The 143,408-nt window shown below is 36.0% G+C and overlaps 11 protein-coding genes and 1 long non-coding RNA gene across 17 annotated transcripts; 6 read left to right on the forward strand and 6 right to left on the reverse strand.

Moving 5' to 3' along the window:
- Positions 1-8,262: 8,262 nt before the first annotated feature.
- ERD14 (Dehydrin family protein) lies at positions 8,263-9,837 on the reverse strand. Its single transcript, XM_068624679.2, has 2 exons — positions 9,299-9,837; positions 8,263-8,921 (listed from the first exon to the last, which is right to left on the reverse strand). The coding sequence occupies exons 1-2, from the start codon at positions 9,533-9,535 to the stop codon at positions 8,550-8,552; spliced, it is 609 nt and encodes a 202-aa protein (XP_068480780.1). The 5' UTR covers positions 9,536-9,837; the 3' UTR covers positions 8,263-8,549.
- A 1,989-nt stretch (positions 9,838-11,826) lies between these two features.
- Positions 11,827-16,714, reverse strand: SHL1 (PHD finger family protein / bromo-adjacent homology (BAH) domain-containing protein). The gene is made up of 5 exons (XM_068624681.2): positions 16,495-16,714; positions 16,019-16,364; positions 15,569-15,637; positions 12,880-13,015; positions 11,827-12,197 (listed from the first exon to the last, which is right to left on the reverse strand). The coding sequence occupies exons 1-5, from the start codon at positions 16,565-16,567 to the stop codon at positions 12,171-12,173; spliced, it is 651 nt and encodes a 216-aa protein (XP_068480782.1). The 5' UTR covers positions 16,568-16,714; the 3' UTR covers positions 11,827-12,170.
- Positions 16,715-19,928: 3,214 nt separating this feature from the next.
- LOC137820544 (small ribosomal subunit protein eS10z) lies at positions 19,929-21,892 on the forward strand. Its single transcript, XM_068624682.1, has 5 exons — positions 19,929-20,082; positions 20,171-20,219; positions 20,305-20,584; positions 20,798-20,933; positions 21,613-21,892. Exons 1-5 carry the CDS (start codon positions 20,080-20,082, stop codon positions 21,685-21,687), a joined length of 543 nt encoding a protein of 180 aa, XP_068480783.1. The 5' UTR covers positions 19,929-20,079; the 3' UTR covers positions 21,688-21,892.
- Positions 21,893-22,900: 1,008 nt separating this feature from the next.
- Positions 22,901-29,926, forward strand: LOC137820545 (putative phosphoribosylformylglycinamidine synthase, chloroplastic/mitochondrial). 2 transcript variants are annotated; one of them, XM_068624684.2, is made up of 3 exons: positions 22,901-23,351; positions 25,032-25,098; positions 25,531-29,926. In XM_068624684.2, the coding sequence occupies exons 2-3, from the start codon at positions 25,057-25,059 to the stop codon at positions 29,716-29,718; spliced, it is 4,230 nt and encodes a 1,409-aa protein (XP_068480785.1). In that variant the 5' UTR covers positions 22,901-23,351; positions 25,032-25,056; the 3' UTR covers positions 29,719-29,926. The 2 variants fall into 2 exon arrangements, with proteins under 2 accessions (XP_068480785.1, XP_068480784.1); XM_068624683.2 differs by lacking the exon at positions 22,901-23,351 and having other exon boundaries at positions 24,639-25,098.
- Positions 29,927-32,574: 2,648 nt separating this feature from the next.
- LOC137821461 (BEL1-like homeodomain protein 6) lies at positions 32,575-36,725 on the forward strand. 2 transcript variants are annotated; one of them, XM_090295814.1, is made up of 5 exons: positions 32,630-32,937; positions 33,236-34,320; positions 35,067-35,443; positions 35,545-35,605; positions 35,737-36,725. In XM_090295814.1, exons 2-5 carry the CDS (start codon positions 33,421-33,423, stop codon positions 36,442-36,444), a joined length of 2,046 nt encoding a protein of 681 aa, XP_090151940.1. In that variant the 5' UTR covers positions 32,630-32,937; positions 33,236-33,420; the 3' UTR covers positions 36,445-36,725. The 2 variants fall into 2 exon arrangements, with proteins under 2 accessions (XP_068482170.2, XP_090151940.1); XM_068626069.2 differs by having other exon boundaries at positions 32,575-34,320.
- Positions 36,726-37,985: 1,260 nt separating this feature from the next.
- On the reverse strand, positions 37,986-38,702 carry LOC150025110 (uncharacterized). The gene is made up of 2 exons (XM_090295815.1): positions 38,522-38,702; positions 37,986-38,428 (listed from the first exon to the last, which is right to left on the reverse strand). The coding sequence occupies exons 1-2, from the start codon at positions 38,629-38,631 to the stop codon at positions 38,215-38,217; spliced, it is 324 nt and encodes a 107-aa protein (XP_090151941.1). The 5' UTR covers positions 38,632-38,702; the 3' UTR covers positions 37,986-38,214.
- A 1,430-nt stretch (positions 38,703-40,132) lies between these two features.
- On the forward strand, positions 40,133-42,502 carry LOC137821085 (26S proteasome regulatory subunit S10B homolog B). The gene is made up of 10 exons (XM_068625511.2): positions 40,133-40,261; positions 40,374-40,493; positions 40,611-40,747; positions 40,881-41,042; positions 41,153-41,239; positions 41,330-41,416; positions 41,509-41,646; positions 41,736-41,927; positions 42,012-42,110; positions 42,209-42,502. Exons 1-10 carry the CDS (start codon positions 40,159-40,161, stop codon positions 42,257-42,259), a joined length of 1,176 nt encoding a protein of 391 aa, XP_068481612.1. The 5' UTR covers positions 40,133-40,158; the 3' UTR covers positions 42,260-42,502.
- Positions 42,503-42,823: 321 nt separating this feature from the next.
- On the reverse strand, positions 42,824-46,218 carry IMPL2 (inositol monophosphatase family protein). Its single transcript, XM_068625512.2, has 9 exons — positions 45,893-46,218; positions 45,706-45,784; positions 44,953-45,047; positions 44,815-44,864; positions 44,282-44,406; positions 44,028-44,094; positions 43,441-43,530; positions 43,224-43,335; positions 42,824-43,105 (listed from the first exon to the last, which is right to left on the reverse strand). Exons 1-9 carry the CDS (start codon positions 46,107-46,109, stop codon positions 43,035-43,037), a joined length of 906 nt encoding a protein of 301 aa, XP_068481613.1. The 5' UTR covers positions 46,110-46,218; the 3' UTR covers positions 42,824-43,034.
- A 934-nt stretch (positions 46,219-47,152) lies between these two features.
- Positions 47,153-72,098, forward strand: LOC137821685 (uncharacterized). Of its 2 annotated transcripts, XR_016515805.1 has the most exons (4): positions 47,153-47,594; positions 64,508-64,594; positions 64,770-64,836; positions 71,732-72,098. XR_016515805.1 is itself a non-coding variant. In XM_090295816.1 (3 exons), the coding sequence occupies exons 1-3, from the start codon at positions 47,412-47,414 to the stop codon at positions 64,773-64,775; spliced, it is 276 nt and encodes a 91-aa protein (XP_090151942.1). In that variant the 5' UTR covers positions 47,153-47,411; the 3' UTR covers positions 64,776-65,272. The 2 variants fall into 2 exon arrangements, 1 of the variants encoding a protein (XP_090151942.1); XM_090295816.1 differs by lacking the exon at positions 71,732-72,098 and having other exon boundaries at positions 64,770-65,272.
- Positions 66,227-67,061, reverse strand: LOC137822842 (uncharacterized). The gene is made up of 2 exons (XM_068627845.1): positions 66,718-67,061; positions 66,227-66,626 (listed from the first exon to the last, which is right to left on the reverse strand). The coding sequence occupies exons 1-2, from the start codon at positions 66,997-66,999 to the stop codon at positions 66,375-66,377; spliced, it is 534 nt and encodes a 177-aa protein (XP_068483946.1). The 5' UTR covers positions 67,000-67,061; the 3' UTR covers positions 66,227-66,374.
- A 16,019-nt stretch (positions 72,099-88,117) lies between the features above and the next one.
- Positions 88,118-92,853, reverse strand: LOC137820743 (RING/U-box superfamily protein). 3 transcript variants are annotated; one of them, XM_068624976.1, is made up of 5 exons: positions 92,640-92,853; positions 91,414-91,823; positions 90,141-90,187; positions 88,874-89,840; positions 88,118-88,604 (listed from the first exon to the last, which is right to left on the reverse strand). In XM_068624976.1, the coding sequence occupies exons 2-4, from the start codon at positions 91,727-91,729 to the stop codon at positions 88,896-88,898; spliced, it is 1,308 nt and encodes a 435-aa protein (XP_068481077.1). In that variant the 5' UTR covers positions 91,730-91,823; positions 92,640-92,853; the 3' UTR covers positions 88,118-88,604; positions 88,874-88,895. The 3 variants fall into 3 exon arrangements, with proteins under 3 accessions (XP_068481077.1, XP_068481078.1, XP_090151388.1); XM_068624977.1 differs by having other exon boundaries at positions 88,118-88,607; XM_090295262.1 differs by having other exon boundaries at positions 91,414-91,700; positions 92,640-92,812.
- A 14,729-nt stretch (positions 92,854-107,582) lies between these two features.
- On the forward strand, positions 107,583-108,082 carry LOC137822529 (uncharacterized). Its single transcript, XR_011082934.1, has 2 exons — positions 107,583-107,670; positions 107,751-108,082. It is a non-coding gene; the product is annotated as an uncharacterized LOC137822529 (long non-coding RNA).
- The last annotated feature ends 35,326 nt before the right edge of the window (positions 108,083-143,408 follow it).

Genomic DNA, 143,408 nt, shown 5'->3' on the forward strand with positions numbered 1-143,408 from the left:
GGTTGGCGATCAGTGGTGTGATGACCCGATCGAAGTAAAAGTTAGAGTGAAGGAATTTTTTTAGGACAAGTTCAGTGAGGGGGAAAGAAAACTTGTTAGATTGGATAATGTTTCGTTTAAGGGTATCACAAGAGAAGATAATGAAATGTTGATTGAAACTATATCTGAGGCAGAAGTTAAGGAAGCGGTGTGGAATTTTGATAGTTCTAAATTTGGTAGAAGTTAACTTTAGGTTTATAAAATTTTGTTGGGATGTTATAAAAGGAGATGCTTTGAGTATGGTACAAAGTTTTGCAAAGGGTGGGAGTTGGCCGAAAGGTACTAATGCTTCCTTTATTACTCTTGTCCCAAAGACTGTGAATCCACAACTTTTGAATGACTTTAGACCAATGTCCTTGGTGGGATGTGTGTATATAATTGTATCTAAAATTCTTTCTTCAAGGTTGAAAAGGGTGTTGGATAAAGTCATTGACCCTAGTCAATCTGCTTTTCTAGAAGGAAGGGGGTTGTTGGATAGTGTGTTGGTAGCTAATGAGACCCTTGAGGAAGTAAAGAGCAAAAAGAAAGAATGTGTGGTGTTTAAGGTGGATTATGAAAAGGCTTATGACTTTGTAAGTTGGGAGTTTATTTACTATATGTTAGGAAGATTGAGATTTTGTGGAAAGTGGATTGAGTGGATAAAAAACCGTTTAGAATCTTCCTCGATATCTGTGCTGGTAAATGGAAATCCAACAACTGAGTTTAAACCAAAGAAGGGCTTAAGACAAAGAGACCCTTTAGCACCATTTCTTTTTCTTATTGTGGTTGAAGGGCTTGCAGGGGTAGTTAGACAAGCGGAAGAGAAGGTGTTAGTTGAGAGTATTGAGGTTAGGGAAGAGCGAGTAAATGTGAGTATGCTGCAATATGCAGACGACACTCTTTTTTTTTGTAAAGCCTCAACTCAAAGTGTTCCGACCTTAAAAGCTATTCTGAAGTGTTTTGAACTTGCCTATGGTCTTAAGGTTAATTATTCCAAGAGCAAGGTTGGTGGAGTGGGTGTGAACGTCAACCAAACGATGGTTTTTGCCTCTATTCTTAATTATGATATTATGAAGGCACATTTTAGTTATTTGGGGGTGACGGTTGGAGGGAATCATAAGAGGTGTATTTTTTGGGAATGGGTGCTTAATAAACTACGGAGTAGGTTGTGCTCTTGGAAAGGAAAATCCCTCTCTATGGCTGGTAGAATTTCCCTTATCAAATATGTACTTACATCCTTACCGTTATTCTACGTCTCTTTCTTTTGTATGCCAACTACTGTGGTGAAGGAAGTGAAAAGGATACAAAAGAGTTTTTTGTGGGGTTGGGGTTCAGAGAACAGAAAAATTGCCTAGGTGGCATGGGACAAGGTTTGTGAGTCAAAAGAAAAAGGTGGATTTGGGGTTGTTGATACAAGAAAATTTAACTTAGCTCTTCTGGGGAAATGGATTTGGAGACTTAAGTCTGAAAAGAGAAGTTTATGGAAAGATATTCTAGACTCTGAGTATGGTGGATGGAGGGGATTAAGGTCTCAAAAGAATTGTAAGGAATTGTTATGGTGGAAGGACATCTGAAAAGTTTGGAAATTAGAGGAGTGGAGTAATGACTTTGAAGATAGAGGGAGGTGGGAAGTAGGGTATGGAAAAGAAGTTCGATTCTGGGAGGATAAGTCAGTGGAAAATGTCCCTTTAATGCAAAAATTCCTTATACTATTCTCTATCTCCTTAGATGTTGGTCAAACTCTATCATAAGTTGGGATTTGGAGCAATAATAGTTGGTTGTGGAAGTTGAGATGGAGAAGGGATTTTTTTTGTGTGGAAATCTAGCCTGGCTGAACTTTTATAGCAGGTGTTGGATAACAAGAGGCTTTCAAGAGAGGGTGAAGGTACGACCGATAAATGGCTGTGGAGGGATGTAGATTCTACAGACTTCTTTGTGAAGTCAGCCTATAATATTCTTTTGGGGAGGAGTCTTCAGTGTATGTGGACTTTTTCGCGGAGTTCTGGACATTAAAAACCTTACCTTCGTCACATTTTAGAGCTTGGAGGGTGTTATCCAATGCAATTGCCACTAAGGACAATCTCTTGAGACGTGGTATTCTATGGTGTATGATCGGTGTCCACTATGTGGTGTGGAAGAAGAGACGGTAAGACATCTCTTTTTTGAGTGTAGGGTCTCTTGGAGAATTTGGGGACTGTGTCTCAAGTGGTTGGGGTTTTCTTTGGTTTTACATTGCGATGCACATATGCATTTTAAGATGTTTAAACCTATAGGTTTGAAACATGTTATTATTAAGTGTTGGGGGGGATTTGGGTAGGTATTGTAAGTGAAATTTGAAATCATAGGAATAATTTGTCTTTAAGGATGGGCGAGTAGATCTAGTTGAGGTCTTTACTATGGTACAAAGGAAGACTTGGTCTTGGGTTACTGTAAAGGAAAGATTGGTTGATTTCTCTTATTCAGACTGGTGTTTGGAACCTCTTTGTTGTATGAGTTATATGAGAGTTTGATGTTTGGTGACTCATATTTAACATTTTTTGTCCAGGTTTGGAAGTGTTAGCATTAAACTCAAAGCCTTCAGCCGTCATCAGTTTTATTTTAGCATCTGAATAGACAATAATTATTATCTTTAATTCTAGTTTTGAAAGTCATTTATACTATGATTTAAATGTAAATTATAGTATAGGTTTTATGAGAGAGAAGGTAGAATTTGAGAAGTCTATTGTAAGACTATTTAGAGAGATTGTATTCTTATTTGAAAAATAACAGTGAAATAAAATATATATTTTCTGTTCACAAATATCTTGCTCTGTTTTATTCCCTCAACACCAACAATTGGTATCAGAGCTATTTTCTTGAGGGATCTGTGAGGTTAGTAGAGTGCACCAATGGAAGGAGGATCAAATTTTTCAGCAATGGCACCACCTGTCTTTGATGGAGACAGTTATCAAATGTGGGTTGTTCGTATGGAGACCTATCTAGAAGCATTGGATTTATGGGAAGCTGTAGAAGAGGACTATGAAATTTAGTCCCTTCCAGAAAACCCTACGGTGGCACAAATAAAATCACAGAAAGATAAAAAGATGAAGAGTTCAAAGGCAAAAGCATGCCTATTTGCAGCTGTATCTCCTATGGTATTCACAAGGATAATGTCCTTGAAGTCAGCAAAAGAAATCTGGGATTACCTCAAGGCAGAATATGAAGGTGATGAGAGGATTCGGGGAATGCAAGCCCTGAATCTAATCAGAGAGATTGAATTGCAGAAAATGAAGGAGTCAGAATCCATAAAAGAGTACTCAGACAGACTTCTAACCATTGCCAACAAAGTGAGGTTGCTTGGATCTGTGTTTAAAGATTCAAGAATTGTGGAAAAACTGTTTGTAACAGTTCCAGAGAGGTTTGAAGCCACCATAACAACCCTGGAGAACACAAAGGACCTATCAAAGATTTCTCTTGCAGAGCTCTTAAATGCTTTACAAACACAAGAACAAAGGAGAGCCATGAGACAAGATGGAGCAATAGAAGGAACCTTACTAGTCAAACATGAAGGTGGCTGGAGAAACAAAGGTAGAAATTATCCTCCTTGTAAGCATTGCAACAAGTTAGGTCATCCACCGTTTAAGTGTTGGAGAAGACCTGATGCTAAGTGCAACAAGTGCAATCAACTTGGGCATGAAGCAATTATTTGTAGAAACCAAAGTGAGCAACAAGATGTAGATGCTCAAATTGCAAATGAGGAGGAGGATGTGCTTTTCGTTGCAACTGGTTTTTGCAGCAATATTTCAAGTGCATCTTGGTTAATTGACAGTGGCTGCACCAACCACATGACACATGACAAGGAACTCTTCAAGGAATTGAGAACTATTGATGTTAAAAGGGTGAGGATTGGAAATGGTGAACACCTGGCAGTAAAAGGAAAAGGCACAATAGCTATCACAAGCTATAAAGGTATAAAAATCATTACAGATGTTCTTTTTGTGCCAGAGATTGATCAAAACCTTTTGAGTGTTGGTCAATTGTTGAAAAAAGGCTATAAGGTGATGTTTGAAAATAAACATTGTTTAATCAAAGATGTTGATGGCAGAGATTTGTTTAAAGTTGAAATGAAGGGAAAAAGTTTTGCTCTCAATCCAATGGAGGAGGAGCACATTGCCTTTAAATCCAAAGAAAATGTCACAGAAATTTATGTACCTGACTTGAAGAATAATATTCTCAGTATGGGAAAATTATTGGAGAGTGTTGAAGCAAAATTTGATAACTTGGAAAAAAGGTTTACAAAATTGGAAGAAAAATATGTTGATATGGAGAAAGACAAGGAAAGTAGAGTCAATCAAGTTGAAGAACTCCATTTGTTGCTTTTGGCACAAAAAGAAAAGGTGAATGAATTACAATTCAAATTAAAAGCCCCTTTTGGTTCATGTGTTTTACTTGAAAATAATGGTTTTGACTTAGGAGAAGACCATAAATGGAATGGTGTTGAGACATCATCTGAAAGAGAAATATGGTATAATCATTATCTTCGAAGCTCATTGAAGTCAAAGTCTTTCTTAAATCCTTTTAATTCAAAGGGTGAAAGTGGAGAAGATTTTGTTTGGAAAATTAAAAGTAATTCAATTCAAAATTCTGCACGGATTGATGCAGTGAAGGAAAATATTGGAGGCAGTGTGAGCGATGACAATCAGAAAAGCAACAATCTGAATGAATAATATGAAAGGTTTGAGTTTAAGGGGGAATTTGTTAGCATTAAACTCAAAGCCTTCAGTCGTCATCAGTTTTATTTTAGCATCTGAATAGACAATAATTATTATCTTTAATTCTAGTTTTGAAAGTCATTTATACTATGATTTAAATGTAAATTATAGTATAGGTTTTATGAGAGAGAAGGTAGAATTTGAGAAGTCTATTGTAAGACTATTTAGAGAGATTGTATTCTTATTTGAAAAATAACAGTGAAATAAAATATATATTTTCTGTTCACAAATATCTTGCTTTGTTTTATTCCCTCAACACCAACAGGAAGTTTGTGTGTTTTGTGCAGGTTTTTTTTTTGGCTTTTGATTCTACCTGGCAAGGTCAAGTTGATGGATTTGATCTCGGGTTACAGTAAAGAAAATGTTATTTGTTCTATCCCACTCGGTTTGGTGTTGGAATCTTTATGATGTATGAGTTTTGAGAGATGGATTTTTGGTGATTATGGTTATGATTTAACCACATTTGGAAGTTGTGGTGTACTTTGTGTAGATTCATTTTGGTTTATTTATTCCTCTCGTAGGGTCGGTTTGTTAGTTTAAACACTTGGATATTTAGTGTACTTTTGGTTATTGGCAAAGTTCTTGTTTAGTTGTTGGTTTTTGTGTCCTGATTAGAGGGTGTGTTTTCTTTGGGACGTTGTTGTTCTGTATTTGTTGAAATCTTGTATCTTGTTCTGGTTTGTTATTATGGTTATTGTGTTGTAATGTCTGTCGGTTTCCTAGTTGGTTGGGTGTTAGGAACTTGATTTGGAATTTTGTATAAGGATTGAGCACCTTGAAGTGCCTCACTTTATTTTATTTATTTTTTGCTGATAAAAAAATTAATATATAAATGGTTGTAAAAATGAAAAACTTATTGTTTTTGTTGTATAACTATATAACAATTATAACAATTGATAAAAAATTAAAATATTTTTATAAAATCACTTTAAAAATTCAAATTTTTATAACTTTTTCATTGCAATATTCAATAATGGTTCATATTATTTTATTTAAATTTTGAAAATACAAACACATAAATAACAATGGTTTTCCTCTACTTAAAAATAAATGGTATATATGGCGTAGGACTATGGATGTGAATTTTAGGATTTTCTATCTTCCTCTCTCTCCTTCATCTTCTTTCCGTCTTTTTTTTTCTTCTTTACTTTGCCTATATCTCTCCTCTCTTTATCATTATACTTATTTCTAAACTGTAAATATTTAAAGATTGACTGGTACTTTTTTTAAGTTTAATGTCAAAAATTTAATTTTTAATTCATTTTACATAGCTAAAATTAAATTGTCCCATCAGGATTAAGAATTTTCAATTAAAAATAATAATTTATCCGATCAATTTTTAAAAAAATTCAATTCAAACTTAAACGTTTCAATCTTAAAAAATTTGACATCTAAACGCAACTGAAGAATATATTTTTACTTGAAATGGGAGAAATATATGTTGAGATTTCTCGTGGATATATATAACATTTTTGTGTATTTTAGGGTGTAAAGGTTTAGCTTTAGTAGTTTTATGTTTAAATGGGCCATGATGAAACTTGTAGCAGAGCTCCATTAATGGCGCTTGCACAGGTCCGTGTTTAAAGAAGAAAATGTTGAGTGCCCTACAAGAGGACCAAAAATAATGAAGTATTAAAGAATCCTAACACGAAAATGAATATTAGTACTATAGCCTACAAATGGTCAACAATCATAATTTCAGAGGTCTTTGTCTCTTTGAAGTGGGGTATGGCACTGTTTACATTATTGCCCCAAATCGAATGCCCTAGAACAAAGAGGAATATTTTTTTTTCAATTCAAAAGTTTAAGTGAGTTCAATTTTGAAATTTAAAGTTGAAAAGACACTTGTACATATATAAATTCAATCCAGACTAGATGACAAAATTTAAAGTTAAACACGTAGTTAGATATAAATAAGTCAATTTAGGTAATAAATACGGTTAAGGCACAATTGGATATTCGTTTGAACTCTAAAGCAGATCTATAGTAGCCAGAACTTATTTAAAGTAGTATAAATAGTAGAAGGGGCACAACACCCAAAGAAACTATTCATTCCCTACTCTTCTGGTATGTAGCTCTCGGACTGACTTGATCGTCGAAGTGTCTTCGCAGGTACTCCCCCATCATGTCCAGATCAAAGGAGATACAACCAAAAAAGCCTAACCGAAAGACGAGAAGATTGTAACAGAAAGTAGTGTTGTACAAGGTTTAAGCTTTGTAGAAACACGTACCAATATTAATTCTAGTTTCGTGATGTTGGAATATTTATATCTATAAGTCAAGACTAATTTACATAAAATTAAAAAATTAAAAATAGAAAAGCTACATAAAATAAATTTACAAATAGATTATACATAAACTATTTTTAACTTTTAAATTGTGTATACAAAAATTTATCCAAATATATTCTATATTGAAATGTCTTAACTCCTTCTCAGATCAGGCTTTTAACGTTTCGCATGTTTCAATTTTTTAATTTAAATTATTATTAATAAATTCCATATATAAATTATATTTTATTTATTAATAAATTTATGCAATTAAAATATGTGCACATAAGTATATTGTTAGAGGTTATTTGAGGAGTTTCATTAGTTACTCATTTAAAATTTTATATAAAAAATCCTTTACAGTTATTTCAATTCAAAGAAGAAAAACGGTATTAAATTAGATATAGAGATTAAATTTCTTAAAAATATAGTTTGACTCTTAATTTGTTTTTAAACTCTTTTGTGATCGGATTAAAGTTAAGAAAACTTGTCTGTCTTATGAGATGAGTTACTTAAAAAAGAAAAATCATCACTTAAATTGAATTGATATTTTTAAACCTCCAATTAGTTGTTTTGATATTTTAAATTAATTTTTATGAAAGTACGTATTATTTTGGTATTTTAAATTATTTTTTGCAGAAATACGTTATTTTTTATTAAAAAAATAAATTTGATTAAATAATGAAATATTTTTAATTAAAACAATGATAAATATTGTGTAGGTGTGATAGATATGGGAAATGTGTGTGCTTGTGTAAATTTAAAAATAATATAAATAATTTTAGGATAATAATACATTAACAACTCATATTTTTTATCCAATCATATTATTATTTTAATTTTTTTTCAGTTATATATGGTCAAAGTATCATTTTCCTAACTTTTAAAAAAAATGTTGAAAAAATATTACCTGTCTACAAGTAGAGTGGGGTATAGGAACGGTTACTTCCACTTAAGTTTCATTCAATAAAATATACTTTGAAAATTACAAATTTAGTTTTTTTAAAACAAAACAAAGCTTAAATTCAGTAAATTTTGATCATAAAATGTTTAATCCAAATCAACTTATTTTAGTGAATAGAATCCTAAAGTTGAATCAAATTAAACTATTTCAAATCATGTACAGTCTCAATTAATTGGATTGGGAATTAAACTGATGCGTGGTGGGGAGTTTTATATACATCCAATCAACAATTATTAAATATTATTCAAAAAAGAAATTCTAAAGCACAAATAAATAGTAGATTATTGAATTAAATTTCTTTCCATACATTTTTTTTACATCAAACAAAGTTATGAAAAAGAAAAAGAAAGAGGAAAGGTACAGAAAGCTTTTTTGTATATGCAAGAGATGATACATACACAATAATAATAATAAAAAAGTAAAGTATGCATGAAGAAGAAGCACAAAAGATAAGAAAGCCCACAAGTGTTTGATATGATGAAATGAAAACAAAGCACACCACAATCATCTCCAACCAAACCCCACAACACAACCCTTCTCTCAATCTCAGTGACCACCACTCTCCTTTTCTTTCTCCTCCTCTGTCTTTGAGTGGTAACCAGGAAGCTTCTCTTTTATCTTCTCCAATATACCTTTCTTCTCCTTCGCCTCTCCTTCATGTTCCGATGAGGTGGCAGCAGGTGGTGGCGGAGGAGGAGCTGCCGCCTCCTCACTCTTCTTGTGCCCTGGTAGCTTCTCCTTAATCTTCTCCAGGAACCCCTTCTTTTCCTCACTTTCCACAACCTCAACTTTCTCCACTGGAACACTCGTGTCTTCCTTGTGATAACCCTCTATTTTCTCCTCGATCTTCTTCTTCTCCTTCTTCTCCTTCTTCTTCTTCTTCTTTTTCTCCCCGTCTTCTCCTTCCTCCTCGCTTGACTGCACATACACCAATCAAAACCACATTACTCTTTCAATAAAACCCAGATTGGATCAGTGTTTTTTAACAACCAATAATGTTAATTAATTAGATTTACATATGGACAAAATCGCTTAAGTATTCATCACAAATGATTCATTAACATAAATCTCTATCTCACAAGACAAAACTTCAACAACTCCTATACATGAAGAGATCCACAAACTTTTACATTAAAAAAGAGTTGACAACTTGCATAAGAAGTTACATGTTAAGTTGGTTTGAGCTTATTCCTTTGATCAGCTACGATGAACAATTACACGCATATACATATACATATACACATACATATATATCTATATATTTGCATAGAGACAAAAGGAAAAGAAAAACTTACAGAGCTAGAGCTGCTGTCAGATCGGTGAAGCTTTTCTAAAAGGCTGTGCTTCTTCTCTCCTTCCTCTTCCTTCTTCTCCTCTGACACTGTGATCTTTTCAAACTCGGTGACGATCACCTCTTCCTGAGGCTTCTCTTCTTCCTTTTTCTTACCGAGAAAGTCAAAAACTCCACGATCCTGGACCTCCACCTCACTGCTCTCTGCGGTCTCATACTTGTTCTGGGTTTCCTCTGCCATGATCGGATCACAATAACAAACTCGAGAAAAGAGTGAACGGAACTGTAGGTGTATGATATAGCTGGCACTGCCAAAAGCAAAGTGATGAGTTTATGAATTGAATTGGATGATTTTAAGGTGTAAGAGTGGGACACCATTTATACTTAGCACGACGCGCACTATCCGCGATTAAGAAAATCAAAAGGTGGTAACCGACGTGTGGATTAAGTTAAGGAAGAAAAAAAAAAGTTCACTCTCGCTTTCCTTCACGCGCCTGTAGTTGCAACTCTGCATTCACGCCAATGAATTTGCCTCCAAATCCAACCTCCTGCATGTATTTAATATACAAAATGTTCTCAATTCATTTTCATGAAATTATAACTATATATTTTTTACAGTAACGTGTGTCATATTTTAAAATGATTGAAATACTGTTTTCCTATTTTTACTTGTATTATAATTATCGAGATGGCATCTTATTTTTTGTTTGTTTTATTTCTTAAAATATTTATTCTAACAACTAATCGTGAAAAAAGTTAAATGGACCTATCAGGATTATTTTCCATCTAATTGATTAATTATTTAAAGAAGAGATAATTGGTTTATTTGAATAATTTATAATATTTATTAATGATAGAGTATGAAAAAGAAAAGAATTAATGTGGTTGGTTACCTGGAAAGGAGTTATTGAATAAATGGGTTTGTTAACTTTTTAGAATAATAGAGCGAGTGAAGTGAAGTTGGAGGGAGTGCGAGGGTGGGAGAAAAGAGAGAGAGCTGAGATGGGACGAATGGAGAAGAGACACGTGGCGGAATAACGTGGGGAGGTGTGGCAATGAGCAGAAAATGCCGACCTCGAAAGGATAAATCTGGAGAAGTCGGTGTGTGTGTGTGGCAGTTGCGTCGGGAATCATAATTCCGTACGACACTGGACGGCGACGTCGTTTTTATCCCCTGCAACTCCGTTTTACTCTTTCTCTTCCAAAATCATCCATAATTTTCAACTCTTTCCTACTTTTATTTTTTTTTACAAAATTTGTATAATATATTCAGAAATTTGGTATTATAATATGTAAAATATTATTTATAATTTGATCGGATACTATGATAACGAATTTAGTTATAAGTATTATATGATGATGAATTTAATTATAATTAACGGATGACAAGTATTTAATAATTAATTACTTTTAAATATTTTTATTTTTATTTAAAAATATATAAATATAGATTGATTTTTTATGGAATATTCACTTGATTCATTTTTTTAATATTTATATTTTTTTATTTTTTCTTAGTTTCTCTAAAATCTAGTTCCGTTTTTTGGAAACATCATTCTCTTCATTTTGAAACACTTCATTTGATAAGAACATTTACTGATATAATTCACATTTTAAAAGAAATATATTTTATGTTTTAGAAGCAAATTTCACAAATATAATTGAAAAATAATCATATTTTTAAATATGTAGGTTTAGGTCAAAATACGAGTTAGTGGATATTAAATCCAATAAGAGTTGAGTAACTTAAGAAAACTATAATATTAATATATTTAATTTTGGATTTAATGGTTGTACAGTCGTAAAAGTTACAATATGTTAAGAGTGATAAGTGATTATTTGGAAACAAAAATATTATAATTTTAAAAGAAAAACCAAACTTAACCTTGTTTATATTGACCAACTTTAAAAAATTTACTTTTATGAAACATGTAGTAAAAAAAAATCATCAAACTATGTATAATTAGAATTAAGAAATAGAAAAATACAAAGACACTACTAAAATAACGGGAAGGACACTTAAATCACATACATTTATAAATAAAACCTAAAGATAAAAGTATGACAAGAAATATTGACATACTATCTAATTGAATATTTTAACTAGAAGAATAATTAAACAAATTTAGTCTATGTTCTTATCTAGATGCAGCATTACAGTTTCACGGTAGAAAAGATAAACTAGATTAACTTTAGTATAAAAAAAACATTTACTTACATTTATAAAAATAAATTTGTAATTATAATACATAAACCTCAGTCAGCCCACAACATTCAACCAAAATTAAACCAATAAAAGAACACAGAAAAAGAGACAAATGTAAAAATAAGGAAAAATTCAAAAGGTTACATCTTAAATAAAATTTAAAATTTTCTAATTTTAAGTGATTCAGTTACTTTAATAAAATATAAAAAGACATTTTAAAATTTGTATAAAAATGAAGTATTATCACAACTGAGACACTATTGGCATGCAATGTATGGGTGAATTGAAAATCTAGATCACTGCCTATGTTTATCGGTAGAAAGAAAGAATTAAAGTGTCTACTGCTCTCATAAACAAGTCAAAATACTTTACAAAAGTCCGTCCGAGTCAGAACAAGGACCAGAACAAGGACCAGAAGAGACGAGACAGAATCTACACTATATAATTACATAAACACCTCCTCCACTTCCAAAGGAAACTGCATCAGTACTCCAACCAAACATTTCCAAACTAGTCTCTTTCCATGTGAAAGTGAACCACTACAACTTACTACAACATAACTTTGTCTCCGTATTTGTCTGGCCCCTACCCAGGATTAGAAAACCAAGATCTCCAGTACATTCATTATAGATCTAACTCATTTTATGATGCTTTATACACTATCACACTATTACCTACGACGGCGTTTAGTGTCCACCTGCAATACCAAGCAACACAGATATTAAAACATCAATCCTTCCTTTTTTTCAGCAGAATTTTTACATGAAAACTACTCTCACGTGAATCCATATAATGACCAATGGCATTCTACTTCAACAATAACAGATTAATGTTATTTCATGGCAGTGCCTAAGAAGAAGAATCCAGATATCTAAATTATTCAGGTGGTCAAAACTGATAATTCTTATGTGAGATATCATGGCAGGTTTCCATAAATGTATAGCGCAAATAAAATGGTACCACTGTTCGTAGGCATTCAAGCCATACGAAATGAAGTCCTAAAATTCACACCTAACCAGAAAGAAACGTTATGTTAAGCAAAACAGGATTGGAAAAAGATACGAAATACCAAATGCATGTCAGTCACAACAACTTTTGTTATTTATCAAAAGAAAAATTAATTTGCAATGGCACTGATTCTCTTACTCAAAAGGTGACTTCCTACATACAAATGAACCAACTGAGAACGCATCTGACCATGAAATCACAGGATATTGAGGATATAATCATTCGACAATGGAATAGAATTTGGAAAACCAATAGATGATAGATGAAGATATCAACTTTTCCAAAGTCTCAGTGAGTCGATTCAATGGTATAAAGTTCTGAAAAGTGAAAACAAAACAACTCACGTTATCAAACACGGTTATTTGAAATACCTTTGTATCTGAGAGTCTAGAAGCAGAATGAGAGTTCTGCAACTTTTTTTGACCTTCGGCAGAGCAGCTTTCACAAAAAAAGTGGTCAAGTCTTTTGGCTTCTTCAACAGTCATGTCTATGCAAGCAGGATGGAACCTGAAAAATAAATTATCATGCTGAAGACTCCATTCACTCAGCCTGACATCGGCACGTGTTGCAAAACAAGCTTTTTTCATCCAATGCACAAATCCTCATTGAAAGAGGTATCGAAGTAAAAAATCTTCTATTATCATGGTTTATCGAACAAACTAATAATAATGGCTTTCTAGTAAACCTTGCATATTTATTGTGCCTCCCATAAAAATATGTAAAACATCTCAAAATTCACAAAGCAGATCTTTAGTCGGTTCTATAGTAAGAATGATGAGGATACCAAATTTGCTATGAATAAAATTGATGTTCTCTTTCTGTTAGACTAAGGTTCCAGGAATTTAATTAAGCTGTTCCATGAACTAATTAGTTGATCGTCACGTCCAATCTAAAGGCTATTGCTTAGCTAGTTTGTGGACGTGCTACTGTTTGAATTGCCAGTGGAATAATTATGCACATGAATTTTATCCTGCGCTCATTATTCACATAAAAAGAACATAACAAATTAGATTAAAAATTAGCTTTAAAGGAAAAAGATGAATAAAACACTGGGAAAAAAATAATCTTATAAAATGTGAAGGAACATAGTCAATACACAGCTAACTTTCTTATGCAATGCAGCAATGAGCAAGGAAAAAGGGTTCAAATCCTATTTTTTAAAAGCAAAAAACACATTAGAAAAATGGGGAGAAATCGCAATTTTACAGTTAAAAACCTGAACAATGTTGTTTCCCAGATAAAAATGGACTTTTGAGGACAGTACGACGGGTGAGCAGCTATAGCCATGAACAAGGTTATCAAACTCTTGAGCATACGATCCTAGATAGAAAAAAATCAGTTAACTTGTTATCGAACTCTTTTCTGATTAACTTAAGTAAATTCTCAAAACTTGTGCAAACTCACATAACTCTCAAATCAGGAAATGGGCAACGAGTTTGGTACTAAATGTTGGTCGTCAATAGACACTGGTTTTGCCACTATTTGAATCTTGTTGGGACCACTCTCCCACTGTGCCATAGCATCCTATTGACTACAGTGGTTTAAGCATGTTTTATCAACTTAGACAAATATTTATGGGGAACATCAAATTTATGCTATGAATTTGGCACATTAACTTGAGTGCCATTGCATGCATACATGCAAAAGAGTGGAAGCATTAAAGTACAATAATGAATCCAAGTACATGAATCTTTTGATGAATTTTGTTATGATATTTTAAACAAGATATGAAATTCCTGAAACAATGTAGCTTTGATAACTGTCTAGTATAGTAGATAACCATAATAAGGAAAGAAATAAGAAATTAATGAAACACCTTATCAGTGGCAGATGACACGGTTTGCCGAATTAAGAAAGACAAATAACATGGCCACCTAAACGTATTGTTTGCATTAGGTTCCATCTCGATCTTACTTTATATGGCCATGAACAATTACAATTTATAAGTGGTTATAATTAAAAGAAACTTAGTTCTCTTAAGTTACAACCCAGATGTCAATAACCCACACAAAAGAGTGGCATAACACTTAAATGCATGCAGCAATCCATGATTATAAGCAAAATGTGGGCAGCTCCATAAATTCACAAGAGTTTACTTCATATAAGAAAAAAATATCAATATGACCATAAAGGTTGATGATGGTGAACATGCAATGGCAAAGGTCTCAGAGTCTTGTCTGTTAACACAGCACATAGAGAAGCCTTCATATCATTGGAAATGGCACCATTACATTACATCCATGTGCTGGGTCACTAGTGCCTTACCAGCAGCAAAGGGCCACTCGGTTTGGCCAACCTACAATTGACTACTACTGTTCCATTTAATATTTAAGCTCGCATGAATTCACCCAACATAATGTTGAACTCGTGAGTTTGGAAGAATTCATGTGTCTATGATAATCACATTTTATGCACACTTTTTGAATAGTTAATTGGATGGTTTATCACTGTTTTAGTGTATCCATATTTATTCTTAGTTCAGTTTTAATAAACTAACCATAAAAGAGAAATTGATCAAGAATGACCTTAATTGTATAAAGTTTATCTGCATTGATTAATATTCTTTTAACAGGTGACATAAATTTGGATAAAGAACTCTCAGACTAACCCAATCCTACCGAGTTCCCGGAAACTGATGTTGCATTTGAGAATAAACTCGAGAAATTTTACTAGTTAAGCAGAATTGAGAAGGTTAAGGGAGAAATCACAAGCAGCCTAGTCAGAAGCAAGGATGAAAAAACCAACACATCAAACCAATACTACATAACACTGGCTGTTTATGGTGAAGAATAGTCCAAGTGAAAAGTAACAAACAAGGTAAAATGATGCCTGCATACTGCTGACTTAAAATACTTTCTTCAAATGATACCAGCAAAAGAAAAAAAAAAGAGATAAAGGACTTATAAAACCGAAAGTTCCATGAGAATGATACAAGATATTTAAAGAACTGAACATACCAGGGTCCAATAAACCAAACAGACACCTTACAGATAACAGGCAGGATAACAGAGCTGAAGCTCAATAATTTGAAGATAAAATCACTTTATATATTCCGCTTACCAGTCACTGCAGCCCTCGCATTGGACCATTAGGTCGTCAGGGTTGTAAGGCATCTCACATTTACAATACCTGCAATGAAATTTTAAACAACTTCCATCACACAGCCAGCAGAATCCAGATAAGATCACACAGCTCGATTCTAAAAAAAGTAGCTACTTACCATTTCCAACTGAACAGATAAAGCCCTAATAACATAACTAAGTAAATATATTCTAGAATAATCCCAAAATCTGAACCATTACCATATTAACCGACAGAAACCTAGAATGGTCATGAACCAAAGCACATTCCAAGTTAATAGATAAATTGATAGCAGCTGAGTAAAACAAAGAGTGAAAGTCCATTCATTCCAACAAGAAATTCTACCAAAAACAAACATATTTCGAATTTAGGGCAGCAGAGACTCAATAGAAAATATATCTGAGCATCTCAAAGAAGTGATAGACTCACACGGCAACTCTATCAGGATTGAAGGCACCGGTGGAGGAATTGTACTCAAACCGACAGAAGAAATCGTCGTTCCCAACGGCATCCAGTTTCGTGTAGCTCTTGAAGCTGTGGACCGTACACTTGCCTTCGATTGTGTCGGTGCTCTGAACATCAAAGTGATCAGAGAGGAAAACCTCCTTTGAACCGTGAAACTGGCGGCGACCGCCGATCGACTCCTCTGGCCGGTAGTACCACCGCACGTGAATCTTCACATTTGCGCCACGCGCATCCGCCTCGATCCGCTCGATCCTGGCCACATATGACGGTTTTCCCGGATCCGACGGCCGCATGAGCACGCAATCGCCAGCTGAGAGAAAACAACAAAACGCGCGTTTGGATTTAGGAAAGCAAATGGAGCTAGCACAGAACAGAATTCGTCTGATTTAATCCAAGAAAGTTTTGTCAAAAATATTGTGGGAAAGAGAGAGTGAGTTTACCTCTAATGGTTTTGGTTATGTGTTTGACTGAGTATGACTCTAGGGTTCGCCTTGGAGCCTTCGGTTTTGCCATGGAATGGAATGGAAGCACAGCGATTCAGAAGATAGAGGATGAAAAAAATACAGAAAAATATTAAGTCTTTTTTTTTTACATGTAATGGGTCATTAACTTTTATTTTATTTTATTTTATTTTATTTTATTTTATTTCAGTGCTTCGCTGAGGCAGGGGTAATGGTGGGGCAAAGTTGATCTTAACGTTCATTGACCTGCGGGTTTACGTACACCTAAGAATGGACCACAAATTTTTGTATTTATTTTTTTATCTATAAAAATGTTGCAGCGCATGTAATGATAATATCATATAATAATATTGGACTCTGAACAGGATCTTAATTATGTTTGGACGAGCTTGAGAGTAAGAAAATAAAAGAGAATAAAAGAAAATAAAAGAGAGTGGAAAATGAAATTATGAATGCAAAAGAAAATAAATAAGTAAAAATAAATAAAAAATTTGTCAATAATATAATTGATATAATTAGGATGTAAATAAGATTTATTTGTATAATTTAATAATTTATCAAAATATTATTATTTAAAAATTGTTAAAATTAATATAGTTTTATTTAAAAACATATGAATGTTTATATTTAAATGTTTTATATTTATTTGTACACTTGTGTATCAAGTTTTTAATTAACGATAAAATTTTACAATTATTTTGAAAAAAAATGGAAATAGATGTGCATGAAATTTTATAAATGTAATTGATACTAAATAAGTTCTAATGTAACAATGGAAAAAAAAATCTAAGCATAACCATGCAAATAAAGGCGAACCACAAATTAAAAGGGCAATTTCAAACTATTTTATATTATATGTAGATTTTGTTATCATGTACTATTAATCCTATTTTTCTTTATGAATTAAGTTGTTCTTTTTATTTGTGTATTCGTATAACATTGTAAGCTTTAATCTCATCCTAAACCTCACAGTATAATTTAATAACTTATTTCAAATACAAGGTTATTAGTTATAACATTTTTTCACTTTTTAATCATGTAAACTTACAAATAAATCACAAATTGAATACAAATGTATCAAAGTGACATTGTTAAGAGGTTAAGAAATATCACAATAACATGCATAAAATCATTTGTAAAAAAATAGATCAGGATTTATTATGCATGAAGGTATAATCAATTATGTTTCATCGTGTAATCAGTTGTAAACATAATCGGTTACATGATTAGGCCTAATCGATTATGCATCATGACCCTACGAAAACATGATACAAGCATGTAATAAATTTCTCAAAATATCAAATTAACTCTTATTTCACCAGTAAAATACCAACCAACTCATGCAAGTCCAACAATAAGATAAACATTACAAAAAAAATGTGTCTACATTGTTTTTTTTTTATCATACATTGTATTACAACTATACAATGGATGCAAAGTGTCATAATTGATTATGGCTCATGGTGTAAACGATTAGTCACATTCACATAATTGATTATGACTAATTTTTAACCCTTACACCATGCCTTCTTCAATGATTCACGAGGCTAACAACTTCATCATTTTTCTATCATACATGTACACTAACCATAACCATGTAGCACCAAAGTTGTGAATTCATCACCTCATGTCACACTTTCCATGTTTTTCTCATCATCTTAGAGGAGGTGCTTATGTTCTACCCTATCTCCTTTATTTTCACTCTTTTTTGTGCAAATCAATCAACACAAAAGATGAATAGTGTCCTCACTTTCACCATTCATGATTACACTTCAACAATACACTCATCAATCCAAACACACTGTCAATGTCTAACCTGACATCTTCGTTAAAATGTCACGATATTGTTCAACCAAAAATATTAACATTCCATAATCCATCCACAAGTTTGCATAATTCACAATTTAAATATTTTTCAACTTAAACATGTTTTTAAAAGTTATTTTCACTAAATTCAACTAGTGTTAGATTGCATTTGTGCAATGATGGAAGGTTTTCATAATTAAGTTTTTAAAAGTTATTTTCTCTAAATTCAACTAGTGTTAGATTGCATTTGTGCAATGATGGAAGGTTTTCGTAATAAAGATGATTTTTAATGGATGATGAAATAAAATAATATTTTAGTTAGATTTGTTTGTATTTATAAACTAAGTTATATTTTTTATAATATTTAGATTGATTTCTATTTAATGAAAATTCACATTCATTTTGATTTGAGATGGTAAAATTATAAATTAATAAAAATTATAATAAAATTTATAACATCCATAACTTCATAGGAATTTTAAATATTTACATAAAGTTAAAAATAAAACATTCAAAAGAAAATAAACATTTTCATATTTTCACTATGGAGCTCTCTCGCCTATAGTCTCATATGCTTATACGTAAATGCACGATTGTCACATGTAAAGAAAACAAAACACGTCAGAGATATCAAGCTAAACTAACTATTTTTAAAACTTCTCATATATATTAATATTGATAACAAATATAAATTCATCAATTCTCGTACATTTGTACAAAGCAATAAATGTCTAAAATCTCATGTTAAACTTTTAATGATCCACATACTTAGACACTTGACTCTACTCCGCAAAGACCTGTGTATTGAAATTATCATACATAGACCTGCACAAGTCATACTACCACTATGAATCCACGAAACCATGCAAGTAATAATCTCACCATCAAATCACCTTGTATGACAAAGTTAATTTATATGTCCTAAAAGACCATGTTATTTTCACTCTTTAGACAAAATCATATGAACCTCCTTGAACTCTCACCACTATAATAATTTTATCTATGTGATTCTATTATATTAGTAGAGTTAAGACCGTCTACTTCATAAGACAAACACAAATCAATACACTTTATTAACAACCTCAACGCGGTATTTTATTTTCTGAAAATACTATGTCTCAATTACATTTTCATATTTCACATTCACCTTATCCAAAATCACACAATTTAATCATACAAAACTTAGAAAACAAAGAATATTTTTTTTTTCCAAAATTTACATAAACACAAAAAACTAAAGGATTTTCAATTAAACATATAATTAAAATTCATCTAAAATTTAATTAAAAAGAATAAACCATAATAAAACAAAAACAAATAAGCAAATGTTAAAATTTATTTTTTTTAAGTCTAATTTGAACGATTTTTTTTTAACTTAAAACGAGAATATACTTGTTATAAAATAAATACATTATGTAGCAACATTTACACAACATCTTATAATCTTGTGTTCTGAACTTTAGAGTTGGGAAGGTTTACGTACTATACAATTTAGAAATGAAAAGAAAATCTCTGCACCTTTTGTTAAAGGGTAAATTTGGAAATAAAAGATTTATTGAGGTGCAGAAAGAAATTATGGAGGTGGAGAAAGAAATTTCCGAAACAACGTATTCAGAAACGTAAGCGGCCCACGAATAGGCCCATAGTACAAAGAGCTTTGAAAAGTTAGGGTTTATAGCAAAGAAAAGAAGACAACTAAGAGATAATCGTGTGGAAGTATTGGCGGAACCTCCATTGCCTCTCTTCCACCTTCTAACCATGGTACGATCTTCAATTCTTAATCGCCAATTCTTTTTCTTATTCAGTTAACATTTCATTCTTATGCTTGCGTGCGTTTTTATTTGTTTAGATCATTTCGGAGAAGAACCGTAAGGAGATCTGCAAATACCTCTTCCAAGGTAAGTGTATCCGCGTTAATCACGAATAATCTTGGTTCCTCTGGGTTTCAACTCGTCGAATAATGTGAGATTGTTTATGGTGCAGAGGGAGTTTGCTTTGCGAAGAAGGACTTCAATTTGGCGAAGCATCCTGAGATTGATGTGCCTAATTTGCAGGTGATTAAGCTTATGCAAAGCTTCAAATCTCGCGAGTACGTGAGGGAGACCTTCGCTTGGATGCATTATTACTGGTTTCTCACCAACGACGGCATCGAGTTTCTGAGAACTTACCTTAACCTTCCTTCCGAAATTGTGCCTGCCACTTTGAAGAAACAGGCCAAGCCACCTGGCAGACCCTTTGGTGGCCCATCCAGTGATCGCCCTAGGTATGTCAAGAAGATTACTGTGTAATTGATTGAATATCATAGTACAAAGAGACACAACATATATTTATAGGATCACTATGGTACCAAGTGAAGTGGTATGACCTTGCCTAACTGATTACAAGGGGCGCAATACAAGCCAATCCAACTGAGCTAAACTAACTATTGTTTCTACTAGTTGGTAGTCATGTGGCTGATCCGTGTTGCCTTGAACAGGGGTCCACCTCGCTTTGAAGGCGAGAGGAGGTTTGGCGGTGATCGCGACGGATATCGTGGAGGTCCCCGAGGAGCTGGTGGAGACTTTGGAGGAGACAAAGGAGGAGCTCCTGCTGACTACAGGCCATCTTTTGGGGTAATCCTATTGCCAATGCAGTTCTGCTTTTGTTTATCGATGTGTATATGCATCATGGTTGTCATTTTTTGGCCTACTTCTCATCATCATGATTGTTGTATGTTGTTTAGTTTTAAACTGAATAGCAGTTTTAACTTTGATAAGTATTTGTTTTCAAGCTCTTAAAAGTGTATATGTACTTGATGTACAGGTTAAAGTTAACTTTTTTTTCAACAAGGATTGATTCGTTTACCATATTTTTTGTTTTTCTCTTGCAAGCTCTTAGTGACAAGTTTACTCGAATTGATTGAGTTCACTTGTTTTTTATTTTCCCATGATCTGCACCTTTAAGTCGTAGAAAATGTGAAACTTAGTCCTTGGTTGGGAACTCATCTATATCATGTACGTGTTCAATCTTTTCTTCAGTTAGGCGATGCAAATAAGCTATTTCCTGCATTAACTTTCTGCTAAAGCCTTTTTGAAAGCTTGAGGTGATTGATGTAGCTTATCGGAAGGTTTAATTGTTAATGTTATGATGGCTGTGTCCGTGAAGCAGTATAGTTATTGTGTTCATAATCATGCCTGCATCATCTAGGGACATTTCATTTTGCGCAGCAAGCAAAATATAGAATGATTTTTTGGTTTCTTTTCATTCCATTGTTTTCCCCCTCTCTTTATCAATTGGTTTGCTACATTGCAGGGACCTGGAGGAAGGCCTGGCTTTGGTCGTGGATCTGGTGGTTTTGGGGCGCCCACCAGCTCAAATACTCCTTAAGTGTATTATGTTTTCTGCTTTATATTTTGCTTAGTTTTCTAGAATATTTCCCCCTTCCTATAGAATGTTTTATGGGCTTGACAAATACTTTATATCCAGTTTTTCTTTCGGTGAAGATTTTGAATTGAGTGTTTCTGGTAATTTGTGGTGGCCTTTTCTTTCATCCCCATTTTATTATGATATGATTAGAGATTCGAACTCCAAATGTTTGCAGTTCTCCCAACATTGTGAAAGTTTGGTCAATACATACTAGATTTTTATTCTGTACATTGTAACGGACTAATTTAATCTATAAATTAAAATAGTTGTACTAACAACACTTACCTAACTGAACTAATGGACTTGTTTTTCAGCAAAAAATATTTTTGAATAAAGATTTAAACAGAAAGTTTAAAACATGCAAAAGATAATGTATTAAATAAATATCTATGATAAAAATATCAAAGTAATAGTTTATTTTAAAATATAGGAAAGACAAACACTAAAGAGGAGGTGAGAGGAGCAAATTAGATTAAATAATGAAATGGGACAAAGTAAGTACGTAGGGAAGATATGAAGGAATTTAATATAGTACATAATGAGAAAGAAGAGAATTTTTTTTGGGTAAAACTTTTTGGAAATGCGAAATCAAACGTAAGAGAATGGAGTTCTCACAGGCTACTCAGCATTTTAATCTGCAAATATAGAGAATGTTTTTGAGTTTAAGATGTATGATCGTTACAATGTTAGTCACTAGATTAACTTTAGTAAACAAATCATCATTATTGTATTATATATTATTTTAATGTATTTACTATTAGTATAAATGAACTAATATTTAAGTTGAAAAAAATAAGCATAAGAAAGTATAAACGTTGTGAGGTATTTTATGGAATCCATACGTAAGCTCGTGGAATCTTCATAGACTCCTAAATTTGTAAGAATTTTACATGATTTTTTTTAATATTATATTTACTCTTAAAGGAGTTTAAACTCAAAGTAGTTAAAAGAAATAAATCAACTATAAATATATAATTTCAAAATACTTCAAATAACATATAAATGCTATAAATATTAAATTGTTTAAATCATAAAAATTAAATAATTAAAAATAAACAAATATCAAATTTTTATATCCACTTCTCTAATTATGTCCATCAATACTTATTTCATATTTTCTAAAGCATTTTTACTTGTATTAAAAATAAAAAATGTACTTAGATTGACCTCACTTTAATTTTATCTATCCCTGACATTCTTTAAAAAATATACTACTCCAAATTCAATTTCTGACAAAACAAAATAAAATTTATACCAAATTTTTTTCTAATTAAAAAAAATAGCATTCCCAAAAACAAACTGCACCTCAATTAAATAAAAAAAATCTATTTGGAACCCATATTGTATTCTGCAGTCCAATAAAAAAACCCTAATAACCTAAATCACACACAATCCAACCCTAATTCCACATCACCCAACTGCACCACCGGTACCACCATCGACTTGCAATCCGCGACCACCGCACGAACCGCAACCTGCGACCACCGCACGAACCGCCACCACCGCGCGACGTCCTCTGCTCCGCTCGATCGTCACCACTGCCGCACTCGTTCAGAGAAGACGCACCACCTCCGCACCAGAGAAGACGCAACGAATGTGACTGAAACGCAGCGCGAAACCCTAAAGTAAGTTTATTCCATTTAATTCCCAAGTCAGAACGACAACGTTTTGGGTTAAAACGAAAACCCAACTAGCCAACGGAGCAGAATCGCAAGTTTGAACGAGTTTACCGAGTTCACTCCGAGTCTGAATTTTATCAAAAACCAAATTTACTCGTTTTTTTTATCAAAAACCAAATTTACTACCGAGTTAACTCGCTAGTTTCACGCTAGTTTATATGAAAACGTAAATTTGGACGAATCAACAGATCACTCGCTAGTTTCACAACCATTCCTGAAACTGCAATCCTAAGTTAATAATTAATAGATATTTAATGACTCGGGTTTATTAATAATTAATAGATATATTCAATAAAATTATTCAAAATATTAACAAAAAAAAAGTACTCAAATTTTATTGATTAAATATTAATTAAGATTTAAAAGATAATAAATAAATAATTAATATTTATAAAATATATTTTTCAGTAAACCTCTAATTTTAATGATTAGAGATTAATTAAGATTTAAAAGATAATAAATAACTAATTAATATTTATAAAATATATTTTTCAGTAAACACTAACTTGTTTCATTACTTTGAATCAGAATAGAGAAAATAAGTAAGCAACGCAAATAAATTACACAAAAAAATATAAATTTGTTATACAATAATTAATTTTATATGAAAACAGATAAAGTTTATATTGAGATATGTTAACTCATTAATTTTTATTTATTTCGAAATTTTATAAATCACATGCAATTTGATTGAAACATTAAACCTTAAAAAAGAAAATCCAAATTGTCCTTACAGTTTCGGTAGAGCCAGTTATACTAAGAGTGTAATGAAGGGCCACATAATAATAATAATACTAATAATTATAATTAATATTATTATTATTTTTGTCATTTAAAAGTCATACTCATTATAAATACATAGAAATTACTGTTTACTATACAATGATATTAATTTAATTACTTTCTTCTGTATGAAACTTAATGAATGATCGCAAAATATTTATATTCATCTTACTTTAAAAGGGAGAAAAGTGATACTTATATAATATTTCGTACAATAATTTTTATAACATTTTTTATTAAATAATATAAAGAGATAAATAATTTTTTTTATAGAATATTATTGTTTTTTCTGATAAAAGATGAGGAAAACCGTAGCATACACAACTTTTTAATATGAAACAATATCTTTTCGCCAAATAAATATTATAGTAATATATTATTATTATTAAAACCACCTTGTCCTTATCTTTCTAAAACATCTTAGCAATTGTCAATAAAATAACAATATATGGTTTTAGTGTCTTTTACGATCTCTCCGTAAAGTATCATTCGGATTCGGCTGAAAAAAAACAGAAAAAAAAGATGAACAGAGAAATAATTGATCGATAAAACAGAGGAAAGGGAACAAAGAATATAAAATTGAAGAATAGAAAATAGCGCCAAAGCAACCATAGTTGAAAGGGTAACAACATTGTATTTTATTCATTCATTGGAGTGAAAGAGAGACAATACAAAGTGGCTGACTGTAGGGTTTTGTTTTGTGCCACACCAAAACCCTCTTAGTTCTACACTACTGCGTTTCGGTCTTCTTAGTTTCTACTTAATCCACACCACACCCTTTTCAGATTCTGCCCAGTTCCCTTTTCAAAGTTTTTATTTTCCCCCCACTTTTTTCTGTTTTAGAGCTTTCCAACACTTGATCGAGGACATGGCGGCTGTCAAGGAATTTGGGGTGTCTCAATTCGTGCAGGTTTGGTTTTATCCCCTCTCTTTGAATTAACATCATATGATGCTTCCTTTTTATTTATGGATTGTTGTTGTTTCGCGGGAGGTTTTTTTTTCACGCTTTGATGTTGTAGTAGCATGTTTTTGATTTGTTTAAGGTTTGTACTTTTGCCATATGTTTGTTTTTATATCTCAGTTTTCGTAGATCACTGGGAGCATCGTGTTTAATTTAGCAGATGAAGTGCAACAGTGTTTTATGGGTTTTCCCTTTCCCTTGTGTTTTTTTTTTCTCCTTTGCTGTTGTACTAACATACTGGGTTGACTTTCAAGTTTGCATCGTCGACATGGGTTTGCGTTTGTTTTGTTTTTAACTCTGTCACTGACTAGTTGGTGACCATGTTTGATTTGGCAATTGAAAATGAATCTTTGCTTATGGGTTTTGTGATTTTGGTTTCAGGGTACTTCTAGGCAAACTTTGTTTTTGAAGAAGTCTCGTAGACAGAGAAATCACATGCTTTGGGGTACGCTTTGGAATAGGAATTGGGCGCTGGGATCAACTCGAAGAGCTTTGCCTTTAAGGTGTCAGGCTCAAGAAAATCCCAGAGCTGTGGTTTCTGGGAGTGTGAGCTCTTCTGTAGAAGAGCAACCTGGCTTGATTGGGAAGCCTGCTTCAGAAGTTGGTCATTTATATCGAGTCTCATTAATGCAAGAAAGTGCAGCTGCCGAGCTTCTGAAGGAAGCTCAAGTGAAAATCTCTAGTCAGATTGTGGAAATACAAACGGAACAATGCTATAATATTGGCCTTAGCTCACAACTTTCCAGTGAAAAATTTCCTGTCCTTAAATGGCTTCTTCAAGAAACTTTTGAGCCTGAGAATCTTGGAACTGAGAGCTTTCTTGAGAATAAGCGGAAGGAGGGTTTGAGTCCAACTATAGTTGAGGTTGGTCCGAGGTTGTCATTTACCACAGCGTGGTCTACTAATGCTGTAGCAATTTGCCAAGCCTGTGGATTGACGGAAGTGACTCGTTTGGAACGATCAAGGAGGTACTTGTTATTTGCCACAAGTGAACTGCAAGATCATCAAATCAGTGAATTTGCATCTATGGTGCATGATAGGATGACAGAGTGTGTCTATACTCAGAAGCTAACATCCTTTGAGACTAGTATTGTTCCTGAAGAGATTCGTTATATACCAGTTATGGAGAAGGGACGAAAGGCATTAGAAGAGATTAATCTGGAGATGGGTTTCGCCTTTGATGACCAGGATTTAGAATATTACACCAAACTTTTCAGAGAAGACATTAAGCGCAACCCAACAAATGTAGAGTTGTTTGATATTGCTCAATCCAACAGTGAGCATAGTAGACACTGGTTTTTTACTGGAAAGATTTCCATTGATGGACAGCTTATGGATAAAACTCTAATGCAGATTGTGAAAAGTACTTTGCAGGCAAATCCAAATAATTCAGTTATTGGCTTTAAGGATAACTCAAGTGCAATCAGGGGTTTCCCAGTAAAGCAGCTCCGACCAGTTCGGCCTGGTTCATCATGTCCACTGGAAATTGCCGTACGTGAGTTAGATATCTTGTTTACAGCTGAAACTCATAACTTTCCATGTGCAGTGGCACCTTATCCTGGTGCAGAGACAGGTGCAGGAGGTCGCATTAGGGATACACATGCTACAGGAACAGGATCCTTTGTCCAGGCAGCTACAGCTGGTTATTGTGTTGGAAATCTCAACACATCAGGCTTTTATGCTCCATGGGAAGATACCTCCTTCACTTATCCATCAAATTTGGCACCACCTTTACAGATTCTTATAGATTCTAGTAATGGTGCATCTGACTATGGCAACAAATTTGGAGAGCCATTGATCCAGGGTTTCTGTAGAACTTTTGGAATGAGACTTCCTAGTGGGGAAAGGCGAGAATGGTTGAAGCCAATTATGTTCAGCGCAGGCATTGGACAGATAGACCACCTTCATATATCAAAGGGAGATCCTGACATTGGGATGCTGGTTGTCAAGATTGGAGGCCCAGCTTATCGCATTGGTATGGGAGGAGGAGCAGCCTCAAGCATGGTCAGTGGGCAGAATGATGCAGAGCTTGATTTCAATGCTGTGCAACGTGGGGATGCTGAGATGGCTCAAAAACTATATCGTCTTGTTCGTGCTTGTATTGAGATGGGGGATAAAAATCCAATTATCAGCATTCATGATCAGGGTGCTGGTGGTAACTGCAATGTTGTGAAGGAAATTATATATCCAAAGGGTGCTGAGATAGATGTCCGAGCAATTGTGGTTGGTGATCATACAATGTCTGTTCTAGAAATTTGGGGAGCAGAGTATCAGGAGCAAGATGCAATCTTGGTGAAGCCTGAGAGTCGTGATCTCTTGGAATCAATTTGTAGCAGGGAAAAAGTTTCAATGGCAGTTATTGGAACTATCAGTGGCGATGGACGTGTTGTGTTAGTTGATAGCGTAGCAACTCAGAAGTGTATTTCACAGGGACTTCCTCCACCTCCCCCTGCTGTTGATCTTGAATTGGAGAAAGTCCTCGGTGACATGCCTAAAAAATCTTTTAAATTTAATCGGGTTGTCTATGAGCGGGAGCCACTTGATATTGCCCCTGGGATTGCAGTGATAGATTCTCTGAAGAGGGTATTGAGTTTACCATCGGTATGTTCAAAACGCTTCTTAACGACAAAAGTTGATAGGTGTGTTACTGGTCTAGTGGCACAACAACAAACTGTAGGCCCTTTGCAGATTCCCCTTGCTGATGTTGCTGTTACAGCTCAAACTTTTAATGATTTGACTGGAGGTGCTTGTGCCATTGGGGAACAACCAATCAAAGGCCTGTTAGATCCCAAAGCAATGGCTCGGTTGGCTGTTGGAGAAGCACTGACAAATCTTGTATGGGCAAAGGTCACTTCCCTTTCTGATGTCAAGGCTAGTGGTAATTGGATGTATGCTGCCAAGCTCGACGGGGAAGGAACTGACATGTATGATGCTGCCATAGCTTTATCTGAAGCAATGATTGAACTTGGCATTGCTATTGATGGAGGGAAAGACAGCCTTTCTATGGCAGCCCATGCTGAAAATGAAGTTGTCAAGGCTCCAGGAAATCTTGTCATCAGTGTTTATGTTACTTGTCCTGATATAACAAAAACAGTAACACCAGATTTAAAACTCAAGGATGAAGGTGTTTTGCTTCATATTGATTTGTCAAGAGGTAGGAGGCGGTTAGGAGGATCTGCTCTTGCCCAGGCATTTGACCAAGTTGGGGATGAGTGTCCTGATCTTGATGATGTTCCTTATCTTAAAAAGGTATTTGAAGCCGTTCAAGATCTTCTTACTGATGAACTGATTTCTGCTGGTCATGATATCAGTGATGGTGGACTGCTTGTTTGTGCTTTAGAGATGGCATTTGCTGGTAATTGTGGACTTAGTTTGAACTTGTCATCTCAAGGTAACAGCCTCTTCGAAACACTCTATGCTGAAGAGCTTGGATTAGTTCTTGAAGTAAGCAAGAAAAATCTGGCTTTGGTAATGGATAAATTGAACAATGTGGGAGTTTCAGCTGAAATCATTGGTCAAGTAACAGCCAATCCATCTATAGAAGTTAAGGTTGACGGCGAGACTCGTGTAACTGAAAAAACTAGTATCCTTAGGGACATGTGGGAGGAGACCAGTTTTCAACTTGAGAAGTTCCAAAGACTGGCGTCTTGTGTGGATATGGAGAAAGAAGGACTGAAACATCGATATGAACCCTCATGGGATCTGACCTATCGTCCTGTTTTCACTGACAAAAAGTTTTTGTTTGCAACTATAAAACCTAAAGTTGCGGTGATTAGAGAAGAAGGGAGCAACGGAGACAGAGAAATGGCTGCAGCGTTTTATGCTGCTGGTTTTGAGCCATGGGATGTTACTATGTCAGACCTTCTCAATGGAAAGATCTCTTTGCACGAGTTTCGTGGAATTGTGTTTGTTGGTGGATTTAGCTATGCTGACGTGCTTGACTCTGCAAAAGGTTGGTCTGCTTGCATAAGATTTAATGAACACGTTTTGCAACAATTTCAGGAGTTTTACAAACGTCCAGACACTTTCAGTCTAGGTGTATGCAATGGTTGTCAGCTAATGGCTTTGTTGGGGTGGGTACCTGGTCCTCAAATTGGGGGTGTGCATGGTGCTGGTGGTGACCTATCACAACCAAGGTTCATTCATAACAAGTCAGGGCGGTTTGAATGCCGCTTTACAAGTGTGACCATAAAGCCCTCACCAGCTATAATGTTCAGTGGCATGGAGGGGAGCACATTGGGTATATGGGCTGCTCATGGTGAGGGAAGAGCTTATTTCCCAGATGAAAGTGTGTTTGACCGAATAGTTCATTCAGACTTAGCTCCTGTAAGATATTCTGATGATTCTGGGAATCCAACTGAGGTATACCCTTTCAATGCGAATGGCTCTCCCTTAGGGGTAGCAGCTATTTGTTCCCCAGATGGGAGGCATCTTGCCATGATGCCTCATCCAGAGCGTTGCTTCTTAATGTGGCAGTTCCCATGGTATCCAAAGCACTGGGATGTGGAGAAGAATGGTCCTAGTCCTTGGTTGCGCATGTTCCAGAATGCAAGAGAGTGGTGTTCCTGAGATTATCAAATGTTTCTTTTCGTTTTGCCATAAAGCGCTTTCCTTGTTTTAGTTGATGACTTTTCCATCTCTCTCATCAATAATTAATGGACAGGTTACTCAACAACTGTGCACTTTACTCTATATAGAGTTTCACATGTAAGATAGTTAGCTTTCAAGTGGAAAGCTTGGGAATTTTCAATACCCTTTATATAGTGTTTTTGTTTAATTATTGTTGTCAGAAATTAAAATGCTTGATCGGTGAAATGAATTTGATTGGACCGAAAATGACGTCTTGATTGAGTCTTGACGGTTCATAAATACAATGATTACTGACTGAAAAAAATAGCAAGCCGTAGTGCAAGTGTATGCATATATATTGCATTACCTAAACTGAAAAAGAAAACTTCCCATTAAAGTTTATTAGTCTCGTTTAGACAACACAGTGTATGCATAAATTATGAATGCTGCAATACTTGCGTAGAACTTGCTATATTGTTGACTTGTTTAGCTATTGATGTTTAGTGTTTGACAATTGAGAACGGTGTGATGGCAGCTTTTATTGAATGTGTACTAATTGCATGCCTCTTTTGTTTTTGATGTGTTTTGTGTATGTCTAAAGCTTTTGAGTTACTTTGGCATGATGTTGGGGTTGATTTGGTACTGTACTTTGTCCTCAATTTCTTCGGACTGTAACCTTTTGCTGCTTTTGTGGGTTGTCTTAGGTTTTATTTTATAAAAAATGAAAGTTGGAATACCATTAATATATTTTTACAGTTGGAAGCATTTACATAGAGGTTTAAGATATACAATTTGCTTCCGACATGGTTTCTCTTTTGTCAAAAATACCTCGTAGGCATTTGAAATTTACTTGGCTCAGGTCGTGTTAGTTGTGTGTACCTACCTATTGGTAGCAATCGTGGAGCATTATATGTCATGCAGTTATTGCAAAGCAATTGCTTTAAGATCTTTTAGGATGTTAATTTTTAGTGTATAAAGCATCAGTCTGAAAATCCTTTCCTCTTATTCTACTACATTGTTAGTTTTAAAGCAGTAAGTATCTGGTGAGTAGTAACTTAGTAAGTATAAGTTTGTGGGGGAGATGAATCATAAAGTAGGTAAAACAAGCATGCTTTCTACTCTTGAAGAGACCCATCGAAGCAATCATTTATATTAAAATGTTTTTTTATAATTTCTCTTAGTACTTAAAGTTAGTGTTTAAAGACTAAAATAATAATTTTCTAAATGTATTTATTTTAGTCTGGGAGTCCAAGATTAAATTAACCTCGAATTACAACAATTAAAGAGACAATTAAACAAGTTTATGTCAATGTAAGTTATTTTTTATAGTTCTTTGCTGGGATTAGAAGATGAAAAATGAGAAAGGAAAAAAAAGAGAGAAAAAAAGTGAAGTTATTTGGATAAAATAAAATGAGTAAAAATGGATGGAAAGTTAAATATATATATATATATATATATATATATATTAATAATATTATTTATTTCTTATAATAAAAAATATAAATATTAATATAAAAGGACATAATATTTAGTATATATCAAAATATAATCTATTACATTTTTATTATGTCGTAAACATTAACAATTTTTTTTATATAATTTATATAAAAAATGATAATTATATAATTGTAGATTATTATAACTTTTTGCCTAAATTATTTTATATTAATTTTTCATATTTTCTATCTCTTTTCCATTTTTAACTTTTGCTAGTCTGTCTTAATACAGAGAAGATATAAAAGTCAATGGAACAATCAATTTCAATCTTTTTAAAGAAATACAAGTAAAAAAAGAAAAGAAAAGGTTAAGAGATGATTTTTTTACCGTAAAATTTTATTTTAAATTTTTGTAGTACTTTTTGATAGGTTTCTCCCAATCACCCAAAGTATCGAATTTCTTAATATTTCATTTAATTTTTACTCTAGTAGTAGATATTAATTTAACATCTTGAAATAACTTTCTGTAAGTTTTACAATAATAAATTTTTTTAGTAGGAGAGAACTTAAAATAAGATTTTTTTTTTAAAAAAAAAAGATTTTTTATAGAATAATTTTTTTTTATAGAGAAAATCGTACCTCATGAAGATCTTATAAACAATAAATATAATGTTCAAAATAATTTGCTGAAAATCCACCCTAAAGATAGTTTAACTGATCTGCGTTCCTCTTTTTCTAAAGCTACAACAAAACATCTTGGTAAATACCCAAACCTTAAAATACCTAAAAAAATATCTGGCTAGACAATAGATCACCATGACAACAAAGGACAAAGGAGAAAGAAATAGGAGGGAGAAATCAACTCTGAAATTGTCCCTTTTTTCCCTTCATTATTTTAATTTCTTGTGTTTTCATCTCAAATTGTTTGCACCCATATGCAATAAAAAGTTAGAGGAAATACCCACTCTTAAGAATTCTTTGAGACAATTCTATAATTAATCATATATAACATTTTATTTTTTGACATAAAACAGATCGTTAATGTGGTATGCTAAAACTAGATAAATTTCATTTTTTGTGTGAATTTAGTAATATTATCCCGTTTATTAAGGCACTAATTGAGATCAAATTGATTCTTTAGAGATTTGAGTGACTAATATATTTGGGTTCTAAGATAGAAAATTGCGTTACAACATATGAAGAATGTTTTACTGCTAGACAAATGGTCGTAACCACTAAAAATATTATGATTTGTAGGCTTGCAAAACTAAAGGTAATTTAATATTAACTTACGTGTAGTGAGTTAAGATTGTGAAATAATAATGTGAAAATCCATATATTATTAGTATATAGATTATTATTATTTTTTCCTTAGATTAATGTTTCTATAAACATGATGGTGTAATGTTTTTACTGGTATGAAGCTGCTTCCAAACGAACAGTGATTTTGCACCAATCCCAAAGACAGGGCAGCATTATGTCAAATCACCTTCACACTGCTCTCTGTGCTAATTCCCTTTCCCTCCTCACTCTTATCTTCTGCTTTCTTTTTCTTCATCTTTCTCCTCTTCTCTCCACCATTCACACAACACAAACTTTTGTCTTTCCTTTCTTTCTCTGTTAAAACTCATTCTTGTTTCAAATTATGAGATGCTGAGTTGAACTTCTAACAGAAACTGCTCCTCACTGCTCTCTCCTTCCTTTAATGTTGCACTTCCTTTCAAACGCACAGTTGCAGAAGCATACCTTCAAGTTCTTTGCTTCTTATCCTCTGAAACCCTGTGTAAGTCCTTCCTATGTGCCTCTCTTTCATGGCAGAGAAAAGCTTGCTTTGTTGAGTTGAGAAACCAAGCTTTGGTCCTCTCTGCATCTTTCTCTTTCCAAGCCACCTCTGTTTAAGACAACTTTTACATGAATGTGGTTTTGTGTAGCGACTTTAGATTTTACTTTCTTCTTTTTGAAGCTTAATTATTATGTGTAATGCCTGATACGCCTGAGGTTGAAGATCTGCAATTGAAGCATGGTGTTGGTGACATGCGAGTTAATGGTTATGTTACTGCGTAACAATTAGTTCATTTCAGGAAGCATTCTACTTCTGTTTCAACTTTCATTATTGGACAACTTGAAGTTACAAACTTAGCAGCAACCACCAATTTGTTACTTCTCGGGGGAATCAGAAAAGTTCAGGCAGTGTTTGTCTCATTTAGTGAACAAAATAGTTTGTGTTTAAAAGTTTGCGGCTTTTATTTATAGACGGCCTAAAATTATGGCAACTTACTACCCATGTTCAAGTAATCAAAGGGGTGCTGTGCCTATGCTGTGTCTTAGGGAGCCTTTGCATAATTCGTATCCAGAGACACCAATTTTGCCCAGCAATATGACAGTGTATATGAACTCCGGTTCATATTCTGAAGCATTGCCCGGAAATTCTCAGCAGCAAAACAATTGCTTTGTGATTCCATCACCGTCAGTAGGTGCTTCAAATTCCACAGTTGAGCAGCAAGAAATATTGGCTAATATTGGTGGATACCCAATTGGGGTTCATGATTTCAGTGCATGGAGGGAGGGTAGAAGTGAGATGTTGGTCAGACAATCTATGGATGGACAGAACTTGCAAGGTCAGGGATTATCTCTAAGCCTTGGAACCCACATGCCCTCAGGAATTCAACTGCCTTCTGTTCATGATAGGAACCATTGCTCAAATTTTGATTCGTTTTTGGGTGCAAATCCATCACTTTCAGCCAACGAGGTCTACCAAAATGGCTCGTCTAGGGATGCGGGTACGAGACATTCTGAAAATTTTCCTCCTGTGTTACATGAAGCTGGTCATTATTTGAACAAAGCAGATTTTTCATTTCATGGAATTTCTAGTGCTGGAAGAACAGTTCCTAGCTCCAAATATCTCAAGGCAGTGCAACAACTGCTTGATGAAGTTGTTGATATCCGACAAGCTATTAAAAGACCTGAAACGAGAAGTTACGGAACACATGAGAACTCCACGAAGAATTCGAAGGAGGGTGATGAGCATCTATTAAATGAACGGTCTTCTGTAAATGTTGTGCCAAATTCTCAAGCCTCAGCCAGTAACTCCTCTTGTGAGCTTTCACATACTGAAAAACAAGATCTGCAAAGGAAGTTAGCAAAGCTTCTGTCAATGTTGGATGAGGTAAAACCTATTTATATAGATTTCCACTGTTTGGTATCTCTGATTTCTTCATTCGGTTGACCATAAAGAAAAAGATACACTTTTTCAGAGCATTTGTTCATGTGATTGTTCATTGTGCACTGATGGCTGTAACCTTCACCGAGATGAATATTTTGACCTCCGTATCTCCAGTGTTTATGTTCATGTGTGTGAGCTTCTATTAAATAAACACACGCTAAACTGTGATAACTGATATTGACTTTCTTTCCTTGACAGCACACTATTCGTTTTCATGATTCTGCAGTGGTTTAACCATCTTAAGTATGAAAAGGAAATATGTCAATATTATATAAGTGCAAATTTTGGATCTATTTCGAGCTTTTTGCGTGCTGGCATGGGGTCTGAAAGAAGGAATTTAAATTCTAATGTCCTTAGAATTGATTATATCTTTTATGACTGATATCTATCTGATAACAAACCTCTCCTGGTATGTGATTATGAGCATAAGATGCTTTGGATAGAACTAATTGTTATTTCCTCTTTTTTTTGGTAATGTTTTATGGGATGGATTTGTCTGGCATGCTTAAAGTAAAATTCTAGTTCGTTGTTTTTCTTTTTTGTGTAATCGAGTACTTAAGATGATGTAACTGATCATACTATTTCTATTGTTAAGAAATGAAGTTGACAAAAGAGTCGTCAAGATAAACAATCATTCTGCTCTTTCTTGCAACAATATAGTTTTAATGGGCACCTGTTAATTGCTGTAGGTTGACAGTAGGTACAAACAATATTACCAGAAAATGCAGAATGTGGTGTCATCATTTGATGTGGTAGCAGGATGTGGGGCAGCTAAACCATACACGGCCCTTGCTCTACAAACAATTTCATGCCATTTTCGGTGTTTGCGTGATGCAATTAGTGGTCAAATTCGTGCAACACGAAAGAGACTTGGGGAGCATGATGCTTCTGGAAGTAATAAAGGAGTTGGAATGGCAAGACTAAAGTATGTGGACCATCAAGTCCGACAACAGAGGGCTATTCAGCAGCTTGGTATGATGCAGCATGCATGGAGACCGCAAAGGGGGCTTCCAGAAAGCTCTGTTTCAATTCTTCGCGCATGGCTTTTTGAGCATTTCCTTCATCCGTAAACCCTCACATATCAACCTTGGTCTTCTGGTTTCTTAACTTTTGGATCCAAGATCATTGTGGTTGTTTAATCTAATTGGCATTTTCTATTTTTCACAGATATCCAAAGGATTCCGAGAAGACCATGCTAGCAAAACAGACGGGCTTGACCAGAAGTCAGGTATAAAAACAAAAAACCATTTCCAACTTGATTCATAGTGTTTCTTTGTGCCTCTCTTGTTGCTTGGAATTATTGATTTAAAAGAACCAAGAGGTTGATATTTTCATGCATTTGAAATTTGCTTGAATTAGGTCTCAAATTGGTTTATAAATGCACGTGTGCGTCTATGGAAGCCTATGATTGAGGATATGTACAAGCAAGATGTTTCTGATGCGGACATGGACTCAACTTCTTCATCTGAAAATGTCTCCAAGGCAACAAAAAGTGATGTCAAGATCTCCAATGATACGGGTGATTCACAGCATTGTCAGAGTCCAATAGTAACTGATACAGATCACAGTGGTGGACAAGCTAAGGAGGACCTTGGATATGATCAGGTTCTTGATACAAAAATCATGGCATCCACTGGATTAACTAGTCTCATTAGTGGAGGTCATGAGGTTGAAACCGAACACGGGTCAGGAAAGCAGAATGGGGAGAAAAGGCCAAATTTGGATGATTGTGGTCTCTTCTCTGATAACATGGTTGTTCAGTCTGATGGAGCCACTAATGACAGGTTTGTAGCAGTTGGTCCAACGTGCCAAATGTCAGAGTTTGAGAGGTTCAAGTCAGGAAGTGGAGTGTCTCTAACATTGGGTTTACAGTATTGTGAAGGAGGAAATTATTTGCCTGGTGAGACCCATCTCAGTTTGGTTTCCATGAGGGAAAATGGCATCTACAGCAGCGCAGCTGCAGATTCTACAGTTGGAGTACAGACAGCAGAACTTGAGTGCGTTGGTGCTGGAAACCAGCGACAAAGGTTCAGTTCACCTCATATGTTACATGATTTTGTGGTATGATGATAATATGTTGCGACCATTCTGTGAATGGTAAGTGCTGATGTTGGGACCAGTTTTCAGACAACTAGTCATAGAAGGAACTCAGTGGTCCTCAAGGGATGATAGGACTGACAAAAACAGTTGTATGATATCCTTGAATTTATTGGGAAGATCTATATCTTATGGTTAATGTTTAGAAGGAAACATGTATATTTAGGTCTATTTCTGCAATGAAGAAATTAAGAAACATATGACAATGGTAATAACAAATGGATTGGCTCACTGTTGTATTAATGTTGCAATTTAGTTAATCTACCATAGCAACAACAATAAAAAGGCCTTTTTTTCCATTAGGTTTGGGTCAGTAACATGGATTATTAGACACCATATATTTTTGTTATCACTAAATCTTTCTCGATGGTTTGACTTAATAGTTTTTCTCAGTCTGATTTTACCATCTACTATTAGGCTCTGCAATCTGAATGAAAGGTGTGAATTCGTAGAGTTCTCAAAGGAAAATTGTTTTCCCTCAGGCCTTGGTGTGTAGCAGAATGTTTATACAAAATTGGAGCTATTACAGAAGCTCCATCCTTAGAAAGTTACACGGAACATGAAACTTGAACATGTTGGGCAAGTTTTATAGTGAAATGATAATGGATTTGATAGGTCTAAAACGTTTTAATCTTTGCCGTCTTTGTTCTTGAGATAAAAACCTGATTGTTATTTTTATCCTTTTGAATTACGATTATATGATTTTAGTTTCTAAATTTTTACAGAATGAATTATTTTACTCTCTCGAGATTTTAGAGAGTCAATTAAGCTTCTGTGTTTTTTAAAATTAAATAAACGTGTTACTTTTGTTGATTATTTTTTACTTACAACCTTCAAATTATCATTTTTCACTTAAAATCTTCACAAATGGAATCAACTCAATTATTTACTTATTTGTTTACAAAAATTCTTTTGTCTTAAGAGGAACAAGCCTACTCAAGGGAATCAATTTTTTTATTCAAGGGAATCAATTTTTTTATTTTGACGTTAATGTAGATTTTAATTTTCATATATTGACTCCGACTCTTAAGAGATAAGGGATTTATTCTTATTCTTAAGAGATAAACGAACGAGTTTTCGATTTTCAGAGACACTTGTTAATGTTCAAACTTTAATTTTAAATTCGACTGCTAAGTGATGTGGGATGACTAGACGAAAGAGTTTTCGATTTTCAGAGACACTTGTTAATGTTCAAATTTTAGTTTTAAATTCAACTGCTAAGTGATGTGGGATGATTAAACGTATCCGAATATATATATTCAAATATTTGGATAAAAAAGAATGAACAGAAATTAATTTGCTGTTGAGTTAAAAAGTAAAGAAACCTTGGCTTAAAAAATAATCAAAATTGCACATAATATAAGTTAAAGAAAGTAAGAGTCCAGTTCTGCATCAAAATATAAATTAAGGTATAACTAATGATACATATAAGTCTAGAAAAACCTTATGGCAAGACATATATATATGTACATATGTATATTATTACATGTCCATGGCATGAGAACATGGGAAGAAAGAAGGTGTTTATTTGAATAGGAAAAAGAATAGGAAAAACTGAATAACAGATTGTTATTTGAATTTTCTACAGTGATAGAATGAAAAGCATATACAAGCGTGAAGAGTTTTGGATGAATAATAAAGTAAAATGAATGAAATAAATATATACATAGGGGCATAGGAATGGTGGCATATGGAATGGATTTGAGCTACAAAATTGAATATTGGAGTGTAAATAAAATGCTAAACGTTGACGTATGGAGTGGTTAATTGAGTGCAACTTGGTGCCCTTCGGCAAGGATAGGGAGCAAGGTTCAGCAATTCCTTCCTGTGAGAACGTTTCTTCCTTTTCTTTGCATCAGAGTGTTCTGGTTTCTTCAAATCCTCCACAGAATGCACATCTTCCATGCACACAAATGATCTTGATTTACCAGAATAATACCTAGACAATCCTCTCCTGTGCATGCATGCAAACAAATTCATATATACTCTTCCACCATCAAATTTTCAAACACAGAAAACACAATATATATTCAGAAAAAGCTCTTACTTTTGTGGAAAAGTGGTTCCAAGAGAACCCATGTTCAATATCAAATTGTCAATTTCTTGGTCCATTTTCACGAGAGGCAAAGAAAGATGAAAACGGAATGAGAAGGTCATTTGTTAAGGATAGTGTTTGGTTTGGGGTTGAATAAATACACACATGGTTATCACCACATCCTTTTCTACACTTCCTCTTCATCATTCAACATGCTACTATTTTCATCTTTTCATTTCTCCTTTTAGCATCTTACTACATCACCTCAAATCCAAATATCCACCAATAAACAATGCGTAACAAAAGGAGAGTGTTACGACCATCAATTTTAGAAACAATAATTATTTTATTATAATATAATATTTTATTTAAAAAAAGTTTGTAGAATAACGTTACAAGTAAAAGATTTTTTAACAATTTGGAGAGGGACCATGTTTTTCTTTTCTAGTATTAGAGTGTGAAAAGAAACTTTATTATTTAGAGACCAAACAAAGCTTTATTTTCTTTTCAAAATTCAAAAAGGCTAAACTGTGAGTAAATAGTCGATAATAAATGTGGGTACAAAGGGAAGTTGTTGCAAAGTAGTTGTTAAATATTACAAATAGTTTAATTCTTCACAAAATTTGAGTAACAAATGCATATATTAGCAACATCTATGTTGTTATCTTTGTGTTATTGTATACCGTGACTAAAAAAATTCATTTAATTAAAATTAAAATTAAAGATAAAAAATAATTAATCATTATATTAATTAAAATAATACATTTCTAATAAAAGAATAATTATAAATAAATAAAAAATTGGATTTCTTCCTTTAAATTTTCTTTTTCTTTTTAAGAAATAAGGATTTTTCTTTTCACTCAATGTTTTATTATTTGGTTCATCATTAAATAACAAAGTATAATAAGTTAGAACGTGCACTGCAAATATAAAAATTAAAAAGATATTAATCGAGTCTCAGAATTTATATTTTGAAAGTCAATATTTTGAAAAGTTATATATACAAATATTAAGGAGTTTGTATTGTAACTATTTAGAACTAGTGAAAAAAATATTCACACATCTATTTTATTAAAATAATATGATTTTTAAATATATAATTTGTAAGAATAATATTTAAAAGTATTAAAATAAGTACATACATAATTTAATAAGAATGGTATTAAAAAATGCATGTGACCGGTAATTATTCTTAAGTAGGAATTTATTTAGCTATATTGAAGTAGAGAAAAGTTTTTTGAATTACTCGTTTTATTTAATAAATATTTTATTTATTAAAATGTGGAATTGTCTATGACAGTAAAAGAAGTTAAGGTGTAGGTTCTAAACCCTAAAAGAAGTTACAAAGAAGTTTATTTCATTTTTATTTTTAAATATTTGAAATCAATAGTAAAAAGCGTTATTTTTTCAATATATAATTAAAATTTATAACAATTAAATATTTTTAAAAAGATTGAATTTGGATAAAAAAGAAATCATTAAAAATAAAAAGAATTGAAAAAAGAGAGAGAAAAGAATACATTTATTACTTGAACGTAACCTTCAAGGTGTGGGTGTGGCGGGAAGCGAAGTTCTTTAAATAAGAATGAGTAACGTATCAGAGATAATTAGTTAGTTAATCGGTTGTTGGTTGTTGCTGTAACTGTGAAATGTCGAACGAGAGAGATGAAGCTACACGGCGTCGTTCGGCGGAGACTGAGTATCGCGATAGGCTTCGCTTGCGCGAAAATTTGAGAGTCCTTCTTCGATTTGGTCTTTTCTTTCTCTTTTTTCACCTTCACGTTTTATGCAATTTCAAATCTTTTTCATTCTTTTGATGCTTTTCTGCGTTCATTTATTTGTTTTGGAATTACGTTGGACTCAGGCAGAGCGTATGTGAGGTTATTAAAGAGGCATCTTGAGCGAACTGAGCAAGAACTCGGATACTTGAACGGTGTTGGCTATATCGTTGGTCATGTTCTAAGCTCCACTCACAGTGAACGCTGTAAGCATGCATGCGTATAACTTCTTTTCTGCGTTTCAAGATTCAACAAATTTGCTTATTATTTGGGAGATCGGTTTGAGATGAATTAAGCAATGTAGGGTATTTGAATCCTTTCAGTTGCTGTAGAAACAAAAGTTGGATTTCGATATTTAGTTGGCTGTGATAGTAAGTTGGACAAGAAGAAGATAACTGAAGGAACAAGAGTTTTCATGGAGGAGAACACGTTGACCATCATGGGAATTCTTCCGCGCCAAGTATATATATGTTCATAATCTATTATTCTTGGATTCGATAGTTTATTGTGTTTGGATCATACTATTATTACTATATTAAAATATTTTTACATTTATGCATGCATATGTTACTGTTTTGTTCATCATTTGCCAGGTTGAAAGTGAGGTACACAATATGATTGTTGAAGACCCGGTAAAGGTTAGTTACGCTGCACTTGGAGGGCTTTCAGATCAGATTCGAGAACTCAGGGAGTCGATAGAATTGCCTTTAATGAATCCTGAGATTTTTCAAAAGGTTGGAATCAGACCCCCCAAGGTATACTCACTATATGGATGTTTAATTTTGGAAATTTTTTAGTGGATAAATTAAGTTTAATGCTTTGCTAAAAAGATAAAACTACTGAATGTTTCTCACATACAACGCAGGCTGTTCTTCTTTATGGACCTCCTGGAACTGGGAAGACACTGTTAGCGAGAGCAATAGCCAGCAATGTGGATGCTAAATTCTTGAATGTTGAATACTTGTATTCTGTTCTCTGTGTTTTATACCAATTGTTTAATGGGGATTTCCTTAAAAAAATGAACTTTATTTATTTATTTCAGATTATAACTAGTACTCTTTCGGTTAAATTTCCTGGTGAAGGCTCAGACTTAATTAGAAGAATATTTAGTTATGCACGCGATAATCAGGTGTTCGAAACTTCTTCCATTGCATAAAAAATGAATATTTTTTTTCATTCTCCTTTGAAATTGATTTATACTGTTTGCATCCTTTTGTTTAGCCTTGCATCATATTCATGGATGAGATTGATGGCATCTGTGCACGACGTTTAGAAGAGGGCACAGCTGGGGATCGTGAAATTCGAAGAACCCTCACAGAGCTGCTTCACCAGATGGATGAATGTAATGGGCTAGAAAAGGTGATGTTGCTCTTGTATGTTCATTGTTCATAATGCATAGGGTTTAAACAATAGTATTTGTTAAATTTGGATGTTGTATTTTCATCCAGGTGAAAGTCATTATGGCTACAAATAGGCGTGATGTACTTGATCCAGCCCTTCTTCGTGCGGGTCGATTTGATAGGCAAATAGAAATACCATTACCAAATAACCACTCAAGGATGCAAATCCTCCAAATCTATGCTGCTGAAATTGCAAAACAGGGCGAAATTGACTATGAAGCAGTTGTTAAACTGTCTGAGGTATATATAAATGATACCTATGCATGCATGCCTATTGAAAGTATTATTTTGGATTCGTTTTCTAATTGTTTTGTTTGAATTCAGGGATTCAATGGTGCTGATCTTCGTAATGTTTGCACTGAAGCTGGTATGTTAGCTATTCGTGCCAACCGTGATTATGCGATTAATATAGATTTCATGAAGGTAAAGTGTTTACATTTGATGACGGAATGAGATTTTTGGGGGACACCACCCACCGATATAATAAATCCTTAATGCTTTTAGAGTTTGTGATCCTTCAGGCTGTGCGCAAACTGATTGAAGCAAAGCAACTGGAATCGACTATCCATTAGTTGGCACTTGGCAGAGATGTTTTTCTGTTGTGGAGCATCTTAAACTACACACCATTTTCATTCTTTGCAGTCTTAACTACTGCTTTCATTAGCTTTGTAGTTTACCAGCATTTGTCATAGATTGCGATGTATAACATTTTGGAGTCCCAATATGGATTTGTGGTGACTGAAATACATGAACGCGGACAGGCATATTTGTGTATACTTTCTGCTGTCAGTTCAGTTTGCCACTTGATTGTCCAACCCATTGTGTTCAGTGATAAAACAAACAAAAAATTAACTTAAAAGAAAATACACTTTAGGCGAAGTTTGAATAAAGGGTTTTTTTTTTTTTTTAATTCTTTAAGGATTTGAATAACTAAACATTTACATATGGAATAAGTTCAAGCAGTACGTTGTTTCCTAGTGTTATATCTTTCTAATAACATTAATTTGTGCACAACTCAATTATAAAACAAAATTATTTTGGTTTATTTTGTATTAATTTGATAATCAGGTTTGCTTTGACAGCATCATTAACTTATATAAAATAAGACAAGATAGAAAAACGAGTGGACACGTAAATTTCTTTAATTTTGAAACCGCTCAAATTCCAATTTTCAAATTTGTTTATATGTCGATTTTTGAACTTGTTTATCAGGCTTGAAGAGATTAATTTCTGCAAGGCATTCAATTACACGGTTTTCAACTTAATGCCGAATGATAATACATGCACATCTGAACCAAGATGCGGTTTCTAGAGAAGATTATTCTTAACGAAGGTTAATTCAAGCTATCACTTCCACTGCAATGAATCCAGAGCTTGTTGATGAATCTGTTTGTCACCCGCAGCCACAACATTAAAATCTGTCACGTGAAATTGAACAAGTCATAAAAATTTCATAGGGTTTCATTTTTTCAAAAGGTGACAGAAGACCAGGAAACGCATCTAAGAATGATATTGAAATTAGACCAAAGGATATACTTGTTGCGATTGAAAGTGGAGAAGCTTCCCAAAACAGTTTGTCCCCTTTCCAATCAGTTATGACACCTCCAGCACCTTCAATAACAGGTACCAGTGCAAGAAAATCGTATGGCTGAAATTCAAAATTTAACGAACAAATATTGTTTTAACCATCTTGGGCTTTTGATCTACATGGGTCAAAAGTTAAACTGCAACCAAAGGTGAGAGTGCAGCATACCTTCAAACCAGACTCAACAACAAGATCCACAAAACCAGAAGACAGAAGTGCATAAGCATAGCAGTCACAGCCGTATAATGGAATTTTAACCTGTAAAGACAATAATATTTATATATTTGAAAACAGAAAATTTTCATTTTGGCAATACTATTTGATGAGTCTTCTTACTTAGAAAAGTTAGATGTTAATGCACATAGAGACATAATAAGCAGAAGACAGGCGATGTAAATACTGTTAACTGAGTGAGAAATGTAAGAGGTCCAAGTTTATCTTAGATTCACATTTTCTGTGATACTTGAGTAGTTCAGTTCAGAAGGCTGACTTTGAAATGGTGAAAAATAATAAGTATAGGTTTTAAAATTAAATTAAAGGTGGTTTCAGCAACAATACAATAACAGATATTTTACAACACAAGTGGATTAATGTGCACTAACCCTGTTTGTTTTTGAACTTGTGATCAATGCTTCAGTTGGACTAAACAACCTTAAGATTGGGAAAAAAAATGCCTCAAACTAAATATTCTGACTAAACATTTCATCCTTTCATGATATTATGTGGAGTCCATTTACGTTAAAAATGTAACAGACCTTGCTTCTAACACGGATGAATGCCTCTTCTGCATCTCCACTGAACAGATGTGGGCTTGTGGTGTACCTATATAGTGAAGAAATGAAATTAGATTTGATACCTGCATTGTAGACCTATGCTAGCCATTTCTAAAGCTGCAAATAATGAAAAAGAATGTATACTACTCTTCTAACAACCTTCTTTTCTCTCTACCAATCAAGATCAGGAAACAACTCATAATAAAGTTTGTTAAGGAAAAATAAGAAAAGCATACAAGTATGCCTGAGAAAGATCTGCACAAGTGCGGGTAGATATTTCTTGTCCATTCAGTGTAGATCTCTTTCCACTTATCCCGATCCACCTCTCTTTTAATACAGGTTGATCAATTATGCCAAGGATCTATCGAAAAGGAAACCAAACTCAACAACATAAATTTTATGACTTGATTAAATGAATGATGTCAAAAACAATTTAAATTTCATCTGCACTGTCTACAATATCACTATGTTGGTAAACATACCAAGTATCACTTACAATCAGGTAAGTGTATCAGTTAATAGCAAAAAATTATATTGATTGATGTTGACATTTTGCATCATTTTCTTTTCATTTGTTTGCATATTGTAATATTGTAATGTATAAAGAGAAAAGACTCAATTTTGTCTAAAATATTTAAGAAATAAAGATGATTGAACATCCAGCTTTTCTTCATTCTTAGGTAAGAAAGTGGCAATAATTTGTGATGGATTCAAGGGAAATAAAATGTGAATGGGTCTGATAAGCATTAAAGTGGTAACAGATCCTTACTGGTGTTCCATTTTGTAGAAGAGCAATGAGAGTACCAAATACGGGTTTCCCTGAAATCGTTACACAACAAGCAGAGCCAAAGTGAAATCTCGGAACTCTGACCCAATAATAATAAAAGAATCCATGAAAGAAAATTACCAGTAATAAAACTCTTTGTCCCATCTATGGGATCTAATATCCAAACATAATCAGCAGTCTTTTCCTTACACCTCCACCCATTTTCCTCTCCATAACTGCAATTCATTGAAAAATCCACTGTTGAGCTTCAGTCCAAAGAATCTACCATCCTATTGCATTCATGGATTTTGCAATAGATTCAGCGGGCTGATAACTCATACACTTAGGCACCGGGAAACAGAAGCATTATACATTACTCTCCTGTTTAGTTGTTTTAGTTGTAAGTTAAATTGCATAATTACAATACAAATTTACCAATTTAAAGGGCAGAACTATGGAGCATTGACAAACTCAAGTTTTCTAATAGTAAAATCCCTTGATTCACTTCAATGTGTGTAATTCCTTCAAGCTAGTAGCAAATACTTTATTTCAATGATGTTAGCATTTCAGTTATTGAATTACAACGAATTGAATGACATGCAATGTAACTGCAAGACTCAACCCGATAATGGTCCCATTCTATTCACTTCATTTTTTTTCTAAGAAAAATGTTTTTAGTCGCTGTATTTGTGGTACTCATAAAAACACGATGAATTCTTAGAGAAAAGAGACTAAAGCCTCATGTTTTGGAGTACCAAATTAATCAATACGAAAGTGTATGATCCTTGATCACCTTTGACCAAAAGTATACCAACTAAAAACACATTTTCGACGAAAACAGAATCCACACAATTAGTCGCCAACAGCAAGAAGAAGACAGGATTAAATAGTTACATTGCATGAGAAGGGAAATTGTCTAGTATGATTGAAACCATAGCCTCCTCAGCCGATCGATCTGCAATGGTTACTGGACCTGCAACATCAAGTAAAAGCACAGAACATGAACATTAAAATAAAAGAAAACAAAAAAACATTTTAAAAGTTAAAGGGATAAAAATGAAAAAGAGAACAAGTAACCGACTGAGATCATGTTTGTGAAGAACGTCGAAGTTCTTCCTGAAGTATTTGCGAATAACTTCTCCGGCAGCATCGGCGGCAGTGTTACCGACCTCGACGAAGCGATTGAGTTGAAGAGGCGTGGTGTGGGGCGCCATGGCTCTGAGACGGAAGGTTGGGGAGAGAGAAGAATTGGGTATTGGGGAGTGAGAGTGAGAGAGAAAATGGCACTGTGAGAACATTGCACTGTAGTTACCAACCCAAAATCAATCTCAGTCTCTTCAAAAACAACACATGCTTCAATGGTATAGCTACCTCAGACACTGAAACTCTGAAAAACAAAATGAGGGTTTTCCATTTGTGCCTCTTTCTCTGTTTCTTCTCTCTCGCACTCTTTTTTTTTTGTCATGTTCATATCAAAACGTGGCCGTTTCATCGACATGCACAGTAATGCACTAATAATTTACAATATTAAAAGATCAGAAATTTGTGACTGTCCTTTGTTGGTGATATACTATAACTTACTGGATTGAATAAACTAATGTCAGTTTTTCAGGATTAATTTTTATAGATTTCTTTAAAATTACTAAACAGTATAATGAATTATTTTTGTAGAGGACTAATTCTTACAAAAAAAAAATTAAAATAACTAAAAACACGGAAAAACTAAGTCATATACAACCTAATTCAAATTACATGCATATAAAGAAAGATGAAAGCCAGAGTTTTTATGAAAATAAAAGATGAAGAATAATTTCATGTTGTCATTTAAATAAAACATTGGAAAAAACAATATTTTAACAAATAATAATTTTATTCAAATGTTAGAGAGTAAATTTTATAATTTTGTTATTAAATAAAAAAAATTATCTCCGTAGAATTAAAAAAAAAAACTGTCAATATCCTGAACTTGAGGAGGTCTTTCCACAGGTAGGAAAAATAGTGTTTCTTGTGAAACATCAGATAATAAAGAAAAAGAAAAAAGAAAAAGTAATGGAATGATAGAAAGAAAGCACATTGAATAGCACTTCTTGCAGTAGCAGTACCCTTTCTTTATTGGTATTTGTTTTTTATTATTTTACATATTACGCTCAAATTATTAATTTTAAAAAAATTGTCAAGAATAACTAAAAAGAAATTAAAGTACATGCATGAACATTACTACACACAGGATACACCATAGATAAGTCGAAATAAATAATATAACAAAATAATTAAGAACAGTTGATAGTAGAAATAGACAATAATCAGTGTAATTAAAAATAAATTTAAAGCCCTCTTGTAGGGAGAATAATAACTCAGAATAAAACCCCATATCTCAGACACAGTAACACTTCCAAGCATTGAGCAAGCAAACCCTCACTTCCTTTGCCGGCTCTCAATTTTTCGAACCCCAAACCCTAGTTCAGTTTCGTTTTCATCTCTAATAATTGCACTCTTATACGTTTTCACGCTATTCATGTGGGTATATTTTTATTTTGGGTTTGAAAAAAAAGTAAGAGAGAGTGGGTTGTAGCTCGGTGGAGAAAGGAAGAAAGAAGATTATGGAGGATTCCTTAGAGCAAAAATGGAAGCAGCGAGAGTTCATGTTGGCATCAGTTTCCGACCTATCTTCCGCTCCTCCGTCCGCTTCTTTGCCAGGAATAGCTCGCTTTGACTCCGACGGTCTCCAAATTCATCACGAATCTCAACAGATTCCGCTCAGTATCGATCCTCGAACTGTTCTGGTTCGTTTTCACCTTCTGCATCTTTGCTTAACTATTGCAGTAAAACAAGATTTTTTTTTTAGCCTTAATACTCTGCTCTGTGTTTTTTATCTTATACGGCTGCTGAGTTATTTTTTTTTTATTCTTGTCGTTTTCTTTTTTTCTTCTTTAAATTTTAATGCTGTGTTTTTGCTTTCTTTGTTCACTGAATGAGCAAATAGCCAAGTATTCAATGAATGAAATGACAATCTTCATTAGGATCTCTTAATTATTCTTACTTCTTTGTTTGACCTGGTGTCTGATATCTTGAAGGGTCCAAGATTTATCCATGCAAATAGAGCAATTTTTGTGAGGAGCATTAGATACCAAACCCATCCCCAAAGAACAACAATGTTCAACTAGAAGAAGCAACTTGAAAAAGTACAACCAGTAAAGAATGACACATCCAACCCAAGAAGAGATTTACAACAACAAGAATACCTCTCATCGTTTTCTTCTACGAGTTATTTAAATATCCTTTTCTCGAGAGAATTAAATAAATTTGAATGTAAACAATGTTTTTTTTTTGGGCAATAAATTAATAAAATAAAATGAGACACTTTAGGGGTGTTTCAACCCTTATACATAAGTCATACCTGGTTAAAACTTTCAACATGCCAAGACAAAGAAAATAGACGCTCCACTTACACAAAGAGCATAAGCTTTGGAGCCGCCCCTACCCATAACAACACTCTTACACAAAGAACCTTGTCTTTCAGAGAACAGTCCCTGCCCATAACAAAATTGGTTCTACAAAAAACTAGCTGAACACAAAACTTAAAAGTTTCAAACATAATGACTAAGTGAGACTTTATCCCTGATGCCCTTTTACAGCCTTGTGGTCTCTTAACACTTTTGCCTGCTTCCCAAATAACCTGCAACATTTAAAGCTTAACAAAAAATCCTAGCATATGATGTAAGGTTAGCTGCTAGAAATTTATCAAGCTAACAACAAAGTGTTTAAATGCTTCCTTCCTTCTTTCAACTATGAGTAATGCTTGCTTCCAATAACTCCATCCCAATAACTCCAATCCACTCCCTCGTAGAGCTTTGTTGGCGGGCAAGCTAAGTAAAGCATAATCCTTCCATTCTGATTTTAGTCTTGAGTACCTGCACCAAAAGACCATACCTTTCACGCCTCGCAACCATCACAAAGACTAACATATGACTGTACCACTAAGTGATCAAAGCACAAGAAGGGAAAAAACAAGGCAAACAAGATCGCGCAAGGTAAATCATGCTTTCAGACCGAAAAAGTTACCTAGTTGCCATATTAATGCAAGTTTGTGGGGATAAAATCCAATCAGAAAAAGAAAAGTTTACATTCCTTATTTTATGTTTCATCCATGCCCAGGATTGTACCTGTGCCAGGGTGAAGATTTCATTTGCATCACTCTTTGCTTGGTTAAAAATAACTCTATTCCTATGCTTCCAAATGCACCATATCACGGAAATCCACAGACTTTTCCACAGCTTATTACCCTCTTTGTTAAAGCACAAACAAAAGAATTGGTCAAAGTGGTTTTCCAAGGCATTGTGGTTCACTGTACTAATCCCAAGCCAATTACTGCACATGTTCCATACTGAATTTGATACCTTACACGTAATGAGGATGTGTGAGGTTGACTCTTCCTCCTTCCCGCATAGAGGACAATATGTATCACTCATTATTATCCCTTTTTTGTGAAGATTCTGCTTCGTAGCTATCCTATCCAACATGGCCCTCCACACGTAGAACTGAGATGAGGGCATTACTTTTAGATTGAATGTAAACAAATTTTGAAGAGTTATTTTTCCCTCTTCTATAACTGCAATATTGTTGATTCATTGAGAAATAAATTTGTGGAGATTGAGACTTTAATAAATAAAATAAAGGTTTGAGTGGAACATAATGAAGCAAAGGGGTAGATGAGTTCCTATTTTCTCTGATCCATCTGTACTGGACCAGAGCGCTGAGCTCAGTGCTCAGGTGATCGGACATTGGCACCTGCATCGGCAGGTCGATTCGGTGGTCTGATCGAGTTAATGAGCCACTTAAGTGAGTCAGGAATACATGCATTGAAGTTCATTCATATATATAAGGCTTGATCAACGAGAAAGTGCAGGTGGTGTTTATAGTACATTCGGGTCCAACACAAGTAAATACCCCCCAAAGACGCCTAGGCCCAAGAGCGCTAGGGTTTTCGGGGGTAAGTTGCATGCATGATACGTGAAGGCTAGTGCGCCTACAGTAAACAGATGGGCCCCATGATGTTGGTACATGAGTTGGTACCCTGACGGTCATGCTGTTAAGATTATGCATTCCAAGGAGGGAGATTCTGGGAGGTTGTTGCACTAAGATTGTGCACATTGTAACAGACTCTCCTCCTATGAAACCTACTTTCACTCGAGATAAGGTTCTCTTGAGAGAAGAGTAGTTACAAGTAGTAACCTAAGAGTAGTCTATAAAAGGGACTTGAGATCCCTGGTAAAGGTACACTGTTTCTAAGACTGAAACTATTTACTTATTCTTTCTCAGCCCAGTACTAACTTGGTCATCGGAGTGCAATCATCAGGTAGGGCCCCCTTTGTTTCAAACGAAGTCGCGTTCCAACATCCCTGGGAAAGAGCAAATTCGGCAGAGGCAGACGGATTCACAACCTGTTCCCAGAGTCAACCGACGACCAGGTCAACCGGCAAGAATATTTGGCGCCCACCATGGGGCCCGATAAAACTAGGTCTCATCCACAGTTGTGATAAGAGCTATCAGAAGATATGAGGAATACAAGACAAGGTAAATCTGGACAGGAAGAAGGCGACAACGTTACCATGTAGCAACTCATGGAGACTATCTGCACTCTTCAACAGACAGTGGCGGCATCCAAGGCTGATCAGGGAAAGGGTTTTGGCTGAGGTACGAGCCGAGCAGGCACTTAGACAAGACTAATTCAAGGTCGAGTTGGACGCATTGCGGACAAACAACAAAGAGTTACGCAGGGCCAATGAGAAGCTGCAGAGAGATCTATAACGCTTAGGGGAACGTAGAGCAGGGGAGCACAACCTGCCTATTCCCATTAGGGCTCTCCCCATGTCGTTCTCTCGGGCAATCATGGATGTCGTGATACCAACAAATTTCATGACACCCAGAATCACTTTCACAGGTACCGAAGACCCAAAGGCCAACATCACGACTTTCCATACTCAAATGATGATTTTCGGAGAAACAGATGCCATGCATTGCAAACTGTTCATAGGGACGTTAGTAGGCACGACATTGGATTGGTTCATCGGACTCCCGGACGGACAGTACCAAGGAGAGCCCCTGAAGGACTTCCTGAACCGGTTCAGAGCGTTGGTGGTAAAGCTCCACACCAAGGATGAAGCTCTGATGGTGCACGTCTTCAGGCGGGGAATTCTATCAGGGCCCTTCAGCTATTCTCTAATAAAAAATCTTCCGAAGACGTTCAACAAGATCCATCAACGAGCTGTTGCCCACATCGACCAAAGAGCAGGTAACGGTAAAACGTGGGAGCGTTGGGCTGACAAGACCTTGTGAGAGTAGCTGAGCTCAACTCATGAGGGTACATGAAGCTGCGACAGAGAAGAGATCACCAGCCTGCCAGGTACCCTACGAACCGAAAAAGCACCAGACTAGGGCAAGAGCGAAGGGAGACCTGCCCTGCCGACACAAGTTCAAAATAAGCCTGAAGGAGTTTATCGTTATCCCAGACGTGGCGGACAAGCTGAAATTACCCCTAAAGAGTGACAAGAATTTGGGGCTAAGCAGGAGTACCTGGTGCGAGTTCCACAAGGCCTTTGGGCACCAATTGGCTGATTTGGTGAAAGATGGATTCCTGAAAGAATACCCAGAGGAAGCTCACGAAGCCTCAATGGTGGTGACCCCAGCAGGGGATTAAGGACACGAAGTGCCAGTCCATGGTAAGGTTAACACGATCTTTGAGGGTTTCTTTGGGGAAGGATGCACTGCCTCCCAACGAAAGAAGTATGCTAGAAAGGTGATGACAGTAGAAGCACGGGAACCTGACCAGTCACCTGAGCCCGACCTCTACTTCACGAAGGCTGATTTGCAGGATGTGGTCTCACATGATAATGACCCGATGGTAATTTCAGTGGTGACAGTAGGGAGAAGGGTACACCGAGTCCTCATCGACCAAGGGAGCTCGACATATGTAATGTTTTGGTCGACCTTCAACAAATTGCAGTTATCGCCCGACCAGCTGAGACCATACGACGATTGTTTGTACGGTTTCGCTAGAGACCAAGTAGAAGTAAAGGGGCACGTGGAGTTAAGGACGACCTTCACAGATGACACCACATCCCGAACCGTCAATATCAGGTACCTCGTCGTCAACGGTCTCTCAACTTACAACATCCTGTTGAGCATACTTGCTCTGAATAGGATAAGAGCAGTGGCCTCGACGAGGCATATGAAGATGAAGTTGCCTTCCCTTGAGGGAGCGATAATTACCATCAAGTCTGACCAGAAGACGACAAATAATTGTTATGAGAATAGCTTGAAGGCGAAGAAAGGGGTATGCTCGATCACCAGCCAACCTTAAGAAGGAAAAGGGGTCGCCCGTGCAGAGATGACCCGTGAAAGGTGATTTGAGCCTGCAGGTGAGGTACTGGAAAAAGGGAGATCGAGGGAAAGAAGTTTAAGCTTGACAAATCTTTAGGACAAGAAATAAAGGACCAGATCGTTGAGGTGATAGCACGACATCTGGATGTCTTTGCGTGGTCTGCCTCGAACATGCCCGACATCGATCCTGATTTCCTGTGCCATCGTCTCACGATGGATCCAAAGGTCAGGCTTGTCCTACAGAGGCGGAGGAAGTTCAATGAAGAAAGACGCCTGGTCATTAGGCAAGAGACCCAGAAGTTGTTAAGTGCTTGTCACATAAGAGAAATCCAATACCCTAAGTGGTTAGCAAACGCGGTGTTGGTCAAGAAGACCAACAGGAAGTAGAGGATGTGCGTCAATTTTATGGATTTGAACAAGGCCTGTCCAAAGGATTCATATCCGCTGCCTAGCATCGACGCCCTGATGGATAGCGCGTTAGGTTGTCGACTTCTCAATTTTCTGGATGCCTTCTCAGGCTATAATCAAATTCGAATGCATCCTTGAGATGAATGCAAGACAACATTCATGACACAAATCTCTAGTTATTGATATAAGGTGATGTCCTTTGGGCTCAAGAACGCTGGCGCGACCTACCAAAGGCTGATGGACAGGGTTCTCGCCCCTAGGATAGGGCGAAACATGCAGACATACGTGGATGATATGGTCGTCACCTCCAAGGAGAAGAACCAGCACATTGCCGATCTAGAGGAGCTATTCACCATAATAGCCAGGTATAAATTGAAGTTAAATCCTGAAAAGTGCGTATTCGGGGTGGAAGCAGGGAAATTCTTAGGGTTTCTCCTTACCGAGCGGGGAATAGAGGCTAACCCCGAGAAGTGTGCGACAATCATAGCTATGAGAAGCCCGACCTCGGTGAAGAAGGTACAACAGCTAACAGGATGCATGGTCACCTTGTCTCGATTTGTATCAATTGGAGGAGATCAAAGACATCCCTATTCTTAGGGAGGAACAACCGATTTGTATGGACAGGCAAGTGTGAGGAAGCGTTCCTCAAGCTGAAGGAGTACTTGGCCAACTCGCCGATTCTGTGCAAACCGCTGCCAGGCACACCCCTTCGCCTATACTTTGCTATTACAAATCGAACGATCAGCTTACTCATAGTTCAGGAGCAGGATCGTGTCCAGAGGCCTATATATTTTGTTAGCAAAGTGCTGCAGGGGCCCGAGGTGTGTTATCAGGCCATTGAGAAGGCAAAACTAACAATAGTATTCACAACACGAAGACTCCGCTACTATTTTTAGAGTTTCACAGTGATCATAATGACCGACCTTCCCATCCGCAAGGTCTTGCAAAAACCTGATGTGATGGGTCAGATGGTGCACTGGGCGGTCGAGCTGTCCGAGTTCAATGTGCAGTATGAGCCGAGAGGACCTATCAAGGGCCAAGTTTATGCTGACTTCGTGGTAGAACTCTCCTCGACAGCCACACACCCAGATAGTGGATATTTCTAGTGGGTCTTTTCTGTGGACGGGTCCTCTAACCAACAAGGCAGTGGGGCTGGTATCGTCTTGGAGGGACCAAACGGGTTACTGATCGAGCAGGCCCTATGATTCGCTTTCAAAGCTAGCAACAATCAAGCTTAAAATGAGACCTTGGTAGCAGGAATGTTGCTAGCCAAAGAGATGGGTGCTCGAAGCTAGTTAGTGAAGAGTAACTCGCTACTAGTAACTGGGCAAGTTACGGGCGATTACCAGGCCAAGGACCCCCAGATGGCCGCGTATTTAAAGTATGTCATGCTCTTGAAAGAGGTCTTCGCTGCATTCAAGTTGGTACACATTCCCAGGGAACAGAATGTCTGAGCTGACTTACTGGCGAAGCTCACCAGCTTAGGCGGGGGGGCCGATAGAGGACAATTATCCAGGAAACCTTAAAAGCGCTCAGAACCACCACAGGCTGCGCGAAAGAGGTCCAATAGGTGAGTGTCTTCGAGGGCGGAAGGAGAGGTCATCGGTCGTTGACCTAGGAAACGTTGAGGATACCCAAGATAAGTGCATACAACTTGTCAGTGGAAGAATCGTTGGACATTTGTCTGGTTGATATAGGTGAAACCTGTATGACACCCTATAAGTGTTACCTGGCTGATGGCCTACTCCCACAGGAGCCAACGGAGGCTAGAATCGTTAAGAAGAATGCAGACAAATATACCCTGGTAGATGGAAAGTTGTTCAGGCATGGCTACACTCACCCTATCTTGTCCTGTGTGAGTGGTGAGCAGTGTACACATATCATGGTTGAGCTCTATGAAGATATCTGTGGGAGTCACATCGGTGGACGAACTCTCTCATCAAAGGTTGTTTGAGTAGGGTATTACTGGCCGACCATGAGAGAGGACTGCATGAAGTACGCACAGCGGTGCAAACAGTGCCAACAACACGCCGATTGGCATCATGCACTCCTAGAGGAGTTGCAATCGATCCACAACCCATGGCCTTTCCACACATGGGGGATTGACATCTTGGGTCTGTTTCCCTTAGCAGTTCACCAGATGAAGTACCTGGTGGTAGCCATAATGGATAGAAGTCGAGCCTGTAGCACAGATCACAACTCACAAGGTTTAACACTTTGTGTGAAAGAACATAGTTTGTCGTTTTGGAATCCCAAAGCGTTTAGTGTCTGACAATGACACCCAGTTTGCAAGTCATCAGCTAGGCAAACTATGCACAGAGCTCGACATCAAGCAGGTGTTCACCTCGGTTGAACACCCCAGACGGATGGGCAGGTCGAATCTACTAACTGAGTCTTGCAAATAGGCCTAAAGTGGAGACTGGAGAAAGCCAAGGAAACTTAGGCATATGAGGTTCCTAGAATTGTGTGGGCCTACCACAACACTCCCCAATCCACCACCAAGGAGACACCTTTTAGCTAGGTGTATGGATCGAATGCCATGATCCCCGTCGAGATCCAGGAAAGTTCGTCACGATTTCAGAACTTCGTGGCTGAGGAGTCTAGCGAGGAAAGAAGAGTAAACTTAGATCTACTTGACGAGGTCAGAGAGGAAGCACGCATCAAGGCCGAAGCCTGGAAAAGAAGGATGGAATATAAACAAAAGTCCAAGCTGAAACCTCGACAGTTCCAGGTCGCCGACCTGGTAATGCGAAAGGCTCACCCCTATCAGTTGGAGAATAAGTTGTGTCCTAAGTGGACTGACCCATTATGCGTGATAGAGGTGCTCGGGAACGGATCGTATAGACTCGAGACCTTGAAAGGCGGGATTATTCCCCAAACATGGAATGAGGCCAATCTTAAATTTTATTTCAGTTAATTATGCTATTGTATGTAGTACGAACGTTTAAGGGGACACTCTTGTTCCCTTATCAGGGTTTTTTAATGAGGTCGCCCAATAAAAAGTTATTTAAAAAATATGCTTGCAGTATATCATGTTAACAGTAAAAGCTCCCCTTGGTAAGATTCCAAGAGTGGGAGCATCAAGATCCACAACGATTCAGGCGAGAGGACCTTCCGCTCATTAAGACTCTGAGCTTGGGTACCCCTGAATCATAGCTCGCCAACGTTTGGCTCGAGTTGGGAAAGTAAAATCTCCCCTTGGTAAGATTCCAAGAGTGGGAGTAGTAAGGTTCATAGTGAACCACAATGAAATCTCCCTTTAGGGAGCAATAAGATTCATAGTGAACCACAATAAAATCTCCCCTTGGTATGATTCCAAGAGTGCGAGCAGTAAGGTTCATAGTGAACCACAGTGAAATCTCCCTTTAGGGAGCAATAAGGTTCATAGCGAACCATAGTAAATCTCCATTTAGGGAGCAATAAGGTTCATAACGAACCATAGTGAAATCTCCCTCTTAGGAAACAGTAAGGTTCATAGCGAACCATAGCGAAATCTCCCTTTTAGGGAGCAGTAAGTTTCATAGCAATTCAGGCGGGAATACCTCTTGCTCAGAGAGCACAGGTAACCCTGGTCGTCGCTTGCCATTGTATTGGCACGAACCACAGTGAAACCTCCCTTTAAGGAGTATGTACAAATAAGGCAAAACAATTCGTGCAAGAGGACCTGTTGACCAGAGAGGCTCTGAGCTCAGCTACCCCGAAGCATATGTTTACAATTGGTTAATCATGAAGACGACGCTACTTAAGTGTGGGCGACCATTAACGTTCGATTAGTTGTTAAAGTTATGAAAGTTGTATTCATCGCTACTAAGCTAGTCGAAGTCAGGTAAGGAAAACATGTATATATATATATGTATATATATATATATATATATATATATATATATATATATATATATTAGAATTGCAAGTTGTTCATAAGATTACAAAAGGGAGTCAATAACGGGGGAATCCCACACGGCTATTCCTCATCTACCAGTTGCCCATCTACGACAACTTTGCCTAAACCTATTTGGGAGAGGTCCAACTCAGGGTGGACACAGGTGGCCTGGGTGACAACGTCCTCGAAGCCTGCCGCGTAGGAGTCAGCGGCATCACTCATCAGGTCTTCTATGGTTTTCTAAAGGAGCTCATCTTTCTATGCCAGCTCATCCTTCTGCCTGGCCACCTCCTCATCCCTTTTATCTAGTTCTTCCTTCAGCTATTCCACCTCAATGCGGAGATCATTGTTCCTCGTGTATAGCCCGAAGGCCTCTTGGGACTTCCAAACAAGAGAGCCTTGGTCTTTTGATGAACTTTTTGAAGCTCCTCCACCTCCAGTGTGAGTTCGGTGACTTGTCGTTTGAGCCCTGCAGCTTGAAGGGCTTCGTCTTTGGCTAGCTCCTTCGATTTCCACAATTTGGAAAGGAGAAAAAAGTTTGCAACTAGGGTTTCCCCCAGTTGCCTTGTAGGATGCTCCATCAATGGACTCTCCTCCAAGTTTTCCAACCTTCCTCTAACTTTGGAGGAGAGCAACATTCTTTGAAGGAAGAAAGCTGGGTCTGAGGAGGGATCCCACTGATCTTCCTCTGAGTCACTTTCCCCCCTGCCCTCCTGCACTACAATGTCGTGAGGAGGGGAAACACTGGGTGGAAAGTCCCAGTACGAGGGAGCTTGGTCATCTGAGATAGAATGAGCGGAGGTTGCATCAGCACCCTTTTGTTTTCTTTTGAAGACGAGTCCTGAACATGTCTCTTCGTCTCCAGAGGGAACGGTTTCAGCCACCGCTTTCAGTTTTTTATCCTTGGCATAAGGGGCTGGGGCGACCTTCTTCTGCATGGCCAAAGCAGCTAAGTTTCTTCTTTTTTTAGCATCCAACATACTTTCTGCATAAGAACAAAGAAGAATTCAAAAAACACACACACATAAGATATTGCTAGTGGGAGTAAAGGGAAGGGGGATACCAATGTATGCCTTAAGATTCGTTGGGTTGTACTCGTGCTTTTTCAAGGTGGCAGTGCTAAACACCACCTTGAGGTTGGAGAGGAAAAGGCACACCTCTCGTTCTCATTGGGGCAGGTTTTCAAGGCATTTGGGTTTTTGGAATTCGGGTTCCTCAGTCTAGTATAGAGGGAACCCGTCCATAAGGGTTGGATCGTTGTCATTGCAGCGGATTTTGAAAAATTTGCCTTTGAAACCTTTATAAGATTGCTGGAAGAGGGTCAACAAAACTCTCCCACCAACTCCATTGAAGCTCACCCATAACTGGGGACCTAGCCATTTGGCTTCAAAGAAGTATAAGAACACTTCCACTGATGGCAGATGGCCAAAGTGGTGGCACAAGATAGAAAATCCCCGAACAAACAACCAACTATTTTGGTGTAGCTGGGCAGGGACAATGTTGATTTCGGTGAGAAGGGCTCTTTCAAGACTGTATAAGGGAAGGCGAAGAAGGAGTTTTTTTGAAAACGTAGAGTAGAAGAAACCAAATGGGCCATCGGGGTCCGATGACTCATCACAACAGACGGGTTCATCTACCCTACAAGGCACAACCCTAACAAGCTTGTCATGCTCTCTACCAAAAAGAAGATTCTTTTTAGGGTGTTCGCTCTTCCTATACAACAGTATTTTCTCATGGGTTGTGAACTCAGAGGTTTCCTCTAAAAGGCGAACAAGGGCCCAGGGATACATGGTTTTGTAATCCATCGAGCAGGGAATCTAAACAAAGAAAAACGAATGCAATACTCAGATGAAGGAGCACATTCGCTTTGAAGAAATGAACAGTGAAACAGAAGAAAAAGGCATTTGCAAGCATAAAACACGAGAAGTTAAACAGTCCCAGCGTAGTTATGAGCATATTAAAGCATTTGAGGCAAGTTAAAAGCAGTTACCAGATAAAAACGCACCTTGAGGCAATTGATGAAACGAGGCGAGGAGGTGGGTTTGAGGAAGAAAAAGAATAGAGTATTTGAAAGAGAAACGCAAAGGGGAATGAAACAGTGAAGGGAGCATAAGAGTTCGAAGGACTAACATATAGTGGGAGCGTGAGCGACAACATTTCCCAACCGTTGGTGATGGCCATGTGTACGCTTGTAATGGAGTATGGTGAGACGTCACCTCAAAACACTGTGTGCGTCGTTTCGCTCATAAGACACGTAGGTCGCCCATGGGCGAACAATTAGCCTCTTCACTGGAACAAGTTCCAGTTCGAGCCTGGGGGGCTTGTGTACTTGACCAGAGTGTTGAGCTCAGTGCTCAGGTGATCGGACATCGGCACCTGCATCGACAGGTCGGCTCGGTGGTTTGGTCGAGTTAATGGGCCACTTAAGTAGGCCCCAAGAATGCGTGCGTTGAAGTTCATTCATATATATAGGCTTGATCAACGAGAAAGTGCAGGTGGTGTATATAGTACATTCAGGTCTAGCACAAGTAAATACCCCCCAAAGACACCTATGCCCAAGAGCGTTAGGGTTTTCGGGGGTAAGTTGCATGCATGATACGTGAAGGCTAGTGCACCTATAGTAAACAGATGGGCCCCATGATGTTGGTACATGAGTTGGTAAGATTATGCACTCCAAGGAGGGAGATTATGGGAGGTTGTTGCACTCGAGATAAGGTTCTCGTGAGATAAAGGTAGTTACAAGGAGTAACCTAAGAGTAGTATATAAAAGGGACTTGAGATCCTTTTTTTTTATCAGCAATGAATAAATTAAATTAAGAGAGATACTTTAGGGGTATCCCAACCCGTTTACAAACCACAAACTGGTTATACCACTGAGCAACCATAAAGAGGCTTAACCTGCAACAATAGATACATAGCTAAACCTTGCAAAAAACAGATTCATAGAAGTAGGATTGAGCTTACAAACCAACTAAACTCATCCTCCATGCAAGCGTGAGAAGGGTGCTCTTAGCTTGTGACCTATCCCTTAAAACGAAATCCTAAGGATGCCTCATTAGCAGTGGAAATGGCAGCAAGTACCCCGGAGTAACTTGCCTTACAAAATACCATCATATCTTTCACCTACGCACTCTTGAGTTGCTTAGCCCATCAACAAATTCAGGAGGAGATCAAACACTAAAACCAATGTGCTTGATATATATTCTCAGTTGCAGCAAGCTTCAAAAGTGGTGATTTCTCTTGCACTAAAAACAACCTCACACATTTCTACCCAAGTATGTTCTTCCAAGACCACCAGCTCACCTTCCAGCTAATATAACCAAATACCATCATCCAAAGCCATCACCTATCATACACCTACTGTTGTCCTTCCGTAACACCACCCTTCCATATCTTCATCTGTTGTAGCCTTGCTCCCAACTTACCCATGCCAAGACAAAAAATCATAGCTGTATGTACACGATGAGCAGCCTCAAAGCTCCAACAAGCCTGTCCTGCACCACTAAACCAGTTCCAACACTCTCACAACTAGACCAGTGATGTTTACGCCAGCTCACTTGTGGGTAAGAATGAATTGAGGGAAAGACAGTGCACTTCTCAAAGTAGTGCATACTCTCGAAAACTATTGAGCACCAAAGCTATCACAACTTCTCCCAAGATCCGTAACACTTACAAACCTCCAACACCAAAGCATCCCTCTCCAAGTATTTCAACTTGCTTGATTTGTCCTTGAATCTTCATAGGCACCTCGACCCATCCTCTGCTACCATCAGAAACCATGAACAACATTCCACTCAAAGCCTTCTTCTCCAGCAATCAATATAAGCTATTCCATTCCCCTGTATCTGCATCAAAGACTTGCCTGGAGGTACTACTTGAAGCTCCTAATGCAGATAATTGGATTAAGGACCCAATCAACGAATGAATAGTTAAAGGAAGGCGTTTTATGCTTCAACCATAGCCAAAACTTGAGTTGAGCCTTTTGGAAAACTTCCTCCACGTCTACTACCCCGTGCTGGAAAACAATCATGTTTCTTTGATCCCATATGCTCCTAATAACATTTGCCTAAACACCTTTCCATAACAAATTTTGTTTGCTACTAACTTGGAATAAGAAAAAGCTTTGAAAGTGCGCCTTTAAATCATTATGCTGAACAGATAAAATACCTATCCAATTAAAGCACATAGACCATACCCGTTGAGCGTGTTTGCATTCCAGGAAAAGATGTTGACATGACTCCTCCTTCAACTGGCATAAAGGACAAGACGTAGAGGTCATCAACACCCCTTTCTTGCTCAAACACACTCTATATGCATTCTACCCACAAGTACCCTCCAAGCTGTCGTTATTATGCTTGGGAATGCCTTTGCCTTCCACAAGAGTTTAAACACATCGGATTGAGGATCTCTAACTTGCTTAGTTAGGCATCCGTATGCGGATTTCACAGAGAACAATCTTGATTTCTCCTTCCCCCACGTGTGATTGTCCTTGACATTCTTCTTCAAAATGACCCTGGATAAGATCGTGCTGAGGTATGATTCCATTGAAGTCTCCCACTCAAATCTAGCATGCCTCCACTTCAAACTCCACCGCCACTCCGAGTTTATCCATTCACCAACCTCACCCACTGCTTGACCCTGATTTAAGGACAGGGAATAAAGTCGTGGGAACATGGATTTCAGATCGACACTTCCAACCTACACTTCCTCCCAGAATTTTACTATGTCCACATCCTATTTCCCATCCTAGCTCTTCTTGAAACCAACCTTTACCTCCTCCCTCCTTGCACATCTTTAGCAGGTCTCTCCACTACCAAGATTGAACTTTGGCAGGTGTTTGGCTGCCTTCTAGCTCCAGGTTGTACTTTGAATCCAATAACTCCTTCTACCTTCCATTCTCATCAGACAGACTGCGTCATCTCCATTTAGCTAAAAGAGCATAATTGAGCATACGTATATCCCGACAACCCAAACCTCCCTCCACTTTAGGTTTGCATACGTCTTTCCAGCTAATCTAGGAGATTGGCTTATTGGCTTTCCCCCATCCCCATAGAAATCTCCTTTGAATGCTCATAATCCTCTTACAAACCGCCACCGGTGCTCTGAAAAGGGATAAGTAATGCAAAGGTACAACCGTTAAAACAGAGTTGATGAGACAAATTCTCCATGCCATTGATAGGAATCTTCCTTTCCATACGCTAAGTCTTGCTTTTAACTTATTAATGACCGGTTCCCAAAACTGCTTCTTCCTTGGGTTTCCTCCCACTTCCAGGCCAAGATATTTGAACGGAATCCCCATCTGTGAACAATTTAGAGTCTTAGTGTAGCATGATATTGCACTGCTTTGAACGTTTATACCTGCTAGCCTGGACTTATGGAAGTTAATCTTTAAGCCCGAGGCTAACTCAAAACCCCTCAAAATGACTTTCAAAGTTAACACATTGTTGAAGGTGTCTTCACACAGAAATAAAGTGTCATCCGCAAATTGAAGAATACATATCTCTATCTCCTTGCTTCCAATCTTGAGGCCCGATAGCAAATTGACCTTCAAAGCTTGTCTGACAATTCCAGCAAGACCTTCTGCTGCCACCAAGAAAAGGAAGGGGGCTAAGGGATCACCCTGTCTCAACCTTCTTGATGGCTTGAACTCCTCCGTAGGGCTCCCATTGACCAGTATAGTTTCTGAAGCGGACTCCTTACAACCTCGGATCCAAGTGATCCATAAGTTATGAAACCCCATCCTGTGCAACATATCATATAAAATTTCCTATCTAACTGAGTTGTATGCTTTCTCGAAGTCCACCTTTAAGCAAAGCCCACTTCTCCCCTTTTTTTCTAAGATCCTCCACCACTTCATTAGCCATTAGCACACTATCTAGGATCCCTCTATTCTTTAGGAAGGCTGATTGGCTTTCATCTATGATTGCGGGCAACACCTTCTTCAATCTGCCAGCCAAAACCTTTGATATGATTTTGTATAGGGCTCCTACTAGTGAGATGGGTCTATACTGCTCAAGCTTAGATGGGTCCCTGACCTTAGGGATTAGAGCTATGAACGAAGCGTTACAACCCTTCGGAATGATCCCAGTCCTATGAAACAGAGCCATTGCTGCAGATATGTCATCTTTTATAAACTCCCAGCTTTTCCTGATGAAACTGAAGTTAAAGCCATCTGGACCAGGACTCTTCGAACCTTCACACTGCCACACTGCGTCCCTTATCTCTTCCTCCATGAACACCGCTACAAGTCTCTCATTATATGTTGGGTTAAGAGATTTAAAATCGACTTCATCCAACCTTACACCAAGATCTTTCGTAGCACTGAATCTAACTTCAAACATTTTTTTTTGCCTCTATGCGAACGGTACTTGGTTCCTCACACCATTGGTCCCCAACCTGGACGCCCTTCACTTCATTCCTGAGCCTTTTCCACCTCAATGATGAGTGAAAGAACCTAGTACAAGAGTCCCCATTTTTAAACCAGCTTGCTCTAGCCTTTTGACAGAAAAGGTTTTCAATTTTCTTCTCAGTCTCAACCAGACGGCTTGTCAATTCCATTTTTTCCAACCTCTCGCCTTCCCCTAAGCCCCCATTGCAGTCTTGGCAATCTAAAGCCTCCAGATTCTGAAGGATTCTCCTCTTAGTAGTATCAAGGTTTCCAAACACATCTCTGTTCCATAATTTCATATCCGATTTGAGCATTTTCAATTTTTCTTTAAAAACCGTTATACCATTCCCATGTATCGAGTATGACTGCTAGTTATCCTTCACCATCCTGTTAAATCCCCTTTCCAATAACCAAGCATCAATGGATCTGAAGGGCTTGGGTCCCCAGTCCTTCTCCACAGACTTAATCACCAGAGCACAATGGTTGGATACCTCCCTCCGTAGAACATACTGTTTACTCATGGGCCATAGCTTAAGCCACTCTTCAGAAACAAGCACTCTATCGATTCTTCTCTTAGCCGTTCCATCAGGTTTGAACCACGTAAAACTCTTGCCTACCCGAGGTAATTCTAACAGAATTCGGCATCAATGAAGCTATTAAAGCCAGTTATCTCACTTGACTGTTCACCCCATCCTCTAATGCCTTTCCTTTCGTTTCTGCTTCTCACAACATTGAAGTCTCCACAAAAGCACCAAGCTAGAACTTGAGAGGCCAGTTTAGCAGAAGAAAAATCCTCCCATAAGTTCTTCTTACCACTTAATGCACAAGGAGAGTACACATTAACCACCACACACCTATAGGAGGATTTAATAACACACTACAATAAAACCTTTGCCTAGCAAGTGATATTTTAAAGGCTTCTTTATGCCAAAGCGACAGTAAACTTCCATTCCCATCATCCCCTTTATTATGTATCCAACCAACATTGTTATCTCCCCAAAGAGAGAAACATCTACCATCCGAGATCTCCTTAACTTTTGTTTCCTGCACACACACGAATTCTGCTCCCTCGCTTCCAATGATATGCCTCAAATACCTGGCTTTGGTACCTCCCCCCAGGCCTCTTATATTTAAATTGACAATTATCATTTAAACACATCCTTCTTACCCTCCGCAACACTCTCCATAAACTGCAGATCTCTTACTTCCAAAGAAGAGTATTCATTGACAACCTTCTGTTCGTCCCTTTGGCACGTGATCCCCACTCTTCTACTAATCTCTCACAGTTTGGCCGGGGCCACAGGCGAATCAGGATCACCCAATCGAGTGTTGCAATTATCAATATCCCCATCAGAAAGCGAGACTGAGATCGTACCATGTCGGGAATGAGAAGAATTGTTCACATGTTTAGCTCTTGAACTGATTCTCACTAAACGCCTCGGATGGGACTTTGAATCTCCTAATTCCAATAGGCCTTTCTTCTTGCGTCGTCGTTGATAGGTTTTTGTCAACCTTCCCATCGACGTAATATCCTCTCCTGAACATGGCAAGTGACCGTTTCCTTTGCGAACGACCTCTTGACCAGATGCGTCTTCCTTATCATCGACTGGGCTGTTAACGAGCTCTCATTCCTGCTGCAGGATCATCGTCTTCGGACCACTCTCCACAATGTTATTATCGTCGTCGTTGCAGCACCATACACGCTAGAATCTGCTCCTTCTGTAAAGGTATACTATTACTAAGACTGAAACTATTTACTTACTCATTGTTTCTTAGTCAAGTACTGACTTGATCGTAGGAGTGCAATCAATAGGTAGAGCCACATCTAAATCTGCTCTTTCTGTAAAGGTATACTATTACTAAGACTGAAACTATTTACTTACTCATTGTTTCTTAGTCCAGTACTGACTTGATCGTAGGAGTGCAATCAACAGGTAGAGCCACATCTGAATCTGTTCCTTCTGTAAAGGTATACTATTACTAAGACTGAAACTATTTACTTACTCATTATTTCTTAGTCCAGTACTGACTTGATCGTAAGAGTGCAATCAACCGATCGTAGGAGTACAATCAACCGGTAGAGTCACATCTGTTTTAAACGGAGTCGCATTTTAATATCTTACAAATCCAGGAGAGATAAACAAATTCACAAACCGACGACCAACACAACGGAAAACACGATCCTTCACACCTTTAAATACAAACAAAAGAGTAAATACAAACAAAAGAGGTTAATTAAGAGAGCATAAGGATTAACTAGTTTTCATTCTATAATTAAAATTATAATAAATAAATATTTCTATTAGATTATAATTAAAGTTTATAAATATCTTTGTTGTTTAAATTTATATCTTAGATTTGTAATAAATAAGTTAATTTTTCAATGTATACGTTTAACTGTTAATATCTTAAAAGATTAATAAAATAGTAAATACTTTTTGTAAATTTTTCCTTACTCAATTTTTTTCTTATTTTTTTTATGCTGGTATAAATAAAATAAAAAGATAATATGCTGAAACCGGAAGGAATTACTTCCACCATTTCTTTTAAATTTTAGTTGTCAGATTTTGTAATTTTTTTTGTTTTTATTTATATGTGATTTCCAAAGTGTATGAGATGATATTAAATATTATTTAATTAATTACAATTTTATTTGTCATATTTTAATTGTAATTTTTTAAAATAGTTTTATTTTTATTTATTTATCATTTTCAAAGTCTAGGACATAACTAATTATTCTGACATTAACTGTTATTTCAACAAGTATATAAACTTCTAAGTTTGTATTTCTACAAATTTTACAAATTAATGTATAAATAAATTAATTAAATTTTTTCTTTTTTTCTTTTTTATTTCCTTCTTCAGAAAAGCTTCCCTAAACTCGTGGTTTTAACTTAGAAATTACATTTTTTATTAATTTTTGCATAAACTAAACAAAAATTACTTAATATTTTTATCTTCTTTTCTTCATTCTGATAGAAAAATAATTTATTTCTACAAGTATGAGCTGAATAAAAAACAAATTCCTTATTTTCTTCCTTCTAACAGCTTCCTACACTAGCAAAAATTATATTTTCTTTTGTTCTCTTCTTCTGATGAAGTTTATAAACTCAAATCATACCCTAAATTTGTTATTTAACCCTCGAAAAACAATTTTAGAATGCCGAAATGTTACTACAAAAATTGTTACTATATTATTTAAGGTATTATTATTCTAATATGTGTTGTTTATAATTCCTTAAAAACTCACTGCATTTAGATAAATTACGAAGCTTGCTTCTTTAGTTAATTAAAATATAAATCGAATATAAAAATTAGTAGAAACTGAGGGCCTTTTCCATGACAATAACAATACAGTATTTGAAAACAAGATAGCTTAAATTAATTAAGACACCCTGGCATCCATATGCATACATTATTTAAAAAAGACAAGTAGTTAGTTAATTAATTAATTATTAATCACCACTCAAACGAGATCATAACATAGAGCCACATTCAGAGAGATTTTCAGTGGTTGTGGTGCCCAGGCAATTTTTCTTTTATCTTCTCCATTATGCCCTTCTTGTGATGCTCAGGGTGGCTAGGGTTAGGGTTAGGGTTAGTGGCGGTTGGCCGTGTCGGGTGGGGAACACCAGTAGCAGTGGTGGTAGCTGTAGTTTTTGGTGGTGAATGCTGCTCCATATTCTTCCTCCCTGGTAGCTTCTCCTTTAGTTTATTCACTCCCTTCTTCCTCCTCCCACCCTGTCCATCATCCTCAGACTGCATACACAATTCAACAAGTAGTTTCAACAATTCTTGTATAAAGTTATAAAACGATTAAGGAAAGGAGGGAAGAAATGAAAACGATTACCGAGCTAGAGCTAGAGCTAGAACTGGAGGAACGATGAAGATCTCTAGTGTCCCTTGGTTGGGCTGCTATGAGATCCGCCACGGTGGTCGTGAATGTGGTTGAACCAGCACCACTGTAGGTCCGAAAACCAGAAGCTGCAGTGGCGGCTGACGGAGGAATAGTTGCAATGCCGGTGACGTGGACGGGGTTGCCGTGCTCGTCGGTTAATATAACTGGGTTACCGTGCTGATCGGTGAGGGGGATAGGGTTGCCATGCTGGTCTCGTAGTTGTGCTTCAGCCATTACAATTTCCTTAAACTCTTCACTTACCTCCGCTTCAACTTCAACTTCAACTTCAAGGTAACATATGTGCACTCACTGTGAGTGCGCCTAATTATATAACCTCGGCTACGTGGCGGTGAATATATGCATGTAATTCCACACCAACACGTGCTTCGACAAGACGCTGACACCTCACAACTGTTGCCACGTAAGGGGAATGAGGACAGGTGTCACTTTATTTCCAGGGTTACGATACCAGTCATCATATAATATTATAAAAAAAATTATAATATTAATATTTATTGGATTATAGATGTAAAAAACATTTTTATATAAAAATAAACATAATTTTTTTATAAGAATAGTATATAATTTAAATATATATATATTAAAAAGTAAATGTTATAATTAAATAATATAAAAAAATTAAATTATAATATTGAGGGTTGTAATATAATTCTAAAAAAATATGAATTCTCAATATATTATTATTTTCATATTTTCTTAATTTTTTTATCAGTTTCACAACCTTTTATAATAATAATATTTAAAAGTTATCTCACTTATTTTATCCGTCAAATAAACTTACCAAAATATTATATAGAATTATGATATATGTTGAGAAGTTAAAAGTAAAAGAAAAAAAAAATATTTTTTTACTGAAATTTGTGAGAAAAAAGAATTGTATAAAATATAAACCGGTGCTTTTTGACAGTGTAATTTTCAAAGTAATAATTTTCTATTATATAAATACATTTTTCAAATATAATTATTCTAATGGTGAATGAGTAAATTTCACCACTGCAAAAAATTTGCTCAAAATTTTGTAAGAAATAAACAGAAATTTGTTAATTATTTATGTAAGTATTATTTTCGTCTCATGTTTTTTTATTTATTTTGAAATTATTAATTTTATATATTTATCTTCTTATTCAACAGTTTTTATCATAATAATTTACTAACTGAAACAAAATAAAAGACATTTTGTTTCTCGTAATTAAATATAATAAATAAGTTGAAATGAATAAAAGTCTAATGTCCATAGAAAGGTGGCATAAGATTAAATGGGATGCTGTCATGGACCCTAAAACCAACAAAATGGGAGGATATTATTGTGACAGATTTCAGGTCTGATCTTCTGATTATGCCTCGTGGCATATAATGTGGATTACGCTACTGTGACTGATATTCATAGAGTCACGAGTTATCTTCTGCCATGTTCTGTTCTGGATATGCGTATGCATATTTTGTAGACCGCTTCTTCCTGTACCTTCATTCCTTCTTCCCCACCTCCATAAACTTTTAAAATTTCAAAATTTTCTTTCTAATAAAAAAATAAAAATAGAAAATTTGTTTTACCTTTTGTCGCAGAGTGAAAACAAAGGTGTTTGGTGTTTTTTGTTACTGTGGTGATGGTGACAGTGCTCCTTGTGGTGATAGTGACGGTGGTAACCGTAGTGGTGGTGCCGACAGTATTGCTATGGTGGTGGTCTTTACGGTTGGCTCGCCATTCTTAAGTAGGTCTTCAACCAGTGCCTTAAACACTTATTTCTGGATTGGTTAATCCGCTAGATCAACGAATTATACAATCCGTAACAATTTATGCAAAGCAATAAACTTCATGTTTATAATCCTGAATGTTTCCCCAATCCGTAAGACAATATTAAAATGTATCGGATTAGTTAATCTGGAGGTTTATCGGATCTGGAACGAACATACTCACTCTTTCGGATTGTTTAATCCAGTGCAAAATGAACTATGAATTACGTAATCTGGAAGTCATTTTAGAACTTCAAATATGGCTTACGGATTATGTAATCCGGAATGCAATTTGCTATTAAAATTTGACTTACGGATTACACAATCCGGAAGTCATTTTTAAGTTGTCAAATGCATTACGGATTACCTAATCCGAAAGGTATTATTGTAGTTATTAAATGAGTTATGGATTACACAATCCAGAAGGGAAATTGAATGCTATTTTTATCCCTTTGGATGCTATGCTTCTTTCTCCCACCCTCCGACGACAATGCTCTTCGTTATCCCTTTGACTCCAATTTTTCCCGCTCCCACAACAAAGTAAAACACTAAACCCACACTCAAAGCCTAAGCTTACCATTCTACCTTCATATAAATGAAGTTTCACACCGGTTTCCTCTACAAACCGATGTAATATACCCACACATATGAAACTGCCCTTAGTTTTAAAAACATGTCTTACACTGGTTACATGTACAAACTGATCTAATATACTGATACGACCCACATCCATAAAGAGATGACCATGAATGCCAACTTTGAAGGGTCATCTCAACAAGCAAAAGAAGATGTCATCAATAGGAGGAATGATCAAGGACCACAACACTTGAAGTTCTTCTTATTAGTGTTCTTAACATTGAAGCCCAAGCCCAACAAAAGCCCAAGCCCAAACTAAGGTCCAAGACCAACACATGATTTCATCATCCATCATGCCTCAGAAGATTATTAAGAGCAAGGACACAAACATTAATAGATAAGCATAAATTGATGTATCTTTTTATAATTTCTTTATAGTAGAATTAAGTATAACATAAAAGGGAGGTGTGGATAGGAGTTTAAGGTTTATGAGATGAAGAAACAAAGTCACACCTTCCATGTGACATGTTTTTTGGCTCCATTTTCAAATGGTTTTCATTTGAATTTTCCCACCTAAATTTCAGCCCTCTCACACTATAAAGGTGCTTGGCTCATGTAAAAATATATTGAAATTCAAGTAAAGTTACTATACTCAAATTGAGTGAGAATTTGTGAGACTTGTTCTCCTTACCTAGTCTTATCTTGTGAGTCTATGGGAGCTCTCAAGCTGCGGCATCCTTCACTCATCTTGGAGTCTATTCACCTTCCAAGTGACGTGTACCTTTTCCCTTGCTTCAACCACATAAGTTCTTCCTATCATTCATCTTCTAATTCAATTTTCCATTCCATTCAATGCCTAAATATGATGTGTTGTTTTGTTCTTCATTCCAATCGGTTCATATGTCTTCCCTGTTCATTCTAATCGGTTAAAATGTGTTGTTTTCTGTTTTAATTGGATAATTTGTTCTTGTTCTTGTGTTCATGTTTCCGCACCATGTTTAACACTTATTCATCACCTATACTTGTGTTTTTCCTTTGATCTTTGGAAATGAACCTTCACATCTACTTAACACTTGTTAAGTTAATGTCCAGTGAGAATTTTCCTTAGATTTCTCACCTTAATTGTTTAAGAATCTTGATCCTAAATCTACAAAGTGTCACCTAATGAATCAACTTAAAATCAACTCACATCATGTGGTATCATGAACTATGATTTTGTTCATCTTTTTTAGTTGATTTAGCACTTTTAATTCAAGCAATTTACATTCAAGTACCTTTACATTCAAGTACCTTTACTTTCAAGTACCTTTACTTTCTGTTGGTTATTCATATTTTATTATTATTAATTCTGATTTTATTACCCTTAAACTATTTTACCGTTATATTGCATTAATGGTTAGTTTACAGGTCTGCTAGTATTCTTATTTTATAGCTTACAGTAATTGTAATTTTATTATATATATGATTGAGTAAATCAAAATGAATAAGATCAGTTTTTCAATTTTGTGCAATTACGTTCAATCAGTTGCTATAACCTTTTGCCTTTTCTTATTTCCTTCCATTAGTTCCTTCACTTTCAAGTACCTTTACATTCTTGTTCTTTAAATTCAAGTACCTTTACTTTCTTGTCATTATATTCGTGTTTTTAATTTTCTAGCACCTTTAATTCAGTGCAGAATTTTTTTTAGCCTTGTTATATTCATTGCATTTTTTCGTTTTGAGTATGTTCCTTGTTGTGCCTTTTCTTTGATCTTGATTTTTACTTTGTGTCATATGTTCTTAATGTTCTAGGTGTCCTTACTTTGATTCTTCTTGCTTACTTTTAATTGTGAACTTTACATTTCAATTAGAAACTTGTTTTAGTAAAAGTTGATGTTAAGTTCCAAACATATGATTGCAAGTGTTCAATTATCTTGAATCCACCAATTTATTTTGTGGAAAATTGAATATTCTTGACACTTTGCATGATGCAATTTGGATTAAAAATGAGCTAAAACAGCAAGCTCTTTTCATATTACCAAAACAGTACCGTTTTTACATAAAAAAACAGTAAGGAATTTCAAAACAGCAAGGTATTGTTGTTAACAAAAAAAAAAAAAAACAGCAAAGCATTTTATTTCCAAAGGCATCTTGCTTATCATTTGGTTTAGAATTTCATTTTTCACATTTATGGATTCAACTTGATTGACAAATTGTTTTCTACTTTGTGGAATTTTGTATCATTTTGCTTTAGTAATTTTCTAGTTCAAAAAGTTTCATAGTTAAAAGTTTAGTAAGGTTCTTTGAGTCTTCTTTTGTGTCTTTTCTTGATTGTCTTCTATTCAAAGTTTTGTCATATCTCTTTTCTAACTTTGGTTTAGTCTTTATTGTTTTAAACTTTTCTTGATTGTCTTTTCTTCTTTCCTAAAGTTTTGTGGTGATATTACTTTGAGCTAGTGTTGTTGCTTTGACATTTTTCACTTTAGAGTTATCCAATCCACAAGTGAGACTTTGGTTAAGGAAATAATTTTTTTTTCTTTGAGTGCTTAATTCCTTTTCTTCATTTTGGCCGTGAGCAATTTTTCATTCTAACTTGATTTCTCTAATTGTTTGTTCATTGTGTTTTGTGTTTGTTTGATAATATGGATCATCTTTCTAGTGGTGAATCATCTAAGCCGCATTCTCCTCAAAAAGCTTTTCTAATAGAAGAATTGAAGGAAGCTAAAAGAACCATTCCACAAAAAGAGGAAGCACTAAGACAAATGGAGGAAAGACTCCAAAGATTGGAAATGCAACATGAAAGGCCTCCAGAACAAAGAAGACAACATCATAGATATGAACAAGAAGTTCTCCAAATTATCAAGGCTATGATGAAGAAACCGAATGGAGAAGGCAACATTTTGAAGATAGGTGCCAACATGTGGCAAAGCCTTATTTACCATTTGTAAAATTGCCTAGTTTTAGTGGAGATAGTGATCCTAATGTGTATTTAGGATGAGAGGTTAAATGTGAACAAATTTTTATGGTGCATGAGGTCCAAGATGACCAAAAGGTAAAATTAGCCTCCCTAAAATTCTTAGACTATGCCATGCAATGGTGGCATAAACTTGCAAAATGGACATTGGGATAAACAAGAGACCAACCGTGGTTTCTTGGGAGGATTTAAAAGAATGCATGCATGCTAGATTTGTGCCTCCACACTATAGGAAAGACCTTTTATTGAAACTCCAAAGGTTTCATCAAGGCACGCTAAGTGTGGATGCTTATTTTAAGGAACTTGAAACGCTTTTAACTAATATTAACATGCATGAAAGTGAGGAGTCCAAAATGGCTCGCTTTGTAAGTGGTTTTAAAAGGGAATTCCAAGATGTGGTAGAATTTTATGAGTATACTTCTTTAGAAAAATTGGTTCACCTTGCCATCAAGGTAGAATCCCAACTTTCAAAGAAAAACTCTTTTAAAAATTCTCATAATGATGACTTTTACCACACATCTTGGACAAATAAACAAAAATCTACTTCAACTTTTCCCTCCAATTTTAAAAAGGAGTCCACTTACAAACCAAAGGATTCAAAACCCTCATCTTCAACTCCTATATCACCTACCAAAATCTCAAATATTTTTTTTTAAATGTTTAGGTTTTGGTCATATAGCCGCAAATTGTCCAACAAAGAGAATTGTACCGACCAGTCCTCGGACATCGATGACCGCTAGTAATGGTGGGTCACATAAGCTGGGTCCCACAAACGGTATAAGTTAGTGTGCCGATCAGTCGTCAGATGTCGATCACCAGGAAGTGTCGATGTGTCATCAGACATCGATCCTCGACAACAGAGTGAGGCCGATGTGACCTCGATCATCGGTGGTTTGAACAACAAAATTGGGCCATGAAAGGTGGAGCCCAGGAAACACACCAGTTATTAGTAAAACGCCCAGAGGTAGGGGGAGGCCCAAGTCACGAAGTATCCATGCGTGTGGTGTGGATAGCGCATCTGGGTGCGACACAAGTGAAGAGTCTTGGAAGACACTAATGCCCGTTAGGGTTAGGGTTTCCAAGGAGGTTGCATGCATGGCATGTGAATACTTAGGGCACCCCCAGAACAGATGGCCCCAGAGATTTGGTGCACAAGTTGGTACCCAGGTAGCCATTTTGTGAGTGGTTGCACTCCAGTAAGGGGAGCCTTATGTGCTAGATTACACTAAGATTGGGTAATAGCGGTGCGAGGGCATTCCTCCAGAAACCCTAAATGCGGGTAATGGAACCGAAGAAACCCTAGGCTATATAAAGGGTAGTAAGAAAACCCACAAGGTATGCAGTTTCTAAGATTAGAACTATTACACACGCATATTGTTTCTTGGCCCCAAATTGACTTGAGCGTCGGAGTGCAAACGGCCTCTAAGGCGCCCCCTTTGTCTTTGCAGGTACAGAGTGCTTCGATCTAGGAAAACGCGAACCTAGGAAGAGGCAAGCGGGCGTGAGATCGTCGTTAGAGTCAACCGGCAAGAACAAGAACCATGATGGTTAGGGGGGAGGCAAGTAATAAGTGAACATAGTGATAAATCTTCTAGATCTAACTCCCCTTCCCCTTCTAAAACCCTTAGTGATAATGATTGTGAAATACCTTGTGAAAGTGACTTATTGATGATAAAGCGAATGTTGGGAACAATTCCAAAACCTTTGGATGATACCCAAAGAGAAAATATTTTCCACACTCGCTGCCTTATCAACAACAAGTTATGTTCCTTGATTATAGATGGGGGTAGTTGTACTAATGTGGTTAGTACAAGAGTTGTGGAGAAGTTAGCCTTACCCACTATCTCTCATACCAAGCCTTATAAATTATAATGGCTTAGTGTCGATGGTGAAATCATGGTAAATAAACAAGTCCTCATAAACTTTGCAATAGGAAAATATAAAGATGAGGTTTTATGTGATGTTGTGCCCATGAAAGTAACTCATCTTCTTTTAGGAAGGCCTTGGCAATATGATCGCCATGTTTTACATGATGGCCTAACAAATACAATGTCTTTTTCCTTCCAAGGGCGCAAGGTTACCTTAAAACCCTTCTCTTCCCAAGAGGTTCATGAGGACCAAATAAAAATGAAAACTAAAAGAGAAAATGAAAAAGCAAAAGAAGGAAATGATAAACCGAGTCACAATACCCTATCAACTAAAACAATCATGTTGACTTGTGCTATGACTCAACTTGTCCCTCCAAGGTGTTCTTCTTCTTTGTCTTTTTTATTACCCAAGGTTCCTACTTCCACACCATCTTGGTTAAAGAATGTTAGGGATGATTTTTATGTACCTCATAATATCAACTAAAACAATCATGTTGACTTGTGCTATGACTCAACTTGTCCCTCCAAGGTGTTCTTCTTCTTTGTCTTTTTTATTACCCAAGGTTCCTACTTCCACACCATCTTGGTTAAAGAATGTTAGGGATGATTTTTATGTACCTCATAATGGTTTTCACCATTTAAGAGGACTTTTTCTAAAAAATAGCATCATTCCCAAACAATCTTTTCCAACATGGTCTGTCTATAGGACCTCCCTTTCTGAACTCCCCACGCTTACAAATTCTAAGTCAAGTTTGCGTTTCTTTTCTTCCGCTGTTTTATTTGATAGCAAACTGACTTTGTTATATGCAGGAGTACTAAATTCGTGGTCGAGTTCTCTCCAACTTGGGGGGCATGATACGACCCACATCCATAAAGAGATGACCATGGATGCCAACTTTGAAGGGTAATTTCAACAAGCAAAAGAAGATGCCATCAATAGGAGGAATGATCAAGGACCACAACACTTGAAGTTCTTCTTATTAGTGTTCTTAACATTGAGGCCCAAGCCCAACAAAAGCCCAAGCCCAAACTGAGGCCCAAAGACCAACACATGATTTCATCATCCATCATGCCTCAGAAGATTATTAAGAGCAAGGGCACAAACATTAATAGATGAACACAAATTGATGTATCTTTTTATAATTTCTTTAGAGTAGAATTAAGTAGAACATAAAAGGGAGGTGTGGATAGGAGTTTAGGGCTTATGAGAAGAAGAAACAAAGTCACACCTTCCATGTGACATGTTTTTTGGCTCCATTTTCAAATGGTTTTCATTTGAATTTTTCCAACTAAATTTATAACCCTCACTATATATAGAGGTTCTTGGCTCATGTAAAAATATATTGAAATTCAAGTAAAGTTACTATACTCAAATTGAGTGAGAATTTGTGAGACTTGTTCTCCTTACCTAGTCTTATCTTGTGGGTCTTTGAGATCTCTCAAGTGGTGGCATCTTTCACTATATTGGAGTCTATTCACCTTCCAAGTGGCATGTACCTCTTCCCTTTCTTCAACCACTTAAGTTCTTCCTATCATTTATCTTCTAATTCCATTTTTCATTCCATTCAATGCCTAAATATGATGTGTTGTTTTGTTCTTCATTCGAATCGGTTCATATGTCTTCCTTGTTCATTCTAATCGGTTAAAATGTGTTGTTTGCTATTTTAATTGGTTAATTTGTTCTTGTTCTTGTGTTCATTTTTCCGCACCATGTTTAGCACTCATTCATCACCCATACTTGTGTTTTTCCTTTTATCTTTGGAAATGAACCTTCACATCTACTTAACACTTGTTAAGTTAATGTTTAGTGAGAATTTTCCTTAGATTTCTCACCTTAATTTCTTAAGAATCTTGATCCTAATTCTAAAAAGTGTCCCCTAATGAATCAACCTAAAACCAACTCACATCCCCTTAGTTTAAAAAACAAGTGTTACACTGGTTGCATGTACTAACCAGTGTAATATAGTGAAAAAACATAGGACTTAATATTTTACACCGCTTGGTTTGAATAACCGGTGTAAAACCTACTTGCAAGTTTCAACGATTCATAAACAAAAGAAACAAGCATGGGGCGATGGTACAACAAAGACGTTTAAGTATTTTGCGACGTTTGTTCTAGTCCTTTTTGTCTCTCTCTCCAACGCTAGCGTTTTCGATACATGCGAATCACTATTACACCTATGTCCTAAGATATCAGCATTGCCCTTAGTACCACATCACTCCCAGCACAATTACTATAAACCCCACTGCCACATCGTCAATTTATGCCACGCAAGCGGTGTCAAGTGTGTGCTAGTGGCAGAGGGTGTTAATAAAACATTTTCGTTTAACAAAATGTGTACATTGGACTACCACAACATGTCTCATACTACTAAAATTGCTAAAGCCTTTATTCTATCAACAATGAAGGAAACTTGTTTAAAGTTCTTAGACTTTAGGTTTAGATCTAATTTAATCTCGCAAAACAAGGTTGTAAGATAAGGTTTTGTTAGGATATATGGACATGAGAAGTTTATTAAGATAGTTAGAACATTAATGGGTTAGTTTGATATAAATAGGGGAAGAAGGATAAGAGGGATTCAAATTTGTTTGTGTAAATTGAGCATTGGATATTTAGTCTGAGAAAGGAGGAATGCTTTTGGAAAGGGCAACCCTTAGAAGAGAGTATTCTCTCATATGCAATTTTCTTTTCATCCTATTCATTAAAAGTCATTCTTTCTTAATTCTTGGTTCCTAATAGGTTTACACCCAATTTTTTAAAGTCATGTCACTTATTGATGTGAAACCTAACCACCACACATGATATTGCAGTTAAGACAACCCCAAGGGTGATTGCACGTTTAAGACAACCTTCCAACAATCTCCCTCAAGCCCATGACTTCTAGCTTGGAGTGTGACATTTGTAGGTGACCCAACAAGAGATCTAGGATATACTTTGCTACTATCTAAGAATTTTCTTTGGACATAACTTACATAATTTATTTGTAAGATGAAATTTGCACCCCACTTACATGTATTCCATTGTAGCCATATCACCAGATGATGTGTACCTAAATAACCACCCTTGATTTTGTAATAAAGAGAAACCCAATTTAACGCGACTTTTCAACAATAGTTTTCATCATTAACATGTTAAAAAGTCTCTAAAAAGCTCATATCTATTGGAAAAAGGGATAATTTTGTTTTCAAACTATCACATGAAGGATAACATAAAACAAAAATAAAAAAATACAAACAAACATAGGGGATTAGGCCAAAACCTATGCTGAAAAAACAAAGCGAAACATGGGGAGTTTAGATCTGTTGTGCAAGAAGTCTAAAAAAATGAATAAAATATTTATTCTCCTATTATTATATTTATTAAGAGTGATATTCCTTTTTTTCTTAACATTGATGAATAAGTAAGATCATTGAATTGTATCGGTGATACATAATCACATAGATTCATTCATGTATCATAACATAAGATTCATTTTAGATATGAATTGGTAGAGAGGAAAAATGTATCAAATCTTCAGATTTGAATTAAAAGATTTTGATAACTATGTCTGTTATGACATAAATAAGGAGAAATTAGTTAAGATAGTTAGAATACTACTAAGTTAGTTACTTGAGGTGTTAGATAAAAATAGAGGGAGAAGAGAGAAAATTATCCCTGGAATTTCATTAGAGCTTATTTTATTTCTTGTGTAAATGTGATGTTTTGAAGGAAACTTCTGTGGGTGAAGTTGGTGAAGCATTCAAAGTTGCTAGGGGAATGGTTCAATACTTTCAAGAGAATGCTTGCAGGTTTGCATCTATGGTTGCTGTGTCTTGTGAAAGACTTGGATGGCAAGATCTTGAAGGATTAGTTGCAGTTTCAAAATCGTGTATCATTTGGAGTTAGCAGAGATTGTAGAACTTACCACTATTCCCTATGTGAAAGTAAGCGCTAAGCACACTCGAGTTCTGTGATTGCTTGACAGGCTCCTTGGTATAATTTTATTTGCTTGTACTAGTAATCTTATACCCTGTTTCTTTCATTCAATTTGCATGGTTCACGAGCCATATCACTCTATAAAGTAGGTTTATGTACACCTCTTGCAATTGCTGAAGCATCCATTCCCGAGATAGTAAAAACACTTTAAGTCTTCATCGTGGGCCACAGAAGGTGATTTGTGGATTAAGTTTTCTAAATTCTGTTATGTTGGTTTAAGTTTAATATTTTCATATAAGTTGAGATAGTATTGATTATTCCTAGAAACTATGATGGAAGATGATGGAGTTATGACTTCATTCCGATTAGATTTTCTCGGTGGAGAGATGGGGAAACTTCATGGATTGAAATGGACAAGGAGCTCGCGTATAGTTTGTGGATTCCTTGAAGGTGAAGGCTAAGTATGGAGAGTGATAGGTGAGGCCTAATCACTTGATCTTGTGGAAATTTGAAGACTAAGTGTTTATCCTAAAGAGGTAGAGACAAGAGTGAAATTGGCTAGCGATTTGGGCAGCAATTCACTCATTCATTAATCTTGAAAAAATGAGAGCCAAGCACCTCAAGTTATAGGAGAGAGAGTTGAACATTTTGGAGCCAAAATTTGAAAATTCAAAATAAAACTCTCCAATAAGAATGTGTTATGTGGAGTCATGCTTTCCATGTTTAGCTCACACCTTTTATGTTAAATCCTCTCCACTCCTATGTTGCCATGTGGACGTCCATGTGCTCTATGCCAAGGTAATTTTCGTTCTCCAATATACCCTAGACGTTTTAGGGTTACATTGGGCTCAAAGAAGCCCAATTGTTACCCTAACTATTCACTTTTAACCCCAATTAGTCATATTTTACTATTGGTCCAAATACAAGCCCAAAAACCTATGCTACTTGGCCCAAATATTCGGTCCAATTATTTTATGCTACTAGGCCCAATACGTGGCCCATGAAATCCTAAACAACTTTATACAATTTATTTAAGATAAAACTTGGCCCACAAATAATGTTGACTAGTCAGCAAAAACCTAGTCTTCTAGTGTTCTTCTGGCCAAAGCTCTAGTTTATGTTTTGATGACTTGGATGTCTTCTTGGATATGTTTGTACATTCCTTCACCCTAGAGTTTTCCTCTTGATTGGGCCTACAAAAATAAACAAAATTCATCCTCCTTATTATGGGGTTGTGTGTGGTTGGACGGTTTTCATCATCCCCTCCTTCTTGAGAGGATTTGTCCTCAGATCTACAGGGTTGATATCAAACAACAGCCTTATTCCTGCTTTGAAAACTATGCTCGTCCTCCAGGATCAAATGTCGATCTATTGGAGTCATCAAACAAATCAAATGAGTTAGTTTCAGGAGTTGCATAAAAATCAGTCTTATTAAGTTGTCATTCCTCTTGTTTTTCTATTGTTTTTGGCAACTTTTCACAAGATTTCTTTAGAGAGGAGTACATAATTTTCTTTTCTAAGTTTTTCCTCCTTTGTTCTACATTTTTATTACTATACTCTTTAGACACTACCTTTTGTTCTAGAAGAGCTAGTGATTTTTCAGTTTTTATTTTTTGTTTTAATCTTATTTGATCATTTAACACCCGGGAAGGTGTTAAAGGATAAAAAAAATATTTATTTTTTTCATGTGTGATGGTAATCTCGTTGGTACAACCATTGTGCATGTAGTTTTTAGCAAATTGCAATGGTCGTCTCAATAAGACATGACAAGTTTCCATAGGCACTACATCACATAAAATTTTATCTTTATAGATGCCTACAGATAACTCGACCTTCACTTGTTGGTGATATCTTAGCATATAGTCAAAATAAACTACTATATATTTACCTATGCAATTCCTAAGGACATGATTCATAAGTCTCATGAAAGTGTTAGGTGCATTAGTGAGTCCAAAAAGTATCACTAACCACTCATATAGTCCAAATTTGGTCTTAAAAGTAGTTTTCAACTCATAACTCTTTTATTTTTATTTGGTGATATCCACTTTTAAGATCAATCTTGAAAAATATAGTGGACCTATGAAAGTCATCAAGCATATCATCAAGTCTAGGAATTGGATGCCTATATTTGATGGTGTTGTTATTGATGGCTCTATAGTCACAACACATTCTCCACTTGGCATCTTTCTTAGGCACTAACAAAATAGGTACAACACAAGGACTTGGACTCTTTTGAACCCAACCCTTCTCCAACAATTTCTGAACTTGTGATTCTATCTCCTCAGGATTAGTTCTATAAGTCGATATATTTGGTAAACTAGCTCCCATAACTAAATTTATTCGATGTTTTATATCCCTAAAAGATGGAAGTTTAATGGGTCCTTCCTTAGGGAATACATCACCAAATTCTTTTAAAATTCTTTTGACTTGAGAAGGTAGTTCACAAACTTCAGCAAGTGTGGCAGTGAAGTTTGTTCAGATAGAAGTATCTTTTCAATTTTATTTTCAAATTTTTCTTCTTTCTGAATGACCTTGTGGGAAGGAACACTCTTCTCCCACGCCTTAGCTTGGTCCCTAAGGACTTTCTCTTGATTTTCTATTTCTTTCTTTTTTTTCTCATTTTCTTCACTCTCACTAGTTTCTTCTTCTTGGCTACTATATTCATCTTTGTCCCTTAAGATCATAGTTCTTTCATTGGGACACTGAGATACTAAATGACCCTTACCAAGACATTTAAAACACTGAATTTCTCTAGCTTAGTGTATAAGATATGCTCATATTTGGACAGTTTTTGGGAAGGTTCTAGAGATGTTTCTTTTATACGCCATTCCCCTCTTTGGAACTCTTCCTTGTCATAAGATACAGAGTATGAACTTTGTTTTTTACTTGATTGTTTTCTCAAAAATTTGTTTTTCAACTTTAGTGTTAAGTTGAATCAAGTCATTTAAATCTTTATAAGGTCAAAGTTCAAATTTGTTTCTTATCTCAAGTTTGAGACCACCTAAAAACCTAGACATGGTGGTATGGTTTTCTTCATTAATCCCTGCCCTTATTATATATAACACCATCTTTTGCCAATATTCTTCTACACTTAGATTTTTTTGATGAAGTCTTTGGAGCTTGTCCATCAACTTCCTATTGAAGTATGAGGGAATATGGCGACATCTCAAGGCTCCCCTAAAGTCATTCCAATATGTAATGGGAGGGTCCTTGTGGAGATGTCTCTCTCTTTTTAGGGAAGTCCACCAATACATAACATTCCCTTGGAAACTTAAGGTAGCTAGGGGTACTTTCCTCTCCTCACTAACATGGTGACAAGCAAAAAGTTGTTATACCTTCATCTCTCATTCTAGATATGTTTCAACATTTTCCTTCCCATAGAAATGAGGTAAGTCTAACCTAGTTTCCTTTGGGTTTTCCCTTCTAGTTCTCCTAGGTTGAGGTTGATAATATTCATTCATTCTTAGACTCTCCTCAGCATATGAATCATTCAACCTAGAACTAGATGCATGTGAAGATTTTTTTATTTTTTTGGTGTATTCATCCTTTTCTTTAACAAGTTTCAACTCTTCTTCTAATTTAGTAAAATGAGCATCCCTTTATTTTAGTTGGGCATCATGTTGCAATTGTCTATATGATAGTGATTGAAAGTCCCTGGCTAATTGTTTTAAAAGAGATTTTGTAGACTTTCTATCACTTTCATTTGGACTAGAAGAATGAGAAGACATGTTTAAAGTTATGTGTTAAAAGTAAGTTACCACAAGAAAGATAAGTGGAGTAATGTAGGTAGATTTCCAGGAAAGGGAAGTGGATCACTTGGATCACTTAAGTACCAAGCCTTTCCTAGCCAGATTCTATCATCCAAGACTTTCACAAACCTTTCTCTAAGTAATTCACTTAGAGCACAATCAAGAATGAAAACACAAGTTTTATTTAAGAAAACAATGCAAAGCAATAAAACACACAATTGAAAATTGCTAACTAGAAAGCTTTAAACTAGGTGAATCCTAAAGGTGAGGCTTCTTGGCACTTAGAACCTCAAAGACAAACTCACCATCTAATTGCGCCATTAATCCACTAATTGTTCAAGGTTTAAAACAATTACCACTAAAAGAAAATACAATGAAAAATTGGATCAACAAATTTTAGTAAATCCTATTTTATGAACTCCTTTCTTTTTGGCACTCCTCCTATTTGCACTCCCTCTTTGTGTAGACTTTGTACAAGATTGTTGTTGTCCTCTTGCTATACCTCTTAAGGATATTCAACTTGGAGTATTCAAATCTGCACCTATTTGAGTGATAAGGTTCTCACCAAAGATGTTAGCTCCAAACTTAACAAGGCACCTTTGAAGCACTTCCACCAAGAAAGAGGTCAACAAAATTTTAAACCAACAAAAGTTCAATTTAAAATTGGACTACAACAAAGAGAGTTGATAGATGAAAAAACTTGAAAATGACAAGAAAACAAAAATAAGGTACTCAATAAAAGGTGGCACACAAATTGAACCTAAAGAATGACACTAGATTTGGATTAAGAAAACCAAAACAGTACTACTGAAAAATTGAGGTGTAAAATGCGTGACTTAAACAATTTATGTTGAGCTGGATAATTCAAATTTGAATTTGAAATTTAAACCACAGACAGTTCAAGATCTTAACTCAAATTTGGCGTTGGAATCACACCAAAACAATGCGACACTTAATTGTGATCAATTTTTCAAATCTATTGCCACTTCACCGTTTTTGTTCGTGCCAAATTGCACACTGCTTGTATTTGATTTATCATTTTTTTATTTTGAATTTTGATTCACTTTTTTTGCACTTTTCTTCTAACACTTCAATTTATTCAGATCCAGAGTTTAACAATTTTTCTCCAACGAAATTAATTTTTATAAACAAACTCAGCCAACACAATTTCAGGAAACCTAATCTGGAATTAAAAACAGTACTAATAAACTTCAAAGACACAATAGAATGGATGTATAGGAAATTGTATGGATCTATCACACAAGCATGAACTCAAATCTAAAAATTAAAATGCACCACAGGCTCAAAAACAGAATTATAAAACTGTACTCAATTTTAAAATCAAACAACCAAAATTATCAATAAAAAGGACTACATAGAATTTATGACATTTTAGGATGCATATGACTTGACAAAACAGAATTGGATTCAAAAATCAAAATGACTCAAATCAAAACAATATGAACTGATTAAAACATCAAGAAGACTCAATTTAAAAGCAAATCAAAACAAGAACACAAAAAAACTACATGGAATCCTACACAAAATTGCACACGGATTGCTCAAGAACAATTGAACAAGATGCATCGATTGGAATTTCCAAACAACACACCAAATTAATTTAAAATATTAAAAAACATCAAGACAATATGGAAGTGATGAACAACACGGAATCCAGAATCAACACAAAAATTTAATATGAAAAGAAGAAGGCACACTTAGCTCTCGAAGAACCTTGGCTCTAGATACCACTTGATGGAGTTGTGGCTTCATTCCGATTGGATTTTCTTGGTGGAGAGATGCGGGAGCTTCATGGATTGAAATGGACAATGAGCTCACGTAGAGTTTGTGGATTCTTTGAAGTTGAAGGCTAAGTATGGAGAATGATAGGTGAGGCCTAATCACTTGATCTTGTGGAAATTTGAAGACTAAGTGTCTATCCTAAAGAGGTAGAGACAAGAGTGAAATTGGCTAGAAACTTGGACAACAATTCACTCATGCATTAATCTTGAAAAAATGAGAGTCAAGCACCTCAATTTATAGGAGAGGGGGCTGAACATTTTGGAGTCAAAATTTGAAAATTCAAAATAAAACTCTCCAATAAGAATGTGCCATGTGGAGTCATGCTTTCCATGTTTAGCTCACACCTTCCATGCTAAATCCTCTCCACTCCTATGTTGCCATGTGGACGTCCATGTGCTCTATGCCAAGGTGATTTTCATTCTCCAATATACCCTAGACGTTTTAGGGTTACATTGGGCTCAAAGAAGCCCAATTGTTACCCTAACTAGTCATATTTTACTATTTGCCCAAATACAAGCCCAAAAACCTATGCTACTTGGCCCAAATATTCAGTCCAATTATTTTATGCTACTAGGCCCAATACATGGCCCATGAAATCCTAAACAACTTTATACAATTTATTTAAGATAAAGCTTGGGCCCAAATAATGTTGACTAGTCAGTAGAAACTCAGTCTTCTAGTGTTCTTCTAGCCAAAACTCTAGTTTATGTTTTGATGACTTAGAGTTCTTCTTGGATATGTTTGTACATTCCTTCACCCTAAAGTTTCCCTCTTGATTGGGCCTACAAAAATAAACAAAAGCCCAATTAGACCCATATTTGCAATTAAATCAATAAACCACCTTTAGGTCTTCATCCTCCTTGTTGTGGGGTTGTGTGTGGCTGAACGATTTCCATCAGAAGAGGCCCAAGCTCAGGCCCTAGTTCAGGCCTAACAACTAGGTCCATGACAAAGAGGATTCAAGAAGATTGTGACTCTACTACTGATGGCAGAGAAACTTTTCTTTATATGTTCAAAGAGGACCACAAGAAGTAAAGCCCAAACCATGGGAGCTAGTTTCTTTATTTGTAATTTCAGTAGAATAGGATTCCTTTAGCATAATATGGGAGGTGTGGTTATCATTGTAGCTTGAGTAGAGCATTTTAGAATAGGAAGTTAACCTAGCTTCTAGAACTTTGCTCCTAGGGTGTGACATTGACTTTAGTCAATACCCTAGTAGCCTATCTTTTGAGTATTTCCCATCCTACTCTTACTCCTTCCTCTCGGCACCATCTCCTATAAATAGGGTGCTTTGACTCGTGTTTTGTAAGATCAATTTATATGAGTAAATACTGCCAAATTTTTTGCAAGCTTCTACTCCCTTTTACATCTTGATTTTCATCTTCACCTTTTTCCAAGTGATATGGCTCAACTAATCAATCTCCATACATTTCATGCATCTACAAGGAACCCATAGCTCTATATGAGCCATCCTTGATCTATCACCTCCATTGCTTTCGCCACCTTCACATTATTAAAACCCATCATTTGGTATCAACCCATCAAACTATATGACAAATTGTAAATATGGAACCAAATTAACTAAATTAACATTTTTTTCCTAGAGAAAAGCCCATTATCAATGTACTGTACTTTTAATTTATCCAAGTTTATCTTTTTATGTACATTTTGCTTCTTAATTCATTAAATTGATTTTCTTAACTTGGGAGTGTGTGTGTGAAGCTGCCTTTCATTTTCCATGTTTTATAAGTTGATTTTGTTTCATTGAAAGTTTCTGCCCAAAGGAGCTTACAATTTGGTTAGCAAAAAGGATAAAGAATGGTGCTCGCAAGATTGTTCTTGATCAAGTTGAGGAGGCTAGTAATGCTGCTTTCTTAGCCTTTAACTCTCTTGGGTTTAGTGTCCCACAGTTTGCTCCTCACCTATTATCTACTGCTACTCATGATTATATCCGGCAAGGAGCTGGAAGTACCTTCGGAAGTGACACAACTGACACTAGTCGTAATTTTGTTGATGCAAATCACAATGATAATTCTAATAAATTTACTTTTGACAAAGAAAAAGAAGACTTAATTAAATTATCTGTTAATGGTGCTCGTGGAAGGAAAATCAAGCAGTAGTATGCTATGTAGCTTGTCCACTTTTCCAGTTGCAAGATCGATAATGGATGAGCAGAATGGTAATTTTGACCTTGCTAAAATTTCAGACATGTCCAACTTCTTTGCTCCATTTCAGAAACCAAAGGATAAATCTCGTGTACATGATAGGTGCCATGCTCATTGTACAGAGGAACAACATAAGAATGGAAATTTGACCAGTGGTAATTGTGGTTGTTCAAGCAAGAAAGGACCCAATAATGCAATTAGTGGTCCGGGTGGGCTTGGTTCATTTTTGGAAATATGGGACACTGTGCCAGAGTTCTACTTTGATATCCATTACATTAAACGATTGGAATTGTAGTCTGCTGCCCCCTTTGAAATACATGGCATAGCCGTTTGTTGGGAAAACTCTCCTGTGTATTACATTAATCTTCCCAGAGATATTTCGTTTTCTGACAAAGGAAAAGATGATTGTTTATCCGTGAGTACATGCAGTCATAAACAGAAAGTTTCATCTTTTAACTCTAACCAAGATTTAGAGATTGCTAGGATTAGGTGGGGGCAGAATTAGTAAAATAACAGGGAAAAGAAATGTCAGAAAGTTCACCTGGAATTTGAAGATTCAGATTCAGGTGCTAAAAAGGCCTGCATTTCCGGTTCAGAAATTCAGATGTTTGGACACACCTGGACAAATTGTGAAGCTTGAAGTTAGACAATTCTTATGTGTTGTTTCCCCCTATTCATGTTCAGGATGCAATTGATCTATGAATTGCGGCTTGGATTCTTTGGCCTGATGAAGAGAGTAGCTCTACTGCAGACCTGGATAAGGTAATGTAAATGCTTGTACTGCATCCATGAATGTACGGACTTGTTCCCAGTTTGGTATCAATTTTTGATGATTTGACAGTGTATCTTACGAGTTTCAACGATTGTGGTTGACAATATAGGAGTTGAAGAAGAGGTTATCCTCTGACGAAGCTGCAGTTGCCAATCAGAGTGGCAGGTGGAGGAATCAGATGCGAAGTGCTGCTCATAATGGTTGTTCTGCTCTTTGGAAATTACTTGTTTATGAGGATCTTGCTGAAGTGCTTATGGAATAGAAATTCCGCTGGTAAGTATTTATGAAGCTTTGGTATACTTGGAAGCGTGTTTGATGAGTATTTTACACCAATTTTTCTTTAAATGCTTTGTTTGGATTTGGAAGTGGATTTGAGAGAGTGAATTTGAGATGATTTGAAGAGAAAGTGTAAAGAAAATGAGGTTGTTTGAATTCAGGTAAATAAAATAGAAAGTGTAGGGAAAATTTATAAAAGTTTGTGAATGATATGATAGATGATATTGAAATTAATTTTTTTTAATTGATAAAAATATAAATTTACAAATTTATTTTTATATTTAAAAATTGTTAAAAGTTTAATTTGATGGATTTATTTATAAATTATAATTATTTTTAATTAAAATATTATTTTCATTGAAATATTATTTTTGATAATGTATTATAACTAATTTCAACAAAATGCAAAATGATATAAAATTTGATAAAAAATATTTAAATATTTATAATTATAAATATTTAATAAAAACTATTTTTATATTAAATAATATTTTTAGTTTTTAATAATTAATATAATTATTATATAATTTTTTATTTATTAAAATTATGTTTATTATTATTATTATTTATATTTATAATTTACTATATATGTAATATGATTAATTATATTGTTTTATAATAATTCTTTTTTATAGTTTTAATTATATTTTTTTATATTTGAATTATAATCTTATTTTAAATAAAATAATAATAATTTAAATTTAAAGTAAAGTTAATTAAGTAAATTGAAAATAATATACAACTTTCTTCGCAGTTTTGCAAAGAAAGTTTGAAACGATAATCTAATATTGAACAATTTCTGGATTTATGTAGAATGCTCTTATCAATATGTGGTGATGGATACATCTTAATTAATCATTCACTTAATTAGTCATAATTTTTTTTATCCTTAATACAACTGGTTTCATAACTCTTTTTTTCTCATTTCCCTATATAACGTATACAGTGAAAATAAAAATAAGAATATATTTAAAAAGTTTTTTTTGAAATTTCTTTTTATAATAAAATATTTGATAATAAAAAAATATAAAAAGTATTATCATAAAATAATAATTTATAAAGTTATAAATTGAATGTAAATGAAAAATGAGAGTAACAAAGTATCATTACTCATTTGAAAAACATAATTTTATATAATTTAGTTTTAATATACTTATATAAACTTTATATCATCAATCAACTAAAGATATTTTTGGAAGTCATATTTAAGATATAACTTAACAGGTTGAGAGAAAAAATTCCTATAATAATAAATCAAAAATTAAACTGTGGATAGTTTTATCTTAAACTTTTGGATTAACAGATAAGTGGTGGAGGATCCTCCACAAATGGACAAAAAGAAATGGAAAACTCACACCCACAACTCTCAGGACATCAAATAAAAATAAAAATAAATTGAACGCAGAACTCTATTATTAAAATGAACTAATTTTAAGTCTACGTTCAATCAAGAAGCAACACAACTTCCTTCCACTGATTGATGCATGTAATTAGAAAAAAAAGCTATTAATTTACAGGATGCTGTGCTGAAAACGTTCTTCCATTAAAGCCAACACATATGAATATAATGTATATATATATAATTGGATCCGCTAACTACAAAAAACACTAATTTGATAATAGGCTATCCTGAAACTGCTCTTTCATTAAAAGCAACCAACCAATCTGTGAAAACCATTGCCCAACTTCAGAAACTCCGAAGGGCTAATGTTTTGCATTACATATAAGCAGAACCATGGACAACAGAACATCATTTGGATATAAGAATTATATCCATGCAATAAACAAATCAACCTGTACACAATGCAGAAAGACCCTTGGTCTCGAAACACTATTTTTTAGGTCTGTATGTTTCATCTTATACTTCTGTATGTCTTCTTACAGAGTAACTTCAACTCCTTATCCAGTTAAAATTGCACATTAGTGTATACAGATGCTCCGAAAGCATGAATTGCATCTTGTCCTTTTCCCAAACCTTTAGAGGGTGCACAGGTGATCAACAGTGGAACCTGCTACAAAGAAAGTGAAAAATAAAAGTTTTAGTAAAGAAGAATTATTGAAGATTTCCATCGTACCAGGCAGAAGGACCTTGAAGTACAATAACTTGAGAACTATAGAATGGAAAACCAGCAATATCACATTTCATCATTGCAATGCATGGCATAAGCAAAAGATGCCACTGATAAACATACGCATGCAACAGATGGAAGATAATGTCACCGATAAGATACTACTGATAAACATACACGTGCAAGAAAAGAAAGATAATGCCACTGACCTCCCAACAACCAAGAAGCACCTTATTCCTTCCTAGATTTTGCCCAAAAGAAACCCTTCTTTCTTGTAGGGTGATTATCTAACATGGATCTGGAACCCTTTGACCCAAAGGAGAAGTGTCGCCGCAGAAAAGGTTTCCCAAAGGAGCTTCTCCTGCTGGAACTGAAGTCATTCCCAGGACCTTTACCTTTAAACCCTCTCCCTTTAAAATGATCAAACGCACCAGAATCATCATCAATATCACTGTCCACAATCCGATTCTTTGATTTATTGTTTCTAGCCTTCAATTCCATTTCAGCTTTAAGGGCTTTTGCCGACAACTTCATAGTTTGTTTTTCACCGAAAGTGCAAACTGGACAAGCTGGATCATACTTATTGATATCAGATGTCATTCTCTCCAAACATTCAGCATGATAGACATGTCCGCAGATAAGTACAGAAACTACTGAAAGATCATTACTCGCAATTATCTTTTGAGTGCTCCAAGAAGACTTGTCCGCTAAAAGTTTTGAGCAAATTCCACATGATTGCAAATCAACTGGTGAAGCTGAAAACCAACTACTGGATCTATTTAATCTTTCACGGTTAAAACCAAAGGACTCACTATCAAATGACCACCTTTCTCTGTGAGGAGTTCCCATCAGCTCAGAAAAACCAGGTATAGACCAACCATCTGAAGATCCACCATGGGAGCGCATACCCACCTCATTGTTCCATGAAGGAAACACTGGCCTCTCTTCAGACAGAGAGAAGCTGCTGGGTGACTTGACTGCTGGGATTCGGCTATCAGAAGCTTGCTTTGATAGCTGATATCCTGGGGAATGGCAGGGCCACCGTAAAGGGGTCGAGTTTGATGGAGGTATGTGACATTGGGATGATAGAGAGGATGTTGATAGAGATGTTGAAGGCAGTGACGGTTTTGCAGGAGATGGACAAGATATTATTGCTGATTCCGCCAGCCCATTCACCTAGAGTGTGATTCATAGTTAGAAAGTGCTACAAAGAAGTCACATACCAAATCTGTGTGCGTGGTTGGAGGGAGCGCGTATCTAGTAAAAGGGTCATATTTTCTGAATGAAAGAGTAAGTCGAAATTGTACAGATATACATGGATGGACTTAAAGTCACGTGACTCCTAAAAAAGTCACTTCATACAACATGCATTTTCATCTTGATCATAATGTCAATATTCATTTTTTTTCACTCATAAAAAAAGGTTTTCTCACTAAATACACCCCCATTAACACACATTCACCAATATAACCTCACCTGTTCCACACTCACTTCCGTTGAAACAGTCCCCGAAAAAGATTGGTCTGCAATAATCACAAAATAATCATATCAGATAGTGTAAAAGGGACCAACTGACAGAATAATAGTAAAAAACCATTGGATTAGTTAAATTTAAAGTGTGATAATCATATTTTAATAAGCTGCAAAATAAGCACTACAGAACCACCTTATCCATCATAATTATTTTCTTAGTTGCCTAAATTATATTCCCAGGTTCTATTGAAGGAAGTACTAATTACAACTCACCTAACCTATCTAAATAACCAAAAAAACTTCAATATCCTTAACTAAAAGCTAAATTGACTAAGCCTAGTTGTTAAGAATTATTTCCTAACTTTGTTGGGTAGAATCCTCAGAAGAAATACAAACGAAATATTTATAAGAAAATAAATAACTTTCATGATGTGATCATACAAGAATGATCTCCAGTGTTTTCTTAGCCAAGGAGATGAACCGCAAATGATTGAATATCCACCTTGAATTTTTGTAGGGAGCACAAGCATGGACACAGTAAGAAAATTTTCAATATTTTGGTGGCATCCGACTAAACTCAACATGTTTGATTCATCAATTATTTTAATGGAAAAGGGTTGTTGAAATGAATTCACTCTTATTCATGCTTAGTCATTTGCTTTTATTTTTCTACAGACTATCACCAACACCTCCTGTCTGAAAATAGGGATCATCCCAAATAGATCTAAAACTGTTTGAAAATCTGGTTTCTTAATCTAACAAGCTGGAAGTCTGTAACTAAATTAATCTAAGACAAGTTTCAGAATAAACAAAGATGCTGCTTTTCCATTATCATCTTTTCTCTTTTCGTTTCCCTTCTGGTTTATTATGTGGATGGTTTAACTTCATACATTGATTAGCATTGTCAAATTTAAATTCCTAGCAGTACATTTCTCGTATTAGATTAATGGTGCCATCATATTTAAATAACCATTTCTAACCCCTCTATTCTTGCTACAGCAACAATGAGAAAAATAAAGCAAAAACAGTTGATAGTTCTTTGGTTTCTGCTCTTACAATTTGTTCTCATATCTGATTGCTTTGGACACAAAAATACGTGAGAAGACATCATTTCTCCAAGTTTCAGATATGTACTTAAATTTCATATCTTTCACACGTCTCGGTCATTATAAGTGAAGAATGAACTATGAAAAACTGAGTGAACAGCCAGTTCTAGAAAACTCCAACCCAAGTAGGTTCATGTTTAAAACCAAAAGGCAAAATTCCCAAGGGTTACCTGATGTTGAATTTCTCCCGCGTACAGCAGTTGCTTCCGAAATTGGAGACTGTTGGCATCTTTTCCGTTGATAATTATGCAATGGACTTCCGTCCTCTGACACATATGCTGATTCATTTTTATTCTCCGATCCATCATTTCTGCTAATACCATCAGAAAACCAATTTATAGAAGTATCTTCACCAGCTACACGCCCTCGGTGATCCCACCGAAAGCTCCATGTTGGAGAACATCGAACATTCCGATGCAAAATTTCACTGGTTGATCCACTTTGTATAGTCTTGTCTCTGCCAGCAACACAACAAGCAGCACCCATTGCGAAGTAGCAACAGTTCTTAGTTTCTTACACCAACATAACCACTGAATGCGTCAACAAATACAACCATTCACTGGTTAAGACAGCACTATACCTGGAACAGTAATAAAAAAAAGGCAGACCATCAATTGCAACAATCAATAATATGACAACCAAAAGCATGACCCAAGAAATCTTTATTCACCTTTACTCAACCAGTAATTCTGCTCAAGATAGACAAAATTCCAAATCAAAAACCCCAAAAAACCCCAAATAAAATGAACACAAGAGAAAGAACAAAACTGAGTTTAGAATAACAAGGGCACTGGAAGAGTCTAAGGACAGTCGGTATTTTCTTATTTTTAAGAGAACGCGTGAACACCACTTCAAGACACAAATAAACTTCATAAAAGATCTAAATCAATATAATAGTGATAGTGATGAACACACAAACTTCAAAACTATAGAATATGCAGGAAGAGGGGCAAAAGCTTGAAGAGCATTCTTGTTTTTTTTCTAAATGATATTCTACTCTCATCACGGATATCGTACCAACCTGAAAACACCATTTTCACAGGCGACACAAGAAAAAAAAATAAAAAATGATTCCCCCAAAATTGAAAAGAGGCCTCGGATATGATCCAATAAATTTGATACAGTTTTAAAAAAAAAATAACTGTAAATCCGATTAGAGAAAACATTGAGCTCACTGTAAAAGTCGGAAGGATCCGACATAAACGCCAAAGTAAAGGAGGAATTCACGGTGAAGACTTCCAGAGCTTGAAGAGTAACAACAACAGTAATTAATATTCTAGTAATTGAGGAGGGAAAGGAAAAACAAGCAGTGATTTTGAAATTTGGAGCATAAACATGGTTTTGGGTACAAAATGAACACATCTTATGGCTATAACACCGACTCAACAACCCGTACCTTTTTGAAGAAACCAAGAGCCACACCACATAGAGAGAAAGAGGGAGCGGAAAGACGAAAAGAGGAGCGTTTCAGCTGTTTCTTACGCCGTTTTGAGGCTCTCCCTCTTCTTCAGTAGAGGCGATTCGCACATGAGCTTTCTGAAGTAATAAACCAAAAATGCCTCTCAGCAGTTTCGGCCAAAAAATACTTCTAAAAAAGAGGTTTATCAATTATTATTTTGGACATTATTTTTTCTTTCTTTTTACAATTAATAAATAAAAATATTCGATAATATACATAACATTTTTTTATATAAAAATATTTATATTAATATTCTCATTATTGATAGCAATATTAGGAAGGCAGCTTTTTTGGTTGCCCTGGGAATTTATGCCATTGTTGTATTTCTTTTTCCTTCATATCAATCTTTGCATATATTCCTGAATTTTGTGTCCAATACTCTTTCTTTCTCTCTTTTCTTTTTCTATTAAATATTCTTCTAACTTTGATATAGTCATCTTAAGCCTAAATTTGGTTATTATTTAAGAAACTTGTTGAAATTAAAGTTAGATTTTTATGTGGATTTGTTTATCATTATATAATTTGAAACTTAGATGGAAGAGCCAAAATCAAAAGCTTTCTTCCAACTTTCGGTTGGTACCTCCCCGAACCCTAAGCAATCTCTAAAGTCTTTCTTGTTTTTTCTTTCTTACTCCTCAATTTTCTAACCATAGATTTTTCTTAATTTTTAAAAAATACATGTGGCGTAATTCCAACCTTTTTTAATATATTAGTATTTCTTCAATATTTACTAACTCAATTTTATTTATTTAATCAAACCACTAAATCAAAATCGATATTCAAATTAGTAGAGTGAAATTTTAAAAGATGAGTAGTAAATACATGTGAATACTTTTTACTATATATATGATAAGCAAAAAATGATTTTATAAAATCAGTTTATCGTATTCTTCTATTGATACTTTTTATAAAAATACATTTTATCTGTTTATTATAAGTTCAAGGTTGGTGTTTTTTAATAATCAAATATAAATTTTCAATTATGATTGTTTTGTTTTTGTTCGAGAATATATATATATATATATATATATATATATATATATATATATATTGAGTGCTACATCATTATTTTTTATTTTGATTTTAATTGTGTTGAGGTTTTCATCATATTAACTAATTTAATCTCGATTCAAAACTTATAGTTTTATTTTAAAAAATGTGTTTTGGATAATTAAGAAAAAATAAGGTTTATAAACTACTTTTTGTGTGATTAATTTGGTATATTATAACATTATCAATACTTAATTTACACAAATAAGTACTAACTTTGCAAAGTTCCTTTTTTAATAAAAAAATGTGTAATCCCATAATTTGTCACAAAGGCCACAAAATAACACTAATAAATTTATTTATTTTTGTTATGTTAAATCATATATTAATATTTGCTCATAATTTAAGGATATTGTTTTTCACTTCTTCCTAAATATATTTCCAACTTTGCATACAATAACTATGTTAACATGATTTATTGTTTAATAGAAGAGCGTGTCCTTTAATTATGAAGTTTTAGGAATTCTTTCAAATTATATGATTTTTATTGAATAAATGTACAAATATCCATATAGAACACTTTGATTATTAATTATTTGAAATATTGTTTAATAGAAGAGCGTGTCCTTTAATTATGAAGTTTTAGGAATTCTTTCAAATTATATGATTTTTATTGAATAAATGTACAAATATCCATATAGAACACTTTGATTATTAATTATTTGAAATTTATAAGCATATACTTTAATTATTAATATTTAAATTGACAGTGCTTAATAAGGTATGAGACAAAGGTAAATAAGAGCTTCATATCATCTTAAGTTTTCTAAGTATGATTTTTTTTATACATATTTACAACAATAAGACATAAAAAAAAAACTAACATCGCTCTAAATATAAAACTTTAAAACAAAATTTAATAGATTTTTTGTCTTTATATTGTTTGACTTTTTTATTTCTTACTTAATCTCATACTTTAATTCTTAAAAAATATGAAATAATTTTATGGTTCAATAACAAAAATCAGCATGTATAAGAAATTTGTTGACTATTATAAATTTACATCAATATAAATTAATTAGAAATTAAACTAAAGTAAAAAATTAATAAATTGGGTTAGATTATGTATATTTAGTATAAAAAGTAAAAGTATGGAAATTTTAGTGGAGACAAAAACTTAACAGAACATCAGTATCTTGTACAATACTCGAAGTACTGTGTACGCATTCCATGCCTTTCACATTGGATGCAAGTATCATCAATTAATATATAGAGATGTGAGATTCTTATCAAAACTTTTTATTAACTTTCATATATAATTCCTTTATTTTTACTGTGATATATATATATATATATATATATATATATAGTAAAATACAAAATATAAACATCATCTTAAAATATATCAAGTTAAGTTTGGTATCAAATTTACATTGATACAAAATAAATAGGTAGATTGCAATTTATAATAAAAGAATAATTTTCAATATAATTTGAAAATTTTGTAAGGGATAAAAAATTTCACAAAAGTCTCACTATTTCTTTTATTGAGTTAAATATATATTTTTCTTATCCTATAATATAAAATTTATTTTTCTTCTTAATTTAAAATCTCATAAACACTTGTAATAAAAAATTATTAAAATTAAACATCACCAATGTTTTTTACATAATAAAATATGTTTGTTACTTTAAAATTTTTTTAAAAAAAACTTATTTAAAAAAAATCTTATTACAAGTATAAAAAATCTAAAATTTAAACTAAAAACCAAAAATATATTTAATCTCTCTTTATTTATTCTATTTATTCTATTAGATGAAGACCAAACATAAATATTTCTATTGATTTGCAAAAATTCTTGGAATGAAAAGGTTAACAACATAATATGTTCACCATTGAAACAAATTTTTTTTCAACAAAGAAAACCATAATAAATATCATGAACAATTATTACGACTTAACAAAACTCTATCACTGATTATACTTTTTTTCTAATAACGCTTTAATCGTTTTCAAATAAATAACAAGCTAATGTTTTAGTGTATCACCAAACAGAGCCTAAAAATGTCCAATGTCATGTTAGATCATTTCCCTTTTAGAAAACCTGTTGCATTAAAATTAATTTAAATTAAAAAGTTAAAGAGAAACATTGAGGTGTGAGGAATATAATTTTGGTTATATTAATTTATAAGTTGGTGGGTTTTTGTTGGATGGTCCCATATAACAAGATACCGACCATTAGAGTAGTAGCTAATCTTGTTTATAGATGGATAATAATGCAATTAAGAAAAGAAACAATATTTGCCTCACTCAATGAATCAACTAATAAGGCATTGCAACTTCCATAAAGTCAAAAAATAAATCAATTATTCATATATAGTGAAAATATAGTGTTAAGGTGAAATAACACCTTATTAAATTCGCATTAGCAAAACAAACCTATAAACTGAAGTATGAAGGGTAACACAATTCAATTAAGAGGATAAAATATTTGTCGTATTATTTTTCAATAAATAAAAAAATATTTTAGCAATGTTAATATTTAAGTATAATAGTTATTCCACGTGTTATGGAAAAAAAATGAACTGTGGTTAAAATTTGAAAAGAGAATCGAAAAGAGTTAAATAATTGCATGCAAAGAATAAGTATTGAGGCTTGTTGGGTGAGTGAGAAGTGTGGATAGAGATAGATACATAGTGGGAGCTTTGGTCTTTATCAAATGTCTAATGTCAAACAGTTTTCGAAAACCATATTATACTTAATTCCCAAATTAGTTAAAACCTACCAAGCTTTATATATATATATATATATATATATATATATATATATATTTGTATCATAATTATCTTCTTCTCTAATCATTTTTAATAAATAATTTTTAGTATAAGATTTATTTGATGAAAAATCACATAAATTTCACTTGATTATCATTCATAATCTTTCTTAATTTTAAAACATATTTAATTTTTCTTAATTTAAAAACATATTTTTAAAGACATTTTATTTTATTTTATTGTTTTTTTAAGTTGATTAATCATATTTATCTTAATTTTCTATAATAAAATGAAGTTAAATATAAAAATATTAGAAACTATTGGGTAACATCTAACCTACCGATGTGATTAAGCATAATGTAATAATACACTTTAAAAAAAATTAAAATAAGTTTTTCTTCTAATAGTAAATATTATATATATATATATTATTTCTTCTTAGTCTATTTTTGAATCTGTAACACATTAATCTGATTTAAAAAAACAATACACAAAATATGGTAAAATTATACGTCCATATATCAAAATTATATATATATATATATATATAAATATATATTTATTTACATTTCATAATATTATTCACATCTCATATCTACAAGATACATAATAAATTCATTTAATAAACGTTTATCAGAATGTGTCTAACTCTAAACTCATTAGTTATCTCTCAAGTTATTAATCACAAACATCCCCCATGTGTGACATGGTAAATTCCAATGACATAATTTTTTTCACATCACAAACTAGGTCATATAAACCTCCTTTGACTCTCACCACCTAATAATCTCCTCTACATAAGTTCAATATTAGTAGAGTTTAGACATCTTATACAACATCCCAAATTCTATCAAGATAATGAAATTTAAGTTTAATTTAACTTTACTAAACTTGCTCAATAAGGTGAGGTTTGACCCACTTTTATATATTATAAATTGGTCTTATCTCCCATCAACTTGGGAATTGAGGAGGACTCGATAGTAGGTGACATGATAGTTCAAAATCTCAAACAAGATAGACTCTTAATGGATATGATATCGTATTAAGATATTGAGTTTTTAAACTTAACTAAACCCTACAAAATAAACTAAATATAAGGTTTGCTTTCACTTATATACTTCAAATTGATCTTATCTCTAAACAATGTAGGATCTTCAACATGTCAAATACATTCTACGTTCACGTCGAAGAATTTGTTCACATATTAAACAAGTGAAATTTTTTTTTACGTCTAATAATTTTAATACATATTTAATCTGGATGAAACAAAAACTTACACTGAAACTCATTGAATATTTAAATCAACATATATTTCAAATACTTTTAAACTGAAAAACAAAATAGTTTCAAACTCAAACCAATTTTTTTTTATCAACAACTTGTACAACTCTTTTCAACCACAAATAATTCACAGCATAAATAAACATTTTTTCAATAACACTTACAATATCAAACCATAACTAATATATCAAAACGATCAAAAATTCATCTTTTTACATTTACAAAATATACAAGGTCAACATTTATTGTAAACTATCACATCCTATATAAAATATATTATTGTGATCAAGTCTCATTCAGATACTTCAAATCTTTTATCTTAATGTAGTATCATAAATAAAATTAACTTCTTTTACCTTCTTAACTTGTTTAAATAAAGTTTAAGCTACTAACTTTATTATTTTTACTGGAAAGCTAGATTTGTAAGGATCTAGAAAATAAATTTAGAGTAGAAGTGATATATTTTAAATGACACTTGAATATTTTACTATTAAAATGAAAAGAGCATATAAATAGAAAATTCAGTTATTCAAGTTTCATTTTAAAAGAACCACCATCTCTCTATAAGTTTCCTTTTTCCCTTCCTCTCCCTTTTCTTTAAGATTTTGACTTCCTCACTCATCAGTTTGACGATCGAAGTTTGCCATTAGACTCTTGGAAGTGAATAATACAAGATTGTCCAATTAAAATCTTTGATAAAGTAAGTTCATTTTTGCTATTCTCTTTGAGTCAAATGTTGAACTTGTTAGCTTTGTCTCTGGCTAGACTTTGCATGTGACTCTTTTAGCTCCAGGGTTGATCTCCATTAGCTCAGGGTCATAGTGATATAGTTAGATTTTTTATCAAGACTTTGTGGTGCATGTTAAGCTACTCTTGAGCTTTTGATAGATTTTGAGTTCTTAGTGAGCATTTGCTCAAGTTCAGGTAAGGGAAGCTAGTTTTAAATTTCCAATAGAACCCTATGCTAGAAGATTTGGATGTGATGTGGTCACCACTCTCAAAATTTCTTGTTTGATTGTTTTTTTTAAGTATATTAGAAGTTTTTTGAGATTAGAATGTGAAATTTTATATATGGTAGATGTTATAAAATTATATTATTTTTTATTTGAATAAGTAAATGAATGTTTTTTTTTATCGGCAATAACAAATAAATAAATTAGAACCACTTCAGAGGTGGTTCAACCCTTATACATATTACACAATACCAATTCCAGCTACATATCGCCAAAACCAACAACACAAACCTTGCCCTTACATGACCTAGCAAAAAAAAGAAACTTCAGGAAACTAACCTCATACACTCCATTGGTTCCAAACACCAATCAGAATAGGAGAAAGAAACTAACCGGGAATTTGTAGAGACCCAGGACCAAACCTTTACTTGTACCAACGCAAAAACTTCAGATGCATCTGCCACTCCTCTTTTGAAAATTATGTGATTCCTGTGACTCCAAATTTCACTGACCATCCCTACCCAGATTGTGTTCCAAACAACAAGACCCGTCTCAGAAGATAGACTCAACCTAAATTGGTCAAAGTTAAACTTCGGCTCGATGTGAGACACAAACAGAATCCCAAGCCATCTATATCATAAACACCAAACTCGCCAAGCAAAACTGCATCCAAAGAACAAGTGGCTACCAGACTCTTCCTCCTTCCCGCACAATACGCACCTCAAGCTTTCTAACTGCACCCCTCTTCTACTAAGATTGACCCTAGTAGCAAGCTTGTTTTCCAACACCCTCTAGGCCATAAGCACTGCAGAAGGAATTGCCTTGCACCTCCATAACTTACTAAAAACCGGCGAAGAATCCGCCCCATTATCCTTCCTGACAAGGTTGTAAGCATAGCTAACTGTAAAAGATTGGAGACCCCCATCCTTCCAAATCCATCTATCAACCTCTCATGGGACAACCCCAGCCCAAGCAGGAGCTGACTCAACTGATCCGCCATCAAATTCTCCCATTCGAAAAACGACCTTCTCCAAGCTAGTTGCCAAACCCATCTTCCATTAGACCAAGACCCCAACTCCAACAATTTTGCATCTTTGTTAAAGCTAATAGAGAATAGTCTTGGATATACATTCTTCAACGCCTCACCCTTCAACCAACTATCCTTCCAGAAATAGATATCCTTCCCATCACCTACTTTCCACTCAAAATTGTCTTCGAAACATCTCCCCCAACCCTCCGAAGACCAAACTTCCTTCAAATATTTTCACCAAAGAGAGCAACTCCTACCTTTACCTTCCTCTCCCAGAAACCACCCACCGTACTTAGAAAAAAGGACTTCCTTCCAAAGACCTACCTCAACCGAACCCAACCTCCAAATCCACTTCCCCATCAAAGCCAAGTTGAACAGCTTTGGATCTATGATTCCAAGCCCCCCGAACTCACGAGGCTTACAAGCCATGTTCCAGGAAGCCCAAGCAATCTTCCTTCCATCTGCACCCCATCCCCAGAGAAAATCCCTTTGTAACTTGACCAACTTCCTTGCCACTCTAGAAGGCAATCTGAATAACGACATAAAGAATAACGGAATAGAAGAAAGCACAAACCTTATTAGACAAATCCTCCCAGCCATCGACAAACTTCTTCCCTTCCACCTGCTTAATCTAGCCTGCACTTTCTCAATCACCCCGTTCCAAAAAGCACCGCGCTTATGACTCCCTCCAACTTGCATACCCAAGTATATGAAAGGAGATACCATCGTATCGCAGTTAAGAATCGCTGCAAAACGCTGAAGTGTGACCTGGTCCATCCCCGTCCCTCCGATCCTACTCTTCGCAAAATTAACCCTTAACCCAGAAGAAAGCTCGAAACTCTGCAGAATCACCTTGATATTAAAAACACTTTTGGTATTTGCTTCACAAAAGAACAAGGTGTTGTCCGCATATTGTAACATATTTACCTTTACTTTATCCTTTCCAACCTCCAAACTGTCAATCAACTTCTTTTCTTCTACTACCCTTGTCACTCCTGCTAACCCCTCCGCCACAATAAGAAAGAGAAAAAGAGCAAGTGGGTCTCCTTGACGAAGACCCTTTTTAGGAAAGAACTCCCTAGTTGGACTCCCGTTAACCAGGACAGACACCGATGCTGACTCCAAGCATCCCTTTATCCACCGAATCCAACGATCGCAGAAACCCAACCTCCTTAGCATGTAATATATAAAGTCCCATTTCACCGAATCTTAAGCCTTCTCATAGTCAACTTTAAAAAAGATACTTCGCTTTCTCTTTCTCTTGTAATCCTCAAGAACCTCATTTGCAATGAGCACACTATCCAATAAACCTCTTCCTTCAATAAAAGTCGACTGTCTTATATTAATAATTTTTCCAATCACCTTTTTCAAACGCAAGGAAAGCGCCTTAGAGATGATTTTGTACAGGCAACCTACTAACGAAATAGGTCTAAACTCCCCCAGCTGTTGAGGATTTTCAACTTTTGGTATCAAACAGAGAAACGACGCATTTGATCCTCTTGGCCAACAGCCAAAACCAACAAAATCTTTTACCGCCGACATCACATCCTTCTTCAAAATGTCCGAACAAGATTTTATAAAACCAAAGTTAAACCCTTCGGGGCCTGGACTTTTTGAACTATCACACCCCCAGATCGCTGCTCTGACCTCTTCTTCAGAAAAATCACTGACTAACATATCATTGTCATCCTCCGAAATGGTATTGAATCTAACCTTATCCAGTTTGACTTGACAAACATCGTTCCTGGCGAACCTTTCTTCAAAGAACTTACAAACCTTATCCTTTACCTCCTCCTTATTATCACACCATTTGTTATTATCGAAAACTCCATGTAACTGGTTCCTTGCCCTCCTCCATTTTACCGCTGAATGAAAGAACTTTGTATTGAGACCCCCCTGCTTTATCCAACTCTGCCTTGCTTTCTGAAATAAAATTGCCTCTTGTTTGGACTTGGACTCGGTAAGTTTAGCAAAGAGAGACTTTCTTTCATCCCTTTCTGACTCTACTAACCCATCTTCGTCATCACGATAGTCTAATTCGTCTAACCTTTTCTAGATTTCCTTACTAGCCTGATTCACGTCTCCGAAGACTTCCCTGTTCCACACCTTTAAGTCTGCTTTTAGCTTTTTCAACTTTTCTTTAAACACAAAAATTCCCCCTCCTGTCACCTTGTAAGCAGACCAACTCGAACTCACAAACTCCTTAAACCTACTATCTTTCAACCATACATCCAAACATCTAAAAGGCTTCGGACCCCAATCCACTGAGACTTCCTTCAAAATAACTGCACAATGATCCGAGATTGATCTATTTAAGACAAATTGTTGACTATTTGGCCAGTACTCCAACCACTCCTTAGAGACCAACACCCTGTCAATCCTGCTTTTTACCAAACCATTGGGCTTGAACCAAGTAAACTTCCTGCCCACCAACGGAATATCTACCAACTCTGAGCTTTCGATGAAATCATTGAAACCCTTTATTTCTCTAGAGTAGTCAGAAGACGAAACCATACTCTTCCTTTCCTCCTGCCTTCTTATAGAATTAAAGTCTCCAATGATGCACCAAGCCTTTGTTAATTGACCCTGTCTGAAACCACTGATCTCGTTCCACATCTCTTTCTTTTCCTGTAGAGAACCTAAACAATAGATATTCACAATAGTTACGTGGTTTCCAATGCCCCTCTTCCAAACCCCTTATAACACAGAAAAATTCCTACCATTTACGAAACTGAACAGCTAAAACGCCTTGTTGCTCCACATCGTAATCACACCGCCTGCGCTGTTAACTGCTTTGTTTTCCACCCATTCCACTTCGTTGGTTCCCCAAAGAAGACACACCTTTTCCCTACTAAAATCTGAACATTTTGTCTCTTGTAAGCACACTATGTCCACCTGCTCCCTACTGATCAAATCCCTGACATAATTCATTTTTACAGCCCCGCCTACCCCTCTGATATTCAGACTAAGAATCTTCATTGGCAAACTTACTCCTTTCTTTCCACATCCTTCTCGTAGTCACTCCACCTTGATTAGATAACGAATAAATACCATTTAAAACTACATCTTCTCGACCAGGGAACGAAAACCCTGCTTCTTTCCCTACTCCCCAGACACTTGCAGCCACATTCTTATCGGTCTTCACCCAGAAAATCCAGTTACAATTCTCAATTGCATTGTCAGAAGTGAATAAAGAATTCGACGAACTGCCTGTTTGGCGAACCAAAAAAACTTGATCCACTACGGAATGTTTTCCTTCGACTTCTCCAGCCAAACCCGCCGACCTGCCCTTCGTAGAAACATTATTGCCCCCACCTTCCACACCACCTTCCAAACCCGCCCCCAACCCCGCTGACGACCCTCCCGGAGGAAAAGCTCTCCCACACTCTCTCGATGTTGGGACCTCGGACCTCCTTGCCTTCTCCTCATCATCTAACTTATCAAAATCTGCAGATCCGTTATCAATCAGTCCGTGGATAACTAAAGTCTTTGAATGATCTTTTAAAGATGTTCTCGAACACCCATCGTCTCCTTCTCCACCCACCCTGGCCCCAAACTGTTCCAATTCGTCCATTGATGGTCTTGTCCCTAAAGAATCTTCAACCCTACTCACAAAACCCGTTTTTTCCGAATCAAGCCCAACTACAATGTCCTCGTAACCACCGTCCTGGAAGCACGTATTCTTTAAATCCCTTCTAGTTCTCAAAGATTTCGGAAGTGCAGTTTGGTCATTAAATGCCCAAACCTCTTCTTTCCCACTCAATGCACCTCTTTCCAAGCACCCAATCAAAGGGGAGCATTCCTTTTAAAAGAGAAGAGGGCACACGGTCATTAACACCTTGCACACCTTCTACGTGAAACGACGCTCCTACCCTTTCGGAGTCACTTCCCATTGGAGGATTCTTACTGTACTTAATCACGCCTACACCAGAATCACTCTTTGCCTTTTCATCTGCTGACTTGGTGTCCTTGGAAATAGCCACCTCAACATTTAAAGATGATTCCACTTTCTCTTTCTTAGAATAACTAAGAGATCCGTGCCCAAACAATGATTCCACTTTCTCTTTCTTAGAAAAACTAAGAGAGCCGTGCACATTCAATGACCCTCTTAATTGGTCTTGAGCAACTCCCTCGTGCAGCTGGCGCTCCTTACCAAGGCAATCTGAATCCAGCTTACCCTGGACCGTCTCTTCATTCCCCATTCTTCCTTCTCCGACGACGCCCACGCCACCTTCTTCGGCCGCACCAAACTCCGACCCCACAGAATCATACAAGCTAGCCCCTAAACTTCCTTCATCGGAGCTTGCTTCAGTGTCTACCTCTGAAACGCCGCCATCCCATTTGCCAAGACACATCTCTGCGAAACTCACCTCTTCAACGAAGGTCACCTTGCACGGGCAGCCATTGATACAAAACTCCTTCTCCATATTGACTGCAATGTTTACCATTGTTTTAACTCTAAAATGAGCAAACTCCACTGTTTCTCTTTTCTCAGTTGCTTCGTCAATCTCCACCACCTCCCCCACCACGACCCCTACTTTGGAAAAGCTCTGATTGCACCAGAACTGTAACGGAATTCCTCTGCAGCGTATCCATGCACAACGTTCTTTCAGTACAAAAGAACCATCCCAAGGAGTAACCGTCGAGAAAACTTCATCAAACCAAGATCTGTTATCTGCTATGATCTTTCGCAGACTCCCTCCTTCATCACATGATAGCATAACAAACCTTCCTCCAAGATATCTCAATTTGACTAGGTTGAAACCTCCCATCACAAAGCTCTCCTTAATCGATTGCATGCATGGAATCTCCTTAAAACTACCAACATAGCTTCCTTCTAGCCAAGAATCCTGTTCTACCTCCACTGTAATCTGATAAACTAACTCGTCCCCCAGAGAACTGCTTGCATTCTCACTTGTTCCGTTCTTGGCTACGCCCTCTGAAACAACTTGAGCAAACGAAAATTGCTCCGTTTGCTTCCCCTTCACACTCCTTATTTCCCTAGGATGCGTTGTATTCAGCTTTGGATTCCACCCGAGTCTAGACCCTTCATTCCTCTGCTTCCTTAGTCCATCCTTCCTCTGATATTTGGGAAGGTTCACCTGCAGCTTCCAGGTGCCAATCCAGATTGCATCCAACTCTCTTTCCAGAGAAAAAACATCATTCACTCCCTGAAACCTTACAAAGCCAAACTTCTGGTTCCTTGCATTGAGTTTTCTTGAAACAAAAACGTCCAGAACCCTTCCCCACCTTTGGAAAACCTTCCAGAGATCTCTCTCCAGAAAATGTTCGGGGAAGTTAGTAAAGAAAAATGAAGTGTCCGCCATTGTCTGATATCACTCCCCTCCCTCGCCGGAGCATGCACGTTAAGTGAAGAGAAATTGTTGGTTCATGATCCTCGAACTTGAGCATATGCTTACCAAGAACTCAAAACCTAACAAAAGCTCAAGGGTAGCTTAACTCTATTAAAGATTATGATCGGGCAGTCTTGTAGTGTTCACTGTCAGGAGTCTGATGGCGGACTCAGATCATCAAACTGATGAGCGATGAGATCAAAATCTTAGAGAGAAGGTAGAGGAAAGGAAATATGAGCTTTTAGAGAGATGATGTTTCTTTTAAAAAAAATAAAATAAATAAGTATATTTAAATAGTTTGATGAATCACTTAAAGGATAATATTGTTGAGTATTGGTTTTTTATTTTGATTTAGAGTAATTATCCAACCCTAGCAGGGAATTTGTTACTTTGGTTTAGTATATTCAATAAAATAAAAAGTTTAATGAAAATATTAGGTGTTCTCGAGTCCATTTTTGCTCAAACAAGATGGGATCTCATTCAAGAGAAAATAGGGTAATTTTTTAGGTACTTTCTGGTCCATTTTAATTCAAACAATTTTTTTTCGCTCAAGCCAAAAAATTTGGGTGCACACTGGTTCATTTTTGCTCACACCAAAAATTATGGGTATATGTTGGTCCATTTTTGTTCAAACTAAAATTTTTCGCTTAAGCCATTTAAAATAAAATAAAAATTACTATTATTATTTAGCATAATTTATTATTGATTATTGTTGTTAAGTGATTTTCTATATATATTTGGAGTGTTTAAAACGTTTAAACTATGATATGATTGAATAGTGTATTTATAAGTTATATGAAGTATGAAATGATGTGAAAGTTTGATCAAACATAGTATTTTCAAGAAAGGAAATACCGTGTTGAGATTGTTATTAGGGTGTATTGATTTGTGAGTGTCCCATTAATGAGACGATTTTGTCTTTATTGATATAACGAAATTACATAGATGAAGTTATTCAGTTAGTGAAAGTCAAATGAAGTTCATATGACTTTGTCTGTTGTTCTTTTGGAAGTAAAGTCAAGTGTTTGAGTATGTGAGTCAGTAGAAATCTGACATGAGTAATATGAATGATAATTTTGATAGTTTGAGAAATTGTATGAAACTTGATGAATTATGTTTATTAATTTAAAATTGAAATTAGTTAAAAAAAGTTATATAGCTAGTTTATCCTATTTTTTGTTGATCAGTCCGAGGATGAGATTTTCATTTTGAATGTTTTAAATTTTAAATTGTTATATATATTAAAATTCCTAAGTAGATGGATATATTTTGAGATAGTATTATATATTTATATGTTAATTAGATACTGTATACATAATATATTATCAAATATAGATAAAAATAAGGATGTTACAAAATTTTGTACATAAACAACATAATCAACATATCATAATATTTTTTAACGAACAAAGATTCATCTTTATATAAAAAAACAACACAACCATTTTCATAAAATTAACTTAAGGAAAATGATAAAAAAATACTTACTAAAAACAAAAATGACTTTTAGTAAAGTGAAAATGTTATACATCCACTAAAATCTCCAAAGGGGACTCACATATAAAAAAAATATTAACTATTTCAAAAATATAGAAAAAAAATTAAAAAATGTTGATTTTGGTAAAATTAAATTTGAATAATTAAAATTTTTATTTATAAACTTTATAAATTAATTAATAAAATATTGATACTTCAAATCTCATTTAAATCACTTGTATTCTCAAAAACAATTCAAATTGTTCCTTTCATTATTGTCTTTCTAACTTTGAAAATATAATAATAATAATAATTTTGTGTGTCTTTTAATAAAATGATCCAATAATAGATTCTTGATCATGTTATTTTGAATATGAAATAAATATTGTTAAAGAGATTAATTATCTTATGAAAGTAGAAGGTCCAAATGTAAATCAAATGAACTATTATATTATATAGAATTATAATTTTAATACTCCTTTATAAAATTCTAAATTTTAACAATTGAAATATCAAATAATATATTATCAAATGTATAAAAATTTAAATTTAAATAATTCAATGATCGGTACTTTTATAATTTAATTATGAATATTTTTATACTTAAAATAAATATAATATTGTGATAAAATATTCATCAGTACTTCAACCAATTCATCAAACACAACGAAAGTATGATATTTAAGTAAGTATATTGTTTTTTGAAACTAAATTAAAAAGCATTTTAACATGTTACATAAATATAAAACATTAAAATAAAATAATTAAAACTAAACAATATAATTAAAATAACAAGAACCCTTGAAAAACCTTGTCTCATTCTAATTTTCTGGTACAGTGGCTTAATATTTTTCCTCTTTCTTTCTTATAGATGGATCAGTAAGAAGATAAAAAAAAGTAAAATGGTAGATAATGGCATCATGAATTGTGAATGTTACTGTGAAGTTAACCTAACCGTGAGATCACCACTGAAGCATGAGATCCTGAGTGTTATATATACATCCTCATTTCATCTCTATAGCAGCAAAAGTGAACAGCCATGGCAGGGTTTCTTAAGCGTATTAAAGTATTTGCAGCTTTTTTTGCCCTCATTGTTCTTGTAGCCTCAGGTAAGTCCCGTTACGTTAATCCTAAAATGCATGTTTTTGTTGTTGATTTGATTAACTTGTGAGGTTATTTGTGTGGACAGCTTCGGAAGGGAAGGAAGACAGAGGCAGTTGTTGGCGGAGCAGCAAAACCTGGCCTCATCCAAGATGCTTCCATTCTTCCATTTGCAACCACCATTGCCAGACCTCAGACAACGCAATCTCAGGCCAATGTGCTTTCTTTTTCAAGAAATGCAAATGCAATTTCTGCGATGACCCCGTCTCAATGCCTCTTATATAATGCACATCTTCATCAATAAAATATCATATCCCCACTCATTTCATTTCTTCACAATAACTGCTGTATCTGTTTTATTATGTTCTTTGTTTTGGTTTTTATTATAATATACTGCATGCTCTTATTATACTTCTGCTATTCTAATTCTCTTAATTTTTTTTTATTAGCATTGAGATTAAACTATGATTAAATTATATATAAATTCATTTTATTTTATGGATATAAAAAATTAATAAATATGAGTTATTTTAAGGGTGTTTCAATCCTTATACATAATGACAACCTTAATCACTCTCAGTAGACATACTCCCAAGTATGGCTATACAAAACACTCCTAACTTAACCCAGAAAAAGTCACCTAACATACAAAGTAAATATCTCATAAAATCATCCCCATACAAACCATCGGATCTATGCACCAATCAGAAAAGAAAAAAAAAACAGAATGCGACTTGGATGAAACTCAAGACCAAGTCTTTAATTTGACCAATGCCTCCAATACATATACTACTCCTCCTTTAAAGATAAACCATATTTTTGTGCTTTCAGACATCATTAACTACTGCGATCCGAATCTCTCCACAAACCTCATCCACCGAAGCCAGCGCATTGCTCATCCTAAACTGGGAAAAGTTTAACAATGGGATATTATGAAACGCACCCTGCACACCCAGCCATAAACAACAATGGTTCCACAATAACCAAACAAATTTGCACTCGAAGAACAAATGGGTACTAGTCTCCTCCACCCCGCACAGGCTGCACGTAGAACTTGAAACCATAATCTTGTGCCTAACCAGGTTAGCCTTAGTGGCCAACTTGTTTTCCAACACCCTCCAAGCCGTAACTAGTGCAATAGGTACAACTTTATTCACCCAAAACTTTTTAAAACAATGTCCCATTCTCTCCATCTTTGTCCCCCCTTAGACGAAGTTAAGCCGACTTAACCGTATACCCGAGTTTTTCCCCTTCCTTCCACTCCCACCTATCCTCCTTATCCAAATCAAAAATCGCACCTTGGGCTACCTAAGAAAATAGAACCACTATTTTCTTCTCCCATTCAAACAGATTCAATCTCCAGACAAATTTTCATTCTCACTTTCCGTTATTCCATCCCCTGAAAGCTGCCACCACAAAATCTTTTAACAGACTCAGAAAAAACAACCTCCGGAAGACATTCTTCAAAGCCCCACTCCCTACCCAATTATCTTCCAAAAACAAAACTTCCTTTCCAGATCCCACCTTCCAATTAATGGAATCTTCAAAATTCCGACCCCAACCCTCCGAATTCCAAACCTTCCTCAAATCTTTACACCATATATATTCCTTATTATTTTTCCCTTCCTCTCTCAGGCTTCTCCAAACCCCGTACTTGGAAACAATAATCTCTTTCCATAGGCTACCCTTGGCTGACCCCAAGCGCCATACCCATTTACCGAGTAACGCCAAATTAAAAGTCCTTAAATCGATAATTCTGAGACCCCCGTCCTCACGAGCTTCACACACATTTTTCCAGGAGGCTCAGGCTACCTTTCTTCCCTTGGAACCCCACCCCCATAGGAAATTCCTTTAGATTTTCACAAACTCGTTTGCCACCGCCTCCGACATTTTGAATAAAGATAAATAAAACAATGGAATAGATGACAATACTGACTTTATCAAGTAAATCCTCCCTGCTAGAGACAAAAATCTACATTTTCACCTACTTAAACTTTTCTTCATTCTACCAACCACTCCATCCCAAAACGCCCTCCTCTTATGGCACCCTCCTACCGAAAACCCCAAATATACAAAAGGAGTCACCATCACTTCACAATTAAAAATCGTCGCGAAGCGCTGGATCATTATCTGCTCCACGCCCAGACCACCTAACTTGCTCTTCATGAAGTTCACCTTGAACCCGAAAGAGAGTTCAAAGCAATACAAAGTCGCCTTTATATTGAAAACACTTTTGACATTTGCTTCGCAGAAAAATAGAGTATCATCAGCGTACTCCAACATGTTTACCTTCACTTTCTCCCTGCCAATCTCCAAACTATCGATCAGGTTCTTCTCAATCACCATCCTAGACACTCCCGCCAAACCTTCCGCCACAATGAGAAACAAGAATGGAGCTAGTGGGTCGCCTTGTTAAAGATCTCTCTTTGGTAAAAACTCCTTAGTCGGACTACCGTTTACAAGAACTGACACAGAAGAAGACTTCAAACATCCTTTAATCCAAAGAATTCATTTGTTGCAAAAACCGACCCTTTCTAACATATAATAAATAAACTCCCATCTTACAGAATCATATGCCTTCTCAAAATCAACTTTGAAAAAACACATTTTTTCTTCCTTCTTTTCATCTCATCCAAAACTTCATTAGCAACTAACACGCTATCCAGCAAACCCCTCCCCTCGAGGAAAGCTGACTGCCTGACATCAATCACTTTGCTAATCACCTTTTTCATACGCAAAGATAACGCCTTTGAAATAATTTTGTACAGACATGCGACCAACGAAATAGGCCTGAACTCCCCTAGCTGTTGCGGATTTTCATTTTTTGGGATCAAACATAAAAACGACATATTTGAGCCCCGATGCCATTTTTCGCTTAGCTCAAAATCCTTCATCGCTGCCATAATATCCACTATAATGAAATCCCAACAGAACTTTATGAAACCCATATTAAAATCATTTGGACCAAGGCTCTTAGAACTTTCACAACTCCACAAGACTTCCTTAATTTCCTCTTTTGAAAAAGCTCCGACCAACATCTAATTATCCTCCCCAAAAATAGTATTAAAACAGACATTATCTATTTTACCAACAACTCTTCATTCTCAACAAATCTAGCTTCAAAAAAAATCGTTGACCTTATCTTTAATTTCATCCTTATTCTCACACCACCGAAGTTCTCGAGCACTCCTTCTATATTATTATATAATGTATAACCATAGTATATAAATAGGTGGTATAGCATTTTTTTAATTTTTTAGACAATTCTATTTTGTAATTTTATTTTTTTTATCTCATTCTCACCCAATATAAATTCATAAAACATTACTTTTAAAGGGTTGTTAAGCTATTAATGCAAACAAAATTATAATTAATTTTAAAGTGGGTGATTTCTGTCTGAACTTTAAAGTTTGATAAAGAGTTCCCTCTTTCATACGGAATCAAATTAAGATGATGACAAATATAAAATCGAAAAGATTTTATAAGGATTACATGATACTAATGAAAGTTATGTCTCACAAAATCTAATTAAGAAATTAAAAAAATTGTAAAACGACTTATTGAACTATAAGTGTTTAATGAAATTATATATTAAAATATATTTTTATCAATACAAAGTGATAAAATCAATACATTTAAATATATATAAGAAAAATTAATTTATTTAATCAAAATATATTTCGAAATATTTATAATTCAGTGTATTTTATCAACTTTTATAAGTGTACATGGTTTAGTTCTTTATTCATGTCACCATATTTATAAAATCTCTAAAAAATTAAATCCATGAGTAAAAAGGTGAAAAAGTCATGCAAACTATAAATTATATATATATACCTCATCACCACAACCTGCAAATAAAAAACACAACCTACAGTAACCCAACAATGACGAACGAAACCAAACCCACACCGAATAAACAACCAAACCAAAACCAAAAGGGAGAAACAACCAAACTCACCACAGCAGCATAGAAATTAAGGAAGGAAGAGAGAAAACAAACCACCAGATCAAAACCAAAAATGCTCAAAATTTGCATTCAAATTCAACAATTTTTTTATTATTTTGTTCACAGTTTTACCTTTTTACTATATATATAAATACTTTATTTATTTTTTAAAATAATCATTAAAATTAAATTTCTCTCGCTCATTTTCATTCTTTCTTTTTATAATTTCAAAATTTTCTATCCTCTCACGTTTCATTTATTCTCTCTCCAATCAAAATACTTCAAATTCCTTTAATTTTAAATTTAAATCTGTTAAATAATATCTTAAATATAAAGAAAACAACTTAAATAAAATAAAAAATGAAAATGAATATATAAAATAATAAATTTCATCACAATAACTAAATTTTATCTATAAATATAAAAATGTATGGGAAGGGAGCGCGTGGGGTTGAAGTGCAGTGGAAGTGAGAAACATGTGGGAGGCAATGCAACTCCTACCAACCCATCACCATTATCTACAGAATGCCCTAAACCACATCTAGTCTAAGTTTAGCTATGTCAGCTTCGCACGGCCATCTTTGATACAATGAATTAGAGAAAATATCTACAACTAAAACATAAAGAAATTTTATAATATATAATTGGATATAAAAATTATCTTATTTTATAAATATTTTTATTAAATTTATTGTATCATTTATAAGAACATTTTAAAATGTATAAGTACTACTGGAAACTTCTTTTTATAAACTGATTTTATAAGTTTGAATTAAACTTATAATTCTCTTCAACTCCATCTTTCATTATTCAGAGATTCCTCGATGATAGACCCGTTCAGCGTGTTACTTTGTTTCAACAAATGTTGGAATCTAGAATAGAGGTGTTTCAACAAATGTTGGAATCTAGAATAGAGGTGTTGGAATCTGGAATAGAGGTCAACGAGGTCACGGTTGTCTCTGATTTGAAGGAATGAGTGAGGCATTGGAGTTCACTCTCTGTCCAATGTTGTCACTACTCTTTGTTGATATGTGTTCTTGCCAATAAATCTGAGTTAGATCTTGGAAGTGGATTTCAGGTTAGTCTTTCAAATTTGTTGCTTTAAGATGCTTGAAAGATTATTCTAAGAAAAATTTCACCTCTTGATAAGACTTCGACGATAAGTCATTGAAAACATTAAAAATATGCTATAGTTTATATTGCATGAAAATAGTACTCACCTTTGTTTCGGGGTCTCAATATAAAAGGTCAATATATTTTCCTTTATTTTAAGGGTGTTGATGCATGGAGTATTATTTGTGTATTTTTGTTGAAGTTAGTGATAAGATAAATATAATTAACTTATTTAAGGGTGTAGATCTAATTGTTTTCTTTTTCATATTGTTTTAAAGAGTTTAACATATTTGGCAGTTGTCCTAACCTCTTTCAAGACTATTGAATTTGTCTTTATTTAGGTCGAGTTCTATCAGTTGGATCTCAGTTAAGTGGACCAAAGACATATGTTTTAAGTGATCGGGTCATGATCACGATCGAATCACTGGTGCATAAAGGCAAAATAAGTGCAGCTATTTTACATTTACAAGAGCGGCTATATAGCCGCATTTGATCAACACGCATTCTTAAATCGAAGAGAGTGCGACTGTATATCCGCATTTGTAAATACTATTTATAAGGGCAGTTATTTCTGGTAGTCGCACTTGTATATGCTTTTGAATCAGGGTTTAGGGGTTTAAAGGTAATGCATTTACAAGTGCGGTTGTGTAATACCCGCACTCATAAATGTGATTTACAAGGGCGGCTATGGTAAATAGTCGCCCTTGTAAATCACATTTATGAGTGTAGTTATGATAATAGCCACACTTGTAAATCTTGTGTTGCATTTATAACTGTGGCTATGGTAAATAATCGCCCTTGTAAATAGTGTTTTTTTAGTGCAATCTGTTTAGTGCTAATTCCCATATAAATTAACCTGTTCAATTATATATACCCAGCCAGACAAATACATAAATTGAAATAAATTAAGAGAATCAAATATATATTGATCAAAATGTATTACAAACACTAATCAAATTATATATAATTCCTACACTATTTATCAACTATCGCAGAGTTATAAAAGTTTAGGAAATATGTGGACCAAGAATGTCTCACATATGCTATGGCATCTGAAGTCATTGGTGTTTCATCCGTGAAGAACTGCATTTCAAAATATGGTTGACATAAATTAGTTTTAAGATACATATATGTTCAAGAATTATAAAAATAATTTAACATATCATGTTACCTCTTTCCAATCACTTTTAAGGTCTAGTCTTACAATGATAATCATTCATTGCATAACGTAATAGCCACACTCATAGCTTCCTGGTTGTTTATTACACTATAATTCAATAAAAAGTAAAAGTTAGTATATTGATAAACAATGAAAAGAGAAAGAAAAAAATTACAAACATTTATTCTTATCCAAATCAAATTTTGAAAATTTGAATTGGATCGACCTCTTAGGATGTTATATCCACGCCATGAACTGGTTAATACAAAAAACCTCGTTAGTAGATGGTTAATTGGTAACATACAGAGTTAAGTTTATAGTGTACTTATGTATCAATGATATTTTTAAGACTTGGGGATATCTTCTTGTGTAGGGAACATAACCACACAACAATCTTATCAACCATTGATAAGACAAGTAATTGCCAATGACCCCTATATCATCCATGAAAAGAGTTAGTAAATATTTAAAATATGAAATAATAATAATTGACGACATATAATTAAACTTACTCATTAATATAAGGGCATAAATAAATTTGTTTTCCCTCTTTTTCCAGGGTGTTAGTGATGTATGATTGGGTCTCATTTGCCTTTGCTCCAGTGGGATTAGTATATGCAGGATCTAAGAATCCATACACATTTTCCTTCTCGTCAGTGAGACAGACTCCATGCAAAAACCTACAAGTTATTAGTTAAAGCATAATCAATAATAATTTAACATAAAGTAAATTGAAATATAGGTAAAGATACTTACATCATAAAAAATTGAATTATATTTATATTGAGCTCCTGATACCCAGCTACAAATTCTAATAAATATGTCATGTATATGTATAGTGGCAGTTCAGTGTTTACTTGAAAAAATGTATCATCCCAGGGAACTTCCAAAGGATCTGGACCAATCTGTCTAGCAGCTACAACTAAGGAAGCTATAGGATCGTCAACCGGAACCTCATGCTTCTTTTCCGGACTTGGTTTCCGACGAGGTTTCTACAAAATAAAGAACATTTGTATTAAATTATATGTAATATATAAATATAAATATAAATATAAATTAATATAATGAAATGAAATTATTACATGAGGTTCTGGCATAATTCGAATGAGGTGTTTGGGCCAGGCAGCGAATGTCTGAAATGCATCAAGCCATAATGGTTACCTCATCTGAAGGTAGTGGAACACGATTATCATGTACTCATACTGTTTCAACTGTTACCTTCGCCACATCAGGGGAGAGAGGAATGTTATGTGATGGAAGAGGGCCAAGCACACCCTTCCATGAAAGGCAAGAGCCAAGTCAAGAACGTCTAGACCCCAAGGCAAGAGCATCTAGACCATCCAAGACCAAGCTAGGAGCGTCCAAGACCAAGCTAGGAGCGTCTAAAGATCAAGCTAGGAGCGTCTAAGACCAAGCTAGGAGCGTCTAAGACCAAGCTAGGAGCATCTAAGACCAAGCTAGGAGCATCTAAAGATCAAACTAGGAGCGTCTAAGACCAAGCCAAAAGCGTATAGAACAAGGAGACTTGGATCAAGCTATGAATGGAAAAAGGCCTAATAGCACATATTCCGTGAAGGCCCATCAAGTGTAGTTTAGCTTTAAATGAGGTGTAAATAGCATAACCATGTGGACAATTGTTTAATTTTCTGCACATTAGAATTAAGGAAGCATTAACCTTGATTAGCTAAAGGTTTCTAGAAGCCTTTACTAATAAAGGACCATGTGCACCCATGTGCCATGTGCACCCATGTGCTTCACATTTACATTTCATTTGGCTTACATTTGTGTAGCATTTAGGTCATCAAATCTGGTCCTCCTTAGCCTATAAAAGGAGGAGCCAACCTCATGTATTGCAAGATTAATTGAATAGTGAAATGCTGCCAAAATTGTGCCATTCTCACTCCTTGCCTAAACTCTCTTAGGAATAGGCTTTTAATCTTCAAACCTTTCACCACCTTCAAAGGGGTTGGCTGAACCTCCCCATTTCCACACTCTTCATGCACCTTCAAGGTCACCATAGCTCCTAGGAGGATTTTGCACATCTCAATCCATAGCTTCCGCACCATTTTTCACAACATCCAAGAAGAGCTCCATGAATTTGCCATCATTATGTAAGGTGGTGGTCTCTTCATAGACTTTTCCAATGGCCACCACCTGAGGAAGCTTATCGCCTGCTACCAGTAGCTCACATTCCCTTGTCTGCCCAATGATATCCTCCCCTGATGTTGTAGGAGTCGCAAACCTCCCTTTTGTGCTCTTGGGAGTGGGACTAACAAGGGGTTGAATCAGCTCAGCACAAAGTTGTTGCGATAGAAACTCTTGTCGCAACTCTAGCCGCATCCGATCAGTCTCCTTTCTCATCTCCTTCATTAATTCTTCACGTATCTTAGTCTTCATTTCTGCTTTGCTCTCTTGGGGGGAGGAGGATGAGTGTCGTTGTGAAACTCCAAAATATAGTTTAATTCCAACCCCTTGTCAAGCTGCACGAACACGACCACAATGCTCAAGTCGTGCAATTGCTTCAACTAGGATATCGTGACGACCTTCAGGAACAAAATTATCTTGGGATTCCAAGGAATCCTGCAAGAGAAAAAAATCATATCAGTTTTTAATATAATTAATGTTTTAAAATAAATGAAAAAGGGCTAAAGATAACTTACAATTTTTTCGATGATAACCCCTGATTGCTCAGAACTTGGTGCACCCGACTTTTTAATTCGAACTCTCTTCCATTTTACATGGCGAAAAAGTGGTGATGGAGGAGAAGTGACCCATGTTTCCACATTCTCAGACGATGTCCCCTGTCTAGATTGCTCCTTTTCCACCATCAGTGATTGCTCAAGCTTTCGATACCCCGAACGAGACAGTACGTGTGGGGTAACATTCTTTAAAGCTATCTCTTGAGCTTTCTTCCGACGATCCTGTCATCATTGAAATAAACAAAGTGAATTAAAAAATATCAACTTATTAATGCTATATAAATAAAAATAGTTAAGTAACTTCACTTACCATCTAAGCTTCATTTTCACGGCTTTCTTTAAAAAGACGTTATGTCTCTTCATCAATATGTTTGTACTTTAAACATGGATTTTCGCCTTTAAGGTTGTAAAAAATATATCTAGAAGTCAGTCTTGACTTAAAGTGACGAAATTTAAGTCCGATATTGGATATAATCTTTGATCAAAGCAGTTCCACATTAGGAATTTTAAAATTTTCCTGCAAAATAACATCACCAAATTAAAATTAATCAATGAATATTAAAAAGCATTATATGGTAACAATAATAATGTAAAGCTTACCAAAACATCCTCCTAGATCATGTTCTGATCGACCTCTGACATGTCATCCCATGAATTAATCAAAATGGAGAGCCTCTCACGAGAAACAACTCCAAGATAGTTATTAAACTCATCTGCATTAGGACCAAAAGCCACTCCAGTGTTGACGTCAATGTCAACACATGTCGTCTCACCAACAGCATGTTTCAATGTGAGATGCTTCAATCTAGTAGGTTCTCTACTGCCTCGTCCGGATTGGGATCTGATTGGAGTTTGATCGTCATTCATATATGTGTTAAAAAAATTAGGTAACAAACATTAGTTAATTTGCATCGAATTAAAATCATATAAAACAAATACATAAAATTCTAAATGTGTATTTATAGGTTGCATGTGGGTTGAATGTTCATATGTAAATTCCTTCACTGTGGTCTTTACGGGTTGCATGTACATCATCAAGTACATCCTCATCTTTATTAATTATTATGTGAAGGAACGGGGGTCACCATTTTCAATATCATCTATGGTCTCCCCCTGCTTTTTCCCGTGTAAAACGACATACCAATGTTCTGACGTAGGATCTTTCACGTAGAAAACCTGATATGCTTGTTGAACCATTATAAAGGGCTTATCTCGATACCTTATCTTTCGAAAGTCCACTAGTGTGAATCCTGATTCATCAATTTTAACCGCACTTTTATTGTCAACCCATTTACACTTGAAAACTAGAACGAAAAACTTAGTGTAGTCACCTCCCATATCTCTTTTATAAACCCATAGTATGCCATTGATCCAAGCACTCGATTTGTATCTTTCGAAGTCAAAAACTGCATTGACTCGGCTTTAAGAGTAACACCAGAATTTTGAAATGTACTCTTTTCATCCATAGACTTCGTGTAAAATATACAATTATTCACTTCATACGCTTTACATGAAATGACATCAAACTTCAATCCAACAACCAACCAGGTCAAGGTCTCTGATGTCGTTGAATCCTTTAACACCTCGTCTTTAAACCAAGGCATGAAAGTTCTATTATGTTCCATCAAGACCCATTTCTCTGCTTGTCTTGGGTTATTTGACTTCACAATGGCTTTATGAGCTTCTATGTAAGGTATAACTTCATCTATGTTATTCAATATATACAAATGTGCTTGCAAGACTTCTGATCGAGATTTGCTTACAATATTCACACCATGTAAACATTTACTTGTAGAATGCTTGTGGTGCCATGAATTAGCTGGAAGACCTATTGGATTTTCTTTTGACATGTACTATGAACAAAATTCAATACTTTCTTCAACTATGTACCTTTCAATCATTGAAGCTTCTGGACGATAATGATTTTTTACATAACCTTTCAAAATTTTCATATACCTCTCAACAGGATACATCCATCTTAAGTACACTGGTCCACACAATCTAACCTCTCTTACCATATGCACCACTAGATGAACCATGATGTCAAAAAAAGATGGAGGAAAAAACATCTCCAATTCATACAAGATAACAACAATTTCATTTTGAAGTTCATCTAGTTTTGATGGATCAATGACTTTACAACAAATGGAATAGAAGAATGAGCACAAACGAGTTATGGTATGTTCAACATTTTTTGGTAAGATCCCACGAATAGCTACTGGCAACAACTGTTGCATCAAGATGTGACAATCATGAGACTTCAACCCAAATAACTTCAAATCTTGCATTGACACTAGGCTCTTCACATTTGAGGAATGTTGATGGCATTTCATGTGTTCTTCTTGAATCAAAGTAGTGAAACGTGATGCGGAAGCAATGGGTGAGTGAAACAAAGCCCTCCTAGGAGTTGTGTTGGCTTTGAAGGTGCATGATGAGTGTGGTGTTTGAGTGGTTCGGCCAGCTCAAGGGAGAAAGGTGAAAGGATTGAAGTTTATAGCCTAGATTTCTAGGAGAAGTAAAGCTAGTGCACAAAAATGGCAGCATAACAATACTCAATTAAACTTGAAAATACAAGGTGTAGGCTCCTCCTTTTATAGGCTAAGGAGGACCTTAATGCAACCCTAATGTTACCAAAATGAAATGCAAATTACATCCAAAGACTAAAGGCACATGGCCGGCCCTAGCCTAAAGATTCCTTCTAGAAAACGCACCAAATCTTAACAAATCTAGGTTAAGTCCTTATGAAACCATGTGTGCTATTTACACCACAATTAATACCATGCTACCCTTAATGGGCCGTCCATGTATCTTACACAAATCTTTCTTGGATTCACATTGGTCTAGACGCTTCCTCCATTGGCCTAGACGCTTCCTCCATTGGCTTAGACGCTCCTCCCATGGCCTAGACGCTTCCTCCATTGGCCTAGACGCTCTTGGTTTGGCTTTGGATGCTTATGTCTTGGCTCTTGTCTTTCTTGTGAGGTTGTGCTTGGCCCTCCTCCATCATCCCCTCCCTCTTGAAAAGGATTTGTCCTCAAATCCAAGGCTTTTGCTTGGGGGATGGTTATGGCTGGATGGTGTCCATCATCTCCTCCTTCATGAGAAGATCTATCCTCAGATGTGCATTCTTGATCTCGGATAGCAGCCTCTTTGCTTCGTCAAGATGTATCCTCCCGGATCAAATGTCAATCTATGTGAATCCTGAAACAAAGCAAAGGAGTTAGGGTGAGCCTTTGGAAAACAATTAATTGTGTGAAGTTGCCATCTTTGTTTTTCTCTTGTTTTGGTCAACTTCTCAGAATATCTCCCTTTTGAGGGTTGTAGGTGCCCTCTATTCCTCTTATATTTTCTAAAATTTTCAAAAGTAGTTACTTTTTCCTTAGGCATAATACCTTTAGGAAATGGTGACAACTTTAAAAAGGCAAGAGGACTATGTTCACATACAACTTCAAATGGAGAGATATGAGTAATCTTGTGGACTACTCCATTGTATGCATGTATAAAAGGAAAAAGATTCTCATCCCAAGAATTGTGGGTGTCCCTCATGATTTCGTGAAGCATAGAAGGGAGAGCTATGTTTTCAAATTTTGGAGCTCTATCCCTTATTTTTGAAAATAAATCATGGAGGCTTGTCACTTTTCTTAAGAAGAGTTTGTCCACTTCCATGAAGAAAGAATCAAGACCTTTTGTTGTCCTAGGAAGCTCTAATAGGAAATGTGTGTCTTCCCAAGTATCTTTTACAAAAGGTGAAGGAGTATAGAGTTCTTGAGACTTTGCTTTAGGTGTAGTTTGAAAACAAGAGTTGTACCTAAAGTAATGTCTTTGAACCTCTTTTCTCATGGGTGACAAAAGTTTTCCTCTTAAAAGCTCTAGAGTTTCATCAATTCTCATTTGCCCCATGAGTTCTCCTTCTTGTAGACTTTTTCTCTTATGTGCAAAGAGAGTCTCGTTGGTACAACCATTGTTTATGAAAATTTGTACATTTTGCAATGGTTGTCTCAATAAGACATGGCAAGTTGTTCTAGGCACTACTTCATACAAAAATTGGTAGGTGCTTATAGATAACTTGTCATTCTTTTGGGGATATCTTAACACATTGGAGAAATAGTCTTGGTCTATGCAAGCTTCTTTTAAAGACTTTTCTTTTGTGCTCATGCTTGCAAGTGTTCCTTTACAATAGGAAAGGCTAGGTTGTTCAACAAGAAGCATGTTTGTAAAGATAGTTTCATTGTGCTTGACTTGTTGAATGACCTTGTGGGAAGGAACACTATTCTCCCACGCCTTTTGTTTCCCAAATTTTTTTTCTTTTTCTATTTTTTCTTCATCCCTTTTGTGTTTCATTTGTATTTGGTCTTTTACTACTTGGGAATGTGGTAAAGGGCTAAGTACAAATCTTTTGTGCTTGTGGATGAAAGAAATCTCGTTAGTTAGACCATTATGCGAGGTTTTCTTATCAAATTGCCATGGTCTACCTAATAAGATGTGGCAAGCTTCCATAGGTACTACATCACATAAAACATTGTCTTTGTAGTTACCTATAGAAAACTCGATTTCCACTTGTTTGTCTACACGTAGTTCTCCATCCTCATTGATCCATTGTAAATTGTACGGTTTTGGATGAGGAACTACTTGTAGTTTTAATTTTTCAATCAATCTAGTGCTACAGCAATTGCAGCATGACCCACCATCCACAATAAGAGAGCATATACTTTTTAAAATATTGCATCTAGTATGAAAAATGTTCTCTCGTTGTGTCTCGTTGGATGCACTAGGTTGATTGTGGAGGATTCTTTGAATCATCAATAAGTCCCCCTCCAAAGGATTTATCCTTTCTCCTTCCCCTTTTTCTTGAGTACTAGGTTCATCCTCACCACTTGTGTACTCATCTTTTCCTTTTAAAAACAAAACCCTTTGGTTTGGACATTGTGCTTGCACATGCCCTCTTCCAAAACATTTAAAACACTTGGTGTCCCTAGCACGGATGTATGGGGTGGAGGCATCTTTCACTAAGGGTTTGGTAGTTTCTTTGGATTCGTCTCTAGGTGTACTACCCTCCCTTTTAAAGTCTTTCTTGGGATAAGAGTTGGAGTAAGAACCCACCCTTAGATTTGAAGTTTTGCGCAAATTTTGTTGTTCAACTTTAATGCAAAGTTGAACCAAATCATTCAAGTCTTGGTAGGGTAATAGTTCTACTCGATCCCTTATCTCAAGGTTGAGCCCACTTAGAAACCTAGATATGGTGGTGGTTTCTTCCTCTCTAATGGATGCTCTCATCATGTAGAGCTCCATTTTCTGCCTATACTCTTCCACACTTAAGTTCTTTTGTTGGAGTCTTTGGAGCTTGTCCATCAACTCCCTATGGTAGTAGGAAGGTATGTGGCGACGTCTTAGGGCTCCCCTAAGGTCATTCCAATATTCTATGGAAGGCTCCCTATGAAGACGTCGGTCTCTCTCTAAAGAGGTCCACCAATACATGGCATTGCTTTGGAAACTAAGGGTTGCTAAGGGTACCTTCCTCTCTTCACTCACCCTATGGCAAGCAAAGAGTTGCTCTACTTTCATCTCCCAATCTAGGTAGGCCTCTACGTCTTCCTTACCATAGAAATGGGGTAGGTCTACCCTTACTTCCTTTGGGCTCTCTTGCTCCCTTTGTCTAGTTCTTCTAGGGGGTGGTTGGTAATAATCATTGATTCTACGGCTGCCCTCCCCTAGAGACTCAATACTTTGAGATGCATGAGTAAGCGTTTTTTTTTATTTTTGAGATTTTTGGGATTTCTCTTCTTGAGCTCTAGCCAACTCATTAATTTTGTTTTCATTCTCCAATTGTCTAAAGGAAATTAATTGTACCGCTTGGGATACCTCTTTTAAAAGGGTTTTCAAAGATTTTACTTCACTTTCCATAGACTTTGGAGAATGAGAAGAAGAAGACATGGCTAGAACTTTGTGTAGTTAGATGTTTTACTTTGAGAAAGTTTAGGAAAGCTAGAGAAGGTAGTTTTCCAGGTAAGGGAGGTGAGTCACAATGGACTACTTAAGTACCAAGCCTTTTCCTTGCCAAAAACTTTCCTCCAATGACTTCACACAAAATTTTCTCTTAGTAAAACACTTAGAACACAAGAAGTTGAGAAATCAAAAAGCAAGAAAACTATGTAAGCTAGATATGCAGCAAAGCTAGTCGGTATAGCACAAAATTAAACAATACTAAGCATGCAAAACGTTTCTACCAAAACAAAAGAAAACAAGTTCAAACAAGCAACAAATTACTAAGCAAAATTACTATGCTATTCGGCCCTAGGTGAGGCTTCTTGGACACTTTGAGCCCTTGAAGACACACTCACCGTCTAAAACGTAATTTAAAAGAGGTAATTAACAATAAACCAAGTTGTAAAGGAGATAAGAAAACCCCCTTTGTTGTTCCTCTTTTTGGTTAGTGCACTTTCTTTGTTGTCTTGATTGTTGATCTTCTAGGTGTTTGTAGTGTTTGTTTCAAGGAAGCTTGTTTCGGCCTTAGCTTTGACTCCTCCTTAGAAAGTTGGCTTTAATTCTCCAATTTCCAGCACCTATTCACAAGGGCTTAACCTTAAACCAAGTCAATTTCCATGCACATAAGCACCAAGAGAGAATTAAATTCCAGCACCCAAAATGAGAGGTCAAGAAACAAAAGCAAGAAACAAATTTAATTGAAAGAAAACAGTACTACCAAAAGGATTTATAATATGACAACTTAGAAAGAGATTCAAGAAATTAAAGCAAACAATTAAAGGTACTCAATAAAAGTTGGCACACAAAAGGAATTCCTAAAGAAAAGCACTAGATTAGATGACCAAATAAAAAAAACAGCACCACTGGAAAATGTTGTGGGCCAGAAAACGTGTTTGTTCCCCGATTTATGCTGAGCTGTAATTGTAAGATTTGTTTCTGAAATTTGGATGCAAGAAAATTCAGGATCTTATCTAAATTTTGGCTTTGGAATCACCTAAAACGCATGCACCATTTTTTTTTAATAATTTTTTGCAAATTTGGTGTGCAGTTAGACCAGCTGGAGCGCTCAAGATTTGCACTCTGATTTTGTAAGATTTATCATTTTTTTTCTGTTGCTTCTTTTGACCTCATTCTTTTTTTGTCTTTTCTATAACACTTTAAACTTGCATTTTCCAGAAAATCAGAATTTTCCTATGGGTGGAAATATTTTTTTAAAACAAAACAGCCCAGAACAGAGAGATGATACAGGGGAAATCTGGAAAACTGGAAGAAAACAGCAAGATAACCAAAATTAACACAATGGAAATGTAAGAATGGAAATTGTGTAAGAACTAAGACACAATTATGAACTCAAACTAAAAATAAAAAGCACCAAAGGATCAAAATAACAGCAGATTAAAGCAATATAAAGAGACCCAAAACAAGAAACAATCAAGCCAAAAAAAATAGGACTACTAAGAATTGATGACAATTATGGATTCACATGACTTGACACAACATTTATAGATTCAGAAAAATAAAGACTCAAAGCATAAAATGAAGCAATTATAAGAAAGCAATAAGGACTCAATTTCCTAAAAGAAAAACAGCCACACAATGGTGTAAGGAATCCTATCACAAGCTGCACAGAATTTGTTCAAGATCAATTGAACAATTGTGCTTTGGTTGGATCTTCCATAAGCACACCAAGAACAATTTAAAAATATAAAAACAGCAAGACAAGTAAGGAATTGAAATGACAAAGATGAAATAAAGAAGAACTGAAATTAAAAGACCAAGCTACTCATCTTGAAGAACCAAAAGCTCATGATACCAAATGATGGCATTTCATGTGTTCTTCTTGAATCAAAGTAGTGAAACGTGATGCGGAAGCAATGGGTGAGTGAAACAAAGCCCTCCTAGGAGTTGTGTTGGCTTTGAAGGTGCATGATGAGTGTGGTGTTTGAGTGGTTCGGCCAGCTCAAGGGAGAAAGGTGAAAGGATTGAAGTTTATAGCCTAGATTTCTAGGAGAAGTAAAGCTAGTGCACAAAAATGGCAGCATAACAATACTCAATTAAACTTGAAAATACAAGGTGTAGGCTCCTCCTTTTATAGGCTAAGGAGGACCTTAATGCAACCCTAATGTTACCAAAATGAAATGCAAATTACATCCAAAGACTAAAGGCACATGGCCGGCCCTAGCCTAAAGATTCCTTCTAGAAAACGCACCAAATCTTAACAAATCTAGGTTAAGTCCTTATGAAACCATGTGTGCTATTTACACCACAATTAATACCATGCTACCCTTAATGGGCCGTCCATGTATCTTACACAAATCTTTCTTGGATTCACATTGGTCTAGACGCTTCCTCCATTGGCCTAGACGCTTCCTCCATTGGCTTAGACGCTCCTCCCATGGCCTAGACGCTTCCTCCATTGGCCTAGACGCTCTTGGTTTGGCTTTGGATGCTTATGTCTTGGCTCTTGTCTTTCTTGTGAGGTTGTGCTTGGCCCTCCTCCATCAAATGTCCTTGTGGCACTTTCACACCCTTTAGACATTGACATAAACTAGTTTTTTCATCTTTTGACATGGTGTAACAAGCTAGGGGCAAATATTTACACTTACCCATTTCTATGGGTGCCAACTTGCCTCGGATGTTCATCTCAATCAAATCTAAATGAGCACTTAGACCATCATTCGTCTTCCCGTTAATGTTAAGAAGTATACCAATTAAGCTATCACACACATTCTTCTCAACATGCATTACATCTATACAATGTCTGACTTCTAACCTCGACCAGTACGGAAGATCAAAGAAGATTGATTTTTTCTTCCAAATGTTTGTCACATGTGACTTTTTTTTTACTTACCGAAGGTGTGGTCTGTGTTATTTACCTTTTCGTAAACCTCAACACCAGTTAATGGAGTCGGTGGACCATTAGTCTCTTGGTGTCCATTAAAGGCTTTTTTCAACCTCCGGTAAGGATGATGACTTCTAAGAAACCTCCGATAACGAAGATATATTGTCTTCCTTCCATGTTTCAATTGTTGAGAAGCAATGTCTTCTTCGCATATTGGACATGCTTTATGACCCTTAATACTATAACCTGATAAGTTACCATATGTCAAAAAGTCATTGATGGTGCAAAATGACATGGCATGAAGTTTGAAAGTTTCATTAGCAAATCCATCAAATACTTCAACTCCCTGGTCCCACATTAACTTCAAATCTTCAATTAGGGGACTTAGATAAACATCTATGTCATTCTCTGGCTGTTTCGGATCGGATATCATCATAGACAACATCATGTATTTTCGTTTCATGCACAATCTAGGAGGTAAGTTGTAAATAACTAGTAAAACAGGCCATGAACTGTGATTTGTACTCATATTACCAAACAGATTCATTCCCTTTATAGCTAAACCAAGTCGAATATTTCTTGATTCTTTACCAAACTCTGGAAACCCATCATTAAATTTCTTCCACTGAATAGAATCAGCTGGATGTCGGTACATGCCATCACATTTCCTCTCATATGCATGCCATCTAAGATTCTTAACATCGTTTGGATTTGCAAACAAACACTTCATCCTTGGAATGATGGGAAGATACCACATAACCTTCATTGCTTTTCTATATCTTCAATAGTATCAACATCTTTTTGTTTCAACTTATAACGTGATAACTCACACCTCGGACAACTTTTCAACAATTCAAAATCTTTCCGGTATAATATATAATCATTAGGACATGCAAGTATCTTTTTATACTCCATACCCATTAGACAAAGAATCTTTTTGGCCTCATAATTACGATTAGGTAGAGTATTTCCCTTGGAAACATATCCTTCAAAAACTGAAGTAATTTTGTGAAGCTTTTATCAGTCCATCCATTTATTCCATTTATTGCCTTCAAACTCATCAATCTTAACACCGCCGACAACCGTGTGAAGTTAGTTGATCCAGGATACAATGGAGTCTCTACATCGCTTGACATACTTCCATATCCATGCGCTTCTGCAAAAGACTCAACTCCCACATCATGAATCATGTCCTCCAATCGATCATCATCTACATCATCATGTACTACATCTTCCATGGTGGACCCCACATATTCTTCAGTTATGGAAACACGTGGTAAATTTAACACTTTACCATGCCATGTCCAAGTTTTCTAAGATCGAAGAAACCCATCACATAGAAGGTGTTCCCTCATTATTTTAACATCCAGTATCCTTCCATTTAAACAGTTAACGCACGAACACCTGATATTTGCTCCATCATGACCACTATTAATCGTGTTACATTGTGCAAATTGTATAAATTCTTCTACTCCTCTTTCGTACTCATCACTTATGCGAAGAGAATTAATCCAATTTCGATCCATTCTATTCTGAAATAGTCATTCAGATTTTTTTTAATCAGTGTTCTATCTCACTTGTTTGTCGAGGGTCGAACACCCCCGGACTCAATACCAGCACGTATCAATTGTAGAGGGTGGACCCTCGAACTCAATACAAACACAATAATTCTATTTTAAACTAACAACTAACATAATATAAATTAAAATTAAAATAAACACTAAATAATATAAATTTTAAAAAATAGAAATTATAATACATAAATAAAAATTCAAAAAATAGAAAATATCACCAACCTTGTGTGTGAAGGCAACATTGCCAAGAGTAGCACAGCGGCGACAGCAGACGAGGCGGTGCATGCGAAAGCAGCGACGTAGCACACAAGAAACCAAAGAGGAACCCACGAAGCCAATGCAACAGTATCAATGAACCCACGAAAAAATTTATGTACATTGGTGAAGAAGAAAGAGAGCTCAGAAACATACACAGACACAAACGCAGTATCAATGAAGTTGCAAGAAGAGATGAACGCGAAGCACAAATGCGAGCAGAGTGCAAACGCGAAACGCTTCTGGAGTAAGTTGATTTAGGGTAAAAATGATTTACGAGTGTGCACTCATAAATCAAAGCGCTTGATTTGCGAGTGCGGCTTTACCTATAGTCGCACTTATAAATCAAAGTGCTTGTGCGACAGTTACAAATAACCGCATTTGTAAATGAATTAATTTCAAAAATGTCACCGCATTTTTTACGAGTGCGTCTGTTCATAAAGCCGCACTTAATAAACAATAATTATTTTTACATTTTGCACTAGTGAATGGTACCATATGAACGACAGAGGGCACGGAAGGTGTTTGATGATGTTGTGGGCAAAGACGTTTTCGTTTGGACTGCAATGATTTCTAGCCTTGCCTTTCACGGGCTATCCAAGGAAGTTGTTCACATGATTTTTATGGAAAGCTCTGGAGTGAAACCTGATGAGAAAACGGTGCATGAGGTTTTAAATTAATTTCTATAAAGTGACTCACATGACTTAGAGTTTGGGTTTTGGGCCCGAATATGATTTAGCAATAATAATAGGATTAAATGTTGATTGGTTAATGTGAGAAATATATATATGATGATATACCTAATGAAAACCAACATCTGATGGAGATTGGGAATTAAGGTCAATAGGGTTCTGTTTCTGCAAATAATAGTTGTCTCACTATTAACCATCACGAAAGTGTGTGACAAGAACGGAATTGCTAAGAGATAGATTGAGACAAAGGAGATAAAGAATTTGCTCAAATAGGATCACTCATGGATCAAGGTAAGTGCCTATTCCTTCTTGATTGTGTGAGAATAAAAAATATGGTAAGATTTGTATGTGAACATTATTGTATGTGTTCAATTATACGTTTACAAATGTTTTAATTTACATGTGGTATCAGAGCCATGTTGCTCATTTTGTGATTCTCCATTAATGTTTTTCCATAATTTTAAGAACCCTAATTCGGTTTCCAATTTAATTAATCCCAATTGAAGAACCCTAATTTTAAAATTAGGGTTTAATGATCAAAGTTTTCATTCCTCAATAGCATAACCTAATCTGCACCCACCGCCATTATCGGCGTTAACACCCTGTACCCGAACCCATTATCGAAGTCGCTATCGGCGCGGAACCGCAAGCCACCGTCGCTCGTGCAGCCTCTCTCGCTGTCGGAGCGCCCCTCTCCGTCACCACCCATATTTGTCGCCGACGACACAGGTGGCCGCGACCTGGTCGTCGTCAAGGAACAAAGTGGTTCGTGCGGTGATCGTGGATTTGTAAGGATCGAGTTGAGCCCAGAGTGTGGTGAACGTGGCTTAGGGCGCGGCAGGATTGGGGTTGAAGTCTGGTGCGGCGTGATTGTTCGCACAGTGGCCGACGCGATGGTTCATGGCTAGAGGCGCAGTGGTGGTCTCCCTGAACGACCTGGTGCGGCGTTGGGGTTGAAGAGGGAAAGTGAACCCTTCACGCTAATGCAGAAACATATGCTTTTGGTTGCATGATTGTCTTCCAAAAGAATGGTTCTAGGTTTGCAATACGGTGAATGATGGTGCGCTTGGCTCATGCATGTATGAATTAATTCGCTGCACCTTATGTCATCAATTTTTTTTTGGTGTGTGGAAGTATCAGCCTTGGCGTGGATGATGTAATGGCAGGGAGGGTCCAGGTCCTCACGAAATTGGAATGTGACCAAATGTTGTATTCAAAATATTATAATATAATATAATTAAATCCATGTATGAATTATCTGCACCTTACGTTATTAATTCCCTCAACTTTACGTTATCAATTTTATTAATGTTTTTGTTAAAGTTTAATTAAATTCTTTTCCAAATTTTATTATATTATAATATAAAATAATGAAATGCATGTATGAAAAAAATTCAATTAATGAAACGCATGAATTCATTCCTGCACTTTACGTCATTTATTTTATTAATGATTTTTTATTAAATTTTAATTAAAGTTTTATTATATTATAATGTAATTTAATTTGCATTATATTAAAGTTTAATTAATTGATTGAAAGTGAGGAATGGAAAATTAATTTTTCCGCTTTATGCATTCAATTTTAAATTAAAATTTTGGAATTATTTGTATGATAGATTTGTAATCACCAAAGTGGTCAAATCTTTATGTTTTATTTAATTCTAAATTATGGATGGATTTTATTTCAATTAATGATATAATTTTTGGAATTATTTGTATGATAGATTTGTTAATCACCAAAGTGGTCAAATCTTTAAGTTTTATTTAATTCCATATTATTGATAAATTTTATTTCAATTACCTATAAAATGGATGCTAAATTATTTAAATATAGGTAAATGGAAATTCGTTATTATAAGACATTTTTTGGATTGCCCAAATGTTGATTAGTTGTCCTTATAATTAATGGATATGATTGTTGCTAGTGAGTATGTGTTATTAGTTTTACTTGTATATCCAAAGATAAAATATATTTCTAGTTAATGCATATATCTTGCCATATAAAGTTAATACTATTAGCATCATTATGTTTTGTGTATTAATGAATCTCCCAAAGGAGAACATTAGTATGCATAGAATGTTTTCTGAATCTGTATTGTATGTTTAGTTTATGACTCAAAGTATTAATGTTAAGCATGTGTGATCAAGTATCTGGTCCTGTATCTTTATGCGAATGAGCATAACAAGTACTATTAAGTCTGCTCTTGCCAAAACTGATAGTGCAAAAGAATTTATGAAATTTGTGGAAGAGCGCTCCCAAAGTACTGATAAGTCTCTTGTTGGGACATTAATGAGTACATTAACCACAATGGAATTTGATGGTTCTCGTACTATGCACGAACATGTCATTGAAATGACTAATATTGCGGCAAGACAGTGGACTAACATTGAAATGACTTAAGTCTCTTAGAATGACAGTGGATGAGAATTTTCTCGCGCAGTTCATCTTGAACTCTTTACCGTCTGAGTATGGTCCTTTCCAAATGAACTATAACACTATGAAAGATAAGTGGAATATGCATGAATTACATAGCATGCTAGTTCAAGAAGAGGCTAGACTGAAGAATCATGGAAACCACTCCATACACTATGTGAATAATCAGGGAGTTGGAAAGAAAGTATTCAAGAAACAAGGAAAGGGTAAAGGACCACTGAAGATAAATGAGTCCTTTATTAAGCTCCAGAAGAAGAATGACAAATGTCATTTCTGCAAGAAATCTAGACATTTCCAAAAGGATTGTCTAAAACGTAAGACTTGGTTCGAAAAGAAGGGTAAGCATAATGCTTATTATGTATGTTTTGAATCAAACTTAACTGAAGTTCCACATAATTCTTGGTAAATCGATTATGGATGCACAACTCATGTTTCTAACATGATACAAGGATTCCTTTCAACCCGAACCATAAAGCCAAATGAAAAGTTTGTCTTCATGGGGAATAGAGAGAAGGTTCTAGTGGAAGCAGTCGGAACTTATCGTTTAATCCTCGACACTGGATTTTATTTAGACTTGATGGATACTTTTTATGTACCTAGTATATCTAGGAATTTAGTTTCATTGTCTAAACTTGATGTTGTCGGGTACTCTTTTAAATTTGGGAATGGATGTTTCAGTTTATATCAACGTACCTATTTGATTGGATCTGGTACTTTTTATGATGGATTATATAGATTGAATCTCGATAATCTATATGCTGAAACTCTTATGACCTTGCATCATAATGTTGGCACTAAACGTAGTTTAGTGAATGAATGTTCTGCTTTCTTGTGGCACAAACGTTTGGGACATATTTCCAAGGAAAGGATGGAAAGATTGGTAAAGAATGAAATACTTCCAAGTTTGGATTTTACTGATCTGAATGTATGTGTGAATTGTATTAAAGGCAAACAAACAAAACAAACAAAATACACAAAGAAGAGAGCCACAAGAAGTACTCAGCTTCTTGAAATTATACACACTGATATATGTGGACCTTTTGATGCAAGTTCTTTCAATAAAGAAAGGTATTTTATCACTTTTATTGATGATTTTTCACGTTATGGTTATGTCTATTTACTGCATGAAAAATCGCAAGCAGTGAATGCCTTGGAAGTTTATATAAATGAAGTGAAAAGACAATTAGACAAAAAGGTGAAAATTGTCAGGTCAGATAGAGGTGGTGAATATTATGGAAAGTATGATGAACGTGGACAACATCCTGGCCCGTTTGCTATGTTCCTTGAGAGACGTGGTATTTGTGCTCAATACACAATGTCAGGTACACCACAACAAAATGGTGTTTCAGAAAGGCGTAATCGTACCTTAATGGATATGGTTAGGAGCATGTTAAGTAAGTCAATTGTACCTGTTTCATAGTGGATGTATGCTTTAAAAATTGCCATGTATCTGTTGAACAGGGTTCCTAGTAAGGCAGTTCAAAAGACACCTTTTGAATTGTGGACAGGAAGGAAACCCAGTTTGAGACACCTGCATGTTTGGGGATGTCAGGCAGAAGTTAGAATATACAATCCGCAAGAAAAGAAATTGGATGCAAGAACAATCAATGGATATTTCATTGGTTATCCAGCAAAGTCGAAAGGGTATATGTTTTACTCTCCTACCCATAGCACAAGAATTGTTGAATCTGGAAATGCACAGTTCATTGAAAATGGTGAAACTAGTGGGAGTGATACTTCACAAAATGTGGAGATTAAGGAATTTAGAGTACAAGTTCCTTTGACTAGTACTTCAACTTCAAGTATTGTTGTTCCTAATGTAGTTGAACCACTCAACGATGATGAAGAACAACAAATTAATGATCACGAGGTTAATAATGAACCTATAGTAGAACAACCACAAGAAATAGAATTAAGAAGATCTCAAAGAGAAAGAAGGTCTGCTATTTCGAATGATTATGTGGTTTATCTACAAGAGTCAGAAAATGACTTAGCTATTGATAATGATCCATTTTCATTTTCAGATGCCATCAATGATGATAATTCTAATATAATTCTAATAAGTGGTTAGATGGCATGAAAGATGAGCTTAAATCAATGGCACAAAATGATGTATGGGACCTTATATAATTGCCAGAAGATGCAAGAGAGTCGGGTGTAAATGGGTCTTTAAGACTAAATGTGACTCTCATGGCAATATTGAACGTTGCAAGGCCCGACTTGTTGTCAAAGGTTTTACTCAAAAGGATGGCATTGATTATAAGGAAACATTTTCACCTGTTTCTAAGAAAGATTCCTTTAGAATTATCATGGCGTTAGTAGCTCATTATGATCTTGAGTTGCATCAGATGGATGTCAAAACTGCCTTTTTGAATGGGGATTTAGAAGAGGATGTTTATATGGACCAACCAGTGGGGGTCATTGAAGAAGGAAAGGAACACATGGTGTGTAAACTTAAGAAATCAATATACGGGCTTAAACAGGCTTCTAGACAATGGTATCTTAAGTTCAATGATATTATTGTGTCCTTTAGATTTAAGGAAAACATCGTTGATCGGTGTATATATCTGAAGGCCAATGGGAGAAAGTTTATATTCCTGATTTTGTATGTTGATGATATCTTGCTTGCAACTAATGATCTTGGTCTATTTAGTGAGACTAAGAAGTTTCTCTCTAATAACTTTGAAATGAAAGATATGGGTGAGGCATACTACGTGATAGGAATAGAAATATTCCCTGATAGATCACAAGGACTGTTAGATTTGTCTCAGAAAGCATATATTAATAAAGTTTTAGAGAGATTCAGAATGGATAAATGTTCAACATCTCCTGTTCCAATACAAAAAGGAGACAAATCTAGTCTCATGTAATGTCCAAAGAATGATTTGGAACGCAAATAGATGGAGAATATACCTTATGCATCTATTGTGTGGAGTTTAATGTATGCTCAAACTTGTACACAACTGTACCGTCCCGTCCCCGGGCGTTGACCAAAGTCAAAGTCAACGTCGGGGTCAAGGTCAACGTATGGTGGGACCACACGAAGGGCCCCAAAGAAAGGAAGTCAATAGAGTGACTACATAAGGCGTCGCCAAGACAAGGCGTCACCGAGAAAGGGCGTTGCCTAAACAAGGCGTTGCCAAGATTAGGCGTCGCCAAGCAAACCACCAGCAGGGTTACTCCCCGACACCCATGGGTAGGAAAGACCATGGAGGGAGTGACGCCACGGAGGCTTCGGGCCCGCCTAGCGCAGAAATGATATTAAAGAAAAGAGAAAGGTGGCTTCAAGGCCATAGTACTAGCGCCAATAGAGAGCAACCTGACTCGTGAAGTGCCCATGCCACCCCAGGGAGACCCTTGGGATAGATACGACTCATGAGTGGGTCATGCCCAGGGGTAACCAAGTGCAGGGTGCGAGAGGAAGGTAGATACGCTCTCAGAAGGAGTGACTAGAGGTTGGGGGGCATGAGTTGGCACCCAAGGAGTCACCCCTTGCGCCAGATGCACTCCTCGGGATGAGGACTCACGCGAGGAAATACCCCTAAGCTGGGTCACAGTGCTGTGAGGCCCTCCACGTATAATAACGGCCAAGTCAGGAGGACACGCGGCAGGGAGAACAGAAACATCAATGATTTCCAAAGGGTTTGTCCGGTATGAGGTAATTAAAGCTATTTAAAAGTAATTAAAGTTTTCGTTTCGAGCGTTTTAAGGTACTTTAAATGCTTTAAGTGTTTTAAACGTCTTAAAGGCGCTGAACGTTTCATAACCTTAAATGCGCTTTTAAGACGCTTTAAATGCGAGAGACGTTTAAAGGGAACCTGGGACGTTGGAAACAGGGATGGAACTTCTGGCGAATTTTCCCAAAAACACACTCTATTTGCTTGCTCAAGCTCTTATGCTACGCACAAGGGACTAGAGAAGGATCATTTGCCAGAACCAGAAACAGAACACAATACACAGTTCGTTTTACCACCTTCAGAGTGCCATCCACGGTGCTCCGATACGGAGGTGTAGAGTTTTGGTGTTTCTTGTTAGCTGACTTGAGCGTCGGAGTGCAAACGGCCGCTAGGGCGCCCATTTGTCCACTTCTTTGCAGGCCATTCTCGCAGGAGATTCTGGAAGCAGTGATCCCCATAAATTTACCAAGGCTGGTCTAGAAAGCCCATGGAGGGGGTGAGCATAAAAACTAGACACACCCCTCCCCATGTGCTCATTTGTGCACCCATGTGCCATGTGCACCCATGTGCTTCACATTTACATTTCATTTAGCTAGCATTAGGGTTGCATTATGGTCCTCCTTAGCCTATAAAAGGAGGAGCCTACACCTTGTATTTTCAAGTTTATTGTGAGTAAAGTTATGCTGCCATTTTGTGCCAAGCTTTGCTTCTCCTAGAATTCTAGGCTCTAAACTTCATTTCCTTCACATCTCCTTGGGCTGGCCGAACCTCCCTATAATCATACCTATCATGCACCTTCAAGATCAACACCACTCTTAGGAGGATCTTGCTCACACACCTTCATAGCTTCCGCACCACTTTTTCTTACATGATTCAAGAAGACCTTCATGAAATGCCATCATTTGGTATCATGAGCTATGGTTCTTCAAGATGAGTTGCTTTTGGTCTTTCATTTTTAGTTCTTCTTTACTTTCATGTTGTTCATCTTATTTTCCATAATTGTCTTGCTGTTTTTTACATTTTAATTGATTTGGTGTGCTTTGTGGAAGATCCAACCGAAGCACTTTTGTTCAATTGATCTTGAACAAGTTCTTGTGCAAATTGTGATAGGATTCCATACACCTTTGAGTTGCTATTTTCTTTTAGGCTTTTGAGTCTTTATTGCTTTCATTATTTGGTTCATATTATGCTTTGAGTCTTTAATTTTCTGAATCCATACATGTTTTGTCAAGTCATGTTCATCCATATTGTCAACAATTCATAGTAGTCCTTTTATTTGGCTTGATTGTTTCTTGATTTTGGGTCTCTTTAATTGCTTGAATCTGCTGTTCTTTGATCTTTTGGTGCCTTTTTAATCTTAGTTTGAGTTCATATTGTGTTTAGATCCTACACAATTCTATTTCACAAATTTCCATTGTGTCTAAACTTTGGTATCTTGCTGTTTTTGTTTCCAGTTTTCAGAATCCCCTGTTTCAGATTTTCTGTGCTGACTGTTTTGATCCAGAAAAATATTTACACTCATAGGAAAATTTTGATTCTCTGGAATTTGCAAGTTTAAAGTGTTATAGAAAGGACAAAAAAAGAATTAGTCCAAAAGAAGCAACAGAAAAAAAATGATAAATCTTTTAAAATCAGTATGCAAATCTGAGGCGCTACAGCTGGCGTAACTGAACACCAAAATTGCAAAATTTATTAAAAAATATTGGTGCATGCGTTTTGAGTGATTCCAAAGCCAGATTTTAGCTAAGATCTTGAATATCTTGCATATCAAATTTCAGAATCATATCTTAAAAACAAAGCTCAGCATAAATTGGGGAAAAACACGTTTCTGGCCCACAACATTTTCCAGTGGTGCTGTTTTTTTTATTTGGTCATCTAAATCTAGTGCCATTCTTAGGATTCTTTTGTGTGCCTACCTTTGTTTTGGTACCTTTTATTTGCTTGCTTAATATTTCTTGAACCTCTTTCTAGTTGTCATAATCTAACTCATTTTGGTGGTACTGTTTTACTCAATTAAATTGTTTCTTGCTTTTGTTCTTTGACCTCTAATTTGGTGCTGGAATTTATTTCTCCTTTGGTGCTTAATTGAATGGAAACTTGACTTGGGTAAGGTCTAGTATTTTGATAGGTGCTGGAATTGGAGAATTAAAACCTTCATTCTAAGGGGAAACAAAGCCAAGGCCGAAAAAAGCTTTCTTGAAAACACTACAAACACTTGGAGGGCCAACAAGCAAAGACAACAAGGAAGTGCATTTAGCAAAAAGAGGATCAACAAAGGGAGTTTTCTTAATTTCCTTGCAACTTAATTTGTGTTAATTACCTCTTAATTACGATTTAGACGGTGAGTGTGTCTTCAAGGGCTCAAAGTGTCCAAGAAGCCTCACCTAGGGCCGACTAGTATAGAATTCTTAATTAGCAATTGTTAATTGTTTGTAATTGTCTTTTCTTTTGCTTAGTTAGTGACGCTTTGCATGATTATTTTGTTAAGTTTGTGATAAACCGTCTACCTTTGTTGATTAGTTAGCATACATTGTTTTTTTGCATTGAAAAAAAAGTTTTGATTTCTCAACTTAATTGTGTTCTAAGTAGTTTACTAAGAGGAAGTTTTGTGTGAAGACATTGAGGGATAGTTTTTGGCTAAGGCAAAGGCTTGGTACTTAAGTAGTCCTTTGTGACTCACCTCCCTTACCTGGAAAACTACCTTCTTTGACTTTCCTAAATTTCCTTAAGGTAAAATACTTGTATACACAAAGCTTTAGCCATGTCTTCTTCTTCTCATTCTACAAAGTCTATTGGAAGTGAATTAAAATCTTTAAAAACTCTTTTGAAAGAAGTTTCACAAACTGTGCAATCAATTGCATATAGACAATTGGAGAGTGAGACTAAACTTAATGTTTTGACTAAAGCAAAGGATGAGAAGTCTCACATTCTAAAAAAATTACCTTCTCATGCATATATCTCTAAAGATCATGATTCTTTTGGGGAGGGAAGCATTAGAGTAAATGATTATTATCAAGCACCCCCTAGAAGACATAGAGGAGATAGAAAAGAACAAGAAAACCCAAGAGAGGTTAGGGTAGAACAACCCCATTTCCATGGAAAAGAAAATATAGAAGCTTGCCTAGATTGGGAAATGAGGGTAAAAAAATTGTTTGCTTCCCATAAAGAAAGAAAGGAAAGAAAAATACAAAAGAAGAGAGGGGAAGTCGAAAGGGAAGCTAAAGAAAAAGAAGAAAAAGAAAAGCATGAGAAGACCCTTGAAGAACAAAAGGCGTGGGAGAAGAGTGTTCCTTCCCACAAGGTCATTCAACAAGACCAAAGATTTAAAAATACCTTTGAAAATATGTGTCTTGCTGAACAACCTCAAAGCCTTACCTTTTGTAAAGGAACACTTGCAAGCCTAAGTGAAAAAGAAGAGTCTTTAAAAGAAGCTTGCATAGATAAAAATGAAATAGATTATTTCTCATATGTGCTAGGATATCACCAAGTGAATGTCAAGTTTTTTATAAGCATCTACAAAAACAAATTTTTATGTGAAGTAGGGCCTAAAGAAACTTGTCATGTCTTATTGAGACAACCATTGCAAAGTGTACAAATCCTTAGAAACAATGGTTGTCACAACGAGACTATCCTTACACATAAGAGAAAAAGTCTTCATGAAGGAGAACTCATGGGACAAATTAGAGTTGATAAAACTCTAGAGCTTTTAAAAGGAAAACTTTTGTCCCCCATGAGAAAAGAAGTTCAAAGACATTACCTTAGGTACAATTCTTGTTTTCAAACTACACCCAAGGCAATGTCTCATGAACTCTATACTCCTTCACCTTTTGCAAATGATCCTTGGGAAGATACAAATTTCATATTAAAACTCCCTAGGACAACAAAAGGTTTTGATTCAATTTTCATGGTTATGGATAAACTCTTCTCTAGAGAAGTGATACATCTTCATGGTTTATCCTCAAGCATAGTGTTGAATAGAGCTTCAAATTTTGCAAACCATGATTTGAGGATTTCCTTTGGAAAACTTGCAACTAAGTTGCACACTTTAAATTCTTATCATCCTCAAACACATGGTCAAAATACAATTGAAAATCTAGCTCTTTCTACTATGCCTAGAATAATCATAAAGGACAAACACAAGTCTAGAGATAAGCATACATACCATAAAGTAGTTCACAAAACTACTTGTATTTCTACTTTTGAGGTTATATGTAGGCTAAATCATCTTTCTCCTTTTAAGTTGTTACCATCTCCTATAGGATTTATGCCTAAAGAGAAAGTAACCACAAATGCACATTTCAAAATGCATAAGATGATTAGAGAACACATACAACAATCAAAAGAGAAACATTGTCCAAAGTTGTCAAAACCAAAAGAAAAACAAAAATGGCAACATAGTAAAATTGATTTTCAAACTAACACCTATGCTTTATTTGATGATTTATATAGGTGGACGTTTGATCCATGAGGACAAGCTTTGGCGAAGCAAGAGGCTGCTATCCGAGATCAAGTTTGTAGATCTGAGGATAGATCTTCTCAAGAAGGAGGAGATGATGGACACCATCCAGCCACACTCATCCCCCTAGTTGAAGAAAAAAAACTTTGGATTTGAGGACAAATCCTTTTCAAGAGGGAGGGGATGATGGAAGAGGCCCAAGCACAAGCCCACATGCAAGCCCACCAAAGGGTAGATTTGGGCCAACCATAGAGTTATGGCCAAGAGGATCCAAGAAGACGTTCTTTTACATGTTCAAATGCCATAAACTCTAGTGTAGAGTAGACTTTAATTTCTTGTCAAAATTAGCATAGGAACTTTATTTGTAATTTTCTTAGAATTAATTTTGGCACCTAAAACACCAACCTAGGTAAACTTAGAGTTTCTAAAAAAACCTCTAAATTTACCAAGGCCGGTCTAGAAAGCCCATGGAGGGGGTGAGCATAAAAACTAGACACACCCCTCCCCATGTGCTCATTTGTGCACCCATGTGCCATGTGCACCCATGTGCTTCACATTTACATTTCATTTGGCTAGCATTAGGGTTGCATTATGGTCCTCCTTAGCCTATAAAAGGAGGAGCCTACACCTTGTATTTTCAAGTTTATTGTGAGTAAAGTTATGCTGCCATTTTGTGCCAAGCTTTGCTTCTCCTAGAATTCTAGGCTCTAAACTTCATTTCCTTCACATCTCCTTGGGCTGGCCGAACCTCCCTATAATCATACCTATCATGCACCTTCAAGATCAACACCACTCTTAGGAGGATCTTGCTCACACACCTTCATAGCTTCCGCACCACTTTTTCTTACATGATTCAAGAAGACCTTCATGAAATGCCATCACAGAGGATCTATCAAAGGACAGGTATATGCGGATTTCGTTGCAGAGCTCTCACCCGGAGGCGACCAAGAGGTGGAGTCAGGATCGCAGTGGTCGCTCTCAGTCGATGGCTCCTCCAATCAACAAGGAAGTGGAGCAGGGATAGTCTTGGAGGGACCCAATGGTGTGCTGATCGAGCAAGCTTTGCGTTTCGCTTTTAAAGCGAGCAATAACCAGGCTGAGTACGAGGCACTGATCGCGGGGATGCTCTTGGCCAAGGAGATGGGTGCGCAGAACCTCCTGGTGAAGAGTGATTCACAGCTGATCACAGGGCAAGTCTCGGGAGAATTTCAAGCCAAGGACCCACAAATGGCGGCGTATTTAAGGTACGTCCAGCTGCTGAAGGGAGCATTTAGCGCTCTTGAGCTAGTACATGTCCCAAGAGAGCAGAATGCCAGAGCTGACCTGCTTGCCAAGCTGGCCAGCTCAGGCAAGGGGGGCAGACAAAGGACAGTAATCCAAGAGACGCTCAAAGCTCCGCGAAAGTTCGTGGAAGATAACAAGGTGGACGTCCTCCATATTTGTACAGCGAGAGGGAGACAAAGGAGTCATCGTTCCTTGACTCAAGATACAATGAAGACGCCCCGCATCAGCACATACGCGGACGCAATCGAGGAAGGAAAGCATACGCAAATATATGCTTTAGCCAAAGGAGACACTTGGATGACGCTATACAGACAATACCTGGCGGATGAGATTCTCCCAGCGGAACCAGAGGAGGGCAAGAAGATTAAGAGGAACGCTGCAAGATATACCCTGGTAGACGAGGTATTGTTCAGACACGGGTTTACACACCCTATCCTAACGTGCGTAAGCGGTGACGAGTGCATCAGGATAATGGCGGAACTCCACGAAGGTATCTCTGGGAGCCACGTGGGAGGAAGGTCTTTAGCTTCTAAAGTGGTACGCGCAGGTTTCTACTGACCAACAGTAAAAGAGGATTGCGTGCGGCACGCCCAGCGTTGCAAGCAGTGTCAGAGGCACGCTGATTGGCACAAGGTGCCACCAGAGGAGCTGAGATCCATATATAGTCCATGGCCTTTTCATACGTGGGGAATCGACATCCTAAGCCTGTTCCCCCTGGCGATAAGGCAGATGAAGTACCTGATCGTCGCCATTGAATACTTCACCAAGTGGATAGAGGCGGAGCCCGTGGCCTAGATCACTGCGCACAAGGTGCAGCACTTTGTTTGGAAGAACATCGTGTGTCGCTTCGGCGTGCCTAGGCGGATGGTATCCGACAATGGCACCCAGTTTGCAAGCCAACAGCTGAGAAACCTGTGCGCAGAGGTAGGCATCAAGCAAGTGTTCGCATCAGTCGAACACCCCTAGACAAATGGGCAAGTAGAGTCAACGAATAAAGTTTTGCTGAGAGGGCTGAAGAGAAGACTGGAGAAAGCTAAAGGGGCGTGGGCAGAAGAAGTGCCAAGGATTGTATGGGCATACCACACCACGCCCCAATCTTCCACCATGGAGACGCCTTTCAGTTTAGTATATGGGTCAGACGCGATGATCCCAGTCGAGATTCACGAGAGCTCGCCACGTTACCAGAATTTTGTGGCTGAAGAATCCAACGAAGAGAGGCGAGTGAATCTGGACTTATTGGACGAAGCCAGGGAAGAAGCAAGAATAAAGGTTGAGGCAGTGAAGAGAAGAGTGGAGCGACAGTATAGCTCCAAGGTGAAGCCCCGGCAATTCCAGGTTGGTGACTTAGTCATGAGGAAAGCTCACCCATATGAGCTAGAGAACAAATTGTCTCCCAAATGGACCGGACCCTTCAGAATCACCGAAGCCAAGGGGAATGGTTCATACAATCTAGAGACTTTGGAAGGAGGTCCCATTCCGCGCAGTTGGAATGCGGCCAATTTGAAATTTTATTTCAGTTGAGTTATGTTAGTGGAGAGTAATGTAATACGATTTGTAAAGGGGACACTCTTTTTCCCTCTCGGGGGTTTCTTAATGAGGTCACCCAAGTAAAAAAGAAGTTCGAGAAAACTTTGTCTCAGTTTTTCTCTTCTCGCTCGAAATGTAAGACCAAAGGTTAAGGAGATAAAAGACAAAGACTCAAAGTAGCGTCAGGCGTCGCCAAGATAAGGCATCGCCAAGACGAGGCGCCGCCGAGATCAGGCGTCGCCAAATGACATGTCGCCAAAGGAAACGCCGCCAAGGTGGGGCGTCGCCAGAATGTAGGCATCGCCAAATGGGGAGACGACATCGGAATTCGAAGCAAGTAGTAAGAGCGCATGCATGCGTCTAGAGGTCAAGATAACAGGTATGTCCAACACGAGGCAAAATCCGGGAGCTTAGTCCCTGGGCAGGGGTTAAAGGATTCCTTCGGGACGCCCCCTCCTCAGGTGTGAATAGCTAACCCCGGTATCAGATGTTCGATAAGGTAAAATCCGGGAGTCTTAGTCCTTGAGCAGTGGTTGAGGATTCCTTCGGGACGCCCCCTCCTCAAGTATGAATAACTAGCCCCGGTGTCGGACGGGAGCCTTCGCCTTGGTGTTTTTAGACACCCTGAAGACGATACGGCGCTGCTGTAATAGGCCTCTCCTCAGGCGTGGGCACCAAGCACCAAAGAGATAAGGGACCAGTCACCTTGGTGTTTGAGACACTCCATGGACGATACGGCGCTGTTATACCGGCCTCTCCATGGGCGTGGACACCAAAGTGTGACTTTGTCCCTAGTGTTAGACACACTAAGGGCACCCAGAGCAGGTCTCCCCTTAAGCGTGGACACTCAGTACAGGTAAAATAAACCCTCCTAAAAACAATGGAGGGGAGTGCCGGAGGTAACGCACGCAGCATGGCAGAGGAAGCAGAAGTAGACGCAAATACGCAAAAACAAAATGGGCAGCGATTAGACGAAGCCAAAGTATATATCAAGAGTTAGGGTTACAGATAAAGTTCGCGATAACTGCAAATTAGACAAAGGGCAATCATGTACACGCCCTATATTCATATGAAAAGCGAAATCAGGCCACCTTTCAGTGGCCCCCGGAGTCTCAATGGGATGATGATGAAGCCCCGTTCTCGAACCTCAACGCCTGGGCCAGCTGCAACCTTTGTTGTCGGTTTATCTTCGAACCTGCACCAAAGGAGACAAGCATGGTGAAAGCACCACAAGATAAGTCATGCAAAAATCCAGTAAAGATGAAGAGTGGGAGGTTTCGAGGTAATCTCTCGTACATATATATTTCTCCAAGGCCTCAGCGTTGTACTCCAGACTTATCAAGGCGGCAGCGCCAAAACCCCCCGCCCCAGCCAAGATCCGACAAGCTTCCTGTTCGTTCGAAGGCAACCTCTTAAGAGGCCGGGACTTCAAGGCCCTTGTCTCCCTTACCCAGTACAGTGGAAAGCCGTCCAAGGCGGAAGGCACGAGGTTGGAACAGCAAACCTTAAAGAACTTGCCCTTCCACCCTGTGAAGGAGTGCTGGAAGGGGGTTAGGAGGACCCTACCGGGAACGTTGCTGAGGGTCACCCAAAGGTTGTTCCTTTGCCTCTTCACCTCAAAGAAGTGAAGGAAGATGTCCACGGAAGGTGCACACCCCAGGAAACCAAACAGTATGTCGAAGGCTTTGACGAAAGCCCAGCTGTTAGGGTACAGCTGGGCTGGGGCGGCATTGATTTCCGTTAACAGTTCCCTCTCAAACCTAGAGAAGGGCAGGCATACGCCGACGCTCTTGAAGACCACCTGGTAAAAGTAGAAAAAGGGGACTCCATTGTTGGCCCTCTCGTCCCCACACACCGGCTCCCCTAAGGTGTAAGGGAGCACGGCAATATCGTCATCATGCCTCTTCGCGAAGGCACGATGATCATAGGTACACGGCTCCCCCACATGTTCCCTCAAGGCCCTGGAGGAAAGTAGGCTAGAGCACTCATCGAGGAGCTCGCGCGAAGCCCACGCGTAAAGATCTTTAGGTTCGGCTCTAGGGGAAGGAGGATTGGTAGACATGCTGGCACCAGCTGTTGGTAAAAGAACCAAAAGATCAAAGG

This window comes from Phaseolus vulgaris, chromosome 9 (genome assembly GCF_051622355.1).
Source record: "Phaseolus vulgaris cultivar YP4 chromosome 9, ASM5162235v1, whole genome shotgun sequence".
NCBI classification, from domain to species: domain Eukaryota; kingdom Viridiplantae; phylum Streptophyta; class Magnoliopsida; order Fabales; family Fabaceae; genus Phaseolus; species Phaseolus vulgaris.

Bases quoted from the DNA above. Each gene is read 5' to 3' on its own strand.
- ERD14 (XM_068624679.2), bottom strand. From the start codon at position 9,535: ATGGCAGAGGAAACCCAGAACAAGTATGAGACCGCAGAGAGCAGTGAG. The intron at 8,922-9,298 runs GTAAGTTTTTCT...GTGTATGTGCAG, and splicing joins CTGACAGCAGCTCTAGCTCT to TCAAGCGAGGAGGAAGGAGA.
- SHL1 (XM_068624681.2), bottom strand. From the start codon at position 16,567: ATGGCAAAACCGAAGGCTCCAAGGCGAACCCTAGAGTCATACTCAGTC. The intron at 16,365-16,494 runs GTAAACTCACTC...GTTTTCTCTCAG, and splicing joins CATAACCAAAACCATTAGAG to CTGGCGATTGCGTGCTCATG. The intron at 15,638-16,018 runs GTGAGTCTATCA...ATTTCATTGCAG, and splicing joins AATCCTGATAGAGTTGCCGT to GTATTGTAAATGTGAGATGC.
- LOC137820544 (XM_068624682.1), top strand. The intron at 20,220-20,304 runs GTAAGTGTATCC...TTTATGGTGCAG, and splicing joins CTGCAAATACCTCTTCCAAG to AGGGAGTTTGCTTTGCGAAG. The intron at 20,585-20,797 runs GTATGTCAAGAA...TGCCTTGAACAG, and splicing joins CCATCCAGTGATCGCCCTAG to GGGTCCACCTCGCTTTGAAG.
- LOC137820545 (XM_068624684.2), top strand. From the start codon at position 25,057: ATGGCGGCTGTCAAGGAATTTGGGGTGTCTCAATTCGTGCAG. The intron at 25,099-25,530 runs GTTTGGTTTTAT...TTTTGGTTTCAG, and splicing joins GGGTGTCTCAATTCGTGCAG to GGTACTTCTAGGCAAACTTT.
- LOC137821461 (XM_068626069.2), top strand. From the start codon at position 33,421: ATGGCAACTTACTACCCATGTTCAAGTAATCAAAGGGGTGCTGTGCCT. The intron at 34,321-35,066 runs GTAAAACCTATT...TAATTGCTGTAG, and splicing joins TTCTGTCAATGTTGGATGAG to GTTGACAGTAGGTACAAACA. The intron at 35,444-35,544 runs GTAAACCCTCAC...TATTTTTCACAG, and splicing joins TTTGAGCATTTCCTTCATCC to ATATCCAAAGGATTCCGAGA.
- LOC150025110 (XM_090295815.1), bottom strand. From the start codon at position 38,631: ATGACCTTCTCATTCCGTTTTCATCTTTCTTTGCCTCTCGTGAAAATG. The intron at 38,429-38,521 runs GTAAGAGCTTTT...ATGCATGCACAG, and splicing joins GGAACCACTTTTCCACAAAA to GAGAGGATTGTCTAGGTATT.
- LOC137821085 (XM_068625511.2), top strand. From the start codon at position 40,159: ATGTCGAACGAGAGAGATGAAGCTACACGGCGTCGTTCGGCGGAGACT. The intron at 40,262-40,373 runs GTCTTTTCTTTC...CGTTGGACTCAG, and splicing joins GAGAGTCCTTCTTCGATTTG to GCAGAGCGTATGTGAGGTTA. The intron at 41,928-42,011 runs GTATATATAAAT...GTTTGAATTCAG, and splicing joins CAGTTGTTAAACTGTCTGAG to GGATTCAATGGTGCTGATCT.
- IMPL2 (XM_068625512.2), bottom strand. From the start codon at position 46,109: ATGTTCTCACAGTGCCATTTTCTCTCTCACTCTCACTCCCCAATACCC. The intron at 45,785-45,892 runs GTCGGTTACTTG...TTGATGTTGCAG, and splicing joins TCTTCACAAACATGATCTCA to GTCCAGTAACCATTGCAGAT. The intron at 44,407-44,814 runs GTAAGGATCTGT...CCTTTTCGATAG, and splicing joins TTCTACAAAATGGAACACCA to ATCCTTGGCATAATTGATCA.
- LOC137821685 (XM_090295816.1), top strand. From the start codon at position 47,412: ATGGAGGATTCCTTAGAGCAAAAATGGAAGCAGCGAGAGTTCATGTTG. The intron at 47,595-64,507 runs GTTCGTTTTCAC...TTCCTGCTGCAG, and splicing joins TCGATCCTCGAACTGTTCTG to GATCATCGTCTTCGGACCAC.
- LOC137822842 (XM_068627845.1), bottom strand. From the start codon at position 66,999: ATGGCTGAAGCACAACTACGAGACCAGCATGGCAACCCTATCCCCCTC. The intron at 66,627-66,717 runs GTAATCGTTTTC...TTGTGTATGCAG, and splicing joins CTAGCTCTAGCTCTAGCTCG to TCTGAGGATGATGGACAGGG.
- LOC137820743 (XM_068624976.1), bottom strand. From the start codon at position 91,729: ATGGGTGCTGCTTGTTGTGTTGCTGGCAGAGACAAGACTATACAAAGT. The intron at 90,188-91,413 runs GTAACCCTTGGG...TGATTATTGCAG, and splicing joins CGGGAGAAATTCAACATCAG to ACCAATCTTTTTCGGGGACT. The intron at 89,841-90,140 runs GTGAGGTTATAT...ATCACACTCTAG, and splicing joins CGGAAGTGAGTGTGGAACAG to GTGAATGGGCTGGCGGAATC.